This window comes from Leucoraja erinacea, chromosome 21, assembly GCF_028641065.1.
Source record: "Leucoraja erinacea ecotype New England chromosome 21, Leri_hhj_1, whole genome shotgun sequence".
Lineage (NCBI taxonomy): Eukaryota > Metazoa > Chordata > Chondrichthyes > Rajiformes > Rajidae > Leucoraja > Leucoraja erinaceus.
The window spans coordinates 6,852,008-6,996,186 of NC_073397.1; the positions used below are offsets into that span (position 1 = coordinate 6,852,008).

Below are 144,179 nucleotides of genomic sequence, written 5' to 3' on the forward strand. Positions count from 1 at the left end.
CAAGCAGCAGCGTTTAAGAAGGAACTACAGATGCTGGAAAATCGAAGGTACACAAAAATGCTGGAGAAACTCAGCGGGTGCAGCAGCATGTATGGAGCGAGGCCTCGCTCCATACATGCTGCTGCACCCGCTGAGTTTCTCCAGCATTTTTGTGTAACCAAGAAGCAGCGTTTGGCTCCGGGATTCCCGAGGCGGCGTTAAGGGGGCGACTAAGACCGGCCTCAAGGCGCGGGTGGTTGGGGGGTGAGAACGCCTCCACTCCCATGCGTTTCGACATAAAAAAAACCCAAATTCTAAAGATCATAGCTGGGGAAGAAAGTGGCGGAGGACCTTACCGTCAATTGCTGTTTATTGCGATACGAATATTGGGAATAAAGCTGGCAAAATAACGGTGCCTTTCAATGGTTCCTCTTTAATCCGTTCTCCACCAGACCGAACAGATTTCAATCAGACTGTAACAGTATGTAATGGAGCTGCAGGCTAGGTGTCACGGATTCCATTCATTTGGTTAATACTATTGTTTAACTACATGCTAATCATACAATATCCATAATATGTGCATAGGATATGTGCATAATATATTCAAGTTATACACAGCACCAGAGAGAAAGAGAGAAAAAGAGAAAGGGCAAGAATTGGTCAAAGCAGCAATTTAAACGAGGCACATTTACAGAACCTGGGAGGGGTTAACAAAGCTGACATTTAAAAAAAATAACCTCATGTCGTTTTCTCCCCCTTCCGAATTGCACACAGTTCCTCTCCCAGCCTGTAGAACTCTCAACAGACCCGACATCAAAACAAAAACGGCCTAATCGGGTAATTAAAAAACAAACAAACTGGAATAACTACGCTTAAATCATAAAATACAGAGAGTGTAAGGGCAGTGCAGTAATTTCAGAGAAAGCGTTGGAAGGGTGGTTCCTGTTCATTCAGCACAAGCAAGAACTCCACTCCTTGCACTGAAGAAGCAAGCAGCAAGAGCAAACAGAAACAGCAATTCATAAACACATGTGGAAGGATTTCTGGTAAGTTAAAGGGAATGAATGCAGCTGGAAACCCCCAGCTGGAAAGCCAAACATGTACAAGGAACTCAAAAATATACGAGCAAAATGGGAAGTGTGTGTATGGGTAAAATTGCTACTCTGGGTGCTTTATGGAGGATGAATTGATAAAGGGCACTGGATGCATCTTCAATTCCAGGGTATTCTTAAACCAAATCAAACATCAGGAAACAGTTTAGGAGTAACACTAGATAGGGTGTTTTCCTTAAACATAAAATTGGTGAATTATCTGATCCCGTCGTTTGTGTAAAAACATATCTGCTGCGAGAGTGAGGCCCAATGCAAATTGGAGGAACTGCACCTCATATTTCGCTTGGGCAGCTTACAACCCAGCGGTATGAATATTGAGTTCTCTAACTTCAAGTAACCCTTGCTTTCCGTCTCTCTCTCTCCGTCCCTCCACTATCCTAGTTCTCAGACTAGTTTCACTGTCCTTCTGATTAATTTACTGATTGTATGCCTCCTAGTCACCTTCCCCTCAGTTAACAATGAACCATTCTACATTTCCTCATCATCGTCTGTTGTTTTCAAACCTTACCCCTCCATATCTCTAGATTTCCTCTCCCCCGACTCTCAGCCTGAAGAAGGGTCTCAACCGGAAAAGTCACCTATTCTTTTTCTCCAGAGGTGCTGTCTGGCCCGCTGAGTTACTCCAGCTTTTTGTATCTACCTGCTGGTTCGGAGTTTGGCTTGGGTAGCCAGGTGTGTAAGCACCTAGGTGTGCACACAGCAGTGATGCACCAGTTATGACGCAGAATGCTTCCTACATCACACCAAGGCTGGGCACTGGCTTACACAGGAGATGCACAGGAAAGCTGCAGATGCTGGAATCTTGAGCAGCAAACAAACTGCTGGAAGAATGACATCAGCGGAGAGAATGAACAGACAACATTGAGTCAGGCCCACTTCTTCAGACAGATCAGTCTGAAGAGGGGTCCATTCCCTCCACAGATGTTGTCTGAACACACAAGTTCTTCCAGCACTGGTTTACTTGGACTGTCTAGAGACAATTTAAAAAAATGATGGTCCAGAATCTAGCCAGGCCAATGTCCGAGATCCATGCATACCAGTAGGTTTTGCAGGGCCATGCTCCCCATCATGTGGGGCAATGGATGTTAAATAGTTTCAAAGAGAACCAGAGGTATCCATGAAAGAGCAGGTTAGTGACGACAGTTGTATGAACGTCAATATCAGAGTGATTTATGCCACTTGTTATTGTCAAGTTTCATGCATCGAGAATGAAGGAGCATCTTTCGGGGGCTGATTACCATTGTACTCCATTCAGAACTTGTTTAAAGGAAGTTATCATACACAGCGTGACATGTCGGCACCACCAAAAACCATAACGTTGCATTCATACCACATTCACTCACCATTTTCTACCTTATTTGGTCAATAAAGCAACAAATTGCAATTGGATGTAATTTTGAGGTGTGCGCTCATTTTGAAAGCCAGACTTTGGGGGGAAGCTTTAGTCACTGAAACTGCTCATTCTGAATACCAGGGAAAGGTTACACTACAGACACCAGGCCACAATTGAGAACTTCAAACCTTCCTGAAAAGATACCTGGACAATGAGGGAACAACATTTCAAAAATAACTCCCTAGTAACAAACACCCAATTTCAATGGAAACCCACCAGGATTCTCGACCAACGAGAATCCACAGTTCCTTTCTCCTTGCGCCACTCAGAGCAAACAGGCTCCATCAAATTGTGGGGCTCCACAATTCAACAATTCTCGTCCAACTGAGCAACTTTGAAGCTTCATAGAGAGGGAAGAAGTCAGACTCTCAACCAAAATAATCCAAAAATGTGATCAGTTATTTTGTGAACACAATGCCAATAGATCTAAAAAGAATGTTTCGATCTCAGCTTCCTTTTCCCAACTCACCATCCATATTGTTTTTCCCCATTTTCTCAATTGGGGAATTTCGAGCTCCAGGTTAATTGTGGTGGTCAATCTGATCTACCCCGCCCTTCACCCTATCCAGTCTATTTCAACCACTTGTGCAGCAAAGACCGCACCTTGCTCTGACTGCGTTAAGAGTCCCAAAACCTGCAGACGGCTAACTAAACTTGGTCATCTCCAGCCCTCACCTTCCCCTATCTCTCTGGCTGAATAAACGAGGCTGGTGTCGACAAAGGGAATGGTCTCAAAAGTGTTTCTGCACATTGCCAAAAGATACCAAAACTGTCACAAATCATGGTTTATTTCCCCACACTGGGTATAAAAAGGACATAACGTCTTTGGTTATCTTCCCAACTATCTTGTAGCCTGATGGTCTTTTGTTTGAGCTGTACTGCACACTGGATTCACAGTATTAGGTCCATCGCATCAGAGCCACAAGACATGCTTTCTTGCAAATCCCATTATCTAGTGTTGTAACAGAATTTCTTTTGAATGTCATGTAATGCTTTAGCTTTGCTCTATGTTCTAGTATAAATGCAATTTCTTTTCCCAATGGAGCCAGCAATTTACCTACAAACGCGTGTAGCTCGCTTATACATTGTTGCAGACACTGGAGGCCATTGCTATTACAAGCATCAGCTTGTTACTCATATTACAAAATAGTGCAATGTTTTAAAAGTGTTCATAAATAACTCTAAACCCCTGTTTTTTTTAAATACAGAATGTTAGAGACACATTGATATGGCACTCAAAAAACTGCCATTTCTCTCATCTGGGAACTAAACATATAGGCCATTTCTGTTACAAAAATATGCCTGCTCCACATGCACGTTTCTCATTAGACATATTGCAGGTTTTCAAACATAAAATTTTGTGCAAATGTTTCTTTAAAGTTAAGGTAATTAAAGACAGCATTTTTACGCACATTGTGTTACTTTAAAAGAGACCTTAAGTTTAAACAGGGTACTGGAACTCCCTTATCTAATATAGCTTGTAGAACCACCTGCAACTTTATGCTTGAGTGTTCAATTCAGATGCAAGATAACTAAGTATTTTATACCATGGAGGAGTGTTTGGGGAGAGGGGGGAGGGTTGGTGGAGAGAGGGAGGAGGGGGAGTGGGAGGCAGCAAGCATAGCTGAGCACACCTTCCGGCTCACCCAAACTCTCTAGCTTTCATTGAAGTGCACAAAGTTGGTCTCAGAAGGGGTGCCCTGTCTTTTTGTCTTTGCTGTTCCGGAGAACTGTCCCCTCGAGGCCATTGTTCTGAGGTTGTTCTGGTCTGCTTCCACCCATCAGAGAGTGAACGCCGTGGCTCTGCTGATGCTGGAAAAACGTCGACCCCGGATAGTGACCGATGACCTCGTTGTAAGTGGGCGGTGGTCCCTCCATTCTGCCGTTGCTGCTGTAGCTGGTGGCACTGACGCCAGAGTTACAGCTGGGCGGGCAGGGTCCAGCGTTATAAATCGACGTGTCTATCAAGTCGCTGTCAAAGATCGTCCTGTTCGGCGGAGCCCGCACCGACTCCCGGTTCAATTCCATCTGCTGCTCGGGGTCGCGGAGCTGGAGGGTGCAGGGGCCTTGGTAGGGTGGGGGCTCCTCACCGTCCGACAGCGAGATGGTGGGGGGGAGGTCGATCTCGTGCTGCATGTAGGGGTAGGTGGGCTGGAAGCGGCTGAAGCGGTCACGGTGTAGGAACGACGGCACCGTCAGCCTGTCTGTCGTCCTGGGCGTGTAGATCTGGTGCTGGAAGACAAGAGAGGCAGTCAGTTGTGTCGTTCCACAGAGGGGCCCAGCCTTACAGAAACATATCCAATAATCAGGAAATATGTTCCTCATGTTGGGGGAGTCCAGAACCAGGGGGGTCACAGTTCAAGAATAAGGGGTTGACCATTTAGGACTCAGATGAGCTGTGATCCACTCCCACTCACTGTTAATGTTAATTAAAGATTGACACAAAATGCTGGAGTCCCTCAGTGGGACAGCGGCATCTCTGGGGAGAAGGAATGGGTGTATTTCGGATTGAGGCGTCATCCATTCCTTCTCTCCAGAACTGCTGCCTGTCCCGCTGAGTCACTCCAGCATTTCGTGTCTGCCTCCAGTGGGACTAGCATGACCATTTGACCCCAGGCACTCTGACAGTCGCGTCGAGTTGTCATTGTCCATTAGCCCTTGTGAAGGTGGGTGGATGAGTCTGGGTGGAGTTGATTGGAATGAGAGGACATGTTATAGGAAGAACATGAATGAGGTATCGCTGTGATGGCCAAATAGCAGGAACAGCGGGATACTTTATTTAAAATCCATGGCAATCTTCTTTCTCAGACTGGGAACAAAGGCCCCATCACAGTGTAACCTCTATACACATCACTGTGCTCTCTACTTATTGCAGCCAAACACATATATTGCTGGAAAACCCAGCAGGTTGAGCAGCATCTGTGGAGACAAAAGGATGGTCAATTGGCCCTGCTCACAGTGAGGAGGGAAGACATACAGTGTATAGAAGTGATATGGAGGGGTAAGGCACAGATTGTACGTGAGATGGGGTTGGGATGAGGATGGGCAGATGAAGGCAGGTGGGGTTGGGGAGTGAACATAATGGAGAAGAAACATCGGTGAGACCATGTGTTGACTTGGGCATCCACCATGCAGACCTTGAGCTTGTGCGTGCGTGACATTTCATCTCCCCTCCCCATCGACCCATCGCTCCTTGACCGTCTCCTCTATCACAATGAGGACAAACACAAACTGGAGGAACACCACATCATTCTGCACAGCCCACAGCCATGAATATATAAATATCCCAACTTCAGGTCATCCACTCCCCTTCTTCCGTTCCCACTTACGTCAGTCCACCCAAGATCTCGCTCTGTCTGCTTAGGGTTCTATTCCTTCTCCCCCAACCCGTTACCCAGATATTGTCCTCCCCTCTCGCCCATTTATATTCCTGGTTTTCTAGCCCCATGCTTCACTTTCCCTATCCCCCTCTCCCTCCTGGTTCCACCTTCCATATTTAAGTCCGTCGCACCCTTGGAAACATCGACCATTCCACTGCCCCCCCAGATGCTGCCTGGCCTGCCGGCTTCCTCCAGCGGTCTGCTTTTTTGCTGCAGCCTCTTGCCTCATCTCGGTTTTACTGACTTCCACGACATATTGGTCTTCCTCTGCATTCTCTTGGTCTCTGGTCCTCTTATGCCAGCTGTTACCAGGCAACTGTACCATCCTACCACAACTAGAGTGTCCTGAGCTACTATCTACCTCATTGGAGGCTTCTCTCTCACACTATCTACCTCATTGAGGCAGTGCAGGGTAGGTTCACGAGATCGATCCCTGGGATGGCGGGACTGTCATATGAGGAAAGATTGAAAAGACTAGGCTTGTATTCACTGGAGTTTAGAAGGACGACGGGGGATCTTATAGAAACATATAAAATTATAAAAGGACTGGACAAACTAGATGCAGGAAAATGTTTCCAATGTTGGGCGAGTCCAGAACCAGGGGCCACAGTCGTAGAATAAAGGGGAAGCCATTTCACTTTTTCACCCAGAGAGTTGTGAATTTGTGGAATTCCCTGCCACAGAGGGCAGTGGAGGCCAAATCACTGGATGGATTTAAGAGAGAGTTGAGGCAGGCACGGGTTATTGATTGGGGACGATCAGCCATGATCACAATGAATGGCGGTGCTGGCTTGAAGGGCCGAATGCCCTCCGCCTGCACCTATTTTCTATGTTTCGATGAGTCTTTCTTCAGACAATTTAAAAACCTCAAAGGGCAGAAGAATATAGACAATGCCCCTTTGACCAAGCGATTATGATCCTGTTTACTCCTTGGTGACAGTGAATGATTGTACAACGCTGGGCACAAGCAGGGAAATTGTCCGTACGCCACCCGTCCCAGCTCCCTCTCCTGAGGCCAGGCCAATATTCAATCAATGTTACTAACACAGATTACCCCGTATTCCCACATTGAAGACTGTGAAATCTTGCAGCTTGCAAGCTTGATGTCTGATGTCATTAGCAGCAGTGTCTGTGCTTCAAGCATCTCTCTCATATATTTGTTAATATGATGTTGAGTGTTGAAACACTTTCTGTTGGGGTATGGGCTTCATCAGACTGGGCAACCAGAAGCAGAGTGAAATTGTACAGTCTCTCATTAGCTGCTCTGGGGTCTGAACTACAGCACAGACATGTGATTTGGTGCAAACAATCCAGCTTGCCCATTATCCTCCATAAAATAGTTGGTCCTAAATCTGTCTCTCTTCTCTGAAACGGCATACTTTCTTTAATTTATGATTCCTTATTCTTTATTTCAGGCACAACAAAGCCTCAATATACTCCATGCAAAACCCCACCTGTGCTCGATCCCAATGTTTAGCCTGTCCTGTACATTCTGTACGCTGCCCTGATCCAGCAATTGTGTGGTTCAACAACATTGGTGAACTGTCCCAGGCCAATTCATTCCATGGCCAGATGGGAAAGGGACAGGTTCTTGCTCCCCCTCCCACCCCAGCCAGCAGAGAAGGCCCAGGGTAGAGTGAGGAAGTGATGAGCATACCCCATAGTGAACAGGGGGCAGGAGGATGTAAGAGTGAGCAGTGGGAAAGGAGGTGAACGAGTTCTACAATACAACTCCAGCAATCTCTCATCAACTCCTTCTGCACTTCATGCTGCCTTGGGAAAGCAGCCAAAAGCTGTTTTTTTTCCACCTTCCATCACAGTGAGGAATGTGGAGGAGTCACTGTGGGGGATGTTTATGTTAAAATGTATTTTGTGTGTCTTGTTGCTTTTTATTGGTATGACTGTATGGCAAATCAAATTCCTCGTATGTTGCAAAACATACTTGGCTAATAAAGTATGATTAAGGTGATTATGATTATGAGAAACAAAGGCCACTTGCTGCACCCCCGGTCATGTTGGGCAGAAGATACCAAAGGTTGAAAGCTTGGTATCATACCACCAGATTCAGGCATAGTTTCTTCTCCACTCTTATCAGATGCTTGAACGGACCTCTCTACGCTGATAATGCATTCCTGATTTTCCAATCTATCGTGTTGCAGCCTTTGCCTTTTATTTATCTGCACTTTCTCTGTAGCTGTGACACTATATTCGGAACACCGGTATTTTTCTCTTGGCGCTGCCTGTTGTACTCATGTTTGGTTCGATTGTACTAGTACAACGGTACAACTGTAATGGTTTGATATATGGTGTGATCTGCCTGGATACCAACGTTTACCACTGCACCTCAGAACATAGAAACATAGAAATTAGGTGCAGGAGTAGGCCATTCGGCCCTTCGAGCCTGCACCGCCATTCAATATGATCATGGCTGATCATCCAACTCAGTATCCCGTACCTGCCTTCTCTCCATACCCCCTGATCCCCTTAGCCACAAGGGCCACATCTAACTCCCTCTTAAATATAGCCAATGAACTGGCCTCAACTACCCTCTGTGGCAGAGAGTTCCAGAGATTCACCACTCTCTGTGTGAAAAAAGTTCTTCTCATCTCGGTTTTAAAGGATTTCCCCCTTATCCTTAAGCTGTGACCCCTTGTCCTGGACTTCCCTAACATCGGGAACAATCTTCCTGCATCTAGTCTGTCCAACCCCTTAAGAATTTTGTAAGTTTCTATAAGATCCCCTCTCAATCTCCTAAATTCTAGAGAGTATAAACCAAGTCTATCCAGTCTTTCTTCATAAGACAGTCCTGACATCCCAGGAATCAGTCTGGTGAACCGTCTCCCTCTATGGCAATAATGTCCTTCCACACATGACAATAAGAAAGCATTACCAAACTGCTCATTCCTTTTTGCAAACTGAAGATATTTGAGTAAGTATTTTTGAAAGCCGACAATTAAGAAGCAAGGCCAGCAGATTATGGGGAATGGCACAGAAGAGGAGTCAAGGCTAGCATTGATCAGCCATTATACATATTCAGAGGCAAGGCAGGCATGAGAGACCGAGTGGTATATTTCTGCACGCATTTTCTGTTCTTATGGTTTAGCACAAGAAAAGTCCACGTGGGAGTGAGAATGAAGCAATGAGTGGCCATGTGCATCCTGCAGGCTGTAAATCAATGAGGAATGCAAAGCCACAGATCTGTTTTATAAGAGCATTGAACATTCCACTGCCTCCCAGCATTCCCACACACACCTCTAACTCAGCTGTTGCATAAAGGCATTAAATAATTTACAGCCCTTTCCAAAATAGAAAAGAGTTCCCTTGCACAAGGAACACAGTACATAGGATCAACAAACCCTCTCCCTGGGGAAGGATCTCTTCATTCTGTGGTGTCCACTGTGCTCCAGTCATTCCCTCCCTAATTAGACACAAACTACTGGAGTAACTCAGCGGGACAAGCAGCATCTCTGGCTAGGAGGGAATGGGTGACGTATCGGGTTAACACCAGGTCTGAAGAAGGGCCTTGATCCGAAATGGCATCCTTCTATCCAGAGCTGCTGCCTGTCCCGCTGAGTTACTCCAGCATTTTGTGTCCATCTTCGATGTAAACCAGCATCTGCAGTTCCTTCCTACACTCCACTCCCTCTATTTATCTCAATATATGGATTGTCATCAGAGCCAGACACTCAACAAATAAAAGCAACATTCATAGACTATGCAAATGGCTGCAATGTTCACAGAGCATTTTCTCCCTCTATCCATTGAACAACACATCTACAAGTGTCTGGGCTGTGAAGAGATATTCTACTAAACAACAAAAGTTTATAAAGGCACTCTCCTCTCCAAAAAGATTTTAAACCACTGACCCATTCCAAACAAATCTTGACCTTTTTTTTTTACAGAAAGCAGGTGAGCTCAGGAGCCACTCGCTCATCCTGTGATTGAGAAATGACTGCAATGAACGCTGTCTCCAGTAGGTGGTGCGATTGCTCCAACGTACCGTCCCCAATCACTGTATCCCATTCCTTTTCTCCAGAGATGCTGCCCGGCCCACTGAGTTACTCCAGCATTTTGTGTCTATCTTCGGTTTAAACCAGCACCTGCAGTTCCTTCATACACACTGTATCCCCAGAGACTGAAGAGCGGGGAAGCGCATATGGAGGTGGCTGAACAGTGCAGACATGCGTGAATGTCAACATGCCTGACCTCTTCATTAGCAACACTCATCTAGAACTCTGCTCCTCTTCAGCATGCGAGGGGACAAGCAACCGCGTTCTCCTTAATCCGTATCCAAAATCTCCTGCCCTCTTCCCCTCCAACTGACAAGACAATTGGGTCAGTCAAAGGTGTCAAAAAAATCAGTTTAACCAAGCCCTGCCAATGTGGACAGAGAGACTTCAGTTTGATACAGTGGCTGTATCCCCAGCCACTGGAGGGAGTTGCATTAACCTTGGAACGGCTACCTCACTTGTACTACACTTCACTCCAGAGATGAGTGCAGGAGTGTGTGAGTGTACATTCTTGGGTCAAGTATACCCGTCGGTCTAAGTGTGTGAGCGTTTTTGTCTTTTGATCCTTCGCTGTGAATTGGCCATCTTGCCTCGGCTGCTTGCTTCTCACAGAATGTACATCACACGTCCGGGTTTGTTCCTGGTTTTAACAGAAGAACGCGTGATGTTTCAGTGACAAGTCTAGCGATGTTGAATTATTCTGCTACGATCTAAAAAAAGGCATTGTTACCAAGAGGCAACTTGGAAAACGTTCCCTCCAGAGCCTGAAATTCAGCAGGCTGTGCGGAAAGAAAGTTAACCAGAAAATGCTGGAAATACGCAGCAGGTCAGGCAGCCTCTGTGGTCAGTGGAAAACGATTCATGTTTCAGGTAGATGGATGAGCAGAGGGAATGCACGTAGAGGACCAGGTGAAACGAGATGTCTAGGTGGCAATGGTGTTGGCGGAGAGAAGGTGTGAGACTTGTGAATCACAGCTGATCCACTGGAAAGACTGCAAATAGAGGGTGAGATGCAAGGAGGGGGAAAACAAACCAAATTGTAGATTTAGCCAAAAGCCAAAAAACACCAGTTACTGGAAATTTGATCAGTCAGGATCAGTGGGGAGAAAGCAATATTGGAATTGGTTGACTTCTCACCAGAATGGGTGTTCTAACATAAACTGGACAGGATGATTCTGTCTGAAGAAGGGTCTCAACTTGAAATGTCACCTATTCCTTTTATCTCGAGGTACTGCTTGACCCGCTGAGTTACTCCAGCATTATGTGTCTATCTATCGACAGGCTGGTTACCTGGAATTATTGAATTGTGTTGAGCCATGGATTGGAACGCGCCGGAGGCAATTCCAGCTGTCTCTGTTAGTTCAAGTTGCCTGTCGGAGTGTGAGCGTTCCCTTTCTTTCTTCTGCCCTCATGGACCTCAACCTTTTCCAATGCCATGGCAATGGTGTGTGTTTGTGTTATCTGGTTTCCACCTATCTCATTGGGGCGTCGTCAGCGGTGAGGCCTCGCGACGATGGGGCCTCGGCGGTGGTGAAGCCTCGCGGCGGTCGATGAGAGCGTGGAGGACCCGGCCTGGGGGGACTGCTGTGGTGAAAGGGGGGGGGGGGACCACAAAAGGGGGAGCCGGCCAGCTTTGTAACTTTCTTTAAGAATAAGGAGCAAGCCATTTTTTCTCACAGAGAGTGGTGAGTCTTTGGAATTCTCTGCCTCAGAGGGCGGTGGAGGCAGGTTCTCTGGATGCTTTCAAGAGAGAGCTAGATAGGGCTCTTAAAAATAGTGGTGTCAGGGGATATGGGGAGAGGGCAGGAACGGGGTACTTATTGGGGATGATCAGCCATGATCACATTGAATGGCGGTGCTGGCTCGAAGGGCCAAATGGCCTACTCCTGCACCTATTCCTCCCATCTGAAACATTGAACACATGTTTTCTTACTTTGCCCAGTTCTGACAGAAGGCCTTTTCCCGAAACGTTAACCTTTTTACCCTCCTCACAGATGCTACCTGATCTGTGGGGTATGTTTAATTTGAATCACCAGCATCTGCATGTTTTTATTTTTATAAACAGGACATAGTTAGGCGGTATTATTGGATGGCCACTGGTTGTTTAACATCATTGAATTATTTGATGCACAAGTGCCATTGTAAATGTAGGAAACAAAGCAGCTGTTTGCATTGATCAGAGCAGCATTGAGGTCTGGCACTGCTCTGGCAGAGAGGTACTGGACAGCATACCTGGCACAATGTTTCTCTGCTCCAACAGTGCCATGGGATTTGCTTACATCTACCTGAACCAGATGATCCTTAGTGTGGACTCAGAGTCACCCGTCTTTGGGATGCGAGGGGAAACCGGAACATGCATAGGGAATTCACATGGTCCTAGGAAAACATGCAAACTCCATCTAGACAGCGTTTGAGGTCAGGATTTAACCCAGGTCACTAGCTCTGTGAGCCGCAGCTCTAACGGCAGTTTCCTGTGCCGTCCAGAGACAGGACAAGAAAGACTTTGGCTCTGGTGGCATGAAACTCCTTCGATATTGCCAAGGATTTATTATAGGCTGGAGATATGAAGGGTTGTGCTTAAAATGGAGCATTCTGTGCTTTCAGGCACAGCTTCAACACCTGGATCACACTGAGACTGCGCAACACACAGCAGAAATAACTGCATGCAGCACGAATGGATATCCACCCCCCTTTGCTCACACTCACACAGGCTTGCAGGGAACCATCTGCGCAGGAAGGCCAGGAGACGGCTGGCAGGGAGCAAAACCACAGGTGCAGCGAGAAATGTCAAGCACAATAATGGTGATTGCAGGGGACAAGTGGAGAGCTCAAGGCAAGGTTACACAAGGCTGCTGTTCTAGTAACAGGTTGGTCAGCTTGCCTTTCCTTTCTCCATTAGAAGACACAATGCCCTGCCCTTGTTGTTCAGCTGCACTCCAAACTGGAGAAGCAGTTACATACCATTGTGTGTAGGGAGGAAATGTAGACGGAAGATAGACCCAAAAATGCTGGAGCCACTCAGCGGGACAGGCAGCGTCTCTGGAGAGAAGGAATGAACAAGTCAGATCTTCCTCAAACTCTGGCTCATTTCCCCAGTCAGTCTGAAAAAGGGTCTCGACCCGAAACGTCACCCATTCATTCTCTCCAGAGATGCTGCCTGTCCCGCTGAGATATTTTGTGTCTATCCGACGCCACCGGTACTGTGTAGAATATTCAGCCAGGACTCATGTCGAGGGGGTTTGTGGAATGGCAGGAAACTCCCAACTACTCAGCTTTCAAAGGCACTGGTGATTTCCCCAAAGTATGGAGGTGCCAGTCATACACAGGCCTGTGCCTATACCTCCTGACTCACTCCTCTTCCAAAGGAGTTTCACAAATCAGATTCCTTGAAGGATCATTTTGGGCCCAGCTATGCTCATTTTTTTTTTTTAATTACATGGCAAAGACTTAAGTGATACACAAATTCCTGTGACACACTTTTAATGCAAGTTTAGTCATTTCTAGACTGGAGAAAACTCCCCCCTCCAACAGAACATACCTTTGGAATGACATAAGAATTAGACTGGAAGCGAACCTAGTCTGATGTTTAAATCTGACCCCATTATTTCTTAAGCCAACCCAGAAGTTTGAGACGTCGTTGTTGAGGTTTATTAGGGATTTATCACAGTTTGGGGTTCTTTGTCAGTGTTGAAAGACATAAAACCGATGAGAAAGTGGCTCAGAAAGAGTTACAAATAGAAGCTAGTGCCACGTGTAAGTCTGGGAATGCAGTGAAAGTAAATGCTAATGACATTGCAAGATGTGAGCTGGTGTCGTTCAAGGAGTCAAAGCAGGGAAAACAAGTTAACCCTGTCTAGAGAGCTCCCGGATTAAATGCTGCCCTGACTCCCCGATTCTTGTCAAGGCCCCAGCCCGGGAGTCGTTCGCAGATTGCAGGGGTAGAACGACTTTTACCCTGGATCTGTGCCAGGGTATGGATCACACCAAGCTGGGGGGGGCAAGCACTGCTCCACTGTGTGAAACTGTGCACAGTCCAAGGTCAGGAGAGGAACTGAACGCCTCCCACTCGGCTTCATTCCCCCGGTCAGGAGTGTAACCGATCTTTGGCTGGACCCATGTTGCGTTGGGCCGGAGCTACAGGGTTGGTGGCAGCCAGGCAGGTTCACAGTGACCCTGCTGCCGGACCGGATGGGAGGCAGCAGCAGCTGACTGATGACAGCAACTGTCGGGCGGGTGGGTGACCTGTGGCCAACTTGGATTAGTTAACAGGGACGTATCTGTCTGAACATTGGCTGCTGGCGAGGAGAGTTGTGCTGCAGATTCCACAGTATAAATGCTCTTGACTTTAGGAACACACTGATACCACAGGAGCAATGTCAGGGAAATGTGACGTGGTGTGTTGTCTCTTCAAAGACTGGAGGACAGATGGAGTTGGCGAGGTGTATCTGAGCCAGGTGTACGCACCCTGTCCCAGTGACAGGGGCATTAACTCACATGCCTTCACTCTCCTAGTACAATGGGTTGCTCACTTGCTGGTCCTGCCCGAGGATTCAGATCAAGGACTGCTCATCTATCTACCGCTAAGGCATTAGTCCTGATTAATGGAACTGTCATTTCCCACTGTGCTCACGTGTAGGATCTACTGTTCAACGTGGAGGTCATTTGTACCTTTCAGGTTACTGAGGTGAGACTGTTTCCTCACAAGCAGCCTCATTATTTGGGTCACTTTCATACTGCAAGGCACATATATGACAGAGTAAATCTACCCACTCGTATCTGTAGCCGCTCCACCTGCAGCTGGGAGTACAAGCTGGCATCTGCTGCGGAGGTACACTGGCCAGCGGGTGGGGGAGATGTGGAGCCGCATGTGGAAATGTCCGTTCTGGGAACGGCAGCGCATGTATATCGGTGATAATATCGGCACTGTGGAGACGGTGCACGAGCAAAGCCTTCCCGCTGCGGTACGCATCGACTGCACGGGCGGCACAGCAGTGGAGCTACTGCCTTACAGCGCCGGAGACCCGCGTTCGATCCCGACTGCGGGTTTGTCTGTGCGGAGGTTGTACGTTCTCACCATGACCCGCGTGGGTTTTCTCCGAGATCTTCGTTTTCCTCCCACACTCCAAAGGCGTACAGGTTTGTAGGTTAATTGGCTTTGTAAATGTAACACAGTGTGTGTGTGTGTGCGCGCGTAGGATGGTGTTAATGTGCGGGGATCGCTGGTCGGCGCGGACCTGTTGCGCCAAAGGGCCTGTTTCCACGCTGTATCTCTAAAACTAAAAACCTAAAACTGGCTTTGGTCCAGGTAGGCAGGCAGTTATTCACTGTCCTCTCCTTGGAGTGTGTGCACCTTGGAGTGGGGACAGCAATGACAACCTAAATGCTAAAGCAGGTCATCTTATTGCTTAGTCTTATCTCAGCAGCTCTCTCCCACAACCTGCAACTCTACATTTATTTCCCTCTCCAGTGCTGGCAGCGAGACGGAAAACACACACACACGCACACGCGTGCAGGTTTAACCCGTGCACTGCCCCTCAGGAGCTGGGGTGGGGAGGAGCAGGGCAGGTACATATTATAAAAGTCCAGGAGAGACATCCAAAATGTTTACTGTGTGTTTGCTGGTTTGGGCACAGAGAATACTGGAGAACCCTGATCTCCCGACAGTGCTCGGGCTGGTAGCCTGCAGTCAACTGTTGGTAGAATTGACCTCAGACTCTGTAGCTGTGGAGTGAAGTTCCACCCACACTCTCGGTCCGAGCCCAGTACTGAGCCTGCCTTGCCAGCCCTCACATTGCTGCTCCAGGTGATGCAACTGAACGCAGACTATGAGAGGTCGCTCCTTCATCTAGTGAAACATTTTTGCCCCAATGAACATCCCTAGGGACAGATTAGCTGGCTCTCGAGTATGTATTAGGCGGTAGAGTCCCTACGATGACAATCGCAAATGCATTGTATTGCAAAAGCACTTCATCAGCTGCACCACAGCCCTTACTCAGCAACAATCTACTATGGACTTTAAGAAAGAACTGCAGATGCTGGAAAAATCGAAGGTAGACAAAAATGCTGGAGAAACTAAGCGGGTGAGGCAGCATCTATGGAGCGAAGGAATAGGTGACGTTTCGGGTCGAGACCTTTCTTCAGACTGATGGGGGGGATGGCAGGAAGAAGAAAGGAAGAGGTGGAGACAGTAAGCTGTGGGAGAGCTGGGAAGGGGAAGGAGGGACTACTGAAATTGGAGAAGTTAATGTTCATACCGCTGGGGTGTAAACTACCCAAGCAAAATGTGAGGTGCTGCTCCTCCAATTTGCAGTGGGACTCACTCTGGCCATGGAGGAGGCCCAGGACAGAAAGGTCAGATTCAGAATGGGAGGGGGAGTAGAAGTGCTGAGCCTCGGGGAGATCAGGTTGGTTAATGCGAACCAAGTGGAGGACTATGGACTTTGGATAAGGTTGCACGGTGTGGCTGACACCCTGACAGTCTGCTTACCTAGTATAACATTTATTGTGTTATTGTGTATTCATTTGTTGCATTGAGCAGTTAATACGCTAGTAAAGCTGTACCAAGTAAGAATGTCATTGTTCCTGTCCAGACACACACGACAATTAAACACTCGTGACCACGCTCTGGGATGACCGAGCAAATAAGGGGATATTTCAGCACACAAAAGTATCCTATTCACTGCCTTCAGTTGGGGTTTCAACTCTGGGTTCAGTGTTCACAGATGATTATGTTCAAAGTCCCTGTAGGGTGTAGGTTTTAGACACGCATCTTACCGACTGCAGGTTGCCTTCTTGCCTTCGCATTTGGCTCTGTCTGGTTATTAGCGATCGTGTGGAGAGTTTGTAGTGGTTGAGGAGGCAGGTGATCACCACGACCATCACTATCATCACCACCACTATCACGATAATCTGCACAAACTCCAGCTCAGCTGCAACAGAGAAGAGAAGGGCAAATGTGAGACACTGCGGGGAGCAAACCTGGAAAAGCTCACCGACCGATGGACACTTCATGCCAGAGAACAAGCACCGTCGAAGCAGGCGGCATGGACTGTTGATTATACAGCAGTACAGTACTGGTGGGCACACGCCTGTCACTGTATAACACTGGGTACAGTCCCAATAGGGACAGGTCTAACACTGTATAACACTGAGATACAGTCCTGATAGAGATGAGTCTGTTACTTTACAACACAATACAGTACTGGTAGGGATGGGTCTGGCATTATTACAGTGCAGCACAGGCTGGCGATGAAGGGCCTGTCACCATATTGCCCTGTGGTTGGTACAGAACTGCTTTGACAAGGCACAAAGACCCACTCAAGATGTGACAGGTGGATTCGGAGCCCATGAGAGCAGCAGATCCCAGGAACAGGTAGAAATTGGGGGGAAAAAAGAAAAGAAATGCTGGAATTATGGGTCAGGTGGCATTTGTGGAGAACAAAACAATTAAGATGCAGAAAAAGTTGAAGCATCTACTGGATAAAAAGAGAGGAAAAGAATACAGGTAAACAATGGGTTAGAAATAAAAATGGGACAAGCAGAATTATTGAAGTTGGCCAGAGACGTACAGCACACAGCACAGACACACACGTACAGCACACACACGTACAGCACACAGACACACAGAGCAGACACACTGCATGCACGCACACAGCACAGACATTCACACACACACAGACACACACACACACAGCACAGACATTCACACACACAGCACAGACACACAGAGCACACACACACACACAGACACACAGCACAGACACACAGCACACAGACACACAGCACACAGACTTACAACACACAGACACACAGCACAGGTCATCAGGCCACTGAATCCACACTGACCAACAAACACACAGCTTTATTGTCCCCATATTCCCATCTATTCCCACCAGGTTTTAGCCCACCTCGATTCTCCCACTACCCGCCTACATTAGGGGCAATTTACAGTGACCAATTAACATATCAACTTGTACACCTTTGGGACGTGTGAGGAAACTGGAGAGCCATGGGGGGATCCCGTATGGTCACAGGGAGAACGTGTGAACTTCATGCAGACATTGGCAGAGGTTGGTATCAAACCTGGTTGACAAGAGCAGTGAGGCAGTAACTCTGCTGGTCCACAACGCAGCTTGGTGAACGGTGAGAGGTCATGTCGCACTTCACTGCCCAAGCGAAGAGGCCAAGGGCAGGCAGCTGCGGAGAACTAGGACAGGTGAACAAATAGCAGGCTGTGTGGGTAGGTCACACTCTGCATTTGGTTGGCACGGGGGAAGATAGATGTGCAGGGAGCAAGTTGAGCTACATCAAAAAAGGCAAGGGGCTGTGGGTCTCACCCCAGTAGATGCAGCATCTCTTCAGGTTGTTGAGGTTAAGAGGGGGGAGGGGGGGGACCCTTTAGCTGATTCTCATTACTCTCCCACTGACAGCCATGCCCATAGTTGTCCAAATGCAGAAATTTCCTCCCTGACCTTCTCTCTTTTCACGCAACGACTCCTTTTGACCAAAGCACTTTAAATGTGACAGGGTTAACTTTTGTTGGATGTGACTGGGAAGGTCAGCCTTTGTCCTTAATCGAACCGTGTTGCCAAACCAGCACCTTCCCCTGAATGCCAGACTGAAGCTCCAAAGTGTTGGCCACATTTCCCTTTGGAATGGTTCAGAAGTGGTGGGTGTAAAACGAGTTAGGGAAGAGACAATTCATTGATAACATTTCAGTTCATGGTTATTTAAACTAAAATTTTTCTGAACAAAATGGAGGAAAAACTATCCCATGCATGAAGCAGTCACCAAGAATTAACCTATAACCTGCCTGTCCAGACAGTTCTTGGGTATTACATTAACAAAGTGGCTATGTTAGAAGTAGTCAGTGAGGCTCGTAAGAGTCATCATGTGTGGAGAATGGAAAATGGCGAGCAACACACACATTCGCGCACACTTGAACCCAGTAGCTTACACATAAGAATCAAAACTCAGTGGGGTGCTGTTTAAAAGCAAACGAGGAATTGCAGCAGCACCTTAGCCCAGTGACAGTGTTTAAGCCTTTGCCCTGTCCTCTCTCCACTTCACCCTCTCTCTACGCCTCACGTCATCGATTCACTCAGCAGCATCGTTGCAGTACAGCAAGGAGCATCTCCCTCAGGCACAGAGCGAAAGTTAACAGTGGGGTTTCAAGGACTCTACTAACATATTCCTTCTTCAAATCAGGGATTCTTTTTCAATATGTTAAAAATGGTCAGAAGGCACCCCCCCCCCTTTCCCCCCGGAAGGTAAATGACCATCAATGTTCTTAACTGCTGCCACCTCAGGCGTGTGGCTTCACTGCTGAGACAGCCGGGAGCAGGCAGGCAGGCCGGCAGACAGACAGACGGGGCGGGCTCGAGGGCAGTCTGGCAGTCAGCACTACATCATGCATTCACATCATGAACCGCGTAGCCAAGCACTCCTCTGGCTGGGGGCTGGCCTGGGCTACACATGATGGATTTTGACACTGAAGTTTGGGTCAGCTCGTCTGGCGATTGGCATGGGGAGGGGGGAGGGGGGAGGTGGATGCAGACAACTTGCTGCTGCTTTGCACATCATTATATTAGAAGCAAGTCCCAGCGAGGTCTGGAGACGGCGGCGTGAATGCAGAGAGGAGGGGGATTGAACAGCTGTCTCGGGCACAATGAGTAATCCAAATCAAGGCCATACTTAGCGGGACTAAATTGTCACCTTGTGCCCTGACAGCAGTCGATAGAGCCAAGAGAGCCTGGTCTGTCATGAACACAGCCCACACTATACAAGGGTAGCTGTAACCCTCAGCTGCCACATCGACTCAGGACAGCAAACTGCTTATGACCCTCCCCAGACTAGAGCTGCCTGTTCTGTCGGCACGCATTGAACCAGTGCAGCCCATCCCCACCCTGAACATTCCCTTGGCTTAAACATATGAATTAAAGACAAGCAGCACGGCAGTTCATTATATAGTTGTGGGCGTCCTGGCCAACATTCACCTTTACAAATATCAGCAGATCAGACTGCGGACTGGCAGCATTTCACACAGCAAATATAACCACATAGATGTTAAGCACTTCAGGATGTCCTGAATTCAGGAAATTAGCACCCCCCCCCCCCCCCCATAGGTTTTATATTGGGGGGGGGTGGGCAGGACTGGAGATGGATGGGTGAGTGGGAGGGAAACTTGTTTCCATTTCCAGTGCCCTGTGATACTGAAAACTTGTCACAATGGGACCCAGGAAAGTGCAGTTGGAAGGACATTGTGAAGACAGTATTGCTCCTCCTCCCCCCGCCTCCATCACCTGGGATTTACAGTGTGGAGAGGTTGCCACTGCAACCTTCCCCTAACCTGGCAGGTGGCACCCACGATGGCAGGAACACCTTACGTAGTCACCTCTGCCAGACCTCTCTGCCAATGACTTGACATCCACCGTATCCAGAGTGAGAACACTCAGCAAGCCACCACATGCGACCCAGCCGACCGAGCAAGAAGGATGGACCACCAATATAGAGACCCATGCAAGGTGTGGGAGGAAGAGGCAGGGCAAATACCCTGGCCTTAATGCTGGGCAAGCCAGAGATGGTCAAAAACGAATGTTCTTCTTGGAAAGATCTGCGCAGTGGGATAGCGGTAGAGTCGATGCCTCACAGTGTCAGAGGCCCGGGTTTGATCCTAACCATGGGTACTGTCTCTATGGAGTTTGCACGTTCTCCCTGTGACCGCGTGGGGTTTCTCCCGGTGCTCCAGTTTACTCCCACACTCCAAAGACGTACAGGTTTGTAGGTTAATGGGCTTTGGTAAACATTGTCCCTGCTTTGTAGGATAATGCTCGTGTATAGGATCATCACTGGTCGGCATGGACTCGATAGGCCAAAGGGTTTGTTTCCACGCCATATCTCTAAAGTCTAACGGCAGCTTTTACTGTTTTGAAAATGGTTTCCATTGAAAGGGGGATTATTAACCATGGCACATAGATTTAAGATAATAAGCACAAGAACCAGAGGAAAAGATGCAACTACTTATTAAAAACGTCAGTGATGATCTAGAGTCCATTATCTGAAAGTGATGGAAGCAGACTGGTAATTTCCAGAGAAAGTTTGATATGCATTCAATGAAGTTCCATGGCTACAGTGGAGAACAAGGGAAGAGCCAGGGTTAGCTCTTTCAATAAGCCAACAAGACAATGATTGGCAAAACGGCTTCCTCTGTTTGTTCTGTGGGTAAGTGTGCAAGTACTGGATAACCTGCCACTTCCTACAGCCAAAGTACAGGTGAGGCTGAAGATAACTGGCTTGAATTACCTTAAATGCCATTGGATCATATCATCAATGCACACCACAACAATTAAACCTATAAAGCTTCCCAAAGGCCTTGTATGGATGCTGCATTCTTATGTAAAGAGATACGTACTGAACTGTATACAAAATGTCACAGTATTTCGGTACATGTGTCAAATAATGTACCATTGACATTCAATTGTGTAAACACTCGTGATCAGTGCTCACTTTGGATTGGCCACCACATCAAAAAATCCCTGTTTGGAGAGGGCTCTCCTCAAATTTTAGCAACTTAGGCTTATGATTGTCATGTGTACTGAGGTACAGTGAAAAGCTTTGTTTTGCATGCTATCCAATGGGGAGAGGGGAATCGGACAGTACCCTGGTGTAAGGTAGTACCATTCTGAAGTCTAATAACAGAGGGGAAGGAGCTATTTCCCAGTCTGGTGGTGTGCACTTCCAAGCTACTGTATCACCTGGCTGACGGGAGTGGGGAGAAGGAAGAATGACCACGGTGATTATAGAAACATAGAACATAGGTGCAGGAGGAGACCATTCGGCCCTTTGAGCCAGCACTGCCATTTATTGTGATCATGGCTGATTGGCCCCAATCAATAACCTGTGCCTTCCTTCTCCCCATATCCCTAGATTCAACTAGCCCCTAGCGCTCTAACTCTCTTTTAAATCCATCCATTGATTTGGCCCCCACTGCCCTCTGTGGCAGGGAATTCCACAAATAAACAACTCTCTGGGTGAAAACGTTTTTTTCTCACCTCAGTCTTAAATGGCCTCCCCTTTATTCTAAGACTGTGGCCCCTGAATTCTGGACTCGCCCCTCCCCTTTATTCTAAGATCTTTCCTCATACGACAGTCCCACCATCCCAGGGATCAAGTCAAGTCAAGTTAAGTTTATTTGTCACATACACATACGAGATGTGCAGTGAAATGCACTGCCTCAATCACAAGGATGTCCTTCCTCAAATTAGGAGACCAAAACTGTACACAATACTCCAGATGTGGTCTTACCAGAGCCCTATACAACTGCAGAAGAACCTCTCTACTCCTATAAGGATAAGGGGGAAATCCTTTAAAACCGAGATGAGGAGAACTTTTTTCACACAGAGAGTGGTGAATCTCTGGAACTCTCTGCCACAGAGGGTAGTTGAGGCCAGTTCATTGGCTATATTTAAGAGGGAGTTAGATGTGGCCCTTGTGGCCAAGGGGATCAGAGGGTATGGAGAGAAGGCAGGTACGGGATACTGAGTTGGATGATCAGCCATGATCATATTGAATGGTAGTGCAGGCTCGAAGGGCCGAATAGCCTACTCCTGCACCTAATTTCTATATTTCTATACTGAAATCCTCTTGTTATGAAGGCCAACATTCCATTAGCTTTCTTCACTGCCTACTGTACGGTTATCCCACGGTTAAAGGAGATAATTCCAAATGAAGCTTGTCAAACTTGCTAGAAATGTAACCATAAAAGGGATGAAGGGCTAGTGGTGAAGAGAGGGAATGTGCAAGCAGTGCAAAAATCATCAAGACCAATATTTGTAAAACAAAGTTATGTAAATATTTTAATATCATGCTGTCTTTTTAAAAAAAACTAAACCAAAAGGGGCCAATAATTCAACCGTTTCCCATCCATTAGCATCCTCTGAAAATCCCCTTGACGACGAGCACAGCTCATTCTCAATTGCGGGGCAGAGGGGGGAAGGGATAAAGGGAAAGGTCAAAATGAAGACCGTGTCTGAAGATAGTGGTGCGCACACGTGCACTGCCCAGTTTCTCCAGGAAACGTCTTGCACAGGGAAAATAAAAAGAGCAGCATTGAGCGATTGGACGAAAGCGGCTGCTAATCACTATTACTATTCAATTAGCGGGAGACCTTGCTCCATTTTTCACCAGTAATTTGTCCTTGGGGACTCTTGATAGATGTCTACCAGTTTGCAAAGCAGTTATTCTGACTGTCTGGAAAGGATTGGGGAAATTGAGTTTAGCTTATTCTTTTCCTTTCCTCATGGCTAATAAAGAAACTGATGCAAAGAGCAGGGCATAACTGTGCAAACCCACGTCACTATTCAATGTTACGGCCACAAGTGTGAAGCACATTGATCGTTCTTGTCAGGTCAGTGTTGACAGTTAGAGGATGGGTTTGTGTGGGTGCTAGTTGTACACATTGAGCTCATTGAAACCCAAATGATGTTCACTTTCTCCGTGATAATTCCCCAAAACTGAATCATTAATTTTCTCACAGTTTGTTGCCTGCGTGCATGTTCTGCACAGGATAGCACGGAGTGAGATTATCAACACCCCGGGTACTTAGTCCACACCGTCCACCAGGTTTGTGGGAGGATGCCTGGCTGATAGCCACCCAAGGTCAGCCACTCCCCACCTCCCACACTGAGGACTCACTGTGGTGAGTTTGGAGGACTCACTGTGGTGGAAGTTAATTTGTGTTTATTGTTGTTATTATTGTATCATTGTATGTATGACTGCAGGCACGAAATTTCGTTCAGACCGTAAGGTCTGAATGACAATAAAGGAAATTCAATTCAATTCAAAAAACTTCCATCACTTATCTACCGCAGATGGGATATTTTAGGAAATGCAAGCTTTCAAACCCCTGTATCACCATTTTCTTTTGCACATGACACCCCATACTGCATGACTAACTGTATCAGGCCGCCTTGCATGTAACTGTTTCTCGAATAATATCACTTCACCGTCGATGGTCTATTGCCAAACACACAAGCTCAGACGCTCAGTGACTCGAATACCAAAGCCTTTTTTGTTTGCCATTTCTAGCATTGAGATTATCCTTGCCATCTTGCAGCTAGAGCTTTTATTAAATAGTCTGGGCAATGGGAGTAGTGGGAATGGAAACTCAGGTCCTGGCCTGGATGTTTAATGAGTGCGAGAAAATGTGGCAATGTAGTGTGAAATCAGTCAGGGTGGACAAGGGCATCAGCAACGACAGAGGTTTGGGTTCCAGACTGCTCATCACTATGAGATCAGTGACATTTGATATCTAGGACAGAGTCTGGGAGGGAACAAAAGAAGAAAAAAAAACAAATGCAGCTTAATCAACGTTTAGATCTTCAAGCAAAGCTCTGTAATCACATAGATACAAAAAGCTGGAATAACTCAGCGGGACAGGCAGCATCTCTGGAGAGAAGGAATGGGTGACGGTTCAGGTCGAGACCCTTCTTCAGACCCATTCTGAAGAAGGGTTTCGGCCTGAAACGTTGCCTATCTCTTTCGCTCCATAGATGCTGCTGCACCCGCTGAGTTTCTCCAGCATTTTCCAACCATATGTTCCTTTCATCTTTCTCCTGGAGATAAGCACACTTGCCCGATCCCACCCTGCCAATAATTTCACTGCCCAGTTTGGGCAATAGGTTTACTTTGCTTCTCCTGCACTCCCCATGCCACTGACGACTGGAATGGGTTTTTAAATGGCTCTGTTTTAGCAGAGTCACTTGGGCTATAAAAATACAGAAGAGAAAAGGGGAAAAGAAAGAAATAAAAAAGACAAAGAACGAGAAGGCAAAAAAAAGACAAGAGGCTACAGGAGAGAATGAAAAGGATAGAGACTCGAATCCTGCCCTATCCACTCTAACAGTGTGACTTTCAACGGCTGATGTGTGCTCAAAACATAAAAAATGTTATGACAAACAATAGCCATCCACGGCTTACCCAAAACGATGCCATTACTCTGCACTCCCACAGCTGTCTGAGCAGCATGCAAACATCAGGTATTAAAACCTTAAACTGTCTGAATTTTATGAAAATCTAATCTGGGTTAATGATGGCTTTCGATGTGGCGCGACAGTGGAGAGAGCTCATTTACATTCTGATGATCAGTTCCCTGCTGACTCACTTTTGGCTGGGCCCACAGATTCATTTATCCTCTCACTCCCCAAGCAGACACTTCCTCTGACCAGCTCGCTGCGTTGGCTTTGGGGAACATTACACCCTGCCAGCGAGGGTGAAAGTAGCACTTTACCTGCTGGTACCAGGCAGCACAAACGATTCAACAACGCACAATGAAACACAAACAGCTTTGATAATATTCACAGCATATAGTTTTTTCATCATGGTGAGTGAGGGGCCTTTAAATCTACATCAACCTGTTCAGGTACCTCCAGGGGTGGATTTTCACAGGGCTGGTTAAACTCTGGCTGGAAAATTGCAACAGCCTCTTTTAACCCTAGCATGATAATTTTACTAATTGGCATTTTGATTGCCGTGAAGGAGTCGGGAACATGGAGGGAACATGGAGGAACACAAAAGATTCAGACCAGTCCAAAGATAGTTTGTTCCCAGAGTTTAAAATGCTTAGAACTCTTCACCTCCTAATAATTGTTCCCAATGACTTAGTTCAGATATAAAACATGCGCATAGCTGGGAGTTTATGCTAGAAGTGTATACAACGGCAGTTAGCCCACAGTTGGAGCATGGGTACTGGTCATTATATCACAGTAAAGATATACGCAGGTGCTGGAGAAGGGTTGGAGATTTACTAGAATACAGTTAGTTTAGGAAAATTGTAGCTGTTAAGATTGGATCGGCCAGGATTGTTTTCTTTGTCGAGGATGATGTAGAGGGGAGAGAGAGAGCAAGAGATAATTAGAGCGTGTAAAAAAATTAATTATGAAGGACTTCCATCATCTTCTTTGAAATCCCGTGGGTTTTGTGGGTAAGCTAATGAGGCCAATGTGGGAAGAGTAGACTCTGCCACAGCTGGGCTGGGAGGGTGTGTAGTTTGTGAGCTTATGCAGAGTCTCCGTGCTCTCTCTGTGCATAGACCGGAGGTTCTAGTCACCAGCCTGGACTGTCACCCCTCCACATTGAGTGGTAATGAGCGAGAGGGGGTCAGGTCAGTGAATAGGAAGGACATTTCCCTTAGCCCTGGATTCAAATACAAGGGAAACATCGATATAGTGGGATTTAAAGGAAGATTAGAGGGGAGAGCAGGCAGCGTTTTTTTTTTTTTAAAACACACAAATTAAAAGATGTGGTAGGTATCTGGAACTCTGCCCGAAAGTGTGGTACAGGCAGTAACTCCCACTGTACTTAAATAGTTCCTGGGTATGTATTTGCAGAGCTGTGATCTGGAAAGCCACAGGCCCAGTCTCCAAAAGGTGGGATTAAACCGGGTGCCTTATTTTTTATTTCTCATAGTGGTCTGTGAGGCAAATAGAGCCATCGAGTCATCCAGCACAGAAACAGCCCTTCGACCCTTCATGTCCAGGCTGTAGCCCAAGTACCCATGTACACTAATTCCATTTACCAGCAGTGGACTGTGCTACTCCAATCCATGTATCTAAAGTGACCACTCACTGATCCGTTCCAACAGAGGGGAGTGTTTACCCCTACAGCCAGGTCTTCACATGTAATGCAAGGAGACAATGCTGCTTGAGGGTCTAGGCCAGACCCCGCTCATTACTAAATTTCTGATTGGATAGGTGGAGGTATCTGGATTCTAACACCTGCATTACAATGTGCCAGTGATTGCATCAAAGCTCACCTTGACACAGATGAACAAAGGGATGCTATGGGCTTGTGTAGCACTAAAGAACAGCAGATCTACATTTGTGTAGAAAGGAACAAAAAGCTGGACTGAAGAAGGGGTTTGGCCTGAAATGTTGCCCATTTCCTTCGCTCTATAGATGCTGCTGCACCCACTGAGTTTCTCCAGCACTTTTGTCTACCTTCAATTTTCCAGCATCTGCAGTCCCTTCTTAAACAAAAAGCTGGAGTGACTTAGCGGGTCAGACAGCATCTCTGGAGAAAAGAAACAGGTGACGTTTCTGGTCGAGACCCTCCTTCAGACCTGAAGAAAAGTCTCGACCCAAAATGTCACCTGTTCCTTTTCTCCAGAGATGCTGTCTGACCCGTTGAGTTGCTCCAGTTTTTTGTGTCAATCTTCAGCAGACCTACATTTACCTTGCTCCTTCCTGAATCAGAGACTAGATCAAAACACACAGACAATTGGGTAGTCTACATCCCAGCAGTATGAACATTGACTTCTCCAATTTCAGGTCTTCCCTGCTTTCTCCTTCTTTCCCCTCAATTTCAGGTCTTCCCAGCTCTCCCACAGCCCACTGTCTCCGCCTCTTCCTTTCTTCTTCCCGCTTCCCCCCACCCCCACATCGGTCTGAAGAAGGGTCTCGACCCGAAATGTCGCATATTTCCTTCGCTCCATAGATGCTGCCTCACTGCTGAGTTTTTCCAGCAGTTTTGTCTACCACAGACAACTGGTAAATACTTTCCGAAGAGCAACCTGCACACAGCCAAACCCCAGAAATAATAAACCAAGGGATTAATACTGTCCAAGGTACCCATGGAGACTTCCCACAAACTGTGCCTTTGCAATCCAAGATTACTGTGCACAAATTAACATCACATCGAATGGTTGACCCACTGGCCAACACTAGTCTCTGGGTGATGTGATCACTTTACTGAAAACCTCGTTATTAATCACACACGTTTGTGGAATCTTTTTAATGTACAAATTTACTGTTGCGTTTCTTACACTATATTCGTGGCAGCACTTCATTCGTGAAGCAAGTGCTGTGGAGGTGGTGAAAATTCCTCCCCTTTGTTGCTCTATTTGTGGAAGCTGTTGAAGCCAGGCTCGGCTCTGCTGATGGGACTCAGGTAGATGTCATCAGCACACTGCAGATGGCAAGGGAGTCCTCATTGTGTTCTGATGAGGGGTGGTAAGGGCACTGTATGTGAACTACTTGCTCGGCAGAGCGTGCCAAGGCATTTTGTTGAATCTCTAAAATGTATCACCAGCAAAAGAAAAGAAACAATCTGGCCATTCACTGGCGTTTATGGCATGTGCCTGGAACCAGAATCCTTGCTGCTTCAGTGAACATCAGTTTGTCGAATTGTATTGGAGTGCTCAGATTCTTCGTGGACACAACTACACAAATGTAAGCTACAAGAGTAAAAATATCACGGCCAGAAAGAAATATCTGCTGAAAGAAATGCATTAGTTGAGCATTTTCAATTAATTTACGATGAGAAATGGTGAAAAATGGACAGTTTCTATATATATATATAATTTTAAAGACTTCTGAATACTTTGAACAATGCATGTTGACGATAATCAGGTTGAAATAATAAATGGGAAGAGCCTGGAATTTTACTTTCTCTCCTCTGCCAGCCTGAGATGACCACCAGAACTACATGGGAGAGGGTCTTGAAATGCTCCCTCATGCTCAGGACAATAGAAGGATTGCTTGTCTGTTTTACTCAAGACATCTTTCTTGTCTGCTCAAATCCATAACAAATCGAGCATTGGTAAATATTCTAGGTCTCGATAAAACGGCCAACATAGAAACAGCCATGTAGCTCGACTGGTCTATGTTGTCATTTATGCTCCAAACCAGTCTCTTCCCAACTCGCTTCATCTAACCCCATCTGCACATACCTCTATTTCCTTCCTCCCTCATGTGTTTATCTGTGCTATTAGCTTCAACCTCTCCACGTGGTAGCAAATTCGACTCTGCATTTATTAAAAAGGAAAGGTAGATCAGAAGATAACAAATGTGGTTCCGTCAAATATGAAACAAAACAGGTTTTCATACTCCAGTTAGTTGAAACCTCCTCTAGACTGATCTGTGTCTTTACACTCTGCCAGATCTGGCCTCCAATGGATCCCCAGTAGTCAAGGCTACACTATAGGGGGCATCTCTCCTGATCCCAATGCCCCAAAGCTCTGGAGAAACAAAACCACCCCACCTCCTGCCCCATCTCTAATATTCTATTTACATCTATCATTTGACCTCCATTTTCATTATTTCATTTATTACCTCCGTGGTTCAGATTCAATTAAAAAAAAAGTATACACACACTCCCGAGGAACAATTGGGAAGCAGAACCGAGATGGGTGTTGTTATCTGTTACCGACCCATTGCAGGATGGAGACAGCGACGGTAGGGTGGGAAGAATGATGCCAGTAGGAACTCAAAGGATCCAGGTGTATTTGGAGAAAATAAAAATCTAGTCCTTTTCATACTTGTAAGGAGATACGAGACATGCAATTCTATGTAAAGGTGTTCAGGTTTTTACTTCACTCGGCAGCAAGACATCATTAAATTCAGCACTAGTATACAGTGCACTGAAGTCCTTTTGGACATGAATTTCCAGATAGAAAAGGCTGCAGTGGATTATGAAAACATTTTTTTTTCTAGTCCATAGCACCAGATCAGCTGATGTGAGGTGGTGAGAAACAACAACTGAATGGCGAGGATCTGAGCACCTGATGTCTGACGCCATTGTTGTCAACTCACCTGGATTCAATAGCTATGTGCAAAATCATAAACAAAGTGCATTCCTTACAAATACATATTCAAGATTGCTGCACACAGTTGGCCGGGTAAATTTACCACAGTGACTGACTGCAGTGCATCAACTGCCCTCCGTATTGCTCTGTATCCTGAAGCATGATTACAATTCCATGCCACCCTCCAACAAAAGACATCCGTGATTGCGAGCAGGAGTGCCGGCAACGCCGCTCAAGTCTCCATCAGTTTAGTAGCGGAGTAGACACAATGGGCTGAATGGGCTCGTTCTGCTACGACTTCTGAACTTATGAGTTCAGAGATAGAGCATGGAAATAGGCCTTTCGCCCAAACTGACCATCCATAGATCACCCATTCACACTAGTTCGATGTTGTCCCACTTTCTTGTCCATTCCCTGCACATCAAGGGGAATTTTACACTGGCAAATTAACCTACAAACCCACACGTCTTTAGGATGTGGAAGGAAACAGAATCACCAGGAGGAAACCCACCACAATCCGGGGAGAACGTGCAAACTCAGCACAGACAGTTCTCGAGGTCAGAATCAAACCCGAGGCAGCAACTCATCTAACGGTAGCACCATGCTGGCTAGCACTCTTGCCTCATCCGCCCCACCACCAAAGACAGCAGTTTCAAGAAAATGTTTCAGTAATCTCCACTCTTATCCTCTGGCCTCTACTTCCTGCCTTTAGAAGTTTTAGTAACGTTCCATTTCTATCTCATCTGAAATGTACCTACCCAGCCTTCTCTGGTGCTCCAGCTGCCACCCTCCCACCCCACTGCCCGGGAGGGGTGGGGAAAAAATCTATTCTACCATTGCCGTGTCCGCACCTCCGACTATGTTTATCAGCTTGGTGGTGGGCGCAGAGCAAGGCTGAGTACACAGCTCCGGCAGTCCCACTGGTTCGAGGACACACACTTCACCATTCCATCAACTCCTTTACTCTGGCAAATCAAATTCCATGAGTCCATCACACGCAGATTTTCCTCCTTTTACTTTCTTCCAAAATGTTACTTTCTCACGCTGTGGGCCAAGCCCAGTTGCCCTTGAGAAGGGCATGGCCAACTTCAACCTTCCGGAACCACTGGTGCTCTAACGGAGTTCTGGGATGTAGACCAATTAACAAAGAACCAGCAGTAAATTCCTACTCTTTGGAACGTGCTGCAATTTTCCATCAACAACCAACCTACCGACAATTCTGTATCTTGTGTGTGTGCACATGTTATACAGAAACGCACACATATCCATACACAAACACATAGCTTTCCCTCGCTCTCTCTATTATCGCCTCCTTCCCAGTTCTCCCACCAGTCTTACTTTCTCCGACTACATCCTCTCTGTCCCACCCACTCCCGACATCAGTTTGAAGGTCTCGACCCGAAACATCACCCATTCCTTCTCTCCAGAGATGCTGCCTGTCCTGCTGAGTTACTCCAGCATTTTATATCTACCTTCGATCTAAACCAGCATCTGCAGCTCTTTCCTATACACACAAACACATATATCCACACACACATATCCATACACACACACACACATATATATTCATACATACATATCCATGCACACGTGTGTGTGTGTGTGTGTGTGTGTGTACGGAGATATATGTGTGTGTGTGTGCGCATAAATATTATATACACACACGTGTGTGTGTGTGTGTGTGTGTGTGTGTGTATAATACAGCTTTTTCATGGGTTTAACAGAGTACTATGTTTGCATATCTGCGGTGCTGCTGCAAGTAAGAATTTCATTGTTCAGTTTCAGGACGTTTCACAATCAAACACTCGACACTATTGACTCTGTTGAAGGAAATGTCTGGGGCTGCAGTGAAGTTGGAGTGATAGGAGGCAGTTGATAACTCTCAGGAAAGGTTGATGGGAATGTCTCAAACTGTCAATAATCATTTAACATTTGGGTTAAAAACACACAGATAGTCTTGTTGATGGGATGAAAGAAAAAAACAAAAAGGGCTAAAAATAGTTGTTTAGTTTGGAGCAGAGTGCCTTGGCTCGCAAGGACAAAGGTGGGATAGAGAAGTTGCTGTGGGATACAGGGTACTTTTGCGGGTGAACTGAGGACGTTCCCTGGCAACCTGCATGCACCTCATTTTTTTTCATCCATTCTTCTGTTCCTGATCTACTGCAGCCACTTGGGTTTTGTGTGGCTGGACATCCTTCGGTTGTCTACAAATCATTCTTTATGATCTATTTGACCAGAGGAGTCATCTAAGAACGAGACAGTCATTCTTGCACTTTTCAGCTACACCATAGATGGTACCAGATATGCCAAACCAATACGGTTAGCCCAGAAAACCAGGTTGCAAAAAAAATAATCAATCTGCAGGAAGAATTTTGCAGTTTCAGCCATTTGTGTTTTTTTTGCTCCAGTTTCAAGCGTCTGCAGTCTCTTGTCTCCAGAAAGCAGGCGCGGGTCCAGCAGGGCATTCTTATCTCCTTCCACCCTGCTGCATTCCATATCAGCAAGCATTTAAATGGTAAATTTGAACCTGTCCCAATATATAACTGGCCACTAAAGACCTTGGTGCACTTTGTAGAGCTATCACCTCACAGCTCCAGTCACCCAGGTTCGATCCCCACCGTGGGTGTTGTCTGTGTGGCTTTGCAGATACTGCATGCTCTCCGATATGTCCAGGTTTCTCCCGGGGTGCAATGGTTTCCACCCATGTCTCAAAGAACTGCTGGCCCGTAATTGGCAACAGTACATAACCCCTAATGTGGCAAAATGTAGGGGTGATAGGAACGTAACGAGAATAAAGAGCGATTTGTGTAAACGGGTGTTTAATGGCCAGCATAGAGTAGGTGATGGCTGGTCTATCTCTCCCTCCTAACCCCATTCTCCTGCCTTCTCCCCATCACCCGTACTAATCAAGAATCTATCTATCTCTGCTTTGAAAATATCCATTGACTTGGCCTCCACAGCCTTCTGTGGCAAAGAATTCCACAGGTTCACCATCCTCTGACTATTCCTCCTCATCTCCTTCCTTAAAGGGACGTCCTTTAATTCTGAGGATATGACCTCTCGCCCCTGACTCTCTCAGCTCCAACCACTGAACTAACCTTCAGGATAAATTAATTTTAAAATACAAGCCTACAAGACCCGTGAATATGCCGAGGTTGTGGGCAAAAAGCATCCGAACACATCACGAGGGGAGAGTCAGACATTGATAATTCTCCGCTTTCTGTGGAATCTACGCAGCACACTAAGCGCAGACACAAAGGGCTCGTTCTTTTTATTCAATGAGCTGAGTGAATTAACTTGGAGCGGCAGAGACCGTCTCTCTTTCAGTGAGAGCCGGCTACTGTTTATGTAGATGTGAAGTAACAGATCACTTTTGACCTACATTTGTCACATGCATGTCTGTCTGCCTGTTCTGCGGGCAGGAGAGGAGAGAGAGAGAGAGAGAGAGAGAGAAAGAGAGAAAGAAAGAGGGAGAGAGAGAGGCCCCTTTAAAACCCCAAACAGTGAAATCTGTTGTGCTCTTCACTCAATGAGCCGGGGGTGGGGTGGGGTGGGGGGGAGCTGTGGACTTTCTCTGCAGTCGGAGGAATCCTCACTGAGCAATCCATTCATCCATGCTGTTACGTAATACTGCAGACAGTATTACCTAACGCAGCACACAGTCTATGCAACAGAAACTGGCCGAGAGAATACAAACCCAGACTGATCTTCAGTAGAGGCTGGGAGCCGGTGCACCCCAAATTTCTTACCTGCACCTCTTGCTAATCTGAGCAATGGTAGAACAGTGAACTCTTCACTTTATTAGCAAGGGAGCTGGGGTGGAATTAACAAATCCCAGGAAATGGTTAAAAGCGCTGAAAGGTGGTGAATTTGGCACAGGTTCCTATTTTTTGAGAGACAAATCACTGCAAGTCCCTCAAAAGTGAAATGCCGTTGAAGCACGAAATGAGGTGGCAGAAGAGGAAAAAAAAAATGTTGCAGTCGCAACAATTTTATCTTTGTGTTGTCTCCACTGCAGTAGTGTTTGGTGCATTCTATTTACATTCTTGCGTACGGATGCTGCAGTTTCTCAAGAGCCCCGGTTCACCAGCTGAAGCCCTGCCAGAGTTCTGTGACCTTTGGTCCTGGCCTCTTGAGGCTTTGGCTGACATTTTTCCAAAGCAAAACAACACAACCCTTGTGGAGTCAGTAACATTCTGCGACGTGTAAAGAATGAAGCCTAAAACTGAAAGCTCCAGTAATTCAAAGATTAAATGGGAGCCATTTTTATTTTTTTTTTAAACTTCAACCTCCCAGTGACATCTGTCCTTTGAAATCTGCCATTTCAAAGTCAAATGCAAACCCCTTTATCCTTGCTCTTGGACTGCGATGGGGGGAGGGCAATTGGCGGACTGTGCTAATTGAAGGAGTTATTCCAGCCTGATGTCATTCAAAGTCTTACCACTCCACATGGCAACTGCTTTAATTAATGCCTTTAACTCAGACAACCAAACACACACATTAGGTGCACTTCAGAAACGACACAATGGAGGCTCTTGAGATCTCTCTCTTCACCAGACAGCGACATCGCAAGAGCCAGTCTAGTTGAAGCTGGGGGGTGGACATGGGTTAGCACAGGAGTGCACAGAGCAATGGAGAGCAGGCGAGCACAGCCACTCACACTTGCTGCAACTGTTCTAAATTTAACCAGCGGAACAAAAGCCGCATACTCTCACTTTATTTGCATATTCCTCCCAGCCAGAGAGACACAACATGAAGCTGGCTGCCTTGAAAACTGGGTATCACACTCTGTAAACACAGGATACAGACTCCCAGCCACCAATCAACCTTGCAATCTGATAATTCCCTCTTATTCAAGATAACGATCACCATTAACCTGGTATTTTTTGTTAACCAAAGGAGGGAATTTGCTAAGTCAGCGACGAAACATAGCAGGGTCGCATGGTTTTGGACAGCTCAGTGCTTCAGGTGAGTGTGACCTTTAAGGGACTTCCAAGCCCTACTTACTGCCTGCTGACACGCACCGTGAACTGGTGACGATGCTGATTCTACACTGCAGCTGGGAGAGAGATTAAAACCCTGCAAAAAGAGTTACAGAAGCAACCGATGGTTTTAGTAAACAGCTGAGGCAGGGTCTTGACCCAAAACGTCACCCATTCATTCTATGCAGAGATGCTGCCTGTCCAGCGGAGTTACTCCAACATTTTGTGTCTGCCTTCAGTGTAAACCAGCATCTGCAGATAATTTCTTACGCATTTTGTCTACATGAATGGCCATGTGATTGCAAGAGCACGCGCTTCTTGGTTACACCTGTCTGGGTGACACTGCCCATTACTGTGGGTGGCAGACTGCCCACTCATCTGGTGAATTTAAGGGCACATCCTCCCCTATTCTCCTGAATACACTGTCACCACAAACTGGAAAGACAAGGCGAATAAGTTAGTAAAATGACAAACTCAGTTAATATTTTTCAGTAGTGATCAGCAGTGTTTAATAAAGCACTGCGTCACGCGATTATGTTTCACAGCTCATTGCTTTTCCACCTGTATTAACAATCCAAGATCAATGCCTTCAGGTCAATTCTGAGGAGCTGGCAAAAGTAGAGCATGGATATTCTGAATATATTTGGACCCTGATCCATCATGCTAACAAACTACCCAAATCATTTAAATGTTGTTATGGTTACATGGAATCCCTGTCTTTCTTTATTACCGAAGAGTTTGGCAATGCTTTGTTACTGCAGTGGAAACTGACAACCTTGTTTCTTCCAGCAGGAGGAAGTCAGGTTGCATCTACCAGGTGCATCCGCTGGAGTTGCTATCCCACATGGTGCCCTGACACCACCAATGCAGCTCTGTTTGGACCATGGCTGAGATACCCTGGAGCTGAGAAGTCCTGATGAAATGCAAACAGCAATGGTGAGCAAGTTATTGTTAAATGCCGCTTGGTAGAATGGTTGACGACATCTTCCATCGATTTGCTGACTACTGGTGAATGAATTGACAGGTTAAGTGGGAAGATCAGATTTATTCTGCTTTTGGTATTCATTTATCATCATCACATGTTCTGAGATACTGAAAACGGTTTTGCCGCCAACCAGGCAAATAATACCACACACACACACACACACACACACATGTATATTCAAGCCATATACATGTACAACGGGTAGTGCAAAAAGTGAAAGGAAAAAAGTATTACAACAGAGAAAGTACTAATGAGAATATATAACAGCTGCAGCAAGGTAGATTGGAAGATCAGGTAGACCTGGGTGCGAATGGTTCTTGATTTTGTTGGCCCATTTCTCAAGGCAGCATGAAGTGTAGATGGTGTCATTTGGGTTTTTTTTGGGGGGGGGGGGGGGAGAAGGGTGGAGATAGAACTGGTTTGCACGTTGGACTGGGCTGCATCCATTTCTCTGCAATTCATCGTAGTCTTGTGCCAAACTAAGTTATGACATGTAGCAATAGAATGCCTTCTATGTCAAAATAGGGAAGAGTTTTTGGAGAGATGCCAAATTTCCATGGACTTCTGAGGAACTAGAGGTGTTTGTGCGCTTTCTTAACCAGAGCAGATATTTCGTGACATTCTGGGCCAATGTTCCCCATTGCTAGTGAACCGAAACAAGAGGCGCAGTGAGTGCTCTTGGTGGTTGCCTGTTGCTCATGGCTGTTTCTTGATGCCGGCTGAAAGCGGCCTTGTGATCATGGGGACCTCATGAGGAAGCCAAGTTGAATCATCCACTCAACACTTCAGATCACGTTCATTGTCATCCACACTAGGGTGCAATGAAATTCCTTGTTGCATGAAGCTCACAGGATACATGACGAGAGAAACAATAAATACACCAAGGAATGTGAAACAGCAGATTGGTGCAAAGATTGCTGTGCAATATGTAATGATGCAAACAACAAAATATCAAAGTACAATCATAGATTAGTTGAAGAGTTGAGAGAAACCGTACATGACAGCACCACCAGGAAAGATGCAAAAGGGGTGACGGGTTCGGGTGAGTAGGAAAAAGCTCTTCTCAAGTCTGGGTAACTCAGCTTTCAAGCCCCTATATCTTCTCCAAAAAGGCAGGAGAGAGGAAAGAAAATGGCCAGGGTGAAAGACAGATACAATATACTGAACATGGTTGTCCATGATGCATCCTTTTCTTTAACACACATACACTGGCCCTGCCACTGTTAAAGGATGGGAGCATTCTTGGATGGGAATGTTTCTGTTTGATGCTCAATTGCTTGCCTGCCATGCTTCACAATGGATGTGGAAGGACTGTAAACCTGGAGGCTGCAAGCTCACTTTGCTCACTGCTCAGTACAGGTAATGCTGCAACAGAGGACTACATCAGTTTGATGTCTAGTCCTGCTCCTCGTGGAATCAGAGTTCATGCCAAATATATGCACCAGATTCTGAGATTGCAGTAGGCACGTCTGCTGCTGTTGATGGTCCGAAGTCTTGATGCCCAATTTTAAGCTAACAAAGAGCAGATTCCATTTAGCACAAGGGTACTCTCAAGCAGGGTAGTCTTCGTGAGAGGGGATTTTCTCTCCACAGGGGCTGTGTGATTGAATAGAGTCAGTTACACACACTGGCTCAATGCGCTATCCTAAAACAAGAATTTTTGAAAGCAGAATTGTTCAGTTTAAGCTGAATGTGGGAGATGCTATGTTGAACAGACTTCACAGTGTAAGTCAGGTGTGGGCCACTTTTGATTATTGTATTCCACCCAAGGAAACCTCAGGAAATCAAAAAGAAAAATTGTGGTCGATTCTGGAAATATATAAAAACAGATTGCTCTAAACACTGTAGAGCCAGCAGTATCGTGTATCAGAGATAGTGCATGTTTGAAGGCTATAATCAGTATGCCATTTTTCTCTCTACAGATGCTGCCTGGCCTGATGCGTGTTAAGCATTTGCTGTTCTTATTTATGTTAGATACGACGCTCAATGTGTTTTTCACTATTAAATGGGTCAAGATTAATGCAAGTGAGATCCAATCAGGACTTTTGATATCACAGCACTTGTACACTATCCACACGGAACATTTTTAGATAGTAAACTCTGCAGATGCACATTCAGCCACACAGGCACCAGATATGTAGCTTGAAATGCAAAGAGATTACATTTGTTTGATGGGACATTCAAATTCAAATAGCCAGTACTGGAGCCCTTATCACCAGTGTTATTCACCCTTCAGCTTGTTCAAAGGCAGCTGCTCCAATGGCTAGGCCGAGCCACTCGGACCAGAACATTTCAGCTTTGAAGCCCGATGAGAACATGCGTGGAGGTGGTGAAGCCAGCCACCTACTGAATGAAGCATGGCCTTGCATGGACTTCATTGCAATTCAATTGCAGAGCTTCTGTCTGTCATTCTCCCAGTCTTCTGAAAGAAAGCCCAGGATCATTATTGTATGGGAATCATTGCCTCAGCATTTGGGTGGGATGGGAGCCTGAATGGGAGCATTTGCCAGTTATAAATTGGTTATTATACACCAGTGTCTCCCCAAGGATAATCTTTCAATCATCAACTAGAATGACTGGGGGAGTACGAGCCAGAGCAAGGGAAGATGCTTCGACACACACTAATACAATAGCCGTCTCCCTCTCGCGTTCTCCAGCTTGTATTTGGTCTATTTATACAACGTTGTTCAATGGGTCTCAAATAGATTTCAAACACGTGCTTTTCCTTTGGGACATATTACAGACTGCACACAACACTGCAACAGGGCAGTTCCCATCATGGTTGTAAACTCTACCAGGCAAAGAGCACCTGCCTCAGTGCTTTATGCTCCTCTGAAGGGTCTCATTACTAGGATCCCAGGAATACCTTCCCCACAGCTGAAGACAGCAGCATTTGAGATCAGATTTGTCACGTAAACTTGGTAGACAAACCCTGGTTCCTCTCTGCAGTGAAAACTTCAGGCGAGGTCCATCAGCAGCTGACAGAGGATGATCCCAATTTTCCATGCCATCTTACACCAGCCTAGGGCTGCCTCAACTGCTTTCCACCCATTGAGGTGTGGCCCACTGTTGCAGTGTTGGGAATTGCAGCAGTTAACCCCAAAGCATGGTGAAGCTTTGACAGCCACACAAAGAAGCAATTATTCATCAGATTCGTATGATCTTTCGGCACGGATCCATTGGCCCACCGAGTCCACGGCGACAGCTGTGCGTCTCATCTTAGTGACACAAGTTGAGGGAGAAATATGTACCAAGGCAGAGGGAATTCTCTGCTCCCCTTCCAATAGGTAATTTGTGTCCAGATGAGACGACACTTTACCACCACATCTGAAAGAGAGTGACCCTCCAGCCGCATACAATAGACAATAGGTGCAGGAGTAGGCCATTCGAGCCAGCACCGCCATGCAATGTGATCATGGTTGATCATCCCCAATCAGTACCCCGTTCCTGCCTTTTCCCCGTATCCCCTGACTCCGCTATCTTTAAGAGCCCTATCTAGCTCTCTCTTGAAAGTATCCAGAGAACCTGCCTCCACCGCCCTCCGAGGCAGAGAATTCCGCAGACATTCGCCATGATCATATTGAACGCGAGGCATGATTGAAGTACCTAGTGGCTGCCGCCTACTCTTTTTCATGTGTCCTTGCATCCTATCCCTCAGGATTTGCAAGCCACAAAGCCAGCCATTAAAATAGTGTGTTGTAAAAAAATGTACTCAAGCTGGACCACTTTCCATCCTTTAAACCTGTTCTTGGGCAAGGTCTACTGCATCCACCGACTTCCCTGACCCAGCCTTTGAAGCAGGACTGTGTTGGCAGGACAGTCAACCTGTGCAGTGCTGCAGGCAAGGCAAGACCTTGCTTGGTCAGCTGCCACTGAATGTGGAGTGCTTACCTCATTAGTTTTAAAATCAGGAGTTTACCCATTCCAGAGATTTCAGCAGCTGCAAAGGTTTGAGTGGCCAAGCATTAAGGGATTGTCACTAATTCATTACCTCCACCAACTAAAAGAGCAACATTAAAAAAAACCTCACACCATGAGCTATTTTACCTTTAACATTTGAGTCAGCATTTACATTATTATCTAGCCTGATGTACTTGTGGAATAAGCGAGTTTGGTATTCAGACTGCGCATGCCCAGGTCATTGGTCACCAGCTATAAACAGTCTCGGCAACAGTGGTGCTGCATTGCGTGCAGGTTTGCGTTTTGTCTGTCGGCTCTCCGTCACTGAGGCCGCTGTTGAGTTGCTGCTGGGCCGTCCCAGTCCCCTCCCTGGTGTCCCGTCCCCGTCCCCGTCCGGGGTGGCCCTGGGCTGGCAGGGCGGCCGCTGGCTCCAGCTCGTCTCTGCCTGTCCTGCAGGGTTGGCCGGCAGCCCTCCACCTCCATCCCCCCTCCCCTCAGTCCGACACCGAGATCCTGCTGAAGATGGGCAGCCGTCAGCCCTGCTCGAAGACGGGCGACTCCGAGCCGCTGCTGCTGAAGTCGTCCTGGTCGGAGAGAGAGTTTGCGGACGGGGTCCCGCCAGCCATGGGTAGGCCGGGCGCGCGCTGGTGCTGTTGGTGGTGCTGGCAGCAGCAGCAACCTCCTCCCCCTCCCTTGCTTAGCCCCAAGTCTGGGCCAGCTCCAACTCCAGGTCGGGGCTGAAGGCACAGTCGAGCGTCAGGCCGGTGGAGGCCGGAGCCTTCGCTCCTCCTCGAGGTTGTGGACGAAATGGCAGCGGGTACCTTAGGGGCAGAAGCCGGTGGTGTGCAAGGTACGTCTAGTACTTGGGCTGGCGGCTGAAGGAGCGCAGCTCAGCCAGGCAGTGGGTGAACTGGCATTTGTCGCCGTAGCGGCCGATCGGGGAGCGGGTTCCTCTGGAGTTGGAGCGGGGTTGGGCTGGAGTTGGTGCTGGCTGTAGGTCTGTGGGTTCTGCCTGCGGGCCTGGGGCCGCTGGTGTCATTGGACGAGGCTGTCGTTTGGCCTGGCGGGAGAGGCGGAGGTGAGCTACGGTGGGCCCTGGGCCAGTGTCCTGACGGTCCGGACGACGGCTGCCCCCCGGGCGGGGATGGGACACTCGAGTGGTGGGGGGAGGGGGGGGGACCAGGGATAGTCTAGTGGCGGTTCGGCAGCGCTGGGGACGCTGGTTCGATCCTGGCTGCGGATGAGGTGCGGCTCTGCGGATGAGAGCCGGTCCAGTTTCTCTCCCCCCCCCTCCCCGCCTCCCCACTGAAAAAGACAAAATAAATCAGACCCAAACTATACTTACTGAATCTGCAGCGCTTCATTTGATTTTTATTTATAGCGTTCGACCTTTGAACAATCCCATGATTCCTTGCATTTTTCAGAATACCGAACTCGCTTATACTGTGTTGTCAGAAAGGTCACCTTTTGGATGAGGCCATAATTCAAGGCCCCCTTGCCCTCCAAGATGTTTTGCCCTCCAAGATGGACAATCAAAGAACCAATTGCAATATTTTTTCTAAATTACCACAAGGAAACTTCCCTTGTGCCCAAGTTAATATTCATCACGCCTGTCCCTTCACAAAACCGATCACCTGGACATTCCTACTGCTGTTTATGAGCCTTGCTGTACCTAAAACATCTCGATTCAGACAACATAACAGCAGCCACAATCTCACAAGTTCTGATGGCAACAGCTCAGATCAACTTGGAAGTGTAAACAAAGCAAAATAGATTCTGCCATTCCAGTATTTACGCATCCAGAATTCACATACAACCAGCAAAAATGTAAGAATATTAAACGTTCAACATTTTTTCCCCAAAAATGCTAATTTCAATTCTGCAATTTTGTTTTTGTACAGCTTCCTATCAGCCTAGAGCACAGTGCTGCGGAAGCCAGCCAGGCCAGGCGGTGTGCAATAGTCTACATGTCGCCCACGCATGGTGGGTTTATTTCTATGAAAATATGTACAAATAGTGAATGTTCTCAAGTGTTATGCAAATTTAAAAAGACATTTTGGGCTTTTTTAAGTTTTTATACAAGGCAGTGCAGTTATATGTTGATTAACAACAACATTCTCTGAAGATGTGTCACTTCATGAGACAATGAGCCAGTAATTTGATTTTTGCTGTGTTTTACATTAATACCGTTTAGCTTTAAAGTATCAAATTGCAGTGCAGGATGCATTTAAATGGGTAAGGAGATGGCGTGCAGTTTGGCAATTTACTTGAAGGTTTGTGCACAGAATACACGTGATGATGTACAGAAATGAAGTTATTGACCCATTTACATGTAACCAGCACCTTCCCCCTCATTCTCCTGTTGACTTGAGTTTACAGTAGATTGCAGTTCCAATCACCCCACCAGAGGACGGCTGTGACTGCACTGGAGCGAGGGCAACTTGGGATGGAGTGTTTCACCTACAAGGAGAGACTAGATAGACTGGGTTTGTTTTCCCTGCAGTGCAGGAGGCTATGGGGGAGAGATGCCAGAGGATTACAAAATTAGGAGGATAGGGCAGATAGTAAAATCATTTTCCCCACGGTAGCAGAGTCCAGGGGTGGAAAACCCAGGTGGGCCAGAGGGGACATATGTTTTGAGAGGTGGGGGACATACCCCCCCACATTTTTGTAATCCGGATTTTAAAACCCGGTGAAATCTCCGCTTTCCGCGAAAAGGTGGGGGTGGGACTGATGATCGAGGGCGCCGATTGGACGAGAGAGACGCCAGTCAGCAGGCAATGGGGGCGGGACATGATGATTCAGCGCGATGATTGGAGGAGGGAGGGGTTGGGACTGAGGATAGTGCGCGGTGATTGGAGGAGGGAGACGTGGCACAGACCTGTGCTTCATCCGCAGGCAGGATCGATCCCGGCCGGCTCTCCGGCGCTGTCCCGAGTTCCCCCCCCGACCCCCCTACCAACGGGTGGCCAGAGAGGTCGGCAGCAAAGATCCTCCGCTATAGGATCTTTGGTCGGGAATCAGACGGGCCAGCGCAGAGAAACAGCGCTAAACCCAGCTCAACTCTGCCTGTCCCGCCAAGTGAGCCGACAGCCTTCCTGGACTTGCGGGAAATATGGCCAGCGCGGAGAAGCAGCGCTGGTGTCCCGTCAGTCCAGACAGGGCTGTAGTTAACCCGGTGAGAATGGCAGAGTTGAGCTGCATTTAGCGCTGGATTGAGCCTCCAAAGCCTCGCGCGCGTGTGTGTGTGTGCGCGTGTGCTCATGCACACGTGGTCACCAAAAAATTGTGTCCTCCGTCCCCTCCATATTTTTATAGCGAGTTCCGGTCTTGGCAGTGTCTGTCTAAGACAAGAGGGCAAGTTTAAGGTGAGAGGTAGGAGGGTTTGAGGTGATCTGAGGGGGAATACTTTCACCCAGAGAGTAGTTGCAATCGGGGAAGTACTGCCCGAGAAGTTGGTGCAGGCAGAGACCTCAACATTTATGTAGCATTTGAACAAATACTTAGTCACGGCAAAGGCGGCTGGAGACCCAATGTGGGTGAATGTGATCATAATGGACAGGTACTATGGATGGTGTGGACATGGTGGGCTGAAGGGCCTATTTCTGAGCCGCACAAGTCCTCGTTTTCCCTACACACCTACTGTCTTGTGGGGCAAACAACAGTGGCTCAGGACAAAACTACCTGGCCAGTAATCTCGCTGTCTATTATGTGTGCATCCCACCCATGGCACTTCAGCCAAGGAGCAGCGAGCAGCCCCTAAATGTTACAATGTTAAAGAGGCCATGCTACAAAGGGCCCCAAAGGTTCATTGCTGCGCCATAGAATGCTCTAGAAAAAGGATTAGCAGTAAACTATAGGGTGATCCTGGCTCCAATAGGTACATAGACAACTCATCCTTCACCTTCTCTCCTGGTGCTTTCTCAATGGTTTCACAGTCCAAACATTCTGACTTTTGATGTCTGGACAATTGCCGCTTGCAGCAAGGTGATAACTCACGCATTCACTCGGGCATCGTGACAAGCTGCAACTGGCTCAGGCCTCTTGCGACATTAGAAGACGATATGCAAGTGGATAAAAATTCACAGGGCCACAAATTATAGGAGTAGAATTAGGCCATTTGGCCCATCGAGTCCACTCAATCATGGCTGAACTCTGCCTCTGAATTTGTCTTTCTCAGTTTTAAAAATAGCCACCGACTTGGCCTCCACACCCTCTGTGGCAATGAGTTCCATAGATTAATTACCCTCCGACTAAAGAAGTTCCTCCTCACCTCTTTTCTAAAAGTGCGCCCTTTAATTTTGAGGCTGTGACCTCTGGTCCTAGACGCTCCCACCAGTGGAAACATTCTTTCCACATCCACTCTGTCTATGCCTTTCATTATTCTGTAAATTCTAAACTTAGCATTACATCTCTGTTCCATGTAATTATATAGAATCTAAAATTTTATATAAACGATTCGAAAGACAGCAGTGAGAACGCATTCCTGCTTGCAGACAGTAGAGACAACCACCATTTAGTCTTGCTCCACCACAAGGTGACCTTTCACCCATTTCCCCACCAACACCACAAACAAAACCTAGACTCGTCCTCCCAGATGTAATTGTCACCATAGATTAAGTTGTTTTTCCTCTCTGAATATCTGCAGGAAAATACCACCCTCTTGTAAAATACTGCTTGCTCATCTAAATGCTGAACCCTATTAGAGGGGGTGGGGGTGGGGGGGGGGGGGGGGGGGTGAGGGATTTGGGAACACAAGGGCAAGCAGACACGCACACTCACACACAAAAGGTGGAGCGGGAGAATGAGTGACAGAGTCACTCAATGAGCAAAATCGACTGGGTTTCCTTTTCGACAAATTAATCAACAGAAGGGCAAAACCTGCAGAACCTGCATCATGTCTAGACAGTCGTAACAAAGAACAGATAAAGCACTCGGGCAAGCAGAGGCTGCAGTTTTCTCATTAACATGCAGGAGCTGCATTTATGCCATTTCAGCTGCAGTAATGTAAAAGATACTTTGAGTTAAAAAATAAATAAAATCACAGTGCTCATCCTTAAGTCTGGCTCAGAGGGTGCTGCCTGCCTGCCTGTGTCAGGGCTGATTTGGCTGATACTTTCTCATCTTTCCTTGGGGAGAAAAAATATAAAGTCAGCATATAAATCAACCCAGGAGTGCTGTGGGTATTGTACAAAATGCCAGACAGCACAATTCCTGTGCAAGGGCACAAATCATACACCCTCTTGTGCGCACACACACACACACACACACAAACACTCTTGTGCGGGTGTGCACACACACGCACACACATACACACGCACACACTAATTTACGCTGGCAGACAAGATGGGAACATCAAAATCCAGGACTTCCCAATAGGAAACAATCCCACGGGTGGGATTGGGAACTACAGCATTCATTTAAATGGTGCCTTTAACCTTGCAACCAAGCTGACTTACTGCAGAATTATCAACCAAGTTTACACCAAGCCACATCACCAGACATCAACTCGAGCTACCAAAGGGTTGGTCAAATAAAGCAGGTCAAGAAGCAGTTCAAAATATGTAAGAAAGAACTACAGATGCTGGTTTAAATCAAAGGTAGACGCAAAATGCTGGAGGAACTCAGCGGGGCAGGCAGCATCTCTGGGGAGAAGGAATGGGTGACAATTTGGGTCGAGACCCTTCTTCTCCACCCGAAACGTCACCCATTCCTTCTCTCCAGGGATGCTGCCTGCCCCGCTGAGTTACTTCAGCATTTTGTGTACACCAGCATTTAAAAATAGATGGGGAGATTACTCTGCAGGTGTGTACGGAGTGGGCTGTCACAGATGGATTGCTACCAAGAGTAAATGTACAGAAACACATCTAATGCCCTATCCTCAATGTTTAGATTACAGGTGAATAAAGCACAGGGTCTACAAAATATCAACACTTTGTTTTAACCAGCGAGATCAACCAAAGTGGAGTTGTATTAAGGACAAAGTCAACAGGAATATTTCCCAATGAAAGGTTTTACTGGAAGCCTGCTCCTTAATCATGCTCCTTAAGGGCCTGTCCCACTTATGCAATTTTTTCGGCGACTTGCCAGCACCCGTTATAGTCGCAGCAGGCCACCGAAATGTTTCAACATGTCGCGGGGTGACACCCGTTTGGTCGTGAGTAGTCACCCAAAGAGTCGTACCTTTTTCTGGTTGCTGCTGGATTTTCAACATGTTGAAAGTTTTCGCCAACCTGCTGCGACTATGACGGGTGCTGGCAAGTCGCCAAAAAAAATTGAAATCTGATCCAGAAATAGCAAAGTCTCAACTAGTGAAAATCCAGAGTAAAGTCCCCACCAAGGATGAAAATGTAATGGTGAAAGTGACAGTGAAGATCTCCACAAGTGATTCACAAGCCTGGTGAATGGAGAAAGGGAAAGTTAAGGGCCTGTCCCACCAGCATGCGATTGCATGCGTCTAGCGCGACCAAACATGGTGGCTTGAGGTGTACAGCCTTGCGGGGCTGGTCCCAATTTGAACCGCGAAGGTGCATGGAGTTGTGCGGGGCTGGTCCCGACATCATACTCACCAATCAGCTGGGCAGCAGTCAGGCCGACTGAATTTGGACGTCGCACGGCGTCAGGTGATGACGTCATCACACAACGGCATGCCGGGCGGTGACGTCATCGCGCAACGCCACGCGCTAGGCGTACGACGTCCAGACGCTGCGTACGCCCCCAATGCGCCTGCAGGCCGACAGGCCGTTGGCGCGCGAGATTTTCGGACAGTGCAAGATCTTTAGGAGCCCCGCGCGATGTCGGGACCAGTCCCTCTCAACTCCATACGCCTCCGGCGATCGAAGTGGGACCGGCCCCCACGAGGCCGTACGCCTCAAGCGACCACGTTTGGTCGCACTAGACGCATGCAATCGCATGCTGGTGGGACAGGCCCTTTAGAGAAGCTCATGACATGCAGAAGACGAGTGTTCAGTACGAGCACACCATGTCAACAAGGTCAGTTGGTTTAAAACCTAGTGGATTCCATCATACTACATCGAAACAGTGTTTACAAGTGCCCAGTGCTTACTTCGAAGGGACCAGATGCCATTGGGAGCACTGCAGGACAATGTAAAGGTACAATAGCCAAGCACTTGGGCAGACTAGAGCTTTCTTGTGACTTCACGCTGGGAATATCACTGCTGATTTTTTTTTTGCTCCTCAATTCAATGCTGCTTTTCTCCATCTGTTCCTATGCTGTAACATTAGTCATACTCAAGGAAAGCAGCACTTGGAAAGTGGCAAGTCTTGTTATGCTAAATTAAACCAACCGAGTGCCCAATGTTGTCTGAGAAACAATGATTAGAAATCCCCGCAGAATATAATTGGACAGGACATTCCCCCCCCGCCCCCCCAAGCCCCAGTAGAATTATGACATGTAAAAGACAATTGACAAAAGGATCAGGAGAAATAGGAAACAGATAAAGTGGACAATTTCCACTCTACTCAAATAGGCAACAGTTCCAGAATCATGCCACTGGTTGCTCAAGTTTAATTAAAGGTTCCCACAAGAAACAAGACAATGAACAGAGCAAACTGTGATATAATGAAGGAAAAGTGCCACCAATACTCAGCAGGGAGGTCAATGTCCATGGGGGGGGGGGGGGGGGGGGGGGGGGGAACAAGGTTGACAATTCACAAGGACTGGGAAAAATTTGAAAACGAAACAGGTTTTAGGTTGCCAGGAAAGATTGTGGGCAAGCGTTTGCTGTCTTTGGTGAAGAGAATCCATTCTGGAAATCACTGCCTTAAAATGAAGCACCACCCATGTTGGAACACAAAGATGTGTGTTCACATGCCACTACACATGATCACAGACCAATAACCGGGGACTAAAGATTAGGCAGGATGGCTTGCTTTGGGCCAGCATGGGTTCAACAGCTCAATGGCCTCCGTGTGGGCAGTACATTTTACAGCATTGAACCTCTTGGATTTTAAAAGACGATTTATAAAATCCAGCTGAAAAAACATTAAAATCAGAAGTCACCAGAAAGTGACACATATGCTTATCCAACTTATCAAAACACAGCTGGCTCAGTAACCGCCCCCTACTGCTGTCCAGAGCCCAAGACACTCTTCCTCAAAGAGGCTCTAATCCCTGAAGCGCTCATTGGGCACGGACAGCTTCACATTAAGGGCAGCGGGCTCACTGGGGAGCAGTTTTGTCACTGCAGTAATGCTACTTTATTTAAAAGGTGGTAGACCGTTTGATCTCTCCTTTCCCTCACGACCCAACTGCAAATGGCTTGAAACCTGCTGAGTTGAGACAGAAATGGAGCTGTCACCAGCTGGACGGTGATGGGAGGGGGGGGGGGGGGGGGGGGGGGGGGGGGGGGGGATGGTGGTGAGAGTGTGCCTCCATCACATGGACAAATGAACATTGATTCATCTTCATCAGAGGGAGGCCACTCTGGCTGTTGTCCATGTACTAGCCCCACAGTGTGCTCTTCAGACAATTCCACAGCATTGCTTCTCACACCATTTACCCAGTTCCATCTTGGAGTGTGGCACGGTCATTTTTAGCTGCAATTTGATTCCAAATTCTGAACACTGCAAATGCTCTTCCAGCCTCCACACAAAAAAGAATGTTCCTTGTGACAGATTCATAAACCAGTAGAAATGATTTCCTATTTACCTTCAACTGCATTTGAAGGGTTTTTACAAAACACTCTCAGTCTCCCTCTTTGCAGCGATGCGTAAATTATTTGAGGCTGCTGCTTAGCCTTGGAGACTTCTATTGTGCAGACTCCAAACTGCTCATCCACTTAGATAGCTCTTTTAGACCTTCTGTGCAAAAACTATTTTACAATACCATATTCCCACAATATACACACTTGCATCTTTCCTGCAAAATAAATATCAGGTTGGCAGAGAAGAGCAAAAACCAAAGTTACATTTCAGCAACCAAGAATCTTTTAACAAGAGAGGGTGGTTGAACTCAAGTTCACAGCTCAGAATATAGACATCACAATGTGCTCAGTGGGCAAGTAATTAGAATTGCATTGCCATCAAAATGAGTGACAGAACACAGATGCTTTTGCACAGTACCCTTCCTCAACCTACACAAAATCTTGAGGGCAGGACATGCAGGGCTACACTGTGGTTCTCTGAAGAGATTGTCCTCTAGGGAGCATTCAACTCCTTTTGAGCGGGAATCAAAAGTGCACGAGGGATATATTGGCAGATCGCCAGGTCGTGCAGACCTTGGTTTGCCCTCAAACTGTAAAGCTACTCTAAGCTTTTTTTTTTATTCAGTCACCATTCAATCTTTACCACAAGATCAAATAGCTTGGTTCCTTCCTTAGCCCATTTGTGCACACAGAAATGGCAACACAAGGTGGCCCTCTTTACTGGGACCCAACCAACCTCATACAATCTCTCTCTTTGAAGTCTGTCTTTTCATTATTTATCCATTATACTTTAAAATAAACCTGCAGTAACATAGGCTGCAATCATCTGACACAAGTCACAAATGGAAACCAAGGATGAGAAAGCCATGAAATATTCACCATACCCATTGATGTTGGCCAGTTGAGGGGAGTAACTGGGGCATGAAGTGGCTTGCTTGGTTTTTCCAAGGGAGTGGTAGTCTGATGAGCAATGGTAATAAAATCCCGTAAAGCAAGGAGGAACCACAGGTCAACGCTACACAGCAAACAGGCTTGTCGGTAATCACATCTGAAAACCCAGTTAATTGGAAAAAATCTTTGATGATCAGCTTTGGCAGGTTCAGGCAAATATGACAAGGATGTTTCTCACCTTACTTCAGTTCAAAGTAAATTGTATATATTGCTCCAGAAATGCTGCCTGACCAACTGAGGTACTCCCTTTGTATACCATCAAAGCCAGGAATGGCACATCCTAATACAAAATTTGCGACTCAGTGGTATCGATCAAGGAGTCCAGAAATGCTATAGAAACTTGGCAGCTCATACAGCAGCAGCGGGAAGATAAATGGGCAGAGTCTTAAGGCGAGCGCTGAAATATTTCAAAGGAACCCAAGGGGCAACCTTTTCCACACAGAGGGTGGTGGGGATATGCAATAAGGAGTTGAGGCAGGAATATTGACAACATTTGAGGGACATTTGGACAGGTACATGGATAAGAAAGAGTTGAGGGATATGGGTCAAACATGGGGACTAGCTTATATGGGTATCTTGGTCAGTATGGAAGAGTCGGGACAAAGGGTCATTTCCTCTACACTAGATGACTGACTGTAACAGAACACCATATCAACCTTAAACATTTCTCTCCGTTTCTTTCCTGGCTGGTGCTGCCTGCACGACAGAGTACCCCCCAGCATTTTCACTTTCATTTCAGATTTCTTGCAATTTCATGTAATCTTTTTGAGAGTTCAGGAAGCAGAGAACAACTCTGTGCTTGGTGGAAAAAAAATGAGAACAGACACTGATGCACTCTTCACTCTCATGAGTACAGCCAGGGTCTTTGGGCATTAAAAAAAACGCTCTGAAATAGGCAGGTAAAAAGGCATATTAAAATTACAAAAAAAGGCACAAAAAATACATTTATTGACACAAAAAGGCACAAGGCATGTATTTCCACCACCAAAATATGGTTAAAAATGATAATATAAAGGTACACTGCATTAAATGACCAAAGTTGCACATAATTACTATCATGTCAGACAGAATATGCTTCAGTTGTGAAAAACTTCTTTCTACCTCAGCTGAGGTCATTGGTGCATATCCGAAACAAGCTACAGCCTCTATATTCATGTCGATATCTTGTGTATTACAACTATCTTTGAGAACTTTAGCTATGTTTTGTATTTCTTCAAGATCTTTGTTAGCTAAAATCACTCTCACACATTTTCCTTGTGTGTCTTTACCTACATCGCCAGGAACTTTACGAATATCGTCAGTTACTTTGTTGAAAACCTGCAAGTTATTCACTAATTTTTCGCCATGTTTCTCAAGGAAAGTGGTAGTTTGTGGGAAGTTTGCAAAATTGGAAGCAATGAATAGATGTTGGAGAAGACTGAACCAGTGGGCAGCAGTACAAATGAATGAACGACCGACGGTGGCGCCCCCCCCACTTTCGCCCCGGTGGCGGAAATTTTCTTGTAATTTATACTATGTTAACACGTTAATAATAACAACATTAATATTAACGTGTTAACATAGAAAATGTCTTTGTAATCACGGTACAACTAGAGAAAATAGCACGACATTTTAGCAAAACGGCAAAAACAAAGCTGATTTAGGCACCCGATTGTGAAAAAGGCATTATCTTGGTGAAATCATCAAAAAAGGCATGAAAAGGCACATGGCATTTATGGCAAAATCCTGGCTCTACTCATGAGGTATAGTCTAACCCAATTCAGCACCAGTTCTTTCCAAAAGATTCAGTTACAATTTGGCAGGAGCATAACTTATCCCACACCCTACCTCCCAGTCACCTAACCAATACTCCTCAAACTTAATCGATACCTGTCCAGTATTTAATTTGGCCATTATATCACGTGGAAAATGCCATGAGAGCATCTCACTGAATACGTTTCACCGTTTTCCTGGAGAGCAAAAGCTGGCCTGTGATCAATTACCTCGTGACTGTCCACGAAGGGGAGGGGAAAAGAGCTCGCTGCATACAAATTAGCCTACTTTATGACAGCCACTACTCTTTAAAAAGCACCTTAGAGACATCCAAAGCTTGAAATGTTTGAGATAAATGCAAGCCCATCTTCACAAGTGCAAAAGTCGGTGCTGAAGGGCAAGGAAAACGATACCCTGATGATCAGCCAGGAGGCAAATAAATGTGAAGGCAGGCCAGGTGTCAAAGGGAAAACAACATTCCAAGAGCATCTCACTGGAAATGGTTCTTCATTTTCCTGGATAACTCACAGCTGGCCCGTGGGAGACGATTTAAGTATTCAGAGACCGGCTGAATCAGAGTTATACAACAAAAGAGCATCTCTCAGCAGTGTGACTAACCTAGACTTCATTAGTGGCTTCTCCCCCATTCCCCCCACCCACACCAAATCCTTCCCCAAATGCAAACATTTCCAATCCAAAGAGTATGTTGCAGTAAATACAATCCAATATTCACTGCCAAATGGAAATGGCCAAGTTTCACGCATTATGAATATTGAGATATGAGTGCACCCACACAGAATCCTCCTTGTAATTGCTTCTGGTCCTTATCTCAGGCACTGCATACTTACCCTGTTATAGTAATGAGAACTCAGAAATTAAACCATACTGTAAATCCTAGAGCACCATAACTTAACTCTCTATGGACCATAATGTCTCATGGGTCTTTAGACCAGGACTCGGTGGATTCCTCACACCATACAATGGGGTTTAGGCTCCCCTCCTTCACCCATGGGCAATGCCAGGAATTGCTTCCTTCCCATAGATGGTAAGGGCATAGCGTAAGGGCACTGCTGTACGGGTGGTTGTACCATCAGGGCAAACTCCTCAGCAGAGTAAATGCAAGTCAGATTCCCTTGGCTGCTATCCAGGAACCAGGGCCCCTTTCAGAATTAGGCAGCCATTTAAGAATGGGATAAAGAAAAATCTCTTCCCCCATGGGTTGTCAAACATTTTCTACCACAGGAGGAATGCATTAGTCATAATCATAGCCGAGACCCAATGATTAAACAACACGAGGAATCCAGGGATGGAGCAGGAAGTGGTTAGGTTCAGCCTCGAGGACTTGTGGCATTCTGGCAACCTCCTGTTTATGTTGGTAGGAAGCTCCAGGTTTATGGCACGGTAAAGAAACTACTTAACGTGTTCAAAGCCTGTAGGACCCACAGGGAACTTGGATTTCTCCCCTTCCATCTGCTGGCCTTGGCCTTGTTGGTGCAGGAGATTACCAACTGAGGAACTGTTGCTGATGAAGCCCCAAGGATGATACATTCCCAATCTTAAGCAGCAGATTTCATCGCTCCTCTCTGCCTCTTCATCCAATGAGATCTGATCCATTTCAGATCTCAACTCCACGTGTCTATAAATCTTCCCATCACCTTCCTGGCTGTGAGTGAAAGCCCAGTGTTTTCTCCAGCCCCTCAACATCACTCAAGCAAGTCACTCTTCCCCAGCTCCAAATCCCTAAATCATTCCTGGAATATCTGGCAATACCTCCTCGTCTCCTTAGCAGGCTTCATAAATAGGTACCAGTCTCCCGACTCCACCACTACTCACAATTCCAGTGATCCGTCCCACATTACCAAATCCCCTGGATCTTGGGCTCAGCCCAGATATCACTGATAGGCACATGCACAGAGTCACGCTCAAAATAGAAAGAGGGCATCTGACTAATAGGTAGCAGTAGTTGTTGTATGAACCTGTATTTCACAAAAACCAAGGTTACTTTGGTAGACAAGTTACTTTGTTGTCAGTACATGCATGGACCAGGCAGTTCCCGGTCACAGATCAAGACAATTTACCAATATTGTCAGCACAAGACACTACAGATCTGGAGCAAACGAGCTGCTGAAGGAACTCAGTGGATCCGGCTGGTACTGTGGAGGGAAATGGACAGTTAACTTCTCAGATTGAGACTCGTCATTTAAACCGCTTTTAATCCACAAGGTGGAGGAGAGGAACTGGTTGGACCTACGTTCTAGAAAGCAGCGGGCCCTAAGGGGTTTGTGAGGGAAGCGGGAAGTGTATACTGCCCTAATGTTACAAAAGGAAGCAACTGACAATTCTGTCAAAATTGAGTTATTGCTTGTTTTAGGGTATTTGAGATATGCTCTACACAATGGTGGACAAAATAAGTCTTCTCCGAGTACAATTTGAAAATATTTATACCAGAGGAGTAACAGATGCCATCACAGAGAGCTGAAAGGAAAACACGTTTTCCTCATTTACAAGAAAACGCCTTTCTGTCAGTTGCTTCCATTTGTCAAAGTAGGGCAGTATCGTACATGAATGTCCACAACAAGAGAGGCAGTGGGTGCTAGGGAAGAGGACATGCTCCTCACAAGAGCAATTCCTGGTTGCTGAGAGTGGTCAGCCATCACTCCCGAGTGGCAAAGGTACTCCCGTACAGCTGTAAGGAGTCTCAGTATTGTGGCCCTTTCGTAGCTTGAAACAACTGTGGTTGGGTCACCTCCACTTCAACCTCAAGGCACTGGTGGGTGGGCCAAGGAAAGGCACAAAGTGCTGGAGTAACTCATTGTTTAAGAAGGAACTGCAGATACTGGAAAATCGAAGGTAGACAAAAATGCTGGAGAAACTCAGTGGGTGAAGCAGCATCTATGGAGTGAAGGAAATAGGCAGTAGGTCAGGCAGCATCTATGGAGACCATGTGGGCCGGATGAGAAAGGCAACTTTCCTATCTTAATGGCTTTTACACCAATCCCAGTCTCCCCTCCCTGATCACCCACAACACAGCCCTGGGCATCTCCACTTTCTTCTGCTACCATCAACCAAAACACCAACAACATCAGGGGCCACATGTCTGATGAACAGACATGACCATCACTTTTGCCAAAACCGGTTTTTCATTTTATAAAGGAATTCAAATTTTATGCAACCATGGTGTGATTCAAAATTAACATCTGGGGTTATTGGTCAAGGCACCCAAATTGAAGGAGTAGTGGACACATCAATGGACAACAAGTGCAAACCTGTTTGTAGCACAATCAAAGCTGTGCAGAATGATGCCATCTTCTGATGAGATGCCTACCCACCAGTGGGAGGGGGAGCAAGAACATTATTTTAAAGAGCTGGAGAATTCCCCCCATTACCCGGCCCTTCAAACAACATTAGGAGCAATTGATCACCTCCCTACTTGTGGAAGCTTGCGGGCTGCTCTTTTCCTACATCAGTACAACACTACACCGGAAGTGAAACATCCTGGTTATCCTAAAGAGGGGTGCATAAGGAGGCAAGTGAATGCAAGACTTTGCTTTTCTCGCTCGAGTCCGTGAACAGCAGAGCTCGATACACAACTCCCAGAAACGACATGGAAATCATCAAGGATTCATTACTCACCCTCTCCACATGCCACCACAAATCAAGCAAGCTATCAAATCCCCATGACTGGAGATCCCACATCAAATCAATAACTCACACCTCGTGATAAAGCAAAGCAAAGATCAAGTGACTCAAAGATAGATGTAGTTCGACACTAGTGCAAGAACCAAAGGACTAGAAGCAGTGGTTGGCCATTTGGCCCAGAGTACCAGCTCTGCCATTCAATAAAATGTGCACCACCACAACACTCCCCTCTATTATCTTGTAATATTTAAAAAACGGATCTTCATCTTAAGTACGCTCAACAATTGGGCCTTGAGAACCGTCTTGGATACATGTCGTGGGGTGATGCATGTATGGTCGTAAGTAGTCGCCCACAGAGTCGTACTTATTTCTGGTCACCGCTAGATTTTCAACATGTTAAACATTTTCGGAGACTTGCTGCGGCTATGACGGGTGCCGGCAAGTCGCCGAAAAAAAATAAACTTGCTTCAGTAGGTCAGGCCCTTTACCAGGGCCCAATGTAATTGCAATTCAACGTGTTTAGTCTTTGAATAAATTGCAATTGAATTATTCTGCATTATTCTGCAGAAAAATAAAACTGGAACAAGGAATATTTTGGGTTTGACACCTTGGCAGTGTCACTGGAGCTGTTTTCTACTTTCCAAAAATCTGTTCCTTTCACTTATCCACCACCTCAAGAAGCCTGGAAATGCGTAGATAACAAACAAGAATCAGCTTCACAGTCTGCTGAAGTAAATAATTAAACTCAACATTTGTAGATTTAATAGAAAGCCATGGCTAACATGGACAATGGTATTTTCAGATCCCTCTTCAGAAACTGAACCGATATTCCTATTGGAGGTGCCATCATTAACTCAAGCCCACTCTTGCCTTACATTGCCCTAGGAGCAAATAACATCCCAGCTGAAATTCTCAAGTGTGACAAAGCATTTGTTAGTCACCAATTCACGTCTCAGAAGACACCTCAGTGAGATACCATTTTATTCCCCACTGCTTAGTATCTGCAGTGTATGCCATCTACAAAATGTTACTCATCCAGGTTTCTACATTCCCAACCAACAACCTCTACCACCAAGGACAAGAGGTGCATAGGAACACCACCACCTACAGGCTCCCCTCTGACTTGCACACCACCCTGACTTGGAAATATATCACTATTCTGATGATACAAGTCTAACTTTCAACACAATAGCTCCTTCACCGGAAAGATTGCATAGGATGAAGGTAACAACTCACCACTATCTTGAGGGGGCAAATCGGGATGGGCAATAAATAGTGGCCTCTTCAACATTGCCCAGATTCCACAAAATGAATAAGTAAACTAGTCTTCAGTTGGAACCATCTGCAAACCTGTGTAATTTTTCCACACATTGGATACAGGCAACAGTTGCTTCAGAACTCTAGATCAGACATTAGGAAAGATGCCAAAAAGGAAAGAACATCACGTCATTTCAACAAACGCTGATGGTTTCCAGATACCAAATAGTTTCAGGACAGGAGGAGGCCAATTCCGTTCACTGTAATCACTCATCATCAGAGCCATGGACTTTAATCCCATTTTCCTTCGCTTCCCTCAATCTTTCGCAGTTAAAAAATATATATTTTTCCAATCATGAGGCCCTTGCGGTAATGGGAACCACATTTACAGAACCACATCTTGCAACACAGAGGAATGCCATTTGTTTTATCGACCAAATAACTCCCGATGATTTTCATCCATTCTTTTAGACTTCTCTTCAAGAAAGTACCCCACATCCCATTCAAAATCCAATCCCATAGTCAGAATCATACAGCATAGAAAGAAACAAGGCCCTTTGGTCCACTATTTCTATGCTGACCATCAAATATATTTTCCAATCCCATTTACCAGCTCCCAGCTGCAGCCTTCTAGGTCTTGGGTCTTCAAGTGTTTGTCCAGATACTCAAATGCAGTGCGAGTAGCTGCCTCTACCACCCACATGCCCAACATCCAGTCTCTTTACAATCAAAACGGGCCATCCCAGGGCATAACCGGATGCATTTCCTCTGTTCCCACCCCAGTACAATCACATCCTCCCTATTTATTGTGTGGCGACCAGATCTGTATGCAGTACTCCAGATGCGACTCCAATGTTTCTATAACCACTCTTTAATATCGAAGGGTATGCCTTCTCGACTTCCAACTTCCCAGTCCACCACTTCCAGGGATCTTTGGACATAGGTCTTTGTAACTCCAACACAAAGGAATTTAGAAAGGGGAGGTTACAAATTAATTATATTCCTCGATAGTCAATCAGGGGAGACCAGGGTCAATACTTTCACCCAGCTCAATTGGAATGTGCCCCGATGGGTGATTTGGACAAGTGGAAATCGTTTACATAGAATGAATGAATAGTTAATTTCTGTCATACATTAAAAATAATAAAACTTTACAATCTGTGTGAATATGAACCAACACTGTATCCATTTCACACAACATTCACATAATCAAAGACCTGAAAAAGGAATAGGCTGAAGCCACAAAGCTTATTTTTGCCTATCCTATACAATCCATAAGATAACCCAGAATATCAGCATTACAAAGGGGAAAAAATTACCTTAATAAATTGTAATAGATGTCAGTATATTTTGATAAGAAATTTAGGTTGCATGGTTGGGTTTCCATCACACATACTCAAATTCCATTCCAGTGAACTTACACAAAATATTTTAACTTTGGCTATTAGCTTAGAACAAGCAATGCTAAAACAATTGAAGAACAAAACTTGCATCATTATAACATTGGTAAGTTTGTTAAAGACTTAAAGAAAATCACAAATAAATTACAGACGTGCTGACATCTCATGTGGGTTATTGTCACGGCAAGTGTGGATGCTTTTGTGGCCTTCTAATCGTATAAGCATTGCCTGAGCACACTGCAAAGCCCACCTGTGTTCTCACAAATGGAATCTTTGTTGCAGAGGACAGGTTATGAATTTCTAGACAGATAGTCGGGAGATAAGGTGTTGACGGCAGACAGCTCGCATCCTACTGCAGTCTCATCTGTGACACCTGAATAAATGGGAAGCATTGCCTCTTCAGCAGGCCTGCCAACTGCACAACAGTTTGATGTTCCAAGATGACTATTGTCTCAACACTTTGCAAAAAAAAAAAACATTTTCAAGATTGCTAAGCTGATGTATCTTTCTGTAACACACTGGAGTGTTGGCGTTGTGGAGCCCATCCCGCTTCACACACTGGGCAAGTTTTCTCATGGCATCTTCTGGCTGTGGACCTCAGGTAACCATGCAGATGAACAATGTGAAATGCACTCTCAACATGTCCACTGCCACCAACAGGAAACTTCAGGAACAATGATGTGTTCACTAATCTATATCAGCATCTATTCGGGCAACTCCTTCAGGGTTTTCCAATCACTCTCACTGCTTTCAGCCCAACTGGAGCTGCTGTGTGGATGCCAAACCACTTGCCGTTGCACGAATGGTGAAGTGGCACCAAAAGGTTCAGGAAGCCCACATTGCCGACTCCCACACCTTGGCTGCAATCACACCCTCTACCGACAGACATCCTGTTGTGTGGAGCATGGGCTTTTTGGCTGCCAATATTTGGGTCGTTGCTTAAATACTTTACCTGATGATCCAGGTTTAGGTGAGAAGAAACATCAGCCTCTGGATTTAGATTATAGGGCCTGTCCCACGTACCCGATTTGTTTCGGCGACTGCCAGCACCCGTCATAGGCGCAGCAGGTCGCTGAAAATGTTCAAAGTGTTGAAAATCCAGCGGCGACTACAAAAAGGCACGACTCTTTGGGCGACCATTCGCAACATGTCGCGCGCGGGGTGACGCATGTTTGGTCGCGAGTAGTCGCCCAAAGAGCCGTCTCTTTTTCGACAACCTGCTGCGACTATGACAGGTGCCGGCAGTCGGCAAAAAAAAAAATTGTGCAAGTGGGACAGGCCCTTGAAAATGAAGCGCCTGGAGTTTTTAAAATATATATATATTTACGGACTAAGCAGTATAGATGCAAAAGACTGCAACATCTGCAGCGTGATAGACGTGCTAGACTGTTTAACAGACGAACAGAAAATATGATGAAAATAGTGTTCTACAAATAGCCTATTTCCCCTCATACTAGCGGTAATCAGAAGTCACACGTTGGAGAGTAACAAGATGGAGCCAGCTGGAAAAACACAAGACACAGACAGGCTAAATGACATCTTGCTAATCCTAAAACAGATTGATCAGTTCAACAAATCTTCTCATTTATTCTAAATGCTCTGCAATCACCTCCGATTGCAGTTACGTAAATAAATGGACAGAGCAGAAGGGAAGAACGCCTGCCCTAGAAAGGGGAGCCAAGAAGAGTAACTGCAGGGAGTGGAAACACTCAGGTCAGGCAGCATGTGTGGAGAAGGTAAATGTTAACCATTTGTCTGGATTTGGAATCAGAGACTTAAAGTCTGGAATTTATCCAGGAATTCAATTTCTGGAGCTTTTCTTTTCCCAAAGATGCTTTCACAAGAATGCTCGTCAGCATTATGCATGGACCTGAATATTGTGCGTGCATGTGAACACTTTCCCAAATGTACCTTGCATTGTCAGAAGCTGAGCATTCCCGTCCCTGGCCCTGGGACAGCAGGGATATCTGCAGTAAAGACCTGTAGATGCAGGTTTAAATCAAAGAGACACAAAATGCTGGGAGAGGTGGGACAGGCAGCGTCTCTGAAGTGAAGGAATGTGTGACGTGTCAGGTCGAGACCCTTTTTCAGTGTCCGCTGATGTCCTCAACTCAGACTGGGTACCTCAGTTCTGCACAATTCACTGTTACACAGCATTGAAATTTGATAGGGAGGGGAAGACGGGTTTGAATTGCTGCAACAGTTGAACCTGCAATGCCATGGACCAGCACATTTCACTGCAAGACAAGCAACGTCAAAGATAAGCACAAAAAACTGGAGTAACTCTGCAGGTCAGACAGTAGCTCTGGAGAAAAGGAATGGGAATAGTAGAGACCTGAAACATCACCTATTCCTCCAGAGACGCTGTCTGACCCGCTGAGTTACTCCTATCTTCTGTGTCTATCTTCAGTTTAAACCAACATTTGCATGCCCTGCTTATTTAAATACCACCAACAATCATTTTATTCCCCATCAGGCATGTTCAGCACCCGACAAGTTCCCATATATCCCAAATTCACACCAGAGATATCTCTGGCCAATTGCTTCGATGTCTGCATTTAATGGTAAGGTTGGTGATGGAACAATTAAGGAGAAATTGTTCCGAGTGGCAGGTGGATTAGTAAATATCACAGATAAAAACAGTGAGCTGTTGCAATCTGGAACACAATGAAAGGGGTTTGAAGGAAATCACAGAGCTACGGGGAGAGAGACAGAGGAGTCAACTTGGACTGTTCTTGCACCGAGACAACGCAGACATGTTGGGCAAAATGGCATCCTCCCACACTGGCACATGGGATTGTCCCAGAGTACGGTGAAACCCAACAAACAGTAACTTTCACAGTAGGCCCGATAAATACTTGAAAAGGAAAACATTTGTGCGGCCATTGGGAAATCAGAGCAACCGAGTTATGTAACACTCAAAAAGCCAACACAAGCATGATGGGCCAAATGACCTCCTACCCAGCTGGGAGACAGAGTAGTCCAGCCGCCCCTCCATTCTGAAGCTTCTACAGTCTTCAAAGGTCGCCGGTCAATTGCAACAATTAAGATTCTGCAAGATCTATTTCTTGGAAATCGTACAAAATTGTTGAAAAATCTCGAACCTCATTGAAAACAAAGCAGATAGGAAGGAAGGAAGGAAGGAAGGAAGAGTTGTCAATAAGATAATCATTGTCGTAATTGAAAGGGTGTCATTGTACTGCGGGATGCCAATCAGTCCCCAGTCTGTTATGGTTGTTGACTGTAGGATAATTAGACTATTAACTCACTAGAACATTTTGTACAGGGAAAAGGTCAGACTTCAGCCAATTTGGCCCACGATGTAACCTTTTCCAGCACATGTACCAGCCTCTCCAAGGCTGTGCTGTCAACAACAACACAGGCCAGCACCCCCATCAAGAGGACTCGTGCTGGACCCATGCCTCAATATTTGTTTTGAAACAACTGGAACAGTGACTGTGACGTAGATAATCGGAAAACATTCCAATAGCCACACAGCTGGAACACAAGAGCAAGACGGCTGCCATTCAATGCTTCTAGCCTGTACAACAATTCAGTCAGACCAGCCAAACCCTCATCCGCTTTGCTCATCATTATTACCATTATATTTGTATCTTAAAGTTGATCACTGCCAGCCCTTCGAGGAAAGGATTTATTAAATCTTAAGCATCTCAATTTAGACATCCATTATTCACTCTCTGCCTCCCCTTCTTTAAAGAATCTGCTCAAAACCAACTTCGGAATATTAGGATTTTTCTGGCCTAAACTCTCAACATCTTGTTACGGAGTCAAAGTCACCACCTGCTCTGTGCAAGAATGTTTGCCATTCAAATTTATTCTCCAAAATACCTGGTGTGCTAGAAGCTAGATAAAAATGGGTCATTTTCAAAGTAGACAATGCGCTCACCAAAAAAAAAAGTGCTGGAGTAACTTAACGGATCATGCAGCATCTTTGGAGAACATGGATAGGTGATGTTTCAGGTTGGGACCCTTCCTCAGACTGGTGTGTGATAGGGAAATACAGGCGAGGTAGGTTTTTGATGATAGGCAGATGGTTGGACAAAGTCCAGAGATGAAAAGACAAAAAAAAAAGGGCGAGTTAGGGAAAGAAGTTGTGTGAATTGTGAAGTTAGAGGAAGGAATATGGGTGGGAGGGAGAGAAATGAAGCAAGTCCAAGTGAGCAAGTCCAAGTGAGGCACAGAGAAGCTGGAGGGGGAGGGGGGGGGGGGGGGGGGGGGGGGGGGGGGGGGGGAGAGAGGTTATTTAGGTGTTGCAGGTTAGTGAGTTATCTAAAATTGAGACTAACCAAATTTGAAATATCTTGGACAGTGTGCCACATTAAACTGAGGCTAAAACAATGGGATTCAAACTACAGTTAATCTAAGGATAATGAGGCCTGGGGAACATAGATAAAGGACACAAAAACCATGCGCTGTTATTGTCTGGATGGACCAGGAAAGAACAAATGACCAATCCCTATTGTAAATGGCATGTGCTGAGAGCAACGATCATAGCCTGCAACAATGTCTAATCTCAAGGGAGCAAACAAGTGAATGTTGAACAGAAGGTACACAAAAATGCTGGAGGAACTCAGCGGGTGCAGCAGCATCTATGGAGCGAAGGAAATAGGCAACGTTTCGGGACGAAACGTTGCCTATTTCCTTCGCTCCATAGATGCTGCTGCACCCGCTGAGTTTCTCCAGCATTTTTGTGTACCTTCGATTTTCCAGCATCTGCAGTTCCTTCTTAAACAAAATGTTGAACAGAAGGTAGACACAAAATGCTGACGTAACTCAGTGGGTCAGGCAGCATCTGACCCGCTGACTTACTCCAGCATTTTGTGTCCACCTTCGATTTAAACCCACATCTGCGGTTCTTTCCTACACACTGAATGTTGAACAGATTATCTTTCAGCTCTTTGACTCAACCTGGCACAAATCAAGGTAGACAAAAGTGCTGGAGAAACTCAGCGGGTGCAGCAGCATCTATGGAGAGAAGGAAATGGGCAACGTTTCGGGCTGAAACCCTTCTTCAGCCAAGACTTTAGCAGGAAGAATCCCTTTCTTTTGTAGTACTGCCACACTTATTATTTGCCATGTCATGCTCAACTTAATTCCAAACAAAGAACTCTGATTTTGTCTTACCTCAATGAGACCCCCCACCCCCACAACCAACACATTTCTCTGGGCTGTCAGGTTTCTGCTTTGATATCTACATTAAACTGGCCCCAAACAACGAGGCAACAGAAACACCATCACAAGAAAATCAATCTCAAGGAGCCCACCCTTTAATTCTAGTACAGCCCCATGTACCATGGTTTTACATAGCCGAGAAGAGTCTTTACTTTAAGGATGAAGGAGTCAAACTCAGTCCAAACCGTGAACTATGGAGCAGTGATCCTGCCCTTCTGTTTTTTTCCCTGAGGCGTGGTCTACGGGGGGTACCTCAAAAGCTACCTAGAAGTAGCACTAGCAGTCTCTGCAAAATCCTGAAATCCAGCAGCAGCATAAATGAACCAACAACAATGTTCTCTCCCAGGTTAAAACTCCCAGGAGAAGCCCCGACTACACGCAATCGACTGTCAGACAGGCCAGGGTACACACAGGATGACATCAGATATTCTGCTCCGATCTCTGGCACAGCAAGAGATCATTGGGTGGATGAAGGAAAGTCTGTTCTCAAAGCCTCCTTTTATTAAAGTGCAATATCCGCGCTGCCTCGCAGGAATCCTAACCAGTGACCACTGAGTAAGAGCTGAATTCTCTTATTGGGAACACTTCATGTACACAGTGCAAGGGGGATGTACACACCTCCTCCTCCTACTCCACTTGCAGATCTCACATTGTCCTCATTAGTCATTTAAAACCCCATGGAAATGGAGTAGAGGCCATCCGAATCCAAGGGCCACCCATGTTAGCATAAGAAGATCTGAAATTTCCTGGGGATAATGGAGGAGGCAAGAGGAAGAAACAGCCCGACTGCAAACATCGTCCAATTTTACCACGGCAATAGGAGATTTTACTGCATTACAATGGTATATATTATTTTTTAAGCATCATTGGTCAAGGAGGAATTAAAATAAAAAATTCAGCAGCTTTTGTGCCTTCAGGTTCATTACCCAGCAACAGAGGCAAGAAATACAAACCAACATGACATTTATTTAGCCCACGCAATTAAATATTCCGTGGCTTTTATGGGAGGCGAGGGATGGAATAGCTGGGCAATGAATGGAAGGAACATGTTGAGTAGGATATGGACTGTTACACCATCGCATTTTTGTTCACGGTTGCCCTTAACATGCACGTCAATTAATGCGTTGCGGAAAGCGCCCACATTTGCGAGGTGGAAACGGTCCAAACTTTATTCTTCAGAAGAACGGGCTGGGATTCAAAAACCAGGCAACGCCCATCTCCTTTTCCCTCCTTTCTCTCTCTCTCTCTCTGAAAGCCACCGGCAGAGGGAAGAATGTTACAGAGCAGACATCTGCTCTCCATAACAGGTCTGTCTGGTGGTTGAACGACTTCATCATTAACTCATGTGCGAGACAGATTAATTCTTTCAAAGCAGCTCAGGACTGACTATTGGAAGCCGGGCAAAAATGCTGGAGAAACTCAGCGGGTGCTGCAGCATCTGTGGAGCGAAGGAAATAGGCAACGTTTCGGGTCGAAACCCTTTGGGTTTCGGCCCGAAACGTTGCCTATTTCCTTCGCTTCATAGATTTTCGGCCCGAAACATTGCCCATTTCCTCCGCTCCATAGATGCTGCAGCACCCGCTAAGTTTCTCCAGCATTTTTGTCTACCTCTGATTTCCCAGCATCTGCAGTTCCTTCTTAAACACTACTGGAAGCCGGTATTATTCTGATTTTTGTGAGGCTTTGAAGACATTCCTGGAGGACAGATCTTTGTCACAAACACAGCAAGTTGCGGGTTTCACCATTAATGAATCTAGGAAACAGGATCTTCAGCAGCAATTTATATCACAAGGGCTGAAAGCGAGGGTTGCGCACACACACACACAAAATCAGAACATCCTGCACACCACCTAGTCTGAAGCCACAGGCTATTTAAGGCTTATGAACCACCAAGACAACGTCTGCTTAAAGAACAGTTACATAAATGGTCCCTGGGTACTCCACATAGATGGCAGAGAATGAAAACAGCTGCATGGACATGTTAGGATTGTTCATCCATCAAAAAACACTTAAACATTGCCAAGAAATGGTGGGAGTTGGCAAAAGAAAAAGCCACCTTATTGTAGTTAGTGCGGTCTAGATAAACATCTATCTGCCCTCAAGACTGACAACACACCGAGGCATTTCCGTTCGAAAATGCGAGTCAAATCAAGTGACATGGTGACAGCCAACGAGCAGTATCGCAGCACACCAACCAAATGCAGCTGAAGGTGATCTTACAGCAGTGCAAACTACTCACAAAACAAAGGAGGGAGCCATCCTGCTAATGTTATAGAGACTTCTGTGAAATTACAGATACCAGGAATAATATCTTCCCTTTCACGACCTCCATCTTTCTCCTCAACGTGACGGCTTTGTCTTGAAGTACAATACCTGAAACCGCTGCAATACATCCACTTTAATACATCAATGCATAATCTCAGTATCAACAGGTGGTTCAACAGGGAGGACATCCCAGCTGGATGTAATCTCAGCCACGGTGGGTTTTGCTGGAAGAGCCGGAAACAGGAATCGCACATGAACTTCTGTTTCCCTATCTCGGGGAAGTGGAAACAAACTGAAATGCATTCAGCACTGGCCAAGGACTGTCAAAGAGTCAGCATGAATTTTAATAGGATGGTCACGTTGATCAACATATTTGAATTTTGCATTATAAGAGACAACGGTAATTAAGATAATGGAGTTATTGCCTGGATTTTAAAGAGGTAATTAGTAAACCCCCATAAAACATGAACAAGATCAGAAAATATGGGGTCAGTTGACAATGCAGAAAGAATGTTTAGGAAGGAACTGCAGATGCTGGCTTACACCGACGTTAGACACAAAAGTAACTCAGCGGGATAGGCAGCATCTCTGGAGAGAAAGAATGGGTGTCATTTCCGGTGTTAAGAAGAGTCTTAACCCAAAATATCACTCATTCCTTCCCTCTAGAGATGCTGCCAGTCCCACTGAGTGTCAGTTCCATCTTCGAAAGAATGTCTAGCTGTCTGCAGGACTGCGTGCAGGGCGTGGGAGTAAATTCACAATAGAAGGGAGGCGGTGATGTGCCACAGGGAATAGTGCTGGCATTACCGATGTCCACAAGTGACATTAATGATATAAAAAGTCTGGAAACAAAGCGACTGAATTTATAGAGCACAGAACAGTGCAGCACGGGGAACAGACCCGCCAGCCCACGTTTGTCGCTGGTCATGATACCAATTTAAAAAATATCGTCCACTGACTGCACATGATCCATAGACAAGAGCAAATCCAAAAGCCACAAGCCCCATTATTGTACCTGCTTTTACCACAATCCATGGCAACACGTTCCAGGCACCCAATATTCTGTGTTAAAAAGAAAATTGCACACGTCGCCTTTAAACCTACTTCCTCTGACCTTAAGAGTTATGAATAGCAAGGTCCCAAAGAAATAAGACTGCCGTAAAATCCAGAGCAGTACAGACCACCATAGTAGGTGTTTCTGGATTGGATGCTCTGCCTGCCCCTAGAGATGGCCATTAATGATTCATGACCAATGTGCCCGATGTTCTGGGCAACATGTAAAGATTACTGAATCAGTTTAATTGCTCCTATAATTCATGGCTATTTGTATTTTATTACCACATGGCATATTTCAACTATCACTTTCCACCAATTATGTTGGTCGAAAGTAGTGTTAGAATCTTTTGCAGCTTGCTCAAATCAAGAGGAGTGGCGGGGGGGGGGGGAAGATGGAGGCAGATTCAGAATGAGGATAGACAAAAAAACTGGAGTAACTCAGTGGGACAGGCAGCATCTCTGGAGAGAAGGAATGGGCGACGTTACAGGTCGAGACCCTTCTTCAGACTGGTGAGGGATAAGGGAAACGAGAGATATATATACACACAGTGGAGAGATAAAGAACAATGAATGAAAGATATGAAAAACGCAACGATGATAAAGGAAACAGGACATTGGTAGCCGTTTGTAAGGTGACAACAAGAAGCTAGTCAAAATTGCTGGAGAAACTCAGCGGGTGCAGCAGCATCTATGGAGCAAAGGAAATAGGCAACGTTTCGAGCCAAAACGTTGCCCATTTCCTTCGCTCCATAGATGCTGCCGCACCCGCTGAGTTTCCCCAGCAATTTTGTCTACCTTCGATTTTCCAGCATCTGCAGTTCCTTCTTGAACACAAGAAGCTAGTGATGGGTGGGGGAAGGGATAGAGAGAGGAGATGAATGAGGAGATCTATCTGGTCCAAGGACATGCAGGCAAAGAAACAACGAATACTCAAAGACGACCACTTGATGTACACAAGTGTCTGGGGAATATCAAAATATTTCAAAAAACGCAAGTCAGCATTTGGCTGTGATCATTTCTCACATGCCTCATTAGTCTGATCTACTGCCTGCCAAGGGAATATTAGAAACTGTGAGACAATAGCCTCAGGGGCTCCTGGTGAAGCCTATACTTTGCTATCCAACTACTAGTAATCTGTACAATAATTATTTACACCAACTCCCCTTTGCAGAAGAGAGGCCAAAGAGGCAAGGGAAGTGCAGATAAGGGAAGAATCTGCATTCATCTCAGAGTTTGGCCATGGCTTCTAATGTGGGCTGGTGTAGGTGACTGCTGAGCAAGGGCGTACACAACAAAGAAAGGGGGAAGGTGGGAAGAGAAACAAGCTGGTGACGCCTATTGTATTAATTCTAAAATAGACACAAACACTGGAGTAACTCAGCAGGACGGGCAGGATCTCTGGATACAAGGAATGGGTGATGTTTTGGGTTGAGATCCTTCTAAATCATGTATCATTTTCCAATCCTCCTTGGCTGCAGGAATGATGCCAGAAAGGCAGAATTTCATACTGACAAACGGGGGGGGGTGATTCGACTACCATAACTGATCCACTTGTCAAGTTTCCATCTTGTTTCAAACCATTTGAAAGCTACTTCTCAGCCTCTTCCTGTAATAGTCTCATTTCTGCTGTGTTTCCATATCAATGTGGACCAAGCAGCTGAGGGTAATGTGCAGTGCCAGGAGAGTCAGATTTGGGTACCAGAAGGGAAAAGAAAAACAATAATTCATACAACACAGAAACAGGTTCTTCGAATCACCATATCCATACCAACAAACAAGGCCATCTACATGAATCCCATTTACCAGTGCTTGGTCCTTAGCACATTATGCCGTGGCAACTCAAGTGCTCAGTCATATGCTTCTTCAATGTTCTGGCAGTCTCTAGCTGCACCTTTACACACACACGGTGTTCCATATTGCCTGGATTAGAGTGTATTAGTTAAAAGGAGAGGTTATACAAACTTGGATTGCCTTCTCTGGAGAATTGGAAACTGAAGGGCAACCTCAGTTTTCTCCAAATGAGAAGGCAAGCATCCCATCCTCAGCCAACATCATCACCCTATTGACTTGTGCTGCGATCTTCAAGGATCTTTGGACATACAACAGGATGCATTTGTTCAATGCTCCCTTGGGCCAACTACATCAATGCATTGTCTCATTTACCAGGGTTAAATTGCATCTGCCACTGGCATGTCTGGTTTACCAGCTGATCAATATCATTTTGTATCTCAAGATTGTTCTTTGCTGTCGACACCATTTGACAATGTACATTGTACTCCACGTCAGGGACAGAGAATAATGTACAGCAAAGATCCCAGCACCAATTGTCCATCTACATATCTGTGCTGCCCACCTCTGATCAAGCCCTGCATTTCCAAACACAGTTTGCCCATCATTCATTCATCCAAAATCAGCAATTTCCCAACCACCAACTTTAGATCAACTAGTCTATAATCCATTGGCATACTTCAATCTCGCTGCCTTACTTCAATGAAAGTTCTACATTTGTCATCTGGCACCGCACCAGAGATTTAACTATCTGTGCCATGGCCCCAACAATCTCCACCCTTGCTTCACACAGCAGCCTGGAACCTCTGCCCCACTAGTCCAGGACAATTTAACATTTTGGACCCAACTGATCGTTGCCAAATGGAGGTCAAAGGGTTGCAAAAGTAGAAGACGGAGCCATGTCACAAATGAGTCGAGTGCACTGCATACTGGCACCAAGCACCCATGCATGCAACCAGTGGGGGGGCAAATAGTAGTTGGGGCTGCAGAAAAGATCCAATTGAGAACAAATGAATGCTTCTGGCACAGAAAAACCTTCATTATTTCCACAACAGCCAGGACAGGAAGGATTATCTTCTGATAGTCTTCAACCCATGATATTAAAAAGAAACATTACCGTTTTAAACTGCCCGGCTCATGGAAGCATAGAAGACAGCTGGGCAAGTTCACCCTGGCAGACTCTACAGTTTGCTTAAAACTCAGACAGGGCGCACCACGTACACCACACAAGCTGCGCTTGTGAGAGGGAGAGAAAAAAAAATTACAACCACGGCACAAAAGAATCAGCTGATGCATAAAGGATCTGACCAAGGGAGAAAGCAGCTGTCTCCTCACATTGTGTGCTGCTTGCAGACAGTTTAATCAGGGCACGACTGCTCACCCAATAGATAGGATAACTCTGATGACAGAATTACACCGTCCTAACTCTTCCGCCCACAGTGCTAACACTGCCATTACTGGGCTCACGTGGCATATTTAAGTTCCAACTGAGACCTCAGGCTGAAATTCAAAAATAAAATTACAGCTTAATTGCAGAGAGGACAGAGAAAATTGCAGAATGGTAATATTTACATTAATGGTGGTAATTTGCAAAAGTCAGTAGACATTTAGTTTCTGGGGAGAATAAGAGCGTAAAACTTTTGTATTTTGTTTATAAAAACTGTTTAATCACGTCCGTGGAGTGTTTTACTTTGATAACCATCGTTCTTCTTCAGTACACATCCCTTGGGGCACTGCAGTTTATTGCTCAAATGTTGTTATGCGACTGGTTTAGTTCATGGGTTCTTGTAAAAACAGCCAAGCCCAGTGTAAGGGACTGGGTGGGCAATGGCCAGGGCCACTGGAGGAGGTTAGAAGACACAGGACAAATGGATCAGCCATTTCAAGAGAGGCCCAATGATGTAATATAAATGGGATATTAAGCAGTTGCATCAATATATTATGATTGTTTGGGGAGAGTCTGGTTTAGCTTAGATTAGTTTAGAGATCTAGAGCGGAAACAGGCCCTTCGGCCCACCGAGTCCACACCGGCCAGCAATCCCCACACATTAACACTATACCCTACACACGCACCTGGGACGATTTTACATTTATAACCAAGCCAATCAAGCTACAAACCTGTACGTCTTGAGTGTGGGAGGAAACCAAAGATCTTGGAGAAAACCCATGCAGGTTACGGGGACAAAGTACAGACAGCACCCGTAGTCAGGATCCAACCCGGGTCTCTGGCGCTGTACCTCTGCAGCCATGCTACAGATTCCACAAAAGTTTGATCAACTAACTTTTGACACCAGCTTAATTAAGCAAGTATCTGGATGCCATAAAAGGGTAGAAGCAGAGTTTCTGCTCAAAACAGATTTACAGGGTTTTCCAGATCCTAGAGTCACCACTTTCGATGACGGCAACTGGAGGACATCAGCGGCCTGAAGTGGAAGCAAAGTGATTTGAGAGCAGATGGCTGGGGGGGGGAAGATTACAGACATGGAGAGGGACAATTCGATATCTGTATCTATTCCCACCATACAGAGGGATTTAAAGATCAGGCAACTAAATCCATGCCAGCTAATGTAGCTTGGATGAGGGGGATAGGGGTGAGAAAGGGGCGCTTCCCATCAAAGATTCACTCGTCACCATTCACACAGCACAAATGACGAACACTAATGTGGGACAATACATCTTCAGGTTCAAGGGCAGTGCATTTCTGTTGCTTCCAGTGTGCACAAAACCAAACTTTCGCACCCCCCCTCCATCTACGGCAGTAGAAACCGGGGACCAGCAATGGGTGTGATCATCATAACCACTGTCTAACTTTAGTTATGCACAACCTAAAAAACGGCATTACAATGAATCAGAAGTAACACACACACACACACAATAACCAAAAAGCAAGTAAGAAATCTAAAGAAGGGTCTCGACCCAAAACGCCACCCATTCCTTCTCTCTAGAGATGCTGTCTGTCCCACTGAGTTACTTCAGTTTTTTGTGTCTATCTTCTGTAAGAATTTAATTGTTCTCTTTGGAACATATGACAATAAAACACTTGCTCTCACTAACCAATTCAAAACCCGAGAGCCTGAAGAAGTTGTGTGAACATTGCTATTGAGATTAATTTCAGAACAATATACTTTAGTCATATTTCATATTAAGATATTAGTCATAGTTTCTGCATTAAATGCAAAAGAAATGTAGGTGTTAGAAATCTGCACCATCTTCTGTCCAAGGTACTTGGTAGGACTCAGAATAGGTATTCAACCATTTCAGATAACCAGCCTTTCCAGTTTATGCCAGCACTGACAACAATGATACAAGGTTATCATTAACTCGGGCGTTTTTCTCTCCCCACAGCTGCTGCCTGATCTGCCGGGTATTTCCAGCACACTGCCATCGGAGATTTCCAGCGACTGTCATGTTCTGCTCGTCATAGGTCCAGCACCGTTGCCTTGGGGAACCATCCTCGGCCCGAAACATCAGCCATTCCTTCTCTCCAAAGATGCTGCCTGTCCCACTGAGTTACTCCAGCATTGTGTCTATCTTCGGTTCCATCCAGCATCTACAGTTCCTTCCTCCACAGGACCACTGACAGCCTGACGTGTGTTCAGACAGCGTTTCACTCCTGAAGCTTCGCTGCAAGGGATAGTTGGCACTGCATCGTCCAAATGGATGGAATGTTCCTGGCTATGTGGTCAGGCCTATCCTTCACAATACTGGATTGAGTGGAACCTCTGCACATGGTGATACTAGGCGTTTGTGCACTCAAACCCACTGCAGCTACAAACAAAGGGCCACAGTCTCTCTCTCTGGAGATTTGTACATCACAACTTTGTGGACATCATTCATAATCCAACCTTTATTAACTCAGCATGTCAGTCAGCATGTCTGGAGAAAAGGAATAGGCAACATAATCTATTCCTGTTCCCCCAGATATGCTGCCTGACCTGCTAAGTTGCTGTATTTTGTGTCTATCTTCGGAGTAAACGGAGTTCTTACACAACCAGCCTTCATTTATAGTGCAAGGTTGTTCGGGTGGCTGCATGGCACAGGACATGCATAACACCCACATCACTTCCAGCAACCCAGGAGCACCTTACACCCAACACCCTGACACCTACCACCCATTTCCTACATTTGTTTCACTCTGGCTATGCACCCTCCCATGTCTCAGAGTACAGCCCGTCTCCTCCAAACTATGTTCCCAACATCTTCTGGGAATTGGACCCAATGCAGTAGGGAACAAAAGATTGATAGGCCCAGGCAGCAGAGGAGATGGCCTTGCTTTACCTGATCTTACCCTAGTTCTATCCCCACACACTCACCAATGGCAACTCAAAAATCAGTTACAAATAAGTATCAAGCACAGAAGACAGTCATGTCGTCCACGAGATAGAGTCCAATGAGCATGCCAATCACTCATTTTTAAATATACTAATTAGAAGACCAATTAGTCAGCATCTGGATTCCAAATTTGCCACATGCGACCCTCAGCAAATGATACTGGATGGATGACATTGGCATAGGGGACGTTGCAGTATGCAGCTGGGAAAACAAAGTTTGAAGCTACCTCAAATAACTAAACTAGATTATTAAAAAGCAATACAAATCTGTTTAGTTGCAAAGAGCATCAGTCATGATGTACAGGCTGTCAGACACAGCAAATCAATTTAATCCTTCTTTCAACATACCCCCCCTTCTCTCCTATCCACCTCTCGAGGATAATGCCGACAACTAAAGAGCTGTGCGGTTCAGACAGGTCAAGCCCTTTTTAAAAGTCTTCTTAACGATACAGATTCCCCCAAGACTCATCAACATTTAAAAAGTGAAAGCTTCAGTCCTTAATTAGTGCGGGCAACTGAATTAAAAAGGCGCAGGTATCATCATCAGCCAAACCACCACCAAATGAAGATTTACAGCAAATGAGAACTAGCGCAAGCAAAGGAGCCAGAGACACGGGCAAGCGAGAAAAAATATTCTATTCAAATATGACAAAAGGAATGGAAAATGATGGAGGAAAGCAAATACAGCAAGAACCCAGGATTATATAAAAAAGACAAATGAGATCAGAAGCAGACAGGCAGCAGGATAAAGAGTCCTGTGGGGAATACTGATTTCATCGACCTGGGCAGGACCTTTGTAGAGGCAACTGACGGTCATAGGAACAGTTCCTTTCAGACTACAAATGTGCCAGTCTATAACAACCAATTCATCGCACTCTCTTCATAGACATGCACTCTAAACCATCTCTACTTAATATGTATTGGACCACTCTAGTACTGGTAAATATGGACAAACAAGACCAAAAAAATGGCACAACTACTTTCTACAGGGGGAAAAAAAAAATCAACATTTCATTTGTCTCAATTAAAATAATTCATAACCAGACTCCAAAAATCCATTTAGCTCATTACAGATTAACTTTCTATACAAATGAAATAATTAGTAGGTCCTCCCTCTGTAGGAAGCAGCTGATTATTTCAAGCAAAAGCACACAATTTCATTTGTGAATTCTGGTACCTCATGGTCTGCCAGAACTACCCCTTGTGGTCACATAATCCGACGTGGTGCTGTTGCCAGAGAACAACTCGCATTGTGGGTGGGGTGGGGGGGGGGGGAGAGAAACAGTGCTGAAGCCAACTTCACATTTTCTACTTTACATTCACACAGGGGGACAGAAGAAATTGGGGGTCAAAATGGTCACTCCCTCCTTTCCAAAAAAAGTCAACTCTCACCTCATAGTCCCCCTCACCTCAGCAATCACACTCAAATTCAAAGACAGATAAAGTCAGGAGACTATTCCACTAGAGAGCAACCCACCGATTTCAACTCTGTCCCAACATAATATTCATCAGAAAACATCCCAGCAGGGCTCACTGGATAACAATGAAGAGTCTGTGGAATTTCTCCTGCTACAAATACAATAAACATTCTATTAAGAAATATTGCAGAAGAAAGTGTTCTTGTATTGTTCAAGCAAAAAGGGACAGTGTTTTACAGATTCGCAGACAATACATTTCAACCTCATCGTCACCAGAGGCATGGAATCAAACAGCAGGGAAAGACAACTCTCGGCCCAGAGGATTTCGAAGTATCAGGCACCCATTTTTCATTCTCCCCACATTCCATTAACTGTCCCTACACTCTACCACACACATCTGATCACTTGGAGCAATTAACAGTTGCCAATTACCACACATTTTAGGGATGAGGAAAAAAAAAAATAGGAGCACCCAGAAGAAATCAATGCCATCACAGGGTTGAACTTGCAAACTCCATATAGTCTTCACTGCAAGTCATTAGCGAACTGGATACATTTGAGTCACGAGACAGCAGCTCCACTAGCACCTGCCATGGTACTGTGTGCTGGTTATTTAAGAGAACAGCACACTGGTTGGCCTTTTGCAGTGAATTAAACAGGGAGGGAGAAGAGAAGCTGGGGACATCAGTAGTTCTGCCCAACCTCCTTGTGCTCTCTCTTCCCCCCTCCCACACCAAACAGTTCAAGCAATTTAGTGGATTGAGCAATAGGAAGAAGGAATTGTTGGCATTTTCAATCCAAAACTTCAACAATTCCTTCCCCCTCCACAGATGCTGCTTAACCCACTGAGTTCCTTCAACAAATTGTTTGTTGTGCCAAAATTATATTCAAATTGAGATTAACCAACATTAAGGCAGACCAAGAGCTCTTGTTCTACACACCTCAGGATCACCCCAGAAAATGCTTAAACTGTTACATGGGCTGTATGAACACAACCAACCTTTTCCATCTTGAGTATTAGTACTCACTGCTGATATTCAAGACCAGGAATTTGGCAAACAATCCAGTTGAGAAACAGCATTAGTGAAACTGGAACCTAACTCATTCTTAACTCAGGCCTTGCCCTTCATCAAATCAGTCACATATTATATAAAATAATATAATATATCCCAACACGTTAAAGGAGCAGGAGAAAACTACACGTACTTGTTATATGAGAAAAATTATACTTTGCATCAGAAATTCAAGCCAGAAATGGGATTTTCAGCCCTTTTCCCATCTTAATCCCGAGTCTGTTCCATTCTCACTGCTCTCAATCACTATCTAATAATGCATACTACATCCCATGACTCGTGTTGAGATATTACTGCTGCTCTTTGTCCCAAACTCCAGTAACCTTTAACTTCTAAGCCATATATAGCCTTACTATACTTTTGATGGCAGCTTCTCAGCTGGTATCGAACAAAGCCTGGCACCAAAAGATATCAGAACCAATGATCAGGCATGATTAAAGAGTCTAGACAGCAGATCTCCAGAACATGGAGTTTGGACAGCTGAATCCAAACACAATGCAAATGAACAAGTTGCAGATGCCAGAGGCTGGAATTTGAGTTTGGATGTTCGCAAAAGGCTGTGGATTCCTGGTTGAGACAGATTGGAATAATGAGCTAGAAATTAACCTGATTTTTATTTTCCAGCATTAAGCCGTGTCAGGAATCTCTTTAAAACACAACTTCAAAATATTCAAATTATGAAATTCATTGGCACCACTTTCAAAACAATCCCAGCAACTCCTTGGTGTAGCACTATTCTGCATCAGGAACAGTCTTTTGACATGAATTTCCTATGTTGGTAATAATACCTTTCCTCACAGCCCTGACCTTCGGAAGTAGCCCGCCAAAGAGTTATGCTAGAATATAAGCTAGTACCTGGAAGAGTGCAGGCCGTTACATTGAGAAGAAAGGCAGCAGATTGATCTGGGTGAGCAGAGGAACCTGCAAAGGCTGAAGGATGTTAAATGGGAGGCCTCTTTCTCGGGCTAAGGGCATCAATAACAGAAATGTGCAGGAAAAACATGATTACCTACACTTTGGGAGCTAGCATTGCAACCACATCTATTGTTTAGAGATACAGCATTGAAACAGTCTCTTTAACCCACCCAGTCCGTGCCGACCAGCAACCCCCACACACTAACACTATCACTATCCTACACACACACACGGAACAATTTACATTTATACAAAGCCAATTAAACTACAAACCTGTACGCCTCGAGTGTGGAAGGAAACCAGTGAAAACTCACACAGGTTACTGGGAGAACATACAAACTCTGCACAGATAGTACCCGTAGTCAGGATCAAACCCGGGTCTCTGGTGCTGTAAGGCAGCAACTCTACCAACTCAAGGCAGATGTGAATGCAAAACTGAAAATGTAGCACGCGAGCTTTTGTTCACTTCTACATTAAAGCAGTGGGCACCAAATCAGAAATGAGTGGCAGAGGCAGCATGCAAGGATGCAGAGGCAAGCCGTGAGTGTCTGATGGTGACCATGATTACAAGAGCTTTGCAGGTGAATGCAAGCATGCCACTGAAAGCACCATTTGGGAATTGGCAGCAGAGTGGAATACAATTGGACTCCACAGCTTCACAGGCCTGTAGTGGCCACTTGGTCCAATGATTGGAAGGACATAATCCATTACCACCCTGCTGGCTGTGTTGTGTATTGCAGTAAAATTGGTCACGATTCAGATACCTCACCAACTTGCTGGGAGGTTGCGATCCAGTCCCAACCGATTCACAGGGATAACATTCTCACAAAGCAGCCTGATGAGGCAGCAACCAACTGACTACCTGTACTGGGCAGTGGAGCCCCATGGCAGGTTTTGCACACAAATAACCAATAATTCAGCACTAAATCTGTACTGATCAGCAAGCTGCTGTAGAATGAGACACTCATTTATAACTAGCGCAAAGGAACAAGACAGTGCAGATACATCGACTCCGCGTACAGCTGTGCAGTATCCAACCATGCCGACAGATGCTGTACACTTTAGCTGAAACTGCAGCGATGCAAGCATTAGCTCATTGACAACGGATTTGAACAATGAGGCACTTTCAAGGTAGTAAGGCACTCCCATTTCCACGTCAAAATGCTGTAGCTTCAAGCTACAAAAGGTGTTTCAGCATGCAATCCAAACTGAAATGTCAATGCAGAAATGTGTGTTTAGTTGTTATAAACTTCCATGTGTACGGACAAGCATTGGCCTTAGCATCATGTTCAAGTCAACTTTAAAGACCCATGCATGGCACTATCAAGGGAAAAGCTGCAACTTCTCCTGGTGGTAGACAAAAGTGCTGGAGAAACTCAGCGGGTACAGCAGCATCTATGGAGCGAAGGAAATAGGCAACGTTTCGGGACGAAACGTTGCCCATTTCCTTCGCTCCATAGATGCTGCTGCACCCGCTGAGTTTCTCCAGCACTTTTAACTACCTTCGATTTTCCAGCATCTGCAGTTCCTTCTTAAGCTCTCCTGGTGGCCAGTTCACCAATCCTCTTATCTGCACCAACACCACGAAGAACAACTTTAAATGGACACCTTTGCATGGGTGCCTGTGGGACTTTGTTTCATGCACATACATTCAAGTGCTGCAGGACAAAGTATTTTGTTGCATGCAAGAGCCACTGGGATAGACCCACAAAGTGTTAAATAAATATTCTTTCATTCCTTATTTAGTCAGTGTCAGCATGACCTGAGCAGAGGGTTACACTGACCACAGAACCACGTATGTATGACCTGCTTAAAGTACCCTGATGTCATCACACACCCAGTGTACTCTTTACACAATTGGAGTCCATGGACCCACTCGGAGACAGGCATCAGGTGCTACGGGAGGAACATCAATTCAGTGAAAGATGCTCTTTGTTCTGCCCGAAAATTGTCGGTCTGACACGCAGCAAGATGTCCGTAAGGGAATGCTGCCGACAGACACACTCCAGGTTGCAGGAGCACGTGCTGAGGGACGGTGCAGACAACGCAAAGGCTCTGTGGGGGAGGGACATAGTCGAGGGTCCTTCCACTCCGGGACATGGAGGGAGACCCACTCAAGCAAAAGAAGGAATATCAGCCCAGGGAGCCACATGGCTGGCAATGCTGTTGTATGTAACAAGAGGTGCAAACACTGCTGGGTACAATAACAGCAACATTGAATGTACAGACACCAAGAACAGCTGAAGTGTTTTGCACTCCATTGTTTAGTACATTATATTATGAATAAAGTTTTTTTGGAGATAAAAAGAATTAAGAGTCCAATGTGAAGAGAACAATGGTGATCCTTGTACATGATCAATGTACTAAATTGGGAAAAGGGGAAGTACAATGGGATCTGGGGGGTCCTTGTACATCAGTCTATGAAAGCAAGCATGCAGGTACAGCAGGCAGTGAAGAAAGTGAATGGTAAGTTGGCCTTTATAACAAGAAGAATCGAATATAGGAGCATAGAGGTCCTTCTGCAGTTGTACAGAGCCCTAGTGAGACCACACCTGGAGTATTGTGTGCGGTTTTGGTTCCCTAATTTGAGGAAGGACAATCTTGCTATTGAGGGAGTGCAGCGTAGGTTTACAAGGTTAATTCCCAGGATGGCGGGACTGTCATATGCTGAGAGAACAGACAGCTGGGCTTGTACACTCTGGCGTTTAGAAGGATGAGAGGATATTTCATTGAAACATATAAGATTGTTAAGGGTTTGGACACGCTAGAGGGAAACATATTCCCGATGTTGGGGGAGTCCAGAACCAGAGGGCATAGTTTAAGAATAAGGAGTAGGCCATTTAGAACGGAGACGAGGAAACACCTTTTCTCACAGAGAGTGGCGAGTCTGTGGAATTCACTGCCTCAGAGGGCGGTGGAGTCAGGTCCTCTGGATGCTTCAAGAGAGAGCTAGATAGGGCTATTAAAAAACACCTATATCTGCAATAATCTAAAATGGCACATCAATGCAGACCACATCATCAAGAAAGGACAACAAAGCCTATACTTCCTCAGACAGCTCAAAAAGTTCAGAGTCCACAAACACCTCCTGGTCCGTTTTTATCAATCCATCATTGAAAGCATCATCACCTCCTCAATCACAGTCTGGTACGGAAACACTCACTACACAGATTACAGCGCATTGTCTCCAAGGCCTCCAGGATCATCAACTCCCCCCTCCCCTCAATCCATTCCATTTACCTCCAACGTACCTCAAAACGGGCAATAAAGATCATCTCGGACCCCTCCCATCCAGCAAACCACCTTTTCCAGTCTCTCCCTTCAGGGAGGCGCCTCAGGTCATTTGCTACAAAATCCACCCGCTTTAAAAACAGTTTCTTCCCCTCAGCAATAAGAACACTCAATTCCCTCCAATAACAGTCAATACTAAGGACTTTTGATGTATACAGTGTCTTGTCTATGGTCTTTGTCTGTTCTTTTGCACTATGTATTGTTGGTGAGATTTGTGATGTGGTATGGATGCACTTTATTACTGTGATCTGTGTTGTTATTAGTGTTAATGTGACTAAAGCAGTGTACCATCATGTACCGAACCCAAATACCACCAACCCTGGTCGTGTGGCAAATAAAGGTTCTATCTCTCTATCTTGCTCCAGCTTCTTCCTACCACATACCCAACTCTTTTACCCGCGATTATCGCCGGCTTTTGGCAGAGACAGCAGTATTAGTAACTGGAGGATAGATTAAAGATCATTGGAATGAGGGGGAGGAGAATATGAATAACAGCAAACAATGAGTGCTCAACACGGCACTGCTTTGAAAGGGGTTGACGGAAAATTCAACAGCAAGTTTGACAAAGTTTGTTAAATACTTGAAGGGGAACTAAATTTAAATGGGGAAAGAGTACAGAATTGGGGCTGATATGATAGCTCCTTCAAACAACTGACATACCTTAGGGATAAAAGAACCATCAATTCTGTTATACGATTGCCTTACACCAGGCGCTATTACAAATGTACCAAAGCAGGTAACTTCACCCCCCCCATTTTCCCTCCACTAAAAATAAGTAAGTAAGTTTATTGGCCAAGTATTCACATACAAAGAATTTGCCTTGGTGTTCTGCCCACAAGTAACATGACATACAGTGACAGTTACGAATGACTCAGAAAACACTAAACATTAATAATAATAAAACACCATTGATCAAGCATGTGAACCAACAAAATACCAGATCAAAGGGAGGCTACAGATTTTTGGCTGTTGAGTAGAGCAACTACTCATGGATAAAAACTGTTTTTATGTCTGGCTGTGGCAGCTTTGACAATCCGGAGTCGCCTTCCAGAGGGAAGTGATTCAAAGAGTTTGTGGTCAGGGTGAGAGGGGTCAGAGATGATCTTGCCCGCTCGCTTCCTGGCCCTTGCAGTGTACAGTTCATCAATGATGGGGGGGGGGGGGGGGGACGATTGCAGCCAATAACCTTCTCTGCCTAAAAGGTCCACTAACTAGTCTAAACTTTGTTATAAACCAGCATCTGCATTTCCTTGTTATTACACATAAACTCAGTCCTGGGAACCAGTGATTATTTTGGGACAAAAAGGTTAAAGGCCTTACAAAAAGGGAACAATGGGAATTCAAGGCATTCCCATTTCCCCATGCCAACAGTGCAGATGAAAAGACCAGCATTCAAAAAAATTGATCATAGTTTTAAGGCCTTATCTTTTCTGTCACCTAATACACTGTGGCAGAAGTGCATATGTAGATCCCAGTCAAGTATACTTTGTTTTAACACTTCTGATCAATAATTCACCATCCTTCTGGGACAAGGAGTCACCAAAGGGGGAAAGAAATGGGGAAGAATTGGAATCAGCAGACGTCCCTATTTCTAAACTTGGGCTTGATCCACTGGATTACATCCCAGGAATCAGATTTTATTTTGCTGTGCTTTGCCAACCTCATGATTTGCTTATGCAATGCAAGTCTCCTGCTGCCTGGCAAGGATGGCACTAGCCAGGGATTGCTGCCAATCTCCAAGGCTACAGAACGCTTAAGCCTCCACACCACAACTAATCACAGACAGTCTCCTCCACTACTGCAGACAGGCACTTCAAACAATAATACTGGGGACAAGGCACAATTGAACTACTTGAAGTGCAGAAATCTGAGTGGAAAAGGGGTGCAATGGGATAGGTGTGAAGGGAGGAAGAATGGGTGCTTGACAACATCAGTAGTCCTCGCAAATGTAGATAACATTCTGTAAATGGAAGCTCAGGGCGAGATCAGGAAACTACAATTATATCAAGTTCGAATGGCGTGCAGTTCAATCGCTCCAAATGTGGGACGATTTTGCTTTTCATTTGCATCTCTGCAATTATGTTGCATTTAAAAGAAATGGTTGATTGTTCCACAGTTGTTTGCTTTGCCAAACTACAATCAATCTTTCCAGAAGCAACAGCTTGCAGTCTTGGAGATGGTGCTTGAAACAAATCAAAAATTCCCATAAAGAACAACAGGATAACTATAACTAAGTTATTCAAAAGAAGCTCCCTTGGACCAAGAAAGCTTGATACTGGCCAATAATGCAAGCTGGGGGGTTTCTTTACCCCCATGAACACCTGAGGATGTACCGACGTTGGAGGGTCCAGAGAAGATTTACGAGGAATGATTGGGTTAAAACATGATGAGCGTTTGAAGGCACTGGGCTGGACTTCTGAACGATGAGACGGGACCTCATTGAAGCTTACTGAATAGTGAAAGGCCTGGATAGAAAGGATGTTTCCACTAGTAGGAGAGTCTAGGACCAGAGGTCATCGCCTCAGAATTAAAGGGCGTTCATTTAGGAAAGAGATGGAGGAAGAATTTAGTCAGAGGGTGGTGAATCTGTGGAATTCATTGCCATTGATGGCTGTGGAGGCCAAGTCAGTGGATATTTTTATGGTGGAGATTGAGATTCTTGATTAATAAGGGTGTCAGGGATTATGGGGAGAAGGCAGAAGAATGGGGTTGAGAGGGGGAGATAGATCAGCCATGATTGAATGACAGAATAGACTATGGGCCGAATGGCTTAATTCTGCTGCTATCACTTATGAATGTACGAGTCAGTTAGCCCAGTGTAACCCCAGCAGGTTCACAAAACCATTGACCAGAATCTAACAGCTCTCTCAGCCTCTACACCCAGTTTCAATGTTGATTAGAATAACACCAACTGAAGTGCAGTCGACAGCAGAAAGTCATTAGCGTGGAAGGAAATGCAACATACTTGTATTTAAATAACAAAAAGTGTTGCTGAACAGCAGATCCTCCCTACAAACCTGAAATCTGACAGACAATCAAAACCTGCCAGACCGAGACACCACACAAGTGCAGTGCTGCACCTCAGTTTTAATCACACTGTCTAGACTCAGCAACCTGGGCTGGCTATGGTGCACAGTACAAATTCATTTATGACTGCTCTTGCATTTCTATGATTAATTTCATGATTCTCTACCTTGCAAACGAATGTATGACAACAGATCATAAATAAAAGCAAAACTAAAATTAAAAGCAGATACAGGACTGACATATAAATGTGTCAGAATGATTGACAAGAAGAATTAATAGTCGATTATGTTATATTAAAAAAATGCAGCCGAATGACATTTTAAGTGGAGGGAGAGACGCACAAGATATCTTAATCTTCAACCCTCTCAGGAACATTTGAAGTCTGACATTGGAACCGATTTGAGAAACCTTGGCAGATGGCAAAGATGATGTATTTGAATCAGGATCACAAAAATGCTGGACAAATCTGTGGTTTGACAGTAAATGTTAAGTAATGCTGAGCACATAGTGACACGGCTTTGAGAAAAATTATTTATATAAACTCTTGCCAGACTCGACTGTAAACTGCTCCCTGAAACCCGACAACTCTGCACCATCAGTAATCAGTCAAGCAGCAAGCAAACCAGACAGTTCCTTACATCACAGAAAACTCAAACTGCATTAAAAGTCACAGCTGATCTGGACAGACTGGCAGTGTCTATGTCTGGGATCCGGGTCTCTGCACCCACCTCTGCAGGTGTGGTTTCCCAAGAACCCAGACCTAATAACTGACAGGTAGACAAAAGACAGGAGAAACTCGACGGTCGAGGCAGCATCTATGGAGCGAAGGAAATAGGCAACGTTTCGGGTCGAGACCCTTCGTCAGACATCTGACAAGAGCGTTCAGACTGCTTCAGTCAATTGTCATCCCATTCCAAATGAGTGAATCAGGGAACATGTCAAAAAGTGATTGGCTGTTTTAATGTCTGCTATTACTCAAGTATTAAAATATGTGAATAACCAACCGTATAATAAGCATAGTTGAAATAATCAACTTCTCCCAACTTACATATTTTTTTCCCCCAATAACCCTAAAATTGTTGGAATTTTCCTTCTTCAGAAAGACAACTTTCTGAACTTCACCAATTCAGTACAATGCTGCCTACTCAAAGTTTGGATCATTTGTACTCAAATCAATAATTAATTGTATTTTACAGAAAGCCAAGGATTATTAAGACATCCCACAGGATAACTAGATCTTAAAGAATGACTCACCCCTTTTAACTAATCATAAAATAACAGACTACAATGCGTAGAAAGGGCTGAGGTCTCTCACCCGCCCCACCCCGCCCGCCAATTTCTTTACTCTTTTAGTATCGAATTGTGAGAAATGCCATAAAATGTAACACAAAGAAATCTTGGTGCGTTTAAATACTCTGTTTGACAAGGTCATTCGAAGGTAGGGTGGGTTGAACTAGACTAACCCGCTTTAGTCATGGAAAGATCTGAAGGGGTTGTGGGGAGTGAAACGAACAAAAAGAGACAACAGGGTGGAGGCGAAGCTTAAACGAAACCTAACAGCACACTTGCCCAACATTTGGTACAGGCGGCGTCAACGGTTTAAAAAAAAAAGGGAAACTCGTAAGTGTCTCAAAGCTGCCTTGGACAAAAAAAAGTGGTGGTATCGAGTGATTTGGGGGGGTGGGGGTGGGGGGGGGGGAGAGAGCGAGCAGACGCCTTGAGAAAGTCCTTGTTGTGACCGCGAACTTGGCCAAGAAACGGGTCTGGAAGAAGAAAAAAAATCAGAAACACGGGGAGCTCCCAACTCTCAGCTCAAGTGAAAGAGCGACACAAATAAAACCAGTTTCTCACTGAGAGAAACTTAAAATGAGGGGGTGGAGGGAGAAAAAAAGCACAAACTCTGACAGGAGCGAAAACTCCATGCAGTCGTGGGGGTTGCAAACCGTCGTCTTTAACGAACAACACGGCCAGACAGGGCAGCAGACAGCCCCTCACTTTCTCTCTCCCCACCCCCCTTTATTAAAAGGAGTCGCTTTTTAATAGTTCTATCAACAATCAGGAACTCCTCCCACACCCCCCATTCTTAACGATGCCGCAATAAATTAAAACTGTACATAAAATAAGATGTTTCGAGTACTTACTAATCTCCATACTCTGGAACAAAGAGCGTTTGCAGTTACATGTGCAGGAAACATTGGGCTGATTCGTTGCGGCTGTGCTGTTCAGACCCATCAAGTTGTACATTTAATATTGGAAGGGGAAGAGGAGGGGAAAAAATAAATAAAATTAAATAAAGGCAGCCAGGCGGCCCCGAGAGGGAGAGAGCGAGGGGGGGACAGAGAGAGAAGGGGGAACCTTCGCTGGCTGAGAGCTGCTTGCTGTCTGGACCCTGTCACAGGGAGGGCAGCTGGCTACCTCTCAGTTGTGAGACGGCATAGTCCGGTCCAGTCCCCGTTACTCAGCCTCCTAGCCGGCCTGGCTCCGGAAACACCAAGTGCTACTTTGTGTCTGGCAGCTTCTCACTCGGATACAAGTAGCGCCGCAACCAGCCCTCAGCCACTGTCAATCACCCGGCTCCGGGCTCGGCCCCACCTCCGGCTGCCTGATGGACGGCGCGGACGACCAATCGCCGCCTCGGTCGCTCGCGGGCCCCGGCCAATAGCGAGTGTCCGGGGGCGGGATCTGCGGGAGTTGGAGTCTGCCTCTATGACGTCACCGGCCAGACAGCGACCCGCCCGCAGCTCTGATTGACATTAATCTGGTCCAATAGAAGCTTCGCAACGGCGTGTGAAGCGCGCTGCCGTCGGAAGCGCCAGCCAATGGTGGGAGGGCGAGTGGGCGGGACGTCGAAGTTGTCGAAGCAGTCACTCAAGCGGCTGGGAGGGGCCAGCGGCCGGACGTGACACCAACGTGGTTATTGACGGACGTCGGAGCCAATAGAGACCTGGCTCGACCGGCGGCCCGCACCCTATTGGGCAATAGTCAGTTAGGGCGGGGACAAGGGGAGCACCCACGTGGGGCAGCACTGGTTGTTGCAGATGAGCCCCTCTGCTCAGGAAGGAGAGGAAAGTTTGACACAAACTTTCTTATAGTTTAGTGGAAACTGGCCCAACTTGCCAACAGGCCCCAGCTACACTAGTCCCACCTGTCCCACATTTGACCCACATCTCTCTTAACCTGTCCTGTCCATGTACCCGTCTAAATGTTTCATAAACCTCCCTTTTATGCTCAATAAGTGCAGGGTACTTACTAATATGAACCAGGACCTTAAGCCCCCTTGCTTCATTGGTCAGAGAGGCGAATAATTATTAACACAGCCATCTTCCAATGAATTAATCCCCCCTAAATAAAGACGAGGCTGATTTTAAACACCCGGAGGTTCTAACTGTGAATGAACTCTGGTGAAGTCTGTGTGTTGATGTTAACGTACATAAGACACATAGAAAAATAGGTGCGGAGTAGACGATTCGGCCCTTCGAGCCAGCACCGCAATTCAATATGATCGTGGCTGATCATCCAAAATCAGTACCCCGTTCCTGCTTTTTCCCCAATATCCCTTGATTCCTTTTAGCCCTAAGATTCCCAGAAAATTGACTAAAAATGAAACAAAGTACATCGTTAAGGGGGCTAAGGATTGGGGAAAAAATCAAACCAGAACAATTTTGGAGGGCTGTGGAGGAGAGGAATAAACAGAATGCAGCGACCCGATATTACGTTTGCATTTTCTCTTCCACGTCGTATACACACACCTCTCATTCCTTTTAACGAATGAAAACAAAATAAAGGCTGTGGTTGGGGGAGGGGACGTCTGTGTATTCAGACAGACTTTACAAGGCAATCTGCTCTTGTAAAGCCTAACCTTACTTTGACCCTAGAATGATACAAACCGAATAGACACCAGTTTTCTCCACATCCCCCTGAACTTCGGTTCCTTCAGACTAAAATTAAAAATGCGACGGTAAGAATGGAATTTGAAAATAAAATCATAGGGAGTATGAAGCAATAAAAAAAAGATATTAAAAAAAAACATGGAAGCTTTGGTGCAAATAACAAAGCTCGAATAACAAAGTTTCTCCGCTGACATCCCAGTGTCTCATCTGCAGCCTGCGTGCAAATCCCATCATATAAAAGTGATATGTTTTAACCTTAGATCCTTTTACAACTCTCGGGTAAAGTGTGGCGTGCCTGAAGTGTGATAGTGCTGATAAAGTATATTTAATTTTTGTTCCTCTCTATCTGTTTTTGATATTTCCCACAGGAGGCGAGAGAGTCGAGGCTGGTGGGAGTGGAAGGTTTAGTCTGTTCTTTGTGCTTGGCTGGTCACGGTCGCCCTATAGATGGGCTCTTCGCCAGCCAGCTGAAGGAAGCCTGTGGTTTTTCTCAGCGATTGTTGTCTGCATTTGCACTTGGACTTAATGCCTGGTGTGTGTGTGTCTGCGACTGGGAGTGGATTAGAAAACAAAAAAAAGGCAGACAGACACGAACCCTCCCTTTCCAATGCAAACAGAACGACTTCCCGCAAGTGAATTGAAGCGGCCGGTTCACCCAGTTTCTCCTCGGCATTGCTCTGCTCCAGTCTGATACTTTAAATCGGCAATAGATGCCCTGTTGTATGAAAGGATATCAGACAGATGTCAGTGTATTTTTGCTTCATTTCCTTCACGTTAGCCAATGTCCCTCACAAATCCCAGCGCCGTGGCTTCTTGCACGGCTAAAAGGACAGACGTGACCTTCATGTTTACTGGAGGTGCTGGTGTCCACGAGGACAAGCTGAAGTCAGTGTCACAAAAGAAAAAGTACAGCGGATGCTGGAAACATCCTCCAGATCAGAGTTAACATTTCAGGTCAACGACCTTACACCAGAACCTGTCTGATTTGCTGAGTATACCCAGCATTTTTTGTGTTTTTTTTTTGCTTCTCTGAATTGAACGTAACGTTTCATTTTCGATTTGTTCAACTTGCTTTCCAAATTCAGCCGTATCTCCGTATCTCCGAAAGAACATTAATTCGAAATCTCAGGTCCTCTCTCCACAAATGCTGCTTGGCCTGATGATTTTTTTTTGTTTCTGCAAAGTTGCTGATTGTCTGTCTCTTCAAACTCCTGAAATCAATGTCATCCTAAATAATGTTTGCCCTTAAATTCCTCCCATCCTTTCGATCCTAGAATCAGAACACCGTGGGCTTCAAATCATGTTCCAGCATTTGCAGACATTGTCTGAGTTGACATTTGATTGCAACGCTCAGAGCTGTCTTGTTGAATGTGCATATTTTAGACGGTGTGAAACTCTGATTTGTGTCTTTTTGAGTAATTTCTAAACTTCGTACCATAGGGGTTCTCCTCTCGAACAGATCAGCAATTTTCCTCAGTACTCCGGATATTCAGATGTTTTTTTTCACCTTGTTACATTTTTTTTTTGCAAACGCAGCTATATCAGCACCACAGTCATGAGTAATTTTTCAAAAGTGACCCTTCCGAACAAACTGAAGACATGATTTAAAATGAAATTGAGTACTCACGCACCAAGCTCCCGCATAGTTTGTTCCAGTGTTCATCTTTATGTTCATGTCTGGGCAGTGTGCATCAAAGGTTATTTATTCAAACATGGAGATGTCATATCTGAGCAGAGTTTGGTTCTTCCTGAGCAGGCAAACTCACTGCAGTAGCCATCCACAACTCTGGTTGATTATTCCAATCTCCAGCCAGTGGCACAGAAGCAGTGAGCAACCCCAGTATATTGTTCAACAGAAGATAGGACCAACTCTGGGAACTTTCTAAACTGAACTTCTAATCTACACCAAATACAATGCACCCTTCGTCCCTGATCAGGATATACTCACTTTTCAGAATTTCTCTATGTTTTCCTGTCAACTTAACGTTCTTCAACCTTGCAAGCTTTCCTTTATTTAGTAGATACTGGTAGCATTGGTGGTGAGAGAGCAGGTATTGAGGGGGGTGGTTCTGGGATGCCAGAATGAACTGTTGAGGCTTCCTAAGGAGTCGTGGCCCTAACGCAACGAAACACCAGGGAAGGGAGGAGCCCACTTGATAACCCCAATGATATACTTGCATCTACGTGATCAGTTTTTATGTGCTTAACATGTAGGTAGCTTATTATTGCATATGGAGTTAGTTATTGTCATTAGCCTCAGTGTGTATAAGCAGTTTAGATACTACTTTGGCTTTGGGCTTGGTTTTCTTGGTTGAGCGCTTATCCTAGGGATATGGCACGCACTTTGTGTTTTAATTGTAATTCAAGACCCGTGTGCCCCTACAATTACAGCCCTCATATTCAATCCTTTAGAATTGGTGACTAAACCTGCTGCTGACTAGGCACCAAGCTTTAAGGCAACAAACAAATTGCTGGAGGAATTAAGCCGGACAGCCAACATTTGTGGAGCAAACTAGACAGTCAACATTTTGAGTCAAGTCCCTTTCTCTCCATACTGAATGAGTAGAGGGGAGATATATAAACAGTTGGGTGAATGGAGTCAGGCAAGGAGTAGGGGGGGGTGGGGGGATAGGTGGACCCAGGTGAGGGGAGATTGAAAGCAAGTAGGGAGGGAAGGGTGGAATGAACGACAGAAGGGTGCAGAGAACAAATGGCTAGAGATGATGGAATCTGAAATTGGAGAATTCTATGTTCTTGCCTTTGAGCTGTTGCCTCCCCATATGGGATATGATGTGCTGCTCCTTGAGTTTGCATTTGGCTTCACCCTGTCAGTGGAGGAGGACAGTCAGATTGGTGCAAAATGGAAATAAAATGCCAAGACCACCAGGTGGTCACAGTGGACATTGCTCAGGTTTTCAGCTAAACAGTCACTCAGACTGCTTTGTATTGACAATGTAGGGTGGATGTAAGCCACATCAAAAGCACCAAATGGAATTGACATGGTTGGAGGAGCTGCATGTGAGAATCTCTGTGTAGCCAGAGGATTGGGTAACTTTTAAAGAGCAACAGAAGATAACTAAAAAGGCAATACGGGGAGAAAATCTGAGGTACGAAGCCAAGAATATAAAGGAGGATAGTAAAAACTTCTTTAGGTATGTGAAGAGGAAAAAAAATAGTTAAGACCAAAGTTGGAGCCTTGAAGACTGAAACAGGTGAATTTAATATGGGGAACAAGTAAATGGCAGATGAGTTGAACAGGCACTTAGGGTCTATCTTCACTAAGGAAGACACAAACAATCTCCCTGATGTACTAGTGGCCAGGGGATCTATGGTCATGGAGGAACTGAAGAAAATTAACATTAGGCAGCAAATGGTGTTGGGTAGACTGATGGGACTGAAGGCTGATAAATCCCCAGGGCCTGATGGTCTGCATTCCAGGGTACTTAAGGTGGTGGCTATAGATATTGTGGATGCATTGGCGGTCATTTTGCAATGTTCCATTCATTCAGGATCAGTTCCTGTGGATTGGAGGGTAACTAATGTTATCCCAGAGCCTAGGCGGGAGAGAGAAAATGGAATTATAGACCAGTTAGCCTGACATCGGTGGTGGGGAAGATGCTGCAGTCAATCATAAAAGATGAAATAGCGGCACATTTGGATAGCAGTAGCAGGATTGGTGTGAGTCAGCATGGATTACAGAAGGGGAAATCATGCTTGAGTAATCTTCTGGAATTATTTGAGGATGTGACCAGGAAAATGGACTAGGGAGAGCCAGTGGATTTAGTGTACCTGGACCTTCAGAAAGTATTTGATAAGGTTCCACATAAGAGATTAGTGGGCAAATTAGAGCATGTGGTATTGGGGGTAGGGTGCTGACATGGATAGAAAATTGTTTGGATGACAGGAAACAAAGAGTAGGGATTGACGGGTCCCTTTCAGAATGGCAGGCAGTGACTAGTGGGGTACCGCAAGGCTCGGTGCTGGGAACGCAGCTATTTACAATATATATTAATGATATAGATGAAGGGATTAAAAGGAACATTAGCAAATTTGCAAATGACACAAAGCTGGGTGGCAGTGTGAACTGTGAAGAGGATACTATAAAGGATGCAGGGTGACTTGGACAGATTGGGTGAGTGGGCAGATGCATGGCAGATGCAGTTTAATGTGGATAAAAGTGAGGTTATCCAATTTAGTGGCAAAAACTGGAGACCACACCTGGAGTGTTGTGTGCAGTTTTGGTCTCCAAATTTCAGGAAGGACATTCTTGCTATTGAGAGAATGCAGCAAAGGTTCACGAGGTTAATTACCTGGATATCTGGACTGTCATATGTTGAAAGAATGGAGCGACTGGGCTTGTATACACTGGAATTTAGAAGGATGAGAGGGTATCTTATTGAAACATAAGATTATTAAGGGTTAGGACATGCTAGAGGCAGGAAACATGTTCCCGATGTTGGGGGAGTCCAGAACCAGGGGCCACAGTTTAAGAATAATGGATAAGCCATTATCCATTAGTTAAGATGAGGAAATACTTTTTCACACAGAGTTGTGAATCTGTGGAATTCTCTGCCTCAGAGGGCGGTGGAGACTGGTTCTCTGGATGCTTTCAAGAGAGAGTTAGACAGAGCTCTTAAAGATAGCAGAGGAGACAGGGTTAGGAATGGGCCACTGCCCTTTAACCTGCTCCACCATGGTTAGCATTTGCATATATAACCATATGATATAACCATATAACTATTACAGCACGGAAACAGGCCATCTCGACCCTTCTAGTCCGTGCCGAACACATATTCTCCCCTGGTCCCATATACCTGTGCTCAGACCATAATCCTCCATTCCTTTCCCATCCATATAACTATCCAATTTATTTTTAAATGATAAAAACGAACCTGCCTCCACCACCTTCACTGGAAGCTCATTCCACGCAGCCACCACTCTCTGAGTAAAGAAGTTCCCCCTCATGTTACCCCTAAACTTCTGTTCCTTAATTCTCAAGTCATGTCCCCTTGTTTGAATCTTCCCTACTCTCAGTGGGAAAAGCTTATCCACGTCAACTCTGTCTATCCCTCTCATCATTTTAAAGACCTCTATCAAGTCCCCCCTTAACCTTCTGCACTCCAAAGAATAAAGCCCTAACTTGTTCAACCTTTCTCTGTAACTCAGTTGCTGAAACCCAGGCAACATTCTAGTAAATCTCCTCTGTACTCTCTCTATTTTGTTGACATCCTTCCTATAATTAGGCGACCAAAATTGTACACCATACTCCAGAATTGGCCTCACCAATGCCTTGTACAATTTTAACATTACATCCCAACTTCCATACTCAATGCTCTGATTTATAAAGGCCAGCACACCAAAATATCTTTTTTACCACCCTATCTACATGAGATTCTACTTTCAGGGAACTGTGCACAGTTATACCCAGATCCCTCTGTTCACCTGCATTCTTCAATTCCCCACCATTTACCATGTACGTCCTATTTTGATTTGTCCTGCCAAGATGTAGCATCTCACACTTATCAGCAATAAACTCCATCTGCCATCTTTCAGCCCACTCTTCCAACTGGCATAAATCTCTCTGTAGACTTTGAAAATCTACTTAATTATCTACAACCCCACCTATCTTAGTATCATCTGCATACTTACTAATCCAATTTACCACACCATCATCCAGATCATTGATGTACATGACAAACAACAGTGGACCCAACACAGATCCCTGTGGCACCCCACCAGTCACTGGCCTCCAACCTGACAAACAACCATCCACCATCAGTCTGAAGAAGGGTTTCGGCCCGAAACGTCGACTATTTCCTTCGCTCCATTGATGCTGCTGCACCCGCTGAGTTTCTCCAGCAATTTTGTGTACCATCCACCATTACTCTCTGGCATCTCCCATTCAGCCACTGTTGAATCCATCTTGCTACTCCACCATTATTAACACCCAACAATTGAACCTTCTTAACCAACCTTCCATGAGGAACCTTGTCAAAGGCCTTACTGAAGTCCATATAGACAACATCCACTGCTTTACCCTCATCAATTTCCCGAATAACCTCTTCAAAAAATTCAAGAAGATTAGTCAAACATGACCTTCCAGGCACAAATCCATGTTGACTGTTCCTAATCAGACCCTGTTTATCCAGATGCTTATATATATTATCTCTAAGTATCCTTTCCATTAATTTGCCCACCACTGACGTCAAACTAACAGGTCTACATTTGCTAGGTTTACTCTTAGACCCCTTTTTAAACAATGGAACAACATGCGCAGTACGCCAATCCTCCGACACTATTCCCGTTTCTAATGACATTTGAAATATTTCTGTCATAGCCCCTGCTATTTCAATCAATCAACCTTTATTGTCATCTTGCAAGCAACAGTAGTACAGTGCAAAATGAAAAGACGTTTCCCAGGAAATACCGGAGCATCGCACATGAAATTTAAAACGTTTCACACATAATAACACAAAAAACAATCCAGTCCCTGATGGAACAGTATAAATAAATAGTTAAAAGCAGGTAAAACTCAACGTTAAAATACAATAAACCAATCATAAAAATGTCCGGGGCAGCTGATTTGAGTGGCCAGTGCCAGTTATTAAAGTGTGCGTGCCAGCTGCAGAATCAAGTGACTGTGAGTACAGAGTGACTGTTTAGCAGCCTCACAGCCTGTGGCAGGAAGCTGTTTAGCAGTCTTGTAGTCCGGGTTTGATGCTTCGATATCTCTTGCCTGATGGCAGGAGATCCAGGTGTATGTGGAGGGGGTGCAGCTTGTCCTTAGCAATTCTCTGAGCTTTTTTCAGACAGCGGCTCTGGAACAGTTCTTGTACCGAGGGTAGGGAGACGCCAATGATCCTCTCTGCTCCCCTCACTATCCTCTGCAGAGCCTTCCTGTCCGAGCAGTTGCAGGTGGAGTACCACGTATTTATGCAGTACGTGAGTACAGACTCCACCGTACCCCCGTAGAAAGTTTCTACACTAACTTCCCTCAATGTCCTAGGGAATATCCTGTCCGGACCTGGAGAGTTATCCACTTTTATATCTCAAAAGTGTCAGTACTTTCCTCTTCTTTGAATCTCATAGTTTCCATAGCTACTCTACTTGTTTCCCTTTCCTCATATAATTAAATATCCTTCTCCTTGGTGAATACCGAAGAAAAGAAATTGTTCAATATCTCCCCCATCTCTTTTGGCTCTGCAGATAGCTGTCCACTCTGACTCTCTAATGGACCAATTTTATCCCTCGTTATCCTTTTTGCTATTAATATAGTTGTAGAAACCCTTTGGATTTACTTTCACCTTACTTGCCAAAGCAACCTCATATCTTCTTTTAGCTTTTCTAATTTATTTCTTAAGATTTTTTTAACATTCTTTATACTCCTCAAGCACCTCATTTACTCCATGCTGCCTATAATTATTGTAGATCTCTCTCTTTTTCTGAACCAGTGTCCAATTTCCCTTGAAAACCATGGCTCTTTCCAATTTTTACTATTTCCTTTCAACCGAACAGGGACATAAAGATTCTGTACTCTTAAAATTGCACCTTTAAATGTCCTCCATTTCTCTTCCACATCTTTCCCATAAAACAAACTGCCCCAATTTACTTCTTTTAAATCCTTTCGCATCTCCTCAAAGTTAGCCTTTCTCCAATCAAACATCTCAAAAATCTCAACCCTAGGTCCAGTTCCGCCCCTCTCCATAATTATTTTGAAACTAATGGTATTGTGATCACTGGTCCCGAACAGTTCCCCAACGCATACCTCTGTCACCTGACCCGTCTCATTTCCTAACAGGAGGCCCAGCACCGCCCCTTCTCTAGTAGGTACTTCTATGTATTGCTGCAAAAAACTATCCTGCACACATTTTACAAACTCCAACCCATCCAGCCCATTTACAGAATGTGTTTCCCAGTCTATGTGTGGAAAATTGAAATCTCCCACAATCACTACCTTGTGCTTACTACTAATATCTGCAATCTCCTTACATATTTGCTCTTCCAATTCTCGCTCCCCATTTGACGGTCTATAATACACCCCTATAAGTGTTGCTACCTCTTTCCCATTTCTTAGTTCCACCCAAATAGCCTCCCTGGACGAGCCCTCTAATCTATCCTGCCAAAGCACTGCTGTAATATCTTCCCTGATAAGCAATGCAACACCTCCACCTCTTGCCCCTCCAATTCTATCACACCTGAAGCAACGAAATCCTGGAATATTTAGTTTCCAATCACAGCCCTCCTGCAACCATGTTTCACTGATCGCCACAACATCATACTTCCAAGTGTCAATCCAGGCTCTAAGTTCATCCACCTTTCTTACAATGCTCCTAGCATTAAAATATACACATTTAAGAAACCCACCCTCTCTTATTTTCTGTTTATTGTCTTTTTCTTCTCTCTCCCCTACATTTTGGGTCAGAGTGTTACCATTCTCTGCCTCCTGCCTCACACACTGACTGCTAGCTTTCCCAATTTGAGTCCCTCCCCCCAACCATACTAGTTTAAAGTCTCCCCAGTAGCCTTTGCAAATCTCCCCGCCAGGATATTGGTCCCCCTCGAGTTCAAGTGCAACCCATCCTTTCTGTACAGGTTGCACCTTCCCCAAAAGAGGTCCCAATGATCCAGAAACATGAATCCATACCCACTGCACCAGTCTCTCATCCATTCATTTATCCTCCACCTCGCGCCATTCCTACTCTCACTGTTACGTGGCACAGACAGTAATCCTGAGATTGTTACCTTTGCAGTCCTTCTCCCTAACTCTCTACCTAACTCTCTAAATTCTTCTTTCAGGATCTCTTCTCTTTTTTGACCTATGTCATTGGTACCTATATGTACCACAACCTCAGGCTCCTCTCCCTCCCATTTCAGGATTGAAACTTCAAATAATGTGATCAAGGTGATTGTGGATGCATACAAACAGAAGGGGTCTCGGGTCATCTCTGCTTTCTACCAAGCTCCGGTGAGAAGTGAGGGAGAATCAACGCTCTACATAAAAATAAAATGGGAAGCAGAATTAATGATTCGAATAACAGACGAAGAACATTAAGGGACAGAAGTTTAGGGGTAACATGAGGGGGAACTGTGTTGTTGGACGACTGTCCAACAACACTGTTGGAGGCTGTGCGGGAGTACGGAGGCAGACCACTCGCATATTTTCTCGAACTGTGTAAAGATAAGGCCATACTGGGAAAATGTTAACACAGCTGTTAAAAATATCCTGGGTTATAAAATCCCAAATACCTGCCCTGTGATGTATCTGGGGCACATTAAAGATATTGTAAAGATAGAAGATACCTATTTGATGAAAGTTTTGCTTGCAGTAAGTAAGAAGGCCATTACCAGGCAGTGGCTTAATGAAAAAAACCCAAAATAGAAACAGTGGCTGGAAATTGTGCGAGACATCTTTACTATGGAGAAACTGACATATTCCTTGAGAGTCAAGAAGAATTCATTTGATAAGATCTGGGAAAAATAGACCGTTTATTTGAGCCATGACACCAACTAGATAAATGCCGAGCTAGATATGGGAAGACTGTGTTATACAGAACTAGATGGTATGTTGTGTCAATACTTAAATATCCTCCAGATAACTAATCAATGTAACGTTTTTTAAATTTGGTAAGTGAACCACACAGACTTATTCCAATTTTTTATTTATCGCCATATAACCATATAACAATTACAGCACGGAAACAGGCCATCTCGGCCCTACAAGTCCACGCCGAACAATTATTTTCCCTTATCCCCACCTGCTTGCACTCATACCATAACCCTCCATTCCCTTCTCATCCATATGCCTATCCAATTTATTTTTAAATGATACCAACGAACCTGCCTCCACCACTTCCACTGGAAGCTCATTCCACACCGCTACCACTCTCTGAGTAAAGACGTTCCCCCTCATGTTACCCCTAAACATCTGTCCCTTAATGCTGAAGTCTTGTCCTCTTGTTTGAATCTTCCCTATTTACTTTTTTTTCCCCAATCTATTTATTTTTTTTATTTTGATTGTTGTTTTTCTTATTTTGTTTTATGTATGGTGATGGTGTTGCATTGTTTTGTATATATCTCTGTGAAAAATACAAATTTAAGTGAAAAAAGAAAAAAAAAGAGATCCCGACTACGGGTGCTGTCTGTACGGAGTTTGTACGTTCTCCCCGTGACCTGCGTGGGTTTTCCCCGAGATCTTTGGTTTCCTCCCACACTCCAAAGATGTACAGGTTTGTAGGTTAATTGGCTTGGTATAATTGTATAAATGTAAAATTGTCCCTAGTGTGTGTAGGGTAGTGTTAATGCTTCGGGATCGCTGGTTGGTGCAGATTCAAAGGGCCGATGGGGCTTGTTTCTACGCTGTACATGTAAAACTAAAAAAAATGACCCAGACCTAGGGGACAAAACACAATTCCTAAATTTGTGCATGATATAAAACATGACAGTGTTGTGAACTGAAAAGAAGATGGTGATACTGGCCTGTGGGAATGCGCAGATGCAGTTTAATGTGAAGATATGTTTGGCGACGCATGTTGGTATGAAGAATGAAGACAGATCTGAAAGGTTTGTGCACATGTCATTGAAAGTGGCTTGACATTAAGAAAACAATTAAGACATATACTGTTGTACACTTCATTGATAGAAGCACCAAGAATAGAAGCACGGAGGTCGGAGTGAAGCTTTACTGGTCCAACCTCAACATGAGTATTGCGTTCAATTCTGGTCACCACAATGTGATGCCTTCGAAAGGTCCAAAACCAATTGATATGAATGGTTCCAGGAATGAGTGACGGCAGTTTCGATGGTGGATTCAAGATTCTCTGGTTATGTTCTTCAGCGAAGAAGGTTTAGGAAACTTTTGACAGCAGTATACGATATGGACTGAGTCAGACCCCTCATCATTTGATGTTCCCTTTGGTGGAGGGGTTGAGAAACTGGTCTAAAATAAAAGGGCAGAGAATTTAATATGGATAGAATAGGATTATTAAAGACAATAGGCGCTCGATGCTACATACATAGATACATAGAAAATAGGTGCAGGAGTAGGCCATTCGGCCCTTCGGGCCTGCACCGCCATTCAATATGATCATGGCTGATCATCCAACTCAGTATCTCGTACCTGCCTTCTCTCCATGCCCCCTGATCCCTTTAGCCACAAGGGCCACATCTAGTTCAGTGCGAGGTATTGCATTTTGTCCTTCAAACCAGAGTGAGACATACTGTAAATGTTAGGACCTTGGGGAATGTTGTAGAACAGAGTGACTGAGGGGTATGGAACATTATTCCTTGAAGATGGCAATGCACGTGTGTTGGGTGTTGAAGAAGGCGTCAGCACACTTGCCTTCATCAATCAGAGTATTTACCAGAAGATAGACACAAAGTGCTAGAGTAACTCAGCGGGACAGGCAGCATCTCTGGAGAAAAGAAAGGGGTGACGTTTCGGGTCGAGACTCTTCTTCAGAACGATGTCAGGAGAATGTGCGGTACAGAGATAAAATGAAGTCGGAGACAGTAAGACTGGTCGGAGAACTGGGAAGCGTAGGCTCGGCGATCGTGTTGCTGAACACCTCCGCTCAGTCCGCCTAAACCTAACTGATCTCCCGGTTGCTCAACACTTTAGCTCCCTCTCCCTTTTCCAATCTGTCCTCTCTGTCCTGGGCCTCCTCCATTGTCAGACTGAGGCCCAGCGCAAATTGGAGGAATAGCACCTCATATTTTGCTTGGATAGCTTATGGTATGAACATTGACTTCTTTAACTTCCTGTAGCCCTTACTTTCCCTCTCTCTCCATCTCCTACCCCTTCCCAGTTCTCCGACCAATCTTACTGTCTCGACTACATTTTATCTCTGTACCGCCCACTCCCCTGGCATCGGTATGAAGAAGGGTCTCGATCCGAAACATCACCCATTCCTTCTCTCCAGATATGCTGCCTGTCCCGCCGAGTTACTCCAGCATTTTGTGTCTATCTTCGATTTAAATCAGCATCTGCAGTTCTTTCCTACACGGAGTATTTACAGGTGTTGGAATGTCATGTTACAACTGTACAAGACATTGGTAAGGCCGCATTTGGAGTATGGTGCACAATTCTGGTTGCGAAAGGAAGGAATTTATCAAACTGGAAAGGGTGCAACAAAAAAAAGATTTAAGTTTACTAAGTTTGGAGGGTTTGAGTTATAAGGAAAGGCTGGATAGACTGGATTCATTTTCATTGGAGTGTAGAAGGCTGATACTGGTTTATAAACTCATGAGAAGCAGTCTTTATCTCAGTGTAGGTGAATCTAAGACTAGATTTAACAGGGACCTGATAGGTAGCTTTTTCACATTGAAGGTGGTGTGTATATGGGGACTGCCAGGGGATGTGGTAGACAGTTTTAAAGATACTTGGATGGGTTCATGGATAGTGATGGTATCGAAGGACATGAGACAAGCTCAGTTAGTCAACTTGGTCAGCATGGATGAGTTGCTTCTACGCTAATAATATACAAGAGGATAGTGAAACGTTTTTTCAGATATATAAAGAGTAAGAAAGAGGCAACAGTGGACATTGGACCGCTGGAAAACGATGATGGAGAGGTGATAATGGGGAATAAAGAAATGGCAAATGAATGGAATATATTTTTTGCATCAGTCGTCAAAGTGGAAGACATCAGCAACATGCGGGAATTCAATAGAGTCAAGGGGGTGGAAGTTAGTGGAGAGACCTTTACTAAGGAGAAGGTGCTTGGGAAGCTGAAAGGTCTGAAGGTGGATAGGTCACCTGGACCAAATGGACTGCACCCCAGGGTTCTGAAAGAGGTGGCGTTAGTGATTGTGGAGTCATTTGTTGTGATCTGGCAAGAATCACTAGAGTCAGGAGCAGTTCCAGATGATTGGGAAATTGCACATATTACTCGGCTGTTCAAGAAGGAAGAGAGGCAGAAGAGTGGAAACTATAGTCTGGTTAGTCTGACTTCAGTGGTGGGTAAGATTAAAATCCATTATAAAGGATGAGGTTTCTGACTATTTAGAAGCATACGATAAAATAGGCCGACGTCAGTATGGTTTTGTGAAAGGAAGGATCTTGCCTGATGAACTTGTTGGAATTATTTGAGGAAGTAAATAGCAGGATAGACAAAGGAGAGTCAGTGGATGTGGTTTACCTGGAATTTCAGGTAAGGTGCCTTTGATAAGGTGCGGCTGCTAGGTAAGACGAGAGCCCATGGTATCAGAAGGGAGATATTAGCTTGGATAGCAGGTTGGCTGAATGACAGGCATAGAGTGGCAATTAAGGGGGCTTTTTCTGGATGGCTCCCAGTGACTAGCGGTGTTCCGCAGGGGTCGGTGCTGGGACCGCTACACTTCCTTTCTACATCAATGATTTGGATGAGGGAATTGACAGCCTTGTGGTCAAGTTTGCAGATGATACGAAGATAGGTAGAGGGGCAAGTATGCAGAGAAAACAGGGACTCTGCAGAAGGACCTGGACAGGTTGGGAGAGTGGGGTGAGAAGTGGCAGATGGAATATAGTGTAGCAAAGTGTGCTACGTCATGCATTTTGGTAGTAGGAATATAGGCGTTTTCGGTGATGGAAAAATTTCAACTGGGTGAGAAGTTCTGTACATGGGTAAAACGTTTATACATCAACCCAACAGCTAGAATATTAACAAATCAAATGTTATCAATTAAATTTAATTTATCTAGAGGTTGTAGACAAGGATGCCCGCTTTCTCCGTTATTATTCGCACTTGCTATTGAGCCACTTGCTGAAAGCGTTAGGGCCCATCCAGAAATATACGGGTATAATACTAAAGACACTGTGAATAAAATTTATTTCTATGTAGATGATATATTAATTTACATTACAAAACCGGAAATTAGTATCCCAAACTTATTAAATCAAATAACTCAATTTGGTTTGTTTTCCGGATACAGAATTAATTGGAATAAAAGTGAAATCATGCCAATAGCGGAACTCAATCCACATATAATATAACAATTCCCGTTTAAAATATTTAATGAAAAATTTAAATATTTAGGAATTTATGTCACTAAGACATATGCCTCATTATTTAAATTAAATGTCCCCCCTTTACTGAATAAACTACACAAGAATATTCAGTATTGGAAAACACTCCCTATTTCAATGTTTGGTAGAATTATGCCATAAAAATGATTTTTTTACCATAATTATTATACCTCTTTCAATCAATCCCGATATATCTCCCAAAAGTTTTTTTTTTAAAAGGTGGACTCCATCGTCATTGATTTTATCTGGGATTATAAGAATCATAGAAGAAGCAAAAAACATATATGCAAATCAAAGATAAACGGAGGTTTAGCTTTACTGAATTTTTTGTTTTATTTCTGGGCAGTTAATATTAAAAATATGAACTTTTGGCTGGAAGAAATGGACAAACAACCAGATTGGTTAAAGATGGAAAAGGAAGATTGTTTACCTTTTGAAATTTGTTCGATTCTGTTTGCTACCTCAAAATTGAATGAAAAAACGTACAGGGGAAATCCTATATATACAGTGGTATGCGAATTTGGAAACAATTAAAAAAGACCTTAAAATTGGATAATTTATCACTTTTTCTCTCCATCGAGAACAACCCCTCATTTAAACCTTCTACGTTGGATAAAGGTTTCATACAATGGAAAAATTATGGAATTAAAAGGATGGAACAACTTTATAAGAAAGGCTTCTTTCTTTCATTTCCGGAGCTACAACAGACTTACGGACTCCACTGAAATGATTTTTTTAGATATTTACAACTTAGAGATTATGCTAAATTAAATACACAAAACTTTAGAACTCGAGATCCAGAAATTCTTGATGATTGTTTGAATAAACATCCTAATACAGACAATTTAATATCTCATATTTATAAAATTCTATTAGATAGTGAGATACCACCGACGGATTTATATAGACAAATATGGGAAAATGAACTAATCCAATCAATAACGAAAGATATTTGGGATGAAAGTTTGCAATATATACATCAATGTTCATTAAATGCCAGACACTCTTTAAAACAATTTAAAGTACTACATAGATTACATTACTCCAAAACAAAATTAAATAGAATCTTCCCACATATCTCCCCTATCTGTGATAAATGTCAACATTTAGAGGCTAACCTAACTCACACATTCACAAATTGTATAAAAATCAAAAGCTTCTGGATGAACATTTTTAGAATAATATCTAGTTGTCAACACTCAATTGGATCCCGATTTTAAACTAATAATACTAGGAATATCAGAACAAAGCCTAACATTTACAACAACCCAAAGACTATTTATCGACTATAGTATAAAAACTGGGAAAAAATTAATATTAAGATTTTGGAAAGGTCCTATTACCCCCACAATTAAAATGTGGATTGTGGAAATGTCGGAGACCCTACACTTGGAAAGAATCAGACTTGTCTTAATTGACAAACAAGAACTTTTTATCAGAATATGGTCTCCATTTATTGACTACTTGAAGGGGCCGACTGGCTCGGCACGTGAACCTGACTGAAACTCCAATTAAGGATCAGATGAAAAGTTATACGAACTTATCTCCAAAGTTGTATTTTTAGTAAATTATTCCATTCTTCTTTATTATACTTTTTTCTTTTTTAATATCTCTTTCTTATTTTCTATCTATATTAAAAAAATACTAGAAGCAGAGTTATTAATATCAATTGATAATATTGGTAATGTAGGAATGATATACATGAAATGCTTTTGATATGATATGTACCTGCCTCTAATAAAAAGATTATTAAAAAAAAGGAATATAGGCGTAGACGATATAATAGATGGGGAGAGAATTCCGAAATGGCAGGTGCAAAGGGACTTGGGAGTGCTGGTGCAGGATTCTAAAAAGTTAATTTGCAAGTCCAATCGGTAGTAAAGAAAGGCAAATGCAATGCCAACATTTAAGTTCAAGAGGACAACGATATAAAAAGAGGTATGAGGCTGAGGCTTTATACGGCGTCTGGAATATTGTGAGTAGCTTTAGGCCCCATATCTGAAGAAGGATTTACTGGCATTGGAGAGGGTCCAGAGGAGATTGATGAGAATGATCCCAGGAATGATTGGGTCAAAACATGATGAGCGTTTGAAGGCATTGGGCTGGAGTTTAGAAGGATGAGACGGGACCTCATTGAAACTTACTGAATAGTGAAAGGCCTGGATAGAATGAATGTGGAGATGATGTTTCCACTGGTGGGAGAGTCTCGGACCAGAGGCCATAGCCTCAGAATAAAAGGACGTATTTTAGAAAGGAGGTGAGGAGGAATTTCTTTAGTCAGATGGTGGAATTCATTGTCTAGACAGCTGCGGAAGACGTCAATGGATATTTTTAAAGTGGAGAATGACAGATTCTTGATTAGTACGGGTATCACGGGTTATGGGGAGAAGGCAGGAGAATGGGATTAAGAGGGAAAGATAGATCAGCCATGATTGAATGGCAGAGTAGACTTCATGGGCCGAGTGGACTAATTCTGCTCCTAGAACTTATGAATTTAGACATCTCAGCCAGAGGAAACATCCTCCAAAAAACACAAAGCTCTGGAGGATCGGCAGTATCTCTGGATGAGACCCAGCTTGGCAACTATCTAATGCTGGACCAAACCTGTCACAAACTACAATTGACTCTGAGATGAACCCCTACTATGTATCAACACTAACGACAATACCACCTGCTACAGCAATTGCAACTCTGCTGCTTTCCCACACCATTGTTAGCTCTAGTTAAATGTTCTAGAAGATTTTCTACCTCCTACTTTCAGGAAATATTTCATCCAAATTGATGGGCCCAACTTGCAACTAGGCCTATTCCTCCATTATCCCAGCACACACTGGCCTACACTGGCTTGTAGTTAAGGAACACACTTTAAAAATTGTTCCTCTTATGAACTCCTTCCACAGTCTTGTTCTCCCATCACTGTAATGACCCACCGATTCCTTCATTACTGGTCACAGAGTAATAGAGAGTCATTTAGAGATACAGCAGGGAAACAGATCCTTCGGCCTACCGAGACAGTGCTCAACACCAATCACTCGTTTATATTGATACCAACTGATCCACTTTATTCTCCCCAAATTCCCCTCAACACTCTCCAGATTCTACCAGTCATCTACATATTAGAGACAATTAACCCACCAACCTACATATTTATGGCATTTAGGAGGAAACTGGAGTATCTGAAACATATACATTCATAAGGAGAACATGCAAACTGCACACTGATAGCACTGGAGGTCAGGATTGCTCGCACTGTGAGGCAGAAGCTCCACTAATTGCTGCCGACTGGACTATCAAACACCTTCATTAGATGCCGTGGATAGTCTGGTCAGTAAAATTTCAGTTATATTATAAACTGATGGGGCTCTAAGGTGGAAAATTATGAATGCCATCTCTAGTTCGGAGGCGGAGGAGATTTGCATGAGTTAACAATTATTCAGTTATTGGTATCAACTACCTATAGACACTAGGTGCATTCTATAGGTTAAAGGGTTATTGTGCGAATATGCATAATCTGCATGCTCAACGTTAAGTTGATACACTATGGTGGTGGCATATGTTAGTCACATAATTAGTCCTATTAGTCACAATGTTAGTCCTGTAATAATTTACCTAATCTCATTTTGCATTGGAGTATCATCACGTACAATCAATGACAACACAAAATGGGTGTTGGATCACAAAGTATTTTATGAAATTATGGCTCGATGGAACACCAAATATCGATATGTTTGTTTCCAGGCTCATTTACCGGTTGCAAAAATATGTAGCGCAACAGTGGCGAAAGATACATTCTCGCTACAAAGAGAAGGAAGTATTTTTGTCTCCCTCCATTTTGCATCATCAGTCTGGTCTTGCAATAAAGTCAGCAACTTGGTGTGGGCGGCGCGACCGACGTCGCAGCGGCCTCTGCAGTCTGTCTGTCTTTTTTTTTTGGTCCCGTTGAGTGTATAGTTTGTAGTGAGCTTTTAAATGTGTATGTGTGGGGGGCGTGGGGTGGGTGGGGGAAACTTTTAAATCTCTTCCCTGCATGGGGACCCGACCTTTTCCCTGTCGGGTCTCCGTTGTCGTTGGGGCCTAGCACCGTGGAGCGGCCTCCAACTGGAACGACCTGGGGGCTCAAGTCACGGAGCCTGCGGAGCTGCGGACCTACCATCGTGGAGCTGGCCAGCTTCGGAGCGTGGAGAGTTCGGAGCGTGGAGAGATGCGGTGGCTGCGTGGCTGTGACCCGACTCCAGTGGATAGTGACACCGGGAGCTCGCGGGTCCCCGGTGGGAGACTGCTTTGCGGGGCACCGGCAACGGCGACTTCTCCTGCCCGATTTGTGGGGTTGAAAGTGACCTGGAGCGGGGCCTTACATCGCCCCGTGCGGCTTTAAATGGCCGCGGACTTGCTTGCGCCCGCCGGGGGCTCCAACATCAAGACCCGGAGCAGCGCCTTACATCGCCCCGTGCGGCTTTAAATGCCCGCGGACTTGCTAGCGCCCGCCGGGGGCTTTGACATTGACATCGGGAGAAGAATGGAGAGCAGGGGAGAGACAAGACTTTGCTTTCCATCACAGTGAGGAGGAGATTGACTGTGATGAATGTTTGTGGAAATTGTGTTGGTGTGTGTCTTGGTTCTTTTCTTGTATGACTGCAGAAACCAAATTTCGTTTGAACCTCATGTGAGGTTCAAATGACAAATAAATGGTGTTGTATTGGATTGCTAGATCCCGCTTTAGGTTGTCGTTCTGTCTGACTGGCCTATGCAGCCATGTTTCCCGCTTTTGTCGGGAATAATAATACAACCTTTTACAGTTATTCTAAACATAAAACTTTGCTGGTTCAGCCTGTGGCTCGGGAAACCAGCCTCTGCATGATAAAATCAATTTATTGACATAGATTCTGAGTAGACTGCTCCTGTGGCTCGGATTGTCAGACCGATCCATGTCAGTGCTCACTGCAGAGTGCAGGGATAGCACCAAAAAAGAAAAGCATTACATTTCCTCTTCAGGAGATGGGAAGCGTTTTGTTTGAATGCTAATGTCACATCTAATACGGTACAGATAACTGACGTCTTGGAGTTCGTTTCAAATGGGTCTTTGACAATAAATTAAGTTATAGGGCCATTAACTGTGCCCAACATGCCTTCCCATCATATTTGCTGCCGCGAACGGGACCCACTCTGTCGGGTTTCACCCTCTGATACCGAGTTTATAAAAGATATCTTTCACACAAGTTCTCCCAGGACAAGCAAAGGGCAGTATGGGATATTGACATTTCACCATGGGGCTCCAGCTACATCCTTAGTTTTGGCTCAGCTCTCATAAGGTAGTTATCCTCATGGCGCTGGTCTCAGCGCAACGGGTTCAGTCACTACATATTGTGACTGGACAGGATGGTTACATCTGCAAATACCCTGTAATATTATATTTTAATGTTTAGTTAAGCAGAGCAGACCAGGGGCGTGAGGTCTCAAACTATTTTCATGGCATACCGCATGGACCTTCGGTTATGTATGGTCACACATATACAACAATACGTCAAGGTCACCAAGAGCCTTAGAGGCTCTGAACTAGCAATGTTTGTTAATTACAACAACTTTATAAAAAGATATCGTTTCAGACCATCTCCAGGTGGTTAAAACGGGGTTTGGCTCATGCAGGAGTAGATACTGATATTTTCAAATCTCACTCCACCAGGGCTGCTACAACATCAGCAGCAATGGTTATGTACGTTCCGCTGGACCACATCCTAGCGGCTGCAGGATGGTCGAATGAACAATCTTTCTTAACATTTCATAATAACCTATTGCCAGACCAGGGGTATTTGCCAACTCTATTTTAGGTTCAGTGGTTTAGTTTACTCCCGGATGAGAGCAGTTACTATTATTATTATTATTTATTCATTATGAATATTTCCCTCATCTGTCAAGTAAGGCAGTTGTGGCTGTGTGGACTCGATCTCACGGCATGAAATCACAGAGCTTTGAAATCTTCACGGAATCACTCACGTGACTCCGAAGTAAAATAGTAAGATTAAACGAGAACTTACCAGTTTGAAGTTTGATCTTTATTTTATGAGGAGTTACGATGAGCGATTACGTGCCCTTCGCTCCCAACCCTCATATCATAAAGGTCATCTGGTAGTTCTAGTCTTCTCTAAGTCTTACTATGTTACTTCGACTACAGTTATCTGTGATTTCACACCGCTGCTTTGAAGATTGACGCGTATGCGGACTGGCGGGGCTTCTTCATGTAAACGCTCATCGTAACTCCTCATAAAACAAAGATCAAACTTCAAACTGGTAAGTTCTCATTTAATCTTACTATTAAAGAGGATGTCAACTGGGTGTTTAGTTTTTGCATCATTGCATCTGGGTTAGAGAATTGTGTATTGACTTCTCCTGCCAAGGATTTAAGCACAACAATCTAGACTGACACAATAAACAATTTGTAGTGGCACTGTGGGTAAGAGGTAGAGTTCCTTCCTTATAGTGCCAGAGACCCGGGTTCCATCCTGACTATGAGTGCTTGACTGTACGGAATTTGTACATTCTCCCAGTGACCTGCGTGAGTTTTCTCCAGGAGCTCTGTTTGCAGACTAATTGGCTTGGCATAATTAATGTTAGTGTATGGGGATCTCTGGTCAGCGCGGACCCGGTGGGCTGAAGGGCCTGTTTCCGCACTCTAACTCTAAACTAAACTAAAAACTAAAAGTTGTAGGAATTCGCATTTATGGAGAGAAAAGGTTGGGCGATGTTTCAGCTCTAAACCTTGCTTCTAGACTGAATTTCAAGGGAAAATATAGAGTATTAAAAAAAATAGGTATCCCTCCCCCTTCATAGTTCTTCGGCCAGTCTGACTGCCCCCCTGATTACATTTAATCTCTGTAATCTTCGTTGTCACCTTTTCCTAGCTAACAATGACCTATTCTACATTTTCCTTAATCTCATCTCCTTTGATGTCTCGTTTTCACACCTTACCCTTTCTCGATCCGAAACGTCACCAATTCTTTCTGTCCAGAGATGCCTTGAGTTCTTCCAGCATTTTGTGCCTATCTTCAGTGTAAACCAGCATCTACAGTTCCTTCCTACACATAAAAAAAATAAGAGGCAGGAGACATTGAGAAAGAGGTCTATTCTGATGAGAGTGTTGGGAGCCCTTGTATAAAGTCTGATGTGCAATCAGCTGGGCACAGAGTCAGCTGGCAATTAAACATTTGAAGAATTTGCGCATTTGTTGAGAAATCACCGACGCACTACAATGTAATTGAGAACTATATTCTGCAAACTGCATCTTTCCCTTTGCTCTATCGATTGTACTTGAGTTTGGAATTATATTTATGTATAGTGTATCTGATCTGTTTTGCATCTAGCATGCACAATACAGCTTTTCACTGTACCTCAGTACATGTGACTAAACTAAAACACCTTTAGCATAAACCAAGCAAGAAGGTTCTCTGTTACCAAAACCTAATCAAATAGTGGCAGAGTTTGTAGTTGAACTGAGAAAATTGTCACAAAATTGTCATTGTGACAGCGCACTCATTCAGATGCTGAAGGACAGAAGGCAGGAGAATGGGGTAAGGAGGGAGATATAGATCAGTCATGAGTGAATGGCGGATAAGACTTGATGGGCCGAATGGCCTAATTCTGCTCCTATCACATGACCTTATGACAGCGTAGTGTGGAACCAATGACGATCTGATACAGTGACAGTTATCTGTTAATGAGGTGAATTTGACCTTTGAGAAAGCGCTGAAAATTTCCCAAATAGTGGAGCCGACAAGTAAAAACCTGCAAGTAAGACTGTTTATCCAAGCAACTGCACGCAGGATGGACGAGTGGAAAGCATCCTGTTCCAAAATAAACGGCACATCATTTTAAAAAAGGTAAACAAGGATATTACCACTGCGGAGGGAAGAGCGACTGCTGATGCAGGCGAGAAAAGTGTCGCAAGTGTGGCTTTAAAGAACTCTTCGTCAGAGCTTGTGGAAATTAGCACAAAGCTGAGCAAACAATATGGAAGTTAAGGGACGGTGCTCAAAATGTCCAAACTTTTCCCCTTCTCGGTATGTAAAATAAATAAGTGAAAATTTCAATGCAGAGGAAATGTTCATCACAGTTAATAACGAAAAGGCTGACTCAACAAGAGTGGGACCACCGAGTGCTGTCGTGAAAATGAATGACTGATACGTGACGTTTGAGATCAGACTGAAAATGCAGCTGGGTGGCCAGAAAATGCAACACTTGAAGTTAACAAGGCACGGCTCAATCCAAATCAACAGCAGGACTTGGAGCTGCTGACATAATAGTCAAATACCAAAGACTTACAACCTGTGGTCGTGGCAGTGTCCCGGCCAAACCTGATGAGGGGCTGCTGAACGAGATTTGCCTGGTTTCGGAGGAATTCATCGCATTAAGATAGGTGAAGCAGGAACATTGCAGGAAGTGCCACAGGGTTATGAATAGGTACTTCAAGATGAGTTGGTGACGCTGAGGGATATGATCAACGAGAGTTGGTCATATCCCTCAGCCCACCAAGCTTCTTCCTCTGGAATTAAGCCAACATTGGAGGGAAAAAATGTACTGACTTCTCAGCGAGAAAATAATCGAGCCTGTTAAATACTCTGAATGTGCCAGTGTTAAAGCACGATGGATACTGTTTCCTGCTTCCTTTTCATTATTTACTATTTCCCATTTGCTATTTATATTAATGCTCTGGAGAAGGAGGTAGAGTGTAGGGTTTCCAAGTTTACCATGACACAGAAATAAGTGGGAGGGCATGTTGTGATGCCGGTATTTGGACTCGGCAGCAGGATATATATAGGTTGAGTGAGTGGGTGAAAACTTGTTAAAGCGAGTGTACTGTGGGGAAGTGTGAAATTGTGCACTTTGGTAGGGGGGATCAAATGGCAAGATTATGATCTAAATGGAAAGAAAGTGCAAAGGAAGAGAGTGCAGAGAGATGTGCGTGTATTCTTGTGTACGGATCACAACAAACTTAGCAGGCAAGGGCAGCAACTATTACAAGTACACCTGGCACATTGGCCTTGCTTGGAAGAAGTTAGAGTTTAGAAATAGGAAGGTTTTGCCCCAGTTGTACAATTCATGATGCTACATCTGGATTCCTGTGCAGGGTTAGTCATGGTGGCACAGCGGTAGTTGCTGCCTTGCAGCAAACTGCAGCGCCTGAGACCCGGGTTCGATCCCGACTACGGGTGCTGTCTGTATGGAGTTTGTACGTTCTCCCCGTGATCTGCGTGGGTTTTCTCCAAGAACTTCGGTTTCCGCCCACACTCCAAAGACGTACAGGTTTGTAGGTTAATTGGCTTGATAAAAATGTAAAACTGTCCAAGTTGACGATATGCAGAGTACTGCCCTGCCGACTACAAAATTCAGAAGGTTCAGAAGGTTATAATCCTTTTTTATCAGAGGATTGTCCGTTCAAGAGGACGAACAGGTTGACTCTGTATTTCTTGGGACTTTAGAAGAATGATGGTAAAATGTTGATGGGGGGAGGAGGGGAGATAATTGAAACATATAAGATCCTAAGGGATTATAACAGGGTAGATGTTAAAATGTTTTCACAAGTGAAGAGTATTGATCAAGGGAGATAAGTGGGCAGTAATTTGAACCAGTGGTGTATGCAAATTTCTTAGAGTCTTAAACCCCTGTCCCACAGTACGAGTTCATTCCAAGAGTTCTCCCGAGTTTGCCCTGATTCAAACTCGGAGATTTACGGTAATGGCCACTCGTCGGTACTCGGGGCTCTCGTGGACATTTTTCACCATGTTGAAAAATCTTCACGAGTCTTCCCGTGCTTACCTGCCGTTAGCGAGTCTTCCCGAGTACCTGCCGTTAGCGCTAAGAGACGTCCCCGAGCTGCACTACCTTCATTCTCCGTGCTTACCACGAGCTTGATTTTTTTTAAACTCGGAGAGCTCTTGGAATGAACTCGTACCGTGGGACAGGGCTATTAGTCGCAGAGTGATACAATGTAGAAACAGGCCTTTTGGCCCAACTTGCCCACATGTCCCAGCTGCACCAATCCCACCTGCCTGCATTTGGCCCTAATCCCTCTAAACCTGTCCTATCCAGGTTCTTATCACAGATGCCAGTGAACCCTTTAACTCTGTGTCCCAGAGTTGTGCAGTCCAGGTGATTAGTGTCATACAGCACAGAAACAGCTCCGTTGGCCCAACTCGTCCACATAGATGCTGCTGCACCCGCTGAGTTTCTCTAGCATTTTTGTCTACCTCTGATTTTTCAACATTTGCAGTTCCTCCTTAAACAATCCTGTGTGAAAAAGTTGTCCTTCAGGTTATTTGTAAATATTTCCTGTCTCACCTTAAATCTTTAATCAAAATAAACTTTATGCAGAATAAAAAATAATCACCAAGCAAGAACTATGCAAAAATTCTTCCGACATTCTCGGAGGCTATACTTACATTCATTAACGTTGCATCGTAGTGTTCACAGAAATATAATTATATCCGCCACCCTTGCCACTCATCTGGCCCACTGGGGTGATATCCCTTCCCTCCACGACTCTCTACCTCCCCATATCCAGCAATGGAAGAACCCTAGATTGTGATGCTCCCCCACCGAGCCTTGGCGTTGGCTGCACCGAGCTTCAGTGCGCCCCTCCGCACGTACTCATGCAGTCTGGAGCGGGCCTGTCGGCAACATTCCCCGACGGACATCTCGCTCCGCTGGGAGGTCAACAAAGCTCGGGCAGACCAAAGAGCGTCTTTCACCGAGCTGATGACCTTCCAGCAGCACTTGAATGCGTCTGTTTTGGAGCTGTTTGGGATAAACCGTGACAGGAACCATTGCAACCTTCACCAGATTCTCTTTGCAAATCCACACTCTGTGAAGAGGTGGGCAAACGTCTCCTCTCCATAGCAGCCGTCCCGAGGGCAGCGTGCGCTGCTAGTGAGGTTCCGACAGTGCAGGAAGGATCTGACTAGGAGGGCTCCCCTCACCGCCAGCCAAGACAGGACTTGGTGCTTGCTGGTGAGTTCTGGCGATGAGGCATTTCACCAGACTAGCTTGGCAGTCTGCTCAGGGAATTTCCTTTAAACATTCTCACTCTGTCATTAAAACTATGCCCTCTAGCCTTTGACATTTCCACCCTTGGTAAAAAGTTCTGACGGTCTACCCTATTTATGCCTCATAATTTTATATATTTCTATCAGGTCTCCCCTCAACTTCCACCTCCATGGAAAACAATTCCAACTTGCCCAATCACTCCATGTAGCCAATACCCACTAATCTCTCACAGTTCCTCTTTATCTTACCCACCAGAGCCATCTCATGCCTGTTTTTGACCTCCTGGTTTCACGTACTCCTATATCTCTTACACTCCTCTAAGGACTGGCCTTGTGTCAGCTGCCTATACCTGACACAGGCCTCCTTTTTCTTGACCAGTGCCTCAATATCCCTCGAAGATAGACACAAAATGCTGGAGTGACTCAGCGGGGCAGGCAGCATCTCTTGAGAGAAGGAATGGGTGATGCTTCAGGTCGAGACCCTTCTTCAGACTCAGCAAAAACCACAATATTCAAATGTCAAGAGGCCAAGATTGTTTTAGTGTCATATGTTCCAGATAGAATAATGACATTCTTACTTGCTGCAGCACAACAGAAAATGTAATCATAATAAATAATATAACAAAAACAGAAACAAAAGATCAAACAATAACAGTGCAATAATAATAATAATAATAATAATAATAATAATAATAATAATAATAATAGTCTATTGCAGTTCAGAGCGTATGAGTTTGTAGTGTTTAATAATAATAATAAATTTTATTTATGGGCGCCTTTCAAGAGTCTCAAGGACACCTTACAAAAATTTAGCAGGTAGAGGAAAAACATGTTAGCGGAATTAAATAAATAGTAGAGACATGACTAGTACACAAATTAAAGACAGAATTCAATTCAAAACACACTATGAGGCAATTAATGCACAGATGAAAAGGGAGGGGGACGTGGGGCTAAGGATAGGCAGAGGTGAAGAGATGGGTCTTGAGGCGGGACTGGAAGATGGTGAGGGACACGGAATTGCCGATCAGTTGGGGGAGGGAGTTCCAGAGCCTGGGAGCTGCCCTGGAGAAGGCTCTGTCCCCAAAACTGCGGAGGTTGGATTTGTGGATGGAGAGGAGACCAGCTGATGTGGATCTGAGGGACCGTGAGGGTTGGTAGGGGGAGAGGAGGTCAGTGAGATATGGTGGGGCCAGATGGTGGAGGGCTTTGTAGGTGAGGACCAGGATTTTGTAGGTGATCCGGTGGGAGATGGGAAGCCAGTGAAGTTGTTTGAGGACTGGAGTGATTTGATGCCAGGATTTGGTGTGGGTGATGAGTCGGGCGGCTGCGTTCTGGACCAGTTGGAGTCAGTTGATGTAGGTGGAGCTGATGCCAAGGAGAAGTGAGTTGCAGTAGTCCAGTCGGGAGGAGATGAAGGCCTGATGGCTGTAGGGAAGAAGCTGTTCCTGAACCTGGACGTTACAGTTCTCAGGCTCCTGTACCTTCTACCCGATGGCTGTAGTGAGATGAGTGTGTGGCCAGGATGGTGTGGGTCTTTGATGATGTTGGCAGCCTTTTTGAGGCAGCGACTACGATAGATCCCTTCGATGGCGGGGAGGTCAGAGCCCGTGATGGCTTGGACAGTGTTTACAACTTTTTGCAGTCTTTTCCTCTCCTGGACGTTCAAGTTGCCGAACCAGGCCACGATGCAACCAGTCAGTATGCTCTCCACTGTGCACCTGTAGAAGTTCAAGAGAATCCTCTTTGACATACCGAATCTCTGTAATCTACTCAGGAAATCGAGGCGCTGATATGCTTTGTTTATGATTGCATCAGTGTGCCAGGTCCAGGAAAGATCATCGGAAATATGCACGCCCAGGAATTTGAAGTTTATGACTCTCTCCACCATCGTCTCATTGATGTAAACCTTCGTTAAGCAGAGTTTGCTAATCCAGTTAACCTCACCCATCACCTACTCTCTCCCTGCACTCTCCCTATCTGACTCAAAAGTTATTGCGTAGATGTCGCTTTACCTGCACACAGCCTCTGCCAAACAACCTTTGCGAGTTCTTAACTAATGTCTTCAAAGTTTAGGATTTTTATTTGTGGACTGATCCTATCTTTCTCCATTAATATTTCAAAAGTATTAAAATTATGCCCACTGGTCCCAAAATGCTCCCCCGTCGACTCTTTAGTCACTTGCCCAGATTTATTTCCCAACAAGAGGGTGAAGGCTTCCCCCTTCCCAGTAGGTCTATACTAGTGGTTCCCAACCTTTTTTTGGCCATGCCCCACCTAATCACCTCTAAAATCCTGATGCCCCCCCCCCCCCCCATGTGGTGATATATAATTCTTATCATTTCAATACCTTGGTTTAAACAAGCTTCAAAAGAACATGGTTCTATAAATAAGGTTCTCCCATGACCTCGCGCGCTTCGTGCGACGTGAATGAAGAGCGATGGCGCGGTGATTATGTAATAACTACACAATAAAGACCTTTTTTACCCCAAAAAAATTATTTACTCAAAATAACATCTGAAACATAAACTACATATGTTTACCTGATGGAAAATCCAAAAAAATAAAAATCGGAAATTTGGACCCAGACCTCCTCAGTTGCGCTCAATTGCCCCCCTTAAAAATCAAATTGCCCCCCTGTGGGGCGTACGCCCCACGTTGGGAACCACTGGTCTATACACATGTGTAGAAAGAAATTGTGATGCTGGTTTAAACCAAAGATAGTCACATAAAGCTGGAGGAACTCAGCGGATCAGGCAGCATCTCTCGAGAGAAAGAATGGATGACGTTTCGGGTCGAGACGCTTCTTCAAACTAGTCATGGAAAAGGGAAACAAGAAATATGATGTAGAGAGATAAAGAACAATGAATGAAAGAATTGCAAAAAAGTAATGATGATAATGGATACTGTTAGCTGTTTGTTGGGTGAAAACGAGAAGCTGGTATGCCTTGGGTGGGGGAGGGATAGAGAGAGAGGGAATGCCGGGGTTACTTGAAGTGAGAGAAATCTGCATTCTTTTTGAGAAAACTTTCTTGCACGAACACAAGGGCGGCACAGTAACGCAGCGGTGATGTTGCCTTCATACGGCGCGCGAGTCCCAGGTTCGACCCTGACTATGGGAGCTGTCCGTGTGGACTTTGTACGTTTCCCCTGTGACCGTGGTTTTTCCAAGTTGAGGTGGATAAATGTTTGAAAGATTGGGAGATTGAGGCAAAAGAGGAGCTGGCACATGAGAAGTGTTGTGGCCTTGGGTAGATCAGCCATGATCATATTAAGTGGTGTAGACAAAGAACTGCAGATGCTGGTTTATACTAAAGAAAGATACAAAGTGCTGGATTAACTCAGTGGGTCAGGCAGCATCTCTGGAGAAAAGGAGATGGTGACATTTAGGGTCGGAATCCTTCTTCAGACTGAACGTAGAGGTAGGAGTTTGGGAAATAAACTGGAGGCAAGTTGTAGGACAGAGAGATTGAGGTGTACATGTACAGAGCTCCCGGAAGGGTTGGTCCTGGTCTATTCTTGCTTCCAGTTCTTCACCCCCCCCCCCCCCCACAACTTTCAGTCTGAAGATGGTCCCGACACGAAACGTTCCCCATCCTTTTTCTCCAGAGATGCCGTTTGACCCACTGAGCTACTCTGTCTCTATATTAAGGTGGCCTACTCCTGCTCCTGCCTTTCTGTGTACTTGGCGATCCATCAGGATTAGTGGAGATTACAAGTTAGATGTGTCACTTTCCTGGAACTGTACCCTATTCCTAGAATAGAAGACTTATTTGCAATGTTGACTGGAGGGCAGCCGTTCACTAAGTTGGATATGAGTCATACGGGCCAACAAAGAGCTTGAAAGGAAACAGTCTAAGAGAGTTTTGATTGTATAGTGTTCTGAGGGTCATTGTATTCTTGGAAGAAATGCCGCTTGGGGACAAATTCTGTGGAATCTGGAATTGTGTTGAGCAGACCAGCAAAGACAATCCCACTACTTATTTGGTGATTAAAGTTACATACAGTTCCGTAACCTGAAGCCGCGGCATCCATGCATGCATCAAGAAATGGCAGTGGAATTAATTTATTTTTTTCACCCAATTTCTGTGAGAGTGAACTTTATTTTAAAATATTTCATGGCAGTGATTTGTGAATACTGTAAGGGCGAGTTTCCATAACCCGAACGACCGCATGGCAGGAGTCACCTGTACTCCGGACACTGCATAGACTACACCAGGCTCAAGAGAAGGGAAACGCCATTGTCATGGCGGCTGCTCCAACTAATAGCTAGAAATGCTCTTTGCACAAGTCTGTGAAATGTACGGGCTAAACCTCAAGATAAGGGCTTTGCGTATCCTGAAGAATTCCCACAGTTCACTGATTGATTAGTCCACTACTTAACAGCAAGAGAGTTAATTTTATCTTTGTGGCACCACAACTTACAGTGTTGCTATGTAGACCCGTTTAATGGAAGGTGGTAGATGAAAGCGCAAAGAGTTTGTACAGTGCGGAAATTCTCTCATCTTGGTAAGGAAGGTTTAGCTTTCTCATTTAGATGTTCATAGATTCATCGGTTGATAAATCATAGGAGGAGACTTAGGCCCATCGAGACTACTCCACCATCCAATCAAGGCTCATCTATCTTTCCCTCTCAACCCCATAGCCTCCGACACCTTTATTAATCAAGAATTTGCCAATTTACACTTCAAAAATATCCAATGACTTGGCCTCTGCAGCCATCAGTGGCAATGAATTCCACAGAATCACCACCCTCTGACTAAGCAAATTCCTCCTCATCTCTTTTCTAAAGGTACATCCTTTTATTCTCTGGTTCTAGAAGAAACATCCTCTCCCATTCACTCTATCCAGGCCTTTCACTGTACGGTAATTTTAAATGAAGTCCCCCCTCATCCGTTTAAACTCCAGCGAGTAGAGGCCCAGACCCCACAAACGCTCTTCACACATTAACCCAATCATCCTCGGGATCATTCTCGTAAACCTCCTCAGGACCTTCTCCAAGGCCAGCACATCCTTCCTCAGACATGGGGCCCAAAAATGCTCACAATGCTCCAAATGCGTTCTGGCCAGTGCCTTATAATGCCTCAGCATTACATCCCTGTTTTTTTCATTCTAGTCCACTTGGAATAAATCCTCACACTGCATTTGCCTTCCTTACTACTGATTCAACTTGCAAATTAACCATTTGGGTATCCTGCGCCAGCCAAGCCTCTTTGCTCCTCCGATTTCTGAATTCTTTCCCCATTTAGAGAATAGTCTACGCCTTTATTCCTACTACCAAAGTGCGTGATTGCACACTTTGCTACACTGTATTCCATCCACCAATTCTCTGCCCCACTCTCCTGACCCATTCGAGTCATTCTGCAGAGTCCCTGCTTCCTCTACACTGCCAGCCCGTCCACGTGTCTATATGTACATTTATGCACATTCATTCTCCATTTGCACAGATCACAAACCCTTGATTTTCATGAGATGGAACCAGAGTCACGAGTGAACTCCAGGTTCCTGGGGTCCGGGGTGCAGGAAGTGCCATCAGTTGGAGGAGCTTGTGGATTTTGAGCATCAGCTTCCCATCTATGAGGCAGGGGGTCTCGTGGAGACCGCCCGTCAGGCAATGGTCACTCTGCCGTGCGAGCAGGTTCAGACTGGGTATCTGTCGGAGAGTTACAAAAGGATGGTTTCTTCATGAGACCCCTGAGGCCACCTTGCTCTTCAATCTTAGAAAAGTCATTAAATGGTCTATGCTGGAACACAGGACAGAAAAGACGCAGTCACGCTGCTGGGAGTGTGCTTTCCACCTGCAAAACATCCCAGGGAGGTGTCAGTTTCACATTGCCTTTATTAGCCGATGCACACCGTGAGTGATCGTGAGTACTGTACACAGTTCAGGCCACCACCAGATTGCAGCAAAGATGTGACTTCACAGTGAACGCAGATTTAGAATAATACTTAGAAGATTGAAGAATGAACCACAATCCTCCTGCATTAGCAAAGTTTTTGAAATCTGAAGTAATATTGTAACCTCTCTTCTCACCCCACCCCACTCTTCCCCAACTTTGCAGTGTTTAAAATATTTTATATCACGTTTCCCATTTTATATCACGTTTACCGCGGGGGCCTGCTCTAACATCATGGAGCTCGGCCTGTGGAGGTTCTAGCCGCGGGCACTGCATGGACTTTAGCATGGCGGAGCTGCCTGCGACCTTTGCCGAGGATCACCTGAAGAGGTGCCCCGACCGCTGGGCCTGCGGACTTGGCATCGTGAAGCTGTGGTCTCCGGTGGGAAGCGGCCGATTCGGGAATTCCGATCCTGATCCGTCCCGACGTCGGAGTTTCCATCATCCTGGCGAGAGGGCCTGTACATCGGGCTGTCCGTAGTGGCGACTGCGGGAGGGTCCAGCGCCCCGACCACGGGTCCATAGAACAAGGAAGACTGACTGAACTTTTGTGCCTTCCATCACAGCGGGAAGTGCTGGTCCCACTGTGGGTGTTTTATGTTTTGTGTTGAATTTCTGTTATGGATTATGTTCATTCTTTCTTGGTGGGAGAGGAGACTGCTCATCCGCTCAGTGTATCCTTGAGTAAAACTGCATCACGATGGATAGCCAACACCGCACCAGAGTTTCAGCCTCTGATTATAGTACATCAACTCTCCGGTCAGAGCTAGCACGCTAGCTGGGGACGGAAGAGAGTGGCAGGACATCGTGAAGCAGATGGCACCACTCAACCTCGAGTTGGAGTGAAAGACATAGATAGATAGATTACCATTTCTGAAGAAAGGTCAGCAATCTGAAACATTGACTCTGTTTCTCTTTCCACAGATGCTGCCTGCCCTGCAGAGTTTCCATCAATGTCTTGCTTCACTTCAGGCCTACGCAGATGTCTGAGTGATGTAACTTGTTTGGGACAACTCGTTTACTTTAGTTTAGTTTAGTTTATTTGTCACGTGTCCCGAGGTCCAGTGAAAAGTTTTTGTTGCGTGCTAACCAGTCAGCAGAAAGACAACACATGATTACAATCGACCCATTTACATGTATAGATTCATGATAAGGGTATAACATTTAGTGGCAGGTAAAGCCAGCAAAGTCCCATCAAAGATAGTCCAAGGTGTCACCAAATAGGTGGATAATAGTTCAGGACTGCTCTCTGTAGTGGTAGGATGATTCAGTTGCCTGATAACAGCTGGGAAGAAATTGGCCCTGATTCTGGAGGTGTGCGTTTTCACACTTCTATAGCTTTTGCCGGATGGGAGAGGGGAAAAGAGGGAGTGGCAGTGAGCATTGAGCCTTAAAGTTCCCTACAGCTGGACAGGAGGAGAAACATATTGCCACTCTGATTGGCGTTCTTTTTTCTCAAAGCACATGAGGAACTTTACACCGTAGATAGACACAAAATGCTGGAGCAACTCAGCGAGACAGGCAGCATCTCTGGAGAGAAGGAATGGGTGACGTTTCAGGTCGAGACCCTTCTTCAGAGTCAGGGAGAGGGAGCCTAGAGATATGTAAGGTGTGAAAAAGACAGATCAAAGCAGAGGCTGATCAAGGAAATGTAGGATGATTCATTGTTAGCTGAGTTATAAGCTGCCCAAGCAAAATATGAGGTGCTGCTCCTCCAATTGTGGGCCTCACTCTGACAATGGAAGAGGCCCAGGACAGAAAGGTCAGTGTGGGAATGGGAATGGAAGTTAAAGTGTTTAGCAACCGGGAGATCGCATAAGCCTAGGCAGACTGAGCGGAGGAGTTCAGTGAAATGATCGGCGAGCCTGCGCTTGGTCTCGCCGATATATAGGAGTCAGTGGAGGAGGTCCAGGACAGTATGGGAATGGGAGTGGGAGTTGAGGTGTTTAGCACCCGGGAGATTGCATGGACTGAGGAGTTTCACACTCATATCAGTCAGAATGACAGCACTTTGAAGTTGCGGAAGAATTCACATTTCCTTCCATAACAAAAACTATAGGTTTCTGGGAAGTTGAATCAAAGCTGGTCTATTGAAGCGTGTCCACTGTCAGTCTGTCACTGGCTGCTCCAGGAGCCCAGAACCCCGCAATAACCTCACCACTAAAATTATAAACGTAAATTGTTGTAAATGCTCTGTAGGCCAAGTGATGTTTATGGAAAGATATACAGCTAATGTTTTGAACCGGTGTTCTTCATTGAAACCAGATGCAGGGAAGGTGTGGTATGCATTTGAATCAGTGCATGTCATCACATGTGTGATGTAAGCACATAAAGTCATAGAGTCATACAGCATGGAAACAGCCCCTTCGGCCCAACTTACCCACACTGACATGCTAGTTGTTAGTGTGCAATGAAACACACGGACACACACTTGCCCCAAATCATCCAAAGTCTCCTAGGGTTTATTATAAATAATACTTAACCATTCTACACGATTGGATGTGTGGGAAGGAACAGTAGATGTTGGTTTACACCAGAGAGAGACACAAAATGCTGGAGTAACTCAGCGGGACAGTCAGCATCTCTCGATAGAAGGAGCGGGTGACGTTTCGGATCGAGACCCTCCTTCAGAAGATTAGAAGATTGAGGAGGGATCTTATAGAAACTTACAAAATTCTTAAGGGGTTGGACAGGCTAGATGCAGGAAGATTATTCCCGATGTTGGGGAAGTCCAGAACAAGGGGTCACAGTTTAAGGATAAGAGGGAAGTCTTTTAGGACCGAGATGAGAAAATCATTTTTTACATAGAGAGTGGTGAATCTGTGGAATTCTCTGCCACAGAAGGTAGTTGAGGCCAGTTCATTGGCTATATTTAAGTTAGATGTGGCCCTTGTGGCTAAAGGGATCAGGGGGTATGGAGAGAAGGCAGGTATGGGATACTGAGTTGGATGATCAGCCATGATCATATTGAATGGCGGTGCAGGCTCGAAGGGCCGAATGGCCTACTCCTGCACCCATTTTCTACGTTTCTATGTTTCAGACTGCAGACCACTTCCTAACAGACGACATACCCGATAAGTCATAGTTCCTAGAAATGGAGGTGGGAAGGACCTCCGCACCAGCTACTGAGCACGATTGCATGGTGGCAGACTGGTGAGAGAAAGGGCTTGGGTGTAGAGTGCTGTGTGGGTGCACAGTGAGTGGATCAACCTATGATGGTCGTGACATCTTTGATAACCAGAGGTAGTCTGCAGCATTGAGAGGAATGCTGCTTACTGGGGAAATAAATGCACCATGGAAGAGTGTAGACTGTAGGACGTTTAGAGTGTGGTAGGCCTAGCTGTGGTTGAACATTGGATCAGATACAGACATAATATAGAGGTTGCCAATGAGTGTGAATCTTTTCTGGGGAAAATTTGGAAGAGCTCTTGAGGAAATTTTAAACTGCTGGAGGGACTCAGTGGGTCAGGCAGCATCTGTGGTGGCAAATGACAGGCAGCGTTTTGGGTCAGGACCCTTCTTCAGTCTGACTCAAAATATTGACTGTATTTCCCTCCACAAATAATGCCTGACTTAGAGTTCTTCCAGCAGTTTTTTTTTTTTTTGCTGGATTCCAGCAACTGCAGTGTCTCGTGTCTCCGAGAGATTTATTCTTTAAAGCTAACAAAGTAGAGTTGTGCTGAAGTCATGCAGGCAGTGAATACTGCTGTAAGGGGGGGGTTATGAAGGCAATTTTATTGATGGAGATTGACTCTGAAACTTACCATCTGGTTAATATCGGTTGATATCGGAGCTCAGATCAGATCAAATTAGTTTAGTCACAGGGTCATACGGCACAAAAAACAGGCCCTTTGGCCCAATTTGTCCATGCCAACCAAGATGCCTCATCTACACTAGTCCCACCTGCACATGTTTGAACCATATCCCTCTAAACCTTTTCTACCTACATACCTGTTCAAATGTCCTTTACATTTTACAGTATCTGCCACAACCACCTATCTGCTCTAGACTTCATGTCCTTCTTCATGGTAAAAAGAGACAAAATATTATTTGAGGACCTTGCCCATCTCCTGCGACTCCATCACTTTGATTACTGAGGGCCCTTTTCTCTCTCTTGTTATCCTCTTCCCTTAGCGTATTTAGAAAATCCCTTTTGATTGTGGAACTCTATCTGCAGAACTATCTCCTGTCTGCTTTTTGCCGTCCTGATTTCCTCCTTATGTTGGCTCCTCAGTCTCCTAAATTCCTCCAGGGATACACTTGGTCCCAGCTGCCCATACCTAGCCCATACCTCCTTTTTTTCAGACCTGAGCCACTATTTCTCTCGTCATCCAGGCTTCCTTACATCCATTGCGTTGCCCTTCAATCTAACGGGGACACATATATGGAACTCTCACCATCACTCTTTTTAAAAACATCCTACTTTATGGATGTACCTTTGCCCACTTACAGCCTACGCTGATCAACTTTAGCAACTTCCTAATACCATCTAAGTTGGCCTTTCCCCAATTTAGAACTTTAACCTGTGGGCATGCCTCACACTAGTATTGTTATAGTAGGGGGATTTTAACTTTCCCAATATAGATTAGGCCTGTCATGGTGCAAAAGGCTTTGACGGTGTGGAATGTGTCAAATGTGTTCAGGAAAGAAGGATCCAACAAGAGAATGGGCAAAAGGTTCATCTACTCTTTGGAAATTGGAAAGACCAAGTGACTGAAATGTCAGTGGATGGGCCTTTTGGGTCCAGCAACTACAGTTCTATTAGCATTATAATAGTTATGGATAAAGACAGGATGTTGAAATTCAGCACTTGTCAAGACCAACGTTGATGGTATTAGACTTGAACCTGCTAAAGTTTATTGGAATCGGTTGTTGGTGGCCAAAGGGATGTCTGAAAGTGGGATGCTTTTAAAAGTGTGATGACGAGAATTCAGGGCATGCATGTTCCTCTTACAGTGAAAGGCAAGGCAGGTAGGAATAAGGAAACCTGGGTGACGAGAGCAATTGAGGATCTGGTCAGGAAAGTGACAGAGATATAGGACAGGTAAATGCAGCTGGGATCAACAGTTTCCATGAAGGAGTGGGACATAAAATGTTGGAGTAACTCCACGGGACAGGCAGCATCGCTTGAGAGAAGAAATGGGTGGCATTTCGGGTCGAGACCCTTCTTCAGACAGGAGTTTCAGGAACTGAGAAGCATATATAAGAAGGAAATCAGGAGGGCAAAAAGGGACAGGAAATAGCTCTGGCAGCTAATCATCATTTTGGCCTTCCATCACAGCGATGTGATGGATGTTTATGTAAATTATGTTGTGTCTTGGGTCTATTTGTTTGTAATGTATGGCTGCAGAAACGGCATTTCGTTTGGACCTCAAGGGGTCCAAATGACAATTAAATTGAATCTTGAATCTTGAATCTTGAATCTTGAATATACTCTAAAACTCTGATCTTGTTGGTGTGTATATGTGTGTGTATATGTGGTTGTCTTTACATCTACGTGAAAAACTACGCGATAACGATAACATTTTTACATATACCGGTTGACATTTTTCTCGTCGAGGCCGGGAAGACCTTATCTGAACATTTCATGCTTTATTTCTCGACTTATTACTGATTAAAGTTTTTTTTAAATCGAGCCTCATTGAAGATTTCATCGTATATTTGACACGTTATTCGCGATTATTTCTTTAAAAATGCCAACTTCCACAAGATGTTTGCATATTCTGATTCATGTTTTTCACCTTGAGGCAAAGATCACTTTCACTGAACATTTTATGCTTTATTTCTCGACTTATTACTGATTAATTACCTTGAATTTCAACCGACCAGCTTCAAATGATGACGTCTTTGAATTTCAAACCGACCAGCTTCAACTGATGACGTCACAATGGCTCGACTAGAGAGGGGGAGGGTGAATTACTATTGCAACACACAGGGCAAGTGCAATTGGATTTTTTTAAAAAAGATTATTGCTGAGGAAGGCAAGGGCAGTGCTGGAATCTTGTGTTCGGGGACGGCTTGAGTTAGTGGATCACGCCTCCCTTGGGGGCTACGGGTCTGCAGTTGGTCTAGTATTAAATAAAATTCAAAGTTTGAGTGTTTGAGTCAAGAGTGTTTTATTGTCATGTGTCCCAGATAGAACAATGACATTTTTACTTGCTGCAGCACAACAGGATATGTAAACATAGTACATAGACGAGGAAATAAAAGTTCAGTGTGTATATAGACATACACACATACTCAAAAAACAAACAATTACAGTGCAATAATTATAATAGTCTGTTTTAGTTCACAGCTTATTTGTTGTTCTTGAACCTGGACGTTACAGTTTTCAGGCTCCTGTACCTTCTTCCCGATGGCAATGGTGAGATGAGTGTGTGGCCAGGATGGTGTGGGTCTCTGATGATGTTCGCTGCCTTTTTGAGACAGCGACTCCGATAAATCCCTTCGATGGTGGGGAGGGCAATGAGTATTTCTCCTCTGTTTTTACCACGGAGAAAGTCATGAGGACTGGGGAACTTGGGAAAGTTAATGGAGATGTCTTGAGGGCAGTCCGTATTACGGTTTTGGAGGTATTCGACATCCTATGGCCTATGAAGGTAGATATATCTCTTGGGCCTTCAGATATATCTGACGATACTGTGGGAGGCAAGAGAAGACATTGCAGGAGCCCTGGCGGAGATATTTGAATCATCGTGAAATATAGGTGAGGTGCCGGATGACTGGAGAGTGGCTATGTTGCTGCTGTCCATTTAAGAAGGGTTGCAAAGAAAAGTAGACCAGTAGAACTAATATCTATGTAGGTAAGTTACTGGTGATGTTTCTAAGGTATAAGATATATAGGCATTGGATAAATGGGCTGATTAAGGATAGTCAGAATGGTTTTGTATGTGGGAGAGTGTGTCTAACAAATTTTATTTTGTTTGTTGAAGATGTATCCAAACAGGTTGATGATAACAAGTTTGATGCTAAAAATTAATAGGAAAAACGTTGGTCCATTGACCAGTTGACACGGCCATTACTCTCAAACCATGTCTTTGTATATGTATTTGTGTGCAGCTTAAATAATGAGAGAATTCAAACAAAATCATCAGAATGGACATGGCATTGAAAAATGCCATGGAACTGCATTCACTGCCAGGCACAAGCTCCAATCCCAAGACATGGCCAATACACAGGCAAGGCAGTGGTGTGAATTATTGTTACACAAGCAATGGAAGACATTCACCATATTCTTTTAAGGAGACAAAATGCTAGAGGCATCAGATGAAGGGACATGCAGTATGTAAATAGCATCCCACAGCAACTGACTAAAGCTTTCAATAGAGAGAAATCATAACCAACAGGAAAATACAGTGAGCAACTCTGCAACACATTGATTCTGTTGTAGGCTTATGTAACTAGACCTGGAGCTGGAAGAAGTGACCAGAGCATTGGTACCAACGCATGCCCTGCACTGAGGGGAAATGTCTACAACTCTGTGTAACATTGCAGACAGAGTAGCATTGGACCTCATGGACACCTGCAGAAACTAGCAAGTTTTCAAAATTTAAATTCACATAAATCTTGCTACTGTGGAAATGCATATCAATATGCCCATCAATGTCTCTACTTTCTTAGAAGATTGAGGAGATATCGACAAATACTCTCTTGAAATTATACAGGTCTATGGTTGAGAGCACATTCACTGGTAGCATCACGGCTTGGTTCCGTAACTTGAATGCCTGGGAATAAAGGAGACTCGACAAAGTGGGACCCGTTGGGTCCCAGTCACATGGGAGGCCTGGTTCCCCCAATGCAACCCATTCCCCAAAGCAATATTCAACCATGGTGTGGGAGAGGGGGTGGTGTGGGAGAGAGGGGTGGTGTGGGGGGGTGGGGGGGTGGTGTTGGGGGGGGGGGATGGTGTGGGGGGAGGGGGTGGTGTGGAGGGGGGGAGGGGTGGGGGGGGGGGGGAGGGGTTGTGTAGGGGGGAGGGAGTGGTGTGTGGGGGTGGGGTAGGAATGGGGGGGGGGTAAAGGGGGGGTGTGGGGAGGAGGGGGAAGGAGGGTGTGGGGAAGGTGGGGGGGGGGGGGGGAAGGGGGGCTATGTGGGGAGGAGGGGGGGGGGGGGGGGGGAGGGGGGAAGGGAGGTGCCGGAAGGGGCGTTAACTTCATGGTGATTGACAGTCGAGAAGACCAATCTGCTGATCTTACGATTTTTTAAACTGTCATAACTTTTCTCATATTTCACCGATCGGAACAAAACTTGGTGGCTTGGAGCAGAGGAGAACGGTGAGTAAGGTGGCAAAACAAAACTAGCGATTATAGGGTAGCATTGTTGAGCAAATTTAATTACAACACAGACCGGAAGTGGTCAAGATGAGAGTTTTAGTAATAGTATAGAGTATAGATAGCCTGTTCGATCACAGATACTCACCTTCCCAGTGTCGAAGGGATCTATAAGAAGCACTACCTACAGCACCCTAGGCATGCTCTCATTTCACTCCTACCTTCTACTCGTACCACACACTCATCTCCCCGCTACCTTCAGGTAGAAGGTACCTTTGCCTGAAGATTGCAACAACCAGGTTCAGGTTCAGGAATAGCTACCTCCTCACAGCCATCAGGTTATTAAACTTGGCTCGGACAAAACTCTGAACGTTAATAGCCCATTATCTGTTATTTGCAATTTATCAGTTTATTCCTTCATGTGAGTATATATTTATATAATGGTATATGGACACACTGATCTGTTCTATAGTGATGCCTACTATGTTCTGTTGTGCTGAAGCAAAGCAAGAATTTCATTGTCCTATCGGGGACAAATGACAATAAACTCTCTTGAATCTTAAAGAAGGTATACGAGCTACCTGCAGGTCCAAGGCCAACTTCTTCCCAACAACCATCATGCTATTGAACATCACAAAACACTAAACTATGAACTATGGACTGTGTTGCCCGCACTTTGGGCTTTTTTTTGCGCTAGTATTGGGGTTAATTTATTGTTTATTATGTTATTGTGTTTACTGGGCTGTTATGCTGCTCCAAGTCAGAATAATATTGTTCTATAGTCAACACATATGACAAATAAACACTTGTCTTTTGACTCTGTTACCTCTTGAAAATACTGGAGGGAATTCAGCTATCTATTTTTGACAAAGGGTTCCATTGATCTCAGGACATTCTGAAGAGAAGAACTGAACCAACGTGGAATGAAGAAATCTTTAAGGGCGTTTATATTAGCATTATAAAGTACACACTTACATTAATTCTTTGTCCTGAAGAAAGGTTCCCTGTCAAAACTTCGACTAGTTTCTCTTTACATTGATGCTGTCTAATTGGTTGACTTCCTCCAGTAATTTGTTTCAGATTCTGTCATCTACAATTTTATTTGTTTTCCACATGCATCTAGCCTGATTTTATTTAGTTTAGTTTAGAGATACAACGTGGCTCACCGAGTCCGCGCCAACCAGCGATCCCCGCACGCTAACACTATCCTACACACACTACTAGGGACAATTTACAATTTATCCAAGCCAATTAACCTACAAACCTTTGGGGTGTGGGAGAAGACCGGTGCACTCGGCGACAACCCCCGCAGGTCACAGGGAGATGGTACAAACTCTGTACAGACAGCACCAGTGGTCAGGATCAAACTCGTGCCGTTGGTGCTGTGAGGCAACAACTTTACTGCTGTGCCACCGATGCTGAGAGGTTAAACCATGACACTCCAGCAGTGCCATTTTCAGGTGGAAAATGAGTCAGGAAAGCAAAAGAAGAATAGAGACTGAGAGAAAATAGCTCCTCGTGATTAGACAATGCCAATTGTGGCGATGATCAAGGCTGGAAAGTGGTTAGGTTATGTAGCAACTGCAAAGTGCCCGCAGCCAAATGTCATAGAGTTATAGTGTGATAGATTGATACAGCGTGGAAACAGGCCCTTCGGCCCACCGGCCAACATGTCTCAGCTACACTAATCCCACCTGTCCGCAATTGTTTCCATAGTCCTCATGGCAATGAGGAGGTCATCATGGTTATGTCAATGTCAATGAGGGCATCAGTCTGAAAAAGGGTCTCGACCCGAAACGTCACCCATTGCTTCTCTCCAGACATGCTGCCTGTCCCACTGAGTTGCTCCAGCATTTTGTGTCTACCTTCAATGAGAGCAATATCTATTTTCAACATTGAAATTTCTCTGTGCAGTATTGGTGGAAGGAAATCCTTCACTCAGGTAGATTTATTGCAAGCATGAGTTCAATTAATTGGAGATGAGCAGAATCAACATTGACCCATTATAAATACTGTACATGTTAGGGTCACATACCAAGTTACTACCTGGAGTTAAATCATCGCAAAGATTTACCAATTGAAAACAGGCCTATGATCTTGTAACCAGGATGGCCTTTTCATTGTCATGAGCACTGGGGAAACAATTCTTTGCAATTTAGACAAGGTTATGAAATATAATCATCATGAGAAACTCAAATTAAATGTAAGAATGAAAGTGGTATTGAGATAAAAGTCACAGATGTAGTCATCCCTGAGATGACCTGGACAGATACACCTGAAATGACAATGACAATAGACAATAGGTGCAGGAGTAGGCCATTTGGCCCTTCGAGCCAGCACCACCATTCAATGTGATCATGGCTGATCATCCTCAATCAGTACCCCGTTCCTGCCTTCTCCCCATATCCCCTGACTCTATGTCAGTAATGAGTCTATGAGCACATTCTTAATGTGGGGGCAATACTGGTAATGTCCAAATTCCACTATTTTATCACCAAATATATGAATTGTGATGAAGGTTATCTGAAGCGGCAAGATAGAATAATAATCCCTAGTCTGGAGGCTGAGCTTAGATAGATTACATTACAAACATATTGCCATTGTAAATATGAAGGCTATTGAACAAAGCTCTGTACATTGCTGCATGTATGAATTGACAACGGACTAGAAGGTTCAATGTCAACAAAAATGCTCTCTCCAAAGTTGAGTACAAAACCACAAAAGAAACCCACAGCTCTGGAAGAGAATGTTTCAACTAATTCACTTCTTGACAAAAAAGCTACAACAGTTTTCAAGGTCTTCATGATATTCAATCGAATGAACAGAATGGATTGAAATTTGTCACATGTGACCAAGCACAACAGCAGAGTGTAAAGCTGAGTAGCTGAGGTTTTGCACACCATGGTGCACCTGGTGGCACCGAATGGAGCTCAATTTAGACCTCACCTGTCACATCTCGCTAATGTCAATTCGCTAATTCCCACACACCACAAAACTTCGATCAGTGAAACACGTTACATCACCTAACAAAACCTTAAAGGGACAAGCCCCCTGCGCATCTTCATTTAGTTATTTTCTTATTCAAGTGACACACCAGATCACATAGCACTCCACGATTCAGCCAGTGGAGCCGTTCATGCATCACAGGCCTTGAACATGCTTCAATATATTCCACCTTAGCTGGGAGGAGAGAGTTGTGAGACGTTGGTTGAAAGGAAAGTGAAATGATTCACATCTGAACAAGATGTATTCATAAGGGCAGCACAGTGGCACAGCTGTTAGAGCTGCTGCCTTACAGCACCACAGACTCGGGTTGGATCCTGGACCTCCCACATCCTAAAGACATGTAGGTTTGTAAGTTAATTGGCCTCTGTTAATTCCCTGTGTGTGGGGTGAGTGGATGTAAAAATGAAATAACAGAACTAGTGTGAATGAGTGATCGATAGACTGGGTAGACAGAAGGGCCTCTTTCCATGCTGTGTCTATCTATCAATCGATCAATTAGTTCATCAGGGAAGAAATAATGAGATGAGAAAGGAAGAAAATCGAGACAGATGACCAAGAGGTGGGATATTGATGAGATTGTACAACTGCAGTATTAAACGTAAAGGAAAAGTCAGAAGTGTCTGTGACGGCAGCAAGAGATGGAGTAATCACATTGTGGAAACACCAGACATAGAAGCAACTATTGAAGTGGAGACACTGGTTAATAGGGCGGTGAATCTGTGGAATTCATTGCCACAGACAGCTGTGGAGGCCATGTCAATGGATAGTTTTAAGGCGGAGATTGATAGATTTTTGATTAGTACGGGTGTCTGAGGCAGGAGAATGGGGTTGAGAAAGACAGATCAGCCATGATTGAATGGCAGACTAGACTGGATGGGCCGAATGGCCTTATTATGCTTCTAGAACTTATGAACATAATGAAATGAATCAGGAAGCCGCATGTTCTTCATGTAAGAAATAACCACAACACGAGATCCAAACACGGTTACGGAGGTCTGAGTGTCAGACTGAATTTACAATAACATATTGTACAGGGGAAAGGCAGTGCGGTATATATGTATGTGAATGATTAAACAATTCATGTTTACCAGACTCGTGTGTCTCCATTCGATAAGATTGTTGAACTTAGTGCTGAGCCTGCGAAGTGCGTCTCCGATGGTTCTCCTTGAGCTTGCATTGAGTTTCACTGGAGTTGGTGAGGTCCCAACAGCAGAGTTGGTCGGAGAGGGAACTTGGGCTTCTGTTTGTGGGTTGAATAATGGTGTTCTTCACATGTCATCCAGGTCATGTTTGGTCTCCTCAAGCGTAGGGTAGACCACATGGTAAGCAGAGAATTCAGTAGATTATATCAAAGAATCTCTAAACAATGCCCGGACTTTGGAAGAGAGATTATAAAGGCAGCTACGACATCTGCTGGGTTTGGACATGAAGGTGTATTCAGAGGGGAAGCAGATATTGTGAGTGGGTACAGATCTGCAGAGAATGATTTATTTTTAGCACTGAAAGCAGATGGCAGGAGAAGGAGCATTTGGTGATGGCATCATGGTGGAGATGCTGCAGGATAACTCTTTGAATGTGGAGGCTAGTGAGATGGAAGACAAGGGGAGCTCTTATTGCAGCTCTGGAACAGAGGGGAAGGGGAAACAGCGGAAATCATGGAAATGGGAGAAACCGGATTCAAGGAATCCTTACATTTATGAAGTTACTAGACCAAGTGCAGACCCACTGGGTCTGCTCACCCAACGCACCCGTCCCCTACCTATTGCCCCCACGGGAGGTGTGGTACCAACTCAAACCGTTCCAGAACGTAAGCTTCCAGCACTCCCCTTGCCTTCCTCAGCAGTGATCTATAAACAAAATTCCAATTGCACTTGCCCTGCGTATTTCAATAGCAATTCGCCCTCCACCTGCTAGTCGAACCATTGTGACGTCACCAGTTGAAGATGGTCGGTTTGAAATTGAAGGTATTTTGATTTTTTTTAAACTTTAATCAATAATAAGTAGAAATAAAGCATAAAATGTTCAGTGAAAGTGATCTCTGCCTTGAGGGGAAAAATGTGAATCAGAATATGTAAAAATCTATTCAAAGTTGGCATTTGAAACTGGTGGTTTTAATTTCAAAGTCTTTTGACTTAATCAGTAATGAGTCGAGAATAAGTCGAGAAATAAAGCATGAAATGTTCAGATAAGGTGATCCGGCCTCGACGGGAAAAATGTCAACCGGAATAAGTAAAAATGTAATCGTTATAGCGTAGTGTTTTTGAAAAGATGTAAAGACAACCACATACACACACACATATACACGTATACACACTAACAAGATCAGAGTTTTATTAAGTATATGATATGATATGATATGACCAGATTTTATAATATTAAGATGAACTGATAATATTGATGGAGGGAAGTTCGTCTGGAAATTCTGTTTTGGTTATTAGTGCCATTGCTTTATGTAACAGTGTTTGTGTATTGTGATGTATCTGACCTGTTGCATCATTTTCCTTGGTCTGTCAATTCCAAATGCAAGAGGCTGCAGAGTGGTGGACCCAGCAAGTCTGTCATGAATGCAGTCCTCCTCACCATCACATGCGTCTACATGCGGTACTGCCCCAAGAAGGCAGCTTCGATCACCAAGGATCCCCAACATTCGGGCCATGCCCTCGTCTCACTGCTACCATCGGGCAGCAGTACAGAAGCCTGAAGTCACGCCCCCACCCCCACCCCCACCCTCCCACATCACAAGCCAAATCCAACTTTGGCAATGGTTCACTGCAGAAGCAACTCTTGAACCTTGGATATATTTTATTTATTGTGTTTTGCACCAATGTCTTTTTTCTGCACATTCTTTCTTTTAGAAACTTTATGCGTAGTTTATGTATGATTTGGTTTTGCGTGTTTGCCTGAGACTATGTCCCTGTGATGCTGCTGCTAGCAAGATTCTCATTGTCCCTGTAGTCACCGCACTTATGCATATGACAATAAATTTTTGTTTTTTTATTATGTTGAAGAGCGTTTTCTGTGTTTTTTTAATGTCTTTTTGTGGGAGAAGAGGGTACAGTAAGGGGGATACTGTCCTTCAGTTGCTTCCTGGAGAGGATGCGACTATTATTCGAGTCGCGTCCTCGCCCCCCCCACCCCCCATCCAGCGACCTACCTACTGGATTGATGCGGCCTTTCCTGCCGGGCCCAACAAGAGTTCCAGCAGCAGCAGCGGTGCAGCGTTGGATACATCGTGGAGTGGGCGATGCCTCACCGGGGATTTCCGTTTGGAGCCCCGGGTGCTGGGCCTGCTGCACCGACATCGCTCCCAACGCGGGCGGCGCTGACCAACATCGCGGAGTCCTGCGACTCCACCCGGCTCGGTCTGTGGACTTTGGGAGCCGCAGACTCCGGTGGGAGGTAGCTGATCTGGAGGTCCGGGCTGCTTAGGATGTTCTCCGTCGAGGTATGGCGTCGGTGTTCCATCATCCTGGCGTGACAGCTAGAGCATCGGGACACCCGTGGCGGCAACTGCGGGTGCTCGGGAAGCCCCGACCATGGGTGAACATCTGGGAAGATCGGCAGGGAGGCTGGCTGGACTTTGGTACCTTCCTCAACTTTGGTGCCACTGTGGGGTTATGTTGTGTCGTGGACCTGTGTTTGTGCTTTTTAAAAAAAAATGTTTTATTTATGATTTATTTTAATGTTACTTGACTGTAAGGAAAAGCCATTTCGTTGTCTCTTATGAGATAATGACAATAAATTGAATCCAATCCAATCCAATCCAATTTGTCTCGACTGAACTCTGTTTGAATTGAAAACAAAATGAGGAAGCGGAGCAGTGGATACAGGCATCGCTCTACCTCGCCTCCTGTGTAGGTGACTGAGGAGGAACTTCTACTTTGGTATTTCTCAGATGGCAAACTTGGTATTTATAAAAAACAGTGCTGGCCCATTCAGTTTAGATCACCTTTTCCCCATTTCCTTCTGATCCTCTTATTTCAGTCTCACTTTCCACTCTTCTCTACTCTAAATTGACTCCCTAAAGCACCCTCTCCACTAGTCTCCTTATGATCCCCCCTCTCCTCCTCTCCCTCCACTCTCCCAAGAAGGACTGGTTAGTATATTTCCCAGATGCATCAACATCCTCACATCAATGAAAAGCCTTTCCCAGTCATTTCAACATTTTGAATTTGAATTTTGAGGTGGAAGTTCAAAGTAGTTGAAGTTGGCTGCATTGTGTGGAACCAGAATAATGTAGACAATCCTACCAGATAAAGTGGCCATCACTCTGGAACAAAATGGACAACTTGCAAAATGGTTCTGGGATTCGATGATTCTTTGCTCAAAGATGATCTACTATCATCCACTACGATCGTTCCATTCTTCTAAATAACTTTTCCACCTGGAAATCTGTCAGGATTTCCAGCTATTCTAAAAATATTCTCTTTGATATTAATTTTAGTTTGGCAATCTTGTGAACTATATTCTGCACTCTGGTAGTTTTCTCTATCCACTATTTATTGTACTTGTATATGGCTTGATTAGACCCATGTAGAGTATCATCGGATTTAATCGGATCGCATGTGACAAAAAGCTTTTCACTGAAGATAGACACAAAATGCTGGGGTAACTCTGCGGGGCAGGCAGCATCTCTGGATTGAAGAAATGGGTGACGCTTTAGGTCGAGACCCTTCTTCAGACACAAAACGTCACACTTTCCTTCTATCCAGAGATGCTGCCTGTCTCGCTGAGTTACTCCAGCATTTTGTGTCTCTCTTCGGTGTAATACAGCATTTGCAGTTCCTTTCCACACAAAGTTTTTTCACTGTACCTTGGCTCACATGACAATAAACCAATACCATGTGATAAAGGAAATCCTCCGGGATAATATAGACATCCCTCGTGGAGGAGGACAACTCTCTGGAATAATGTGGTCACCAATCTGGGATAGTGTAGACATCCTTCTGGTTAATGTAAACAACTCTCAGGAATAAACCGGACAAGCCTCTTGGACTATCTTGCATCCACCAAGAATGGAAAATTATCCCTCTGAGCATGGGAGCAAAAATTCACACTGGCGTCAAAAATGTCCCTTTGAATGCCTTTGATTATTTGTTTTAAAAACATCAGAGTTTGGAAAAAAATGGTTTGAGTGGGATGGGCAGCAGAAACCTTGGGGAATGTTTAAAGAAGGTTGGAAACCCTCAACCAAGAACAGGTTTTTGATGCGATGAAATGGGCTTACTGTCAGCCTGCAGCCTGTATATTGGAAGTCAACAAGCAGTCTACAGAGTTCCAGGGCACAGAACCCCATAGTGCTGTCAGCCCACACATGTTGCCAAAGGTAACCCGGCTTGTGAGTGAGACATTTAAACTTATGAAGTCTTGAGACTTGTCGTTAGGGACTGTATCCTCAACTGTCTGAATTTGTCAATGTCAACAACTTGTATTCACCGAGGATGCCCCATTTGGCCATGGCGATATCCAGAGTGGCCAAAAAGCCTGGTCCAAGCGTTTAATTCACAAGTTCACAAATTATAGGAGTAGAATTAGACCATTCGGCCCATCGAGTCTACTCCGCTATCCAACCATGGCTGATCTCTGCCTCCTAATCCCATTTTTCTGCCTTCTCCCCATAATCCTTGACACCCGTTCTAATCAAGAATTTGTCTATCTCTGCCTTAACAATATCCATTGACTTGGCCTCCACAGCCCTCTATGGCAATGTTCCACAGATTAGCTGCCATCTGACTAAAGGAGTTCCTCCTCACCTCCTTCTTAAAAGAGCACCCTTTAATTCTGAGGCTATGACATCTGGTCCTAGATTCTCCAACCAGTGGAGACATCCTTTCCACATCCGCTCTATCGATGCCTTTCATTATTCTGTAAGATTGAATGAGGTCCCTCCTCAATCTTCTAAACTCCAGCGAGTTGAGGCAATAAAGAGCTGGAGGTGAGAGGTGGAAACGTTTGTTGAGGACGTCCTGAGCAGGGAGCTTGGACATCCGTAAACATGGTCAATAGTGGAACGACAACATTAAACATAGAATGGTAAATAGGACTTGTGTCGATCTATATTGTGGGCAGCTATGTCACTTGATTCCATAATTTATAGAGGATATTAACCATTTTATGTTAGCCCCGTGAAATGTATCTACACAGCTGTCCCACCTCTCCAAGCGAGGAAATTGTCCCTTCACTGGGTCATGATGGGTCATTACCCCAAGGCTGGTTGATCGTAAAGTGCAATGGGGCATCAAAAGGCTGGGAATAGCTGAACACAATTGTAAATTCATTTGTGCTTTGAATTAGGGAGTGTAGATACTGGCTGGCACAAACCAGGAAGCCTAACTCAATCTCTGTACCAGCCATTTTACGCAATTACACCATCCGCTCGTCATTGCACCAGTTTAAAATTGGTCTTGTTGAGTCTCGTTGCTTGTAACTCATTTTCACCTCGGTGGATTTACACTTTAGAGAAGCCAATTAACCAACAAACCCATACATCTTTGGAGTGTGGAAGGAAACCTGAGCACCTGGAGAAAACGCACATGGTCACAGGGAGAAATTGCAAGCTCGGTACAGACAGCACCCGTAATCAGGATCAAACCCAGGTCTCTGGTGCTGTACAGCAGCAACTCTACCACTACGCCACTGTGCCACCCTGGTGCATGGTAGTTCCCTTCACATGGAAGATGGTTCTTCATTCTAAGCTGATGGAGAAGATGAAACTCACTCATATGTGGAGTTACTCACTAATATGTGGCGGTAGGCGGCGCGGCTCTGGCCAGCAGCGGCATCTGCAGCCTGTCCGCGTTTTTGTTATTTTTTGTCTGTGTTTCTGTGTAGTTTTTGTTATTTTATGTGTTGGGGTGTGTGTGTGTGGGGGGTGTGTGGGAGGGGGGGGGAAACTTTTGAATCTCTCCCTGCACTGGAGACCCGACCTTTTCTCGTCGGGTCTCAGGTGTCGTTGAGGCCGCAACGAGGAGCGGCCTCCAACGGGAAGAAGCCGGGGACTCTGGTGCCGACTTACCGTTGCTGCCACGGGGCTGGCCGAGGCCGGAGCGGGTGGAGCGGTGGAGGAGCGCTGCCGCTGCCGCTGCTGCTGCTGCTGCTGCTGCTGCCGATGCCGCTGCTGCTGCTGAGTCGGAGGCTGCTACTGCGGGTCTGCGGACGGCTCGGACGACCCCGCGCGGATCCCTGGAGGGAGACTGCTTTTCGGGGCTCCTGCAGCGGCGACTTCTCCCGCCCGTGTTGCGGGGTCGAAGAGCTCCTGGAGCGGGGCCTAACACCATTGCCCCGCGCGGCTGGAACGGCCGCGGGACTTTGCGAGCACACACCGGGGGCTCCAACACCAAGACCCGGTGTGCGACCTCGCACCACCCGGCGTGGCTTCAATGGCCGCGGGACAATCGCCATAGCCAGCCGGGGGCTTTGACTTTGACTCTGACATCGGGGGGGGGGGGGGGAGGGTGCAGTGGAGAGATAAGTTTTTTTGGCCTTCCATCACAGTTATGTGATGGATGTTTATGTAAAATTGTAATTATGTTGTGTCTGGGGTCTATTTGTGTGTAATGTATGGCTGCAGAAACGGCATTTCGTTTGGACCTCCAGGGGTCCAAATGACAATTAAATTGACTCTTGACTCTTGACTCTCTCTTGAGTTAAAGGAATAATGAGAAGTTAGACAAGCATTTAAAGGAGATACATCAGTGAGCCAGATTTGAGCCTGTACTCCAGTTTTCTTGTGTGGAGTGTGCATGTTCTACCTGTGACCGCTTTGGGCTTTTCTCAGGTGCTCCAGTTCCACCCCGTCCGTCCCCACCATCCAATACCATGCTGGTAGCTTGATTAGATGCCGTAAATTACTCCTCAGCATAAGGAAATGATAGGAAACAATGAAGGGGCAGTTTATCTGCATCTGAGAGTGAGAATGAGTTGCAGGAGCTCAGGGGAATGGACATGATGGGATTGCTTCCCCGGCAGCCGGCATGGACCTAATGAACTGAATGGATCCTTCAGTATAATCATAAGAAAATACAGATCAAAAGGGTTGGCTTAAGAGATGTAGGGGAAAGGCTTGGGTACAGCTGGGCTAGAGCCTGTCTCTGTGTTGTATGTTTTGCGTTGTTCCAAGCCAAGCCAAATTCACCTGCTGCAATTCTTCCAGACTGCTTGCTAACCTGCTAACATTCTGTCTAATGAACCCAAAGCTGCCAATGTCAGCTGCTGATATATTATGTAGTGTACTGTATTCTATTAGTTATCTCATTGTGGCTCAGGTATCAGTGTGAGAAAACCAATCTGCGCATCTAACTCATTACCATAATCGCCAAGCATCCTGGCTTCTACCTAATTAATGAAGTTTATGCATTTGTCACACATTCATAGTGCAAGGAAATGTTTACCCAACACCACCAAGATGTTACACTTGCAAGCATCCAGACTCCCAAATTACTTGACTGGCTCAAATAACCACCAGAGACAAGCAGGAAGAGTTATGGATCATGATCTAGCTCTCATGTTGACCCCGACAAGTAAATCGCCACAAAATGTGCAGGAAGGAACTGCAGATGCTAGTTTACACATCGACGATAGACACAAAATGCTGGAGTAGCTCAGCAGGCCAGACAGCATCTCTGGAGAGAAGGAATTGGTAGCGTTTTGGGTCAAGACCCTTCTTCAGGCTGAGAGTCAGGGGGGAGGGGAAATAAAGATATGGAAGGGTAAGGTGTGAAGACGACAGATCAAAGCACCCCATTTGCATTCTTCAAGAGCTACCAATCAACATTAAAGAATTGCAGAAAACAGTTGCATTTCCACAGCGCCTTTAGAGATCTCAAGGTACATCGATTCAGATACCTATGTTGGGTGATTGCAGTAACATTGGAGGAAATGCATTGGTATTGTGTGCTCAGCAAGTTTCCACACACAGACATTGAGGAAATGACTGCACAAACATGCTGGAAAAATGTGAGTTCACAGAGTTGGTTAATTGAGCATTAATGGTGCATGACCAGTAATAGTAGTCATGCAGATCGGGAAATGCAGCTGGGAGTTGGAGCAAGAGCAATTAGTTACAGCTAGTGTCTTCACGAGAGGTCCACCTCCATTGAGGAACAATCCGTTTCTCAGTAAAAAAGGTATTCAGTGAAACATGACATTTGCTCCAAACACAGGTGCCCGGTGGCGCCGCGGTATACCTGCAGCGCCAGAGATCCGGGTTCGATCCTGACCACGGGTGCTGTCTGTGCGGAGTTCTCGTGTGACTTACATGGATTTTCTCCAGGTGCTCTGGTTTCCTCCCTCACTCCAAAGACGTACAGGTTTGTAGGTTCATTGACCAGTAAAATTGTAAATTGACCTTAGCGTGTTGGATAGTGCTAGTCTACGGGGTGATCGATGGTCAATAAACAACACATAATAGATGCAGGAGTAGCCCATTTGGCCCTCCGAGCCAGCACCACCATTCACTGTGATCATGGCTGATCATCCACAATTAGTACCCCATTCCTGCCTTATCCCCCTATCGCTTGATTCCACTCTCTTTAAGAGCTCTATCTAACCCTGAGAATCGGACTCCACTGCCTTCTGAGGCAGAGAATTCCACAGATTCACAACTCTCTGGGTGAAAAAGCTTTTCCTCATCTCCGTTCTAAATGGCCTACCCCTTATTCTTAAACTGTGGCCCCTGGTTTTGCACTCCCCCAACATCGGGAACATGTTTCCTGCCTCTAGCGTGTCCAATCACTTAATAATCTTATATGTTCCAATAAGAATCCCTCTCATCCTTCTTAATTCCAGTCTATACAAACCCAGTTGCTCCATTCTTTCTACATATGACAGTCCAGCCATCCCGGGAATTAACCTCGTGAACCTACGCTGCACTCCCTTAATAGCGAGAATGTCCTTCCTCAAATTTGGAAACCAAAACTGCACACAATACTCCAGGTGTGATCTCACCAGGGCTCTGTACAACTGCAGAAGGACCTCTTTGCTCCTGTACTCAACTTCTCTTGTTATGAAGGCCAACATGCCATAAGCTTTCTTCACTGCCTGCTGTACCTGCATGCTTATTTTCAGTGACTGATGTACAAGTACACCCAGGTACCGTTGTACTTCCCCACTTCCTAATTTGACATAATTCAGATAATATCTGCCTTCTTATTCTTGCCACCAAAGTGGATAACCTCACATTTATCCACATTAAACTGCATCTGCCATGCATCTGCCCACGCACCCAACCTGTCCAAGTCACCCTGCATCCTATTAGCATCCTCCTCACAGTTCACACTGCCACCCAGCTTTGTGTGAACTGCAAATTTCCTAATGTTACTTTTAATCCCTTCATCTAAATCATGAATGGCCAGCTTGGATTTAGTGGGCTGAAGGGCCTGTTTCCACGCTGTACCTCTAAAGTCTAAAGTCCAAATCCCATAAGCTTGCAAACTCAACCACGTAGAAGGCTAACAGCAACAAGGGAATATTTGAGTCAACATCTTCAAATCCCTTTTCATTGTGTATACATAATTCTCTTGGAAATAACTATGCCTTGTCTTTAATGTTCAATCAAAATCCTGGGACACTCAGTTCACAAGCTCAGTGGGAACGCCTTCATCTGACAGACTGCAAGAATGTGGTTCTCTACCAACTTCATGGGGGAATTCAGCGATGGTATTAAATGTTGGAGATAGACACAAAGTGCTGGAGTAACTCAGCAGGACAGGCAGCATCATTGGACAGACGGAATGGTGATGTGTTGGGCTGAGGCGAGACCCTTCTTTGGACTGACTAAATGCTGGCTTTCCCATTGATCCTCAAGCCAGGGGGGGGTAACAACAAATAAAATCCAAGCAATTTATGCATCTTCTTTTGTAAAGAAAAAATCAGGTTGCAGCCAGACGGAATCTAAATGTTCACATTTTAGCATGAAGCAGCAATATTCACGAAGTGAATACTCAGTAATTGGTCTGTCCATTAAATTGCAAAATCACAAAATAGTTTTCTCTACTGATGCTGTGGCTTCATTCTCCTCTGAGTGCAGTAACAGCTGAGCTCAGACAGCTCGGAACTCACCCTGGCATTCAGTCACATGTCTCACACAGATACCCAGCCACTGCCCGCAGAGGATAGACGCGTAATGCTGGAGTAACTCAGCGGGACAGGCACAGAGGTGCTATTGTAGGGGTGGGTATGGGTGATGTGACCAGCAAGAGCTGCCTCTGAGCATTGCTGTCATGCAGTATCTGCATATTTTCTTTCTCCCAAGCCGCAGCCCAATTTGCCACTTGTCCATTGACTGCACAACCGCCTGCAATTGCTTCACTCTCAGTGGAGGGGGTGGTCAAGCTTTGTCAGAGAGGCTAGATGTCCGTTGTCGGGCCCACACTCATCACTCCCCAATTCAGTCGAATTGGCTGGAAATTTCCAATGATACAGCACTCTCTGAAACTCAGGCCTGCAATATTTGGCCTTATTCATTACCCTCAAATTCAATTCAGCGGTGAATTTTTAACACTGTGTTCCAGTATCTCATCCAAACTTTTATCAGAACAAATGCCTCGACCTTGCACTGTCTCGATTTCTAAATGTTAATTTCATTACATCTTCTTTCTTAGATTCTAGGAAAGCTTTAACCAAAGCCTCATGGGTGTCTTCCACCACTTGTTGAAGTTTATTAATAACAACAGCCCTGTTGCTATCGCCATGAAAACTCTCTACAGATCTCTAGATTGTCAGTTGCTGCATGAAGATTGTGTCCGTAGCTTTTACTCTATCTATATTGTGATGGGAGGAACTGTGTTGACAGCAGAGACATACTCTTCTCTTTAACAACCCATTCACCCATCTCAGGACCAAACCTCCTCTCCTCCCATTCCCCACCTTCCTGCGCCAGATGAAAAGTAAATTGATTCCCGATTGCAATGGAAAATGTTGGAAATACTCAGCAGTCTGGGCAAATCTGTGGAAAGAGGAACAAAAGTTTCGGCATCCTTCATCAGAACTCATATGGGAGACCTCTCTCTCTCTCCATAGGCGCTGCCTGACTTGCTGTGTTTTTCACAACTCTTTGCTTTTAGCATTGCATTTAAAAAAAATTCTCCATCACTTTGTATGATTCTTGACTAGGCTAAGCCTTTCTTCCCCAATCTCCAGGGATTGAAAGCAAAGTACAGTTTGTTTTAATACTTCGTTCAAGAAGGAACTGCAGATGCTGGAAAATCGAAGGTAGACAAAATTGCTGGAGAAACTCGCTCCATAGATGCTGCCGTACCCGCTGAGTTTCTCCAGCAATTTTGTTTTAATACTTCAATGATTGTACCGGTTTTCTGGTGAAAGTATCTATGATATTGACTTTTCATTTTCAGAGAGTTCAGGACCAACACATCCAAGGACTGGTTGCCACGATGAATGGTTTTGAAAGTTGCTCTGTTTACAGAGAGATCTCTTCTTGTTGAAAAAAAAAACTGCTGGCAGACCCACAAAGTGCGAGTGCATCTCAGCAGGTCAAGCAGCATCTCCGGAGAACATGGACACGTGAAGCCCTGAGCGAGACCCTTCCCCAGACTCAATCTGAGGGGTCGCCTATCCATGTCCTCTGGAGTTGCTGCCCGTCCTGCTGAGTTGCTCCGTCACTTTGGGACCTTTTGTGCATTCACAGCGGGTCAGGCAGCATTGTCAGATGACGTTTTAGTTCGCAAGTGATAGGAGCAGAATTAGGCCATTTAGCCCATCAAGTCTACTCTGCCATTCAAACATGGCTGATCTATCTTTCCCTCTTAACCCCATTCTCCTGCCTTCATCCCAATAAGCCCTGACACCCTTACTAATCAAGAATCTATCTATCTAAGCCTTAAAAATATCCATTGACGGCCTGGTCAGGACCTTCCTCAGACTGATAGAGTGGAGTGGTGATAGTTGTTAGAAAGAGGTGAGGGGGAAGGGCGGGGGAAGAGCTGTGAGGTGATGGGTGGATCCAGGTAAGGAAGGGTGATAAGTGGAGAACACGAAAGGGTGTGAATTGTGGAAACCGATAAGCAAGGAAGACAGAGAGGCGCGACGCACACCCAGATTCAGATTCAGATTCAACTTTATTGTCATTGTGCAGTGTACAATACAGAGACAACGAAAAACCAGACTCGACTTCCCTACAAGAGTACGGTTCCTGTTGGATGTCATTAGTTGTGGGATTTCACATGAATGGTATTCCGTTGGCTTGAAAAAAGCTGACATTCATCATCCCCTCCCCCCCACCCACCCACCCCCCCCTCCCCCCCCCCCCACCGTCCCCCCCCCCCCTTGTCGTCACACAAGGGGGGTGGTGGGTGTATGGAACAAGCTGCCAGAGGAGGTAGTTGAGGGCAGGGACTATCCCAACTTTTAAGAAAACATTAGATAGCACAGATTTGGAGGGATATGGACCAAATGTGAGCAAGTGTGACTAGTGTTGCTGGGACATGTTGGCCGGTGTGGGCAAGTTGGGTTGAAGGGCCTGTTTCCACTCTATGAATCTATGACTCTAAATTCAATTGGACCTAAATTTGAGACAAATTCATCTGTAGAAACGCCCATGTCCTCCTCAAACTGAAACGCAACTCAGTCCGAAGAAGGGTCTCGACCCAAACATCACCCTTTCCTTTTCTCCAGAAATGCTGTCTGACCCGCTGAGTTACTCCAGATTTTTGTGTCTATCTTCTATAGATGCTTCACCAGTTATTTGCCAGAATCCGCACGCCTGTGGTTTTTCTGCTGGACCCAAAGCTGATTAATGTTGTTGTTTTTTGGTCACCAACAGTCTTGTGTTAACTTGGAAACACTTTCGGGATTTACTCAGAACAACATAGCTTTTATTCTCGCTCAGTTCATTATCTAGACTGCTATATTGGTGTGCGGAAAGACCACCATGGGCGCCGGGGAGATGGCAGCCCTGCCGGCCGGCAGTCTGTTTGTTTTTACATCTTTTGTTGTTTTTAGCGTTTGTTGAGAGTTTGCTTTGATGTACTTCGGTTTGTTTTGTGTGGGGGGAGGGGGGATGGGATGGAGGGAAACTCTTTATCGGGCTCCTACCTTCCCGGAGATGTGATCAATTTTTGGATCACATTCTCCGGGCTCTGCAGCCTACCATCGATGGAGCTGGAAGCATCCTCGGACTGTCGTGAGCCCCACCGCAGGGCGCGGACTTAACATCGGAGTGGATCCCTTGCCTGGGATCGCTCCCACTGCTCCCTGCAGATTTACCATCAAGGGCTCGCAGTCTCGGGAGAGGCTAGTCGGGAGCTCCAACGCCGCAGAAGGTTCGACCAGCCCCGACGCGAGTTTCGATCGCCCGGCGCGGGGGAGCTGACAACCCCCCGATGCAGGAGCTGAACACCTCGACACTGAGGGCCCGAACACCACCGTCCCGTCAATGGAGGGCTCGAGGCCCCCGACCAAGGAAGAACAAAAGGAGGGATCAGGACGTTATTTCGCCTTCCATCACAGTGAGGAATGTGTAGGAGTCACTGTGGTGGATGTTCATGTTAAAATGTGTTTTTGAGTCTGTTGCTTTTGATTGTATGACTGACCTGGCCAGTGAAATTCCTCGTATGTTGCAAAACATACTTGGCGAATAAAATCTGATTCTGATTCTGATTCTGAAAGTTTAAGTCCAGTCTAAACATTGAGACGAATCAAAATGATGGGCAGCAAATGATGGGAAGTTGATAGGAATGTGGGAAGAATAGAAAAGCAATATTTTAGTGTAACGGATTAGTCCACTCAATGGACTGAAGGGTCTTTATCTCTGTTGCAACTCTCTATAGATCTATCCCCTAAAGTCATACAGTCATATAGGGTGAAAACTGGTCCGTCAGCCGAATTTGCCCACACCGACCAACATGCCCCATTTATACTAGTCCCACCTGCATGCGTTTGGCCCATATCTCGCAAAACGTATCCTCTCCATGCGCCTGTCTGAATGTTTCTTAATGTTTCTTAAACATTGCAATTGTACCTGCTGCAACTACCTCCTCATCTTCTCTTTCTTGTTCTTCATGAATGAGTTGGGAATTGTACCAGGGAGTTGGTCAACATTTCCCTCTTAAACAATGTAACACTTGCTTGATTTACAACACATGCTGCTTTGGCTAAATAGCCTCGGAACCCATGGTATGGTCATAAACAAATTCCGAGGAGGTCATAAGTGATAGGAGTAGAATTAGGCCATTCGGCCCATCGTCTACTCCACCATTCAATCATGGCTAATCGATCTCTCCATCCTAACCCCATTCTCCTGCCTTCTCCCCATAACCTCTGACACCCATACTAATATAGATTCTATCTATTTAAGAAGGAACTGCAGATGCTGGAAAATCGAAGGTGCACAAAAATGCTGGAGAAACTCAGCGGGTGCAGCAGCATCTATGGAGCGAAGGAAATAGGTAACGTTTCGGCACGAAACGTTACCTATTTCCTCCGCTCCATAGATGCTGCTGCACCCGCTGAGTTTCTCCAGCATTTTTGTGTACCTTAGATTCTATCTATCTCCACCTTAAAAAATATCCACAGACTTGGCCTCCACAGCCTTCTGTGTCAAAGAATTCCACAGATTCACCACTCTCTGACATCTCCTTCCTAAAAGAACGTCCTTTAATTCTGAGGCTATGACGTCTAGTCCTAGACTCTCCCACTAGTGGAACCATCCTCTCCATATCCATCCCATCCACGCCTATCTGTATGTTTCAATAAGGTCCCTCCTCATTTTTCCAAACCTTCGAGTACAGGCCCAGTGCCGACAAACGCTCATCGTAGGTCATAAGAAGCAATAAGAAATCTAATAATAAATGAATTCCTTTTCACTTATCAATTGCAGGCTCAACTGCTACTCCTGCTGTTAAGCCCCAGTTTATTGACTGAACCTTTCAGTCCTCCTTCTTCTTCAGCCCCTGTTCACTGGGAGAACATTTACCACCATGTTGCCTGCTGTTGCTTTTCTCTCCTCCCTCCTCCTCGCCTGGCTCATGCTGAGCCACACTGCCGTGCCATCTGTGGCCGACACAACCCTGCGGCAAGGTGCGGCCCACGGATGTCACTTGGTGAAGCAAGACTCCCAGTCTGGGCCCCTGACTCATTCCGAGTCGTTTCCTTTCGAAGTGCCTTTCATTCCCAACGTGCTCAACTCCTTGATTGAGAAACAAATTGCGGAAGGAACAGCAGGCCAGGCAGCATCCGTGAATGAAAATGGACTGATGTGTTTTTGCCATAAGGTCATAAGTGATAGGCCATTCGGCCCATCAAGTCTACTCTGTCATTCAATCACGGCTGATGAAATTCACCCTCCTAATCCCATTCTCTTGCCTTCTCCCCATAACCTCTGACACCAATACTAATCAAGAATCTATCTATCTCTGCCTTAAAAATATCCATTGACTTGGCCTCCACAGCCTTCAGTGGCAAAGAATTCCCCAGATTCCTCAGCCAAAAAAAAATCCTCCTCATCTCCTTCCTAAAAGAACGTCCTTTAATTCTGTGGGTAGGGTCTCTAGTCCTAGACTCTCCTACTAATGGATACTAGTGGATCTGGATCCTTCTTCAGACAGATTCTGCCTGACCCGTTGTGTTCCTCCAGCCATTTGTACTATGTTTGATATTCCAGCATTCACTGTCACTTAGAATGTACAACAGTACAGAACAGGAAGTGGCCCTTCCTCCCACGATGTCTGTGCCAAACATGATGCCAAATTACACTGACCACAAATGCCTGCCCGCGATCTATACCCCTC

At 45.1% G+C, this 144,179-nt stretch overlaps 1 protein-coding gene across 2 annotated transcripts; it reads right to left on the reverse strand.

Annotated features, from left to right (window-relative positions):
* Window positions 1-333: 333 nt before the first annotated feature.
* Window positions 334-84,030, reverse strand: LOC129707198 (protein TMEPAI-like). Of its 2 annotated transcripts, XM_055652022.1 has the most exons (4): window positions 83,484-84,030; window positions 28,599-28,673; window positions 16,649-16,803; window positions 334-4,716 (listed from the first exon to the last, which is right to left on the reverse strand). In XM_055652022.1, exons 1-4 carry the CDS (start codon window positions 83,584-83,586, stop codon window positions 4,171-4,173), a joined length of 879 nt encoding a protein of 292 aa, XP_055507997.1. In that variant the 5' UTR covers window positions 83,587-84,030; the 3' UTR covers window positions 334-4,170. The 2 variants fall into 2 exon arrangements, with proteins under 2 accessions (XP_055507997.1, XP_055507998.1); XM_055652023.1 differs by lacking the exon at window positions 28,599-28,673 and having other exon boundaries at window positions 83,484-84,021.
* Window positions 84,031-144,179: the final 60,149 nt, after the last annotated feature.

Coding starts and splice junctions, on each gene's coding strand:
- LOC129707198 (XM_055652022.1), bottom strand. CDS start 83,586: ATGTACAACTTGATGGGTCTGAACAGCACAGCCGCAACGAATCAGCCC. Junction 28,674..83,483: donor GTTCCAGAGTATGGAGATTA/GTAAGTACTCGA, acceptor TAATAAATGCAG/AGTCGAATTTGCTACCACGT. Junction 16,804..28,598: donor GAGGGAGGAAGGAAATAGAG/GTATGTGCAGAT, acceptor TCTCTGTTGCAG/CTGAGCTGGAGTTTGTGCAG.